The 122,662-nt window shown below is 44.0% G+C and overlaps 7 protein-coding genes and 1 non-coding gene across 14 annotated transcripts; 5 read left to right on the top strand and 3 right to left on the bottom strand.

Annotated features, from left to right (window-relative positions):
- Positions 1-4,355: 4,355 nt before the first annotated feature.
- On the bottom strand, positions 4,356-15,456 carry GET3 (guided entry of tail-anchored proteins factor 3, ATPase). Its single transcript, XM_066617649.1, has 7 exons — positions 15,041-15,456; positions 12,212-12,359; positions 9,228-9,376; positions 8,290-8,440; positions 7,616-7,723; positions 5,963-6,160; positions 4,356-4,943 (listed from the first exon to the last, which is right to left on the bottom strand). The coding sequence occupies exons 1-7, from the start codon at positions 15,199-15,201 to the stop codon at positions 4,812-4,814; spliced, it is 1,047 nt and encodes a 348-aa protein (XP_066473746.1). The 5' UTR covers positions 15,202-15,456; the 3' UTR covers positions 4,356-4,811.
- Positions 15,457-15,692: 236 nt separating this feature from the next.
- Positions 15,693-24,350, top strand: TRIR (telomerase RNA component interacting RNase). The gene is made up of 3 exons (XM_066613956.1): positions 15,693-15,970; positions 21,089-21,166; positions 22,447-24,350. Exons 1-3 carry the CDS (start codon positions 15,743-15,745, stop codon positions 22,552-22,554), a joined length of 414 nt encoding a protein of 137 aa, XP_066470053.1. The 5' UTR covers positions 15,693-15,742; the 3' UTR covers positions 22,555-24,350.
- Positions 24,351-28,636: 4,286 nt separating this feature from the next.
- On the bottom strand, positions 28,637-43,891 carry LOC136639612 (RING finger protein 11-like). Its single transcript, XM_066613954.1, has 3 exons — positions 43,656-43,891; positions 33,036-33,205; positions 28,637-30,376 (listed from the first exon to the last, which is right to left on the bottom strand). The coding sequence occupies exons 1-3, from the start codon at positions 43,785-43,787 to the stop codon at positions 30,205-30,207; spliced, it is 474 nt and encodes a 157-aa protein (XP_066470051.1). The 5' UTR covers positions 43,788-43,891; the 3' UTR covers positions 28,637-30,204.
- A 9,877-nt stretch (positions 43,892-53,768) lies between these two features.
- On the top strand, positions 53,769-87,390 carry TNPO2 (transportin 2). Of its 2 annotated transcripts, none has more exons than XM_066614679.1 (25): positions 53,769-53,889; positions 56,535-56,650; positions 56,976-57,051; positions 59,931-60,080; positions 60,756-60,862; positions 61,476-61,609; positions 62,688-62,769; positions 63,512-63,634; positions 64,663-64,781; positions 65,177-65,237; positions 68,079-68,247; positions 69,081-69,233; positions 69,505-69,730; positions 70,504-70,675; positions 72,688-72,774; positions 73,141-73,248; positions 73,499-73,657; positions 75,526-75,613; positions 76,706-76,804; positions 77,365-77,460; positions 78,166-78,241; positions 79,142-79,241; positions 80,840-80,914; positions 83,184-83,313; positions 84,274-87,390. In XM_066614679.1, exons 2-24 carry the CDS (start codon positions 56,552-56,554, stop codon positions 83,289-83,291), a joined length of 2,667 nt encoding a protein of 888 aa, XP_066470776.1. In that variant the 5' UTR covers positions 53,769-53,889; positions 56,535-56,551; the 3' UTR covers positions 83,292-83,313; positions 84,274-87,390. The 2 variants fall into 2 exon arrangements, with proteins under 2 accessions (XP_066470776.1, XP_066470777.1); XM_066614680.1 differs by lacking the exon at positions 53,769-53,889 and adding an exon at positions 54,336-54,506.
- LOC136643423 (small nucleolar RNA SNORD41) lies at positions 70,240-70,310 on the top strand. The gene has a single exon (XR_010794024.1). It is a non-coding gene; the product is annotated as a small nucleolar RNA SNORD41 (small nucleolar RNA).
- Positions 87,391-92,115: 4,725 nt separating the features above from the next.
- On the top strand, positions 92,116-105,144 carry FBXW9 (F-box and WD repeat domain containing 9). Of its 5 annotated transcripts, none has more exons than XM_066613593.1 (11): positions 92,116-92,196; positions 93,579-94,001; positions 95,241-95,380; positions 97,409-97,537; positions 98,733-98,845; positions 100,423-100,514; positions 101,253-101,401; positions 103,042-103,155; positions 103,528-103,617; positions 104,142-104,207; positions 104,512-105,144. In XM_066613593.1, exons 2-11 carry the CDS (start codon positions 93,581-93,583, stop codon positions 104,587-104,589), a joined length of 1,392 nt encoding a protein of 463 aa, XP_066469690.1. In that variant the 5' UTR covers positions 92,116-92,196; positions 93,579-93,580; the 3' UTR covers positions 104,590-105,144. The 5 variants fall into 5 exon arrangements, with proteins under 5 accessions (XP_066469690.1, XP_066469691.1, XP_066469692.1 ...); XM_066613594.1 differs by lacking the exon at positions 92,116-92,196 and adding an exon at positions 92,218-92,299; XM_066613591.1 differs by lacking the exon at positions 92,116-92,196 and adding an exon at positions 92,309-92,707.
- WDR83 (WD repeat domain 83) lies at positions 104,289-115,613 on the bottom strand. Its single transcript, XM_066613596.1, has 9 exons — positions 115,042-115,613; positions 114,610-114,730; positions 113,731-113,836; positions 112,872-112,920; positions 112,652-112,778; positions 112,108-112,175; positions 111,370-111,478; positions 109,753-109,867; positions 104,289-108,351 (listed from the first exon to the last, which is right to left on the bottom strand). The coding sequence occupies exons 1-9, from the start codon at positions 115,142-115,144 to the stop codon at positions 108,199-108,201; spliced, it is 951 nt and encodes a 316-aa protein (XP_066469693.1). The 5' UTR covers positions 115,145-115,613; the 3' UTR covers positions 104,289-108,198.
- Positions 115,614-115,845: 232 nt separating this feature from the next.
- On the top strand, positions 115,846-122,456 carry WDR83OS (WD repeat domain 83 opposite strand). 2 transcript variants are annotated; one of them, XM_066616946.1, is made up of 4 exons: positions 115,846-116,067; positions 120,207-120,312; positions 121,174-121,271; positions 122,234-122,456. In XM_066616946.1, exons 1-4 carry the CDS (start codon positions 116,051-116,053, stop codon positions 122,298-122,300), a joined length of 288 nt encoding a protein of 95 aa, XP_066473043.1. In that variant the 5' UTR covers positions 115,846-116,050; the 3' UTR covers positions 122,301-122,456. The 2 variants fall into 2 exon arrangements, with proteins under 2 accessions (XP_066473043.1, XP_066473042.1); XM_066616945.1 differs by lacking the exon at positions 115,846-116,067 and adding an exon at positions 116,152-116,259.
- Positions 122,457-122,662: the final 206 nt, after the last annotated feature.

The following is a 122,662-nucleotide window of genomic DNA, read 5'->3' as shown; positions in this document are numbered from 1 at the left end:
CTTACCAGGTATAAACTGAAAGTCCACTGGATTAAAACACAAGTTTAATGTTCATTGTAAGTAAATAGATTTAAGAAGTTAAATGCTTCTGAAATACTGAAGCTCTCAAACATGAGAAGTTTCATATGTGGCTCTTAGTTAAGCAAGTGTGGCCACCCTGCTCTAGAAGCAGGCTACTGCTTCTTTTGCTTCTTTCCTCATTTTTGTTTTGGCATCCAATGCTGTCATACATAACAGCTGGTAGGTTTTGCAGCTACCTGTTTCTGCCTTTAGTTCAAGATTGTCTTCATTTTGTAATGCCATACTATCTGTTCACCACAAGAGGGTGAACAGTGTGACCATATGATATGGTACAACTTGAAAGATGTGATATACAAGAAAGATTTGGACCTCTGCTCTAGTCCATCCTGCAAGCCGCTTGTTTCACATCTGATGGGGTTTATAGCTTTTGCAGGTCTCTGCTTACATCCTGTTTCAATACCATTCAGTTGTGTAACACAGAACCCATAAGCTCTGGAATGATCCATAACTTACTTCCTTTACAGGCCTGTTCCTTATGTATATTTTGCAAGACAGTATAGTAGACTCACAGGGGAGTGTAACTGTCCTTTACCAGAGCATAGCATCTTTTAGTTGATGTTTCTTCTGCATTTTATTTTAAAAAAAGATCTAGTTACCTAGCTTTGTGATATAAACCATTTGGTGGACTTGTGTTTCTCAAACTGTAGGTCAGGACACACTAGGTGAATTGCAAGCCTATTTCAGGTGGGTCCCCATTCATTTCAATATTTTATTTTTAATATATTAGACTTGATACTACTATGGTACATGACTGCATTTGTAGAAATGTTACACAGGATACTATGTATATGCTTTTAACAACGATAGTAAATGGGACTTACTCCTGGGTGAGTGCAGGTAGGATTGTAAAAAATTTTTTTCCTGCTTGATGATATCACTTCCAGTCATGACATCACTTCTGGTGGATCCTAACAGATTCTCATTCTAAAAAGTGGGTCCCGCTGCTAAAAGTTTGAGAACCACTGATCTAGAAGCTATTTCATAGACATTCTGATGCAATTACAGGATTGCCTATTTATACACGGATTTTTTATACATGGATTTGACTCCACATGAATGGCCACTGCAAATGAGAAGGAATGTGCTGATCCCTGGACAAGGGGAAAATGAACCCCTTTAAAATCAGATTTAAAAAACTGAACAGTCCTTTAACAATAGCCTCGTTAATGAGAGAGAGAAAAAGAGAGAGCACAAGCAGCAGGCTGACAATCCATCAATCCTTCTTTCTCCAGGCAACCCCTCCCTTCCCCGAGTACCTGAAAGAAAGGTGATCACTTTGCACTGGTGAAGGGAGGGGCTGAGTGAAGCTGCATGGAAGAGGACTGATTGATGGATTGTCTTCTAAATGACTCTTACCTTACATCTCAAAGGTCAGCAAGGCTGTTTTTAAATCACCAGAGCAAAGACACTTTGTTTTTTAAATTGATTTGTTATAGTTCATTTTTTTGCCATCCAGGTGAGTGCTTGGAACAGAACCCAAGCATTATGAATAATGAGGCTCAATCTGTATACACAGCTCTGCTAACAGAAATTTTATTTCCTGACGGACAAACTTGTTTCCTACACCACCCCAGCAGGAAAAGGGCTATATATAATGTATTATATTACATTTTGCATTCTTCTTGCTCTCCACATCCCCATAGTCATGTCAGAAAAACATGTGATGCAGCCTTCAAATTCTTTGCAGAACTGCCAGTTAATCAAGACATGGCTTCAGAGCTTTAATTACGCCAGAACCGATAAGCTGTCTGCAGAACCTCCACAGTAACAGCACTTATAACTGTATTTCTCTTGTTGCTGAGGAGTCATCTGTTTTAATGGGATTACAGTATTCAATAACTGTGATTCCTGTTCTACAATGATTGCTCTGCCCATGTAATAGTTATGCAATAAGTGTTTGTTCCACAAGTGCTGCAATTACAAACCTGGGACATTTGGAAATACACACACCCCACTCAAGTCCCTGCCAGAGGCAAAAAAAAATAAAGGCAGAGTGAATCAGGTACTGTGGGAAAATGAGGAGTCTTTAGATCTTCCCATCTCATTATGCCACACACTGAATGCACATATAAAAAAAATCAGACACAAACAGTAACATGTAATGGAATCCTTGAGAGCCATAAGCTCTCAAGACAGATATTGCGTCCTCCAAGATGTGCACCAGGCTCCCAAGTCCCTTGCCTCTGAAAAAAATCAATGCTCAACAGGGCAGAGACCCCATCACTACCTGCCATTTTCCACAGACAATTGAGATTTCAAGACAGCCAGTTACCTTGTGGATTCTCACATAAAAGACTGTCTTGGTAGAAGACGTTTACATCACTAAACTTTGCTGAGGGGCAGAGAGGGAAAGCATCGTCCATCAGCTTATGCTTAATTCAGTTATGTCAAGGTAGGCCCATACCCAGGGTGTGACAAATGTATCAAAAAGACATACCTAGCAAAAAACATGAATATTTGCATATCCTAGCCATTATTAACAATCCTCCCTACTGTCATATTGCATCTTGTATGGCTATGAAATATTCCTTGGCATTTTTCAGTCACAGCCTCTTCCCCTTTGCCTCAGAATAAACCTGTCCTCAAACTTTTTACCAGTCATTTAAACCTACAAAGACTCACTCAGATCCATTGAATACCATGAACACTCAACTAAAATTTTAATTTGAATATTTGGTTTTCACCTTTGTAATTCAACCCAGCAAGCAGTAGTTTCAGCTCTGCATTGCTAAACAAACCAACCCAGTCCTCTCAGAGCATGTTTCTTCTTGCCAATCTTTGGGGACACATTCATAGATGCATCACAGATTGTACACACCATGAAGTTTCCTTCAGTTACTACAATAGATAAAGTTAATTGCTGCTCTAGGGCAGCGTATTCGAACTAGTGGGTTGCAACACACCAGCTTATGTAGAGGTTCCACTGCTCCTTTAAGGGGCAGGGGAAGGGGAGAGGCAGCAACATGATCCCTAGTATTGCATTGCTAAGGGGGGCACTTTCACTTACTGATGGCTGGTGCAAGGTCCAGGAGCCCTGGGCAGCCCTCCACAGGGCTCCCTGAGGCTTGGAATCTTCCAAAAAAGTGAGTACAAACCATTTTGTGGTTGCGATGTGAAACCATAAGTGACTTGTGCTTGCTTTTTCAGGACCCACCTGAAATTGGTTTGTGACCCACCTAGTGGGTCCTGACCCACAGTTCGAGAAACACTGCTCTAGGGGACTAAAAAATTCTTTGTCTGCAATCCCAGGGAACTTAGATTCCATTGCATGATCTAAAGCAGTGATTTTCAACCTTTTTTATCTCATGGCACACTGACAAGGTACTAAAATTGTCAAGGCACATCATCAGTTTTTTTTGACAATTGACAAGGCACACCATGCTCTTAGTGGGGGGGGCTCACATCCCCCAATGGCCCTACTGATAAAGGACCCTCCCCCAAACTCTCACAACACACCTGCAGCCCATTTGCAGCATACCAGTGTGCTGTGGCATAGTGGTTGAAAATGGCTGATCTAAGGACATGTTATACAACCACCTTGCAGAAGGTAAGCAGATCAAGGTTCTGTTAGTACATAAATGGCTGATTGTCTAGGAACCCCATGCACACTGTCAAGTTCTAGGTTGGAAGAAAGGTAGGATAGGAGCATAATAAAGTGTCTATATGGCTTGGGGCCAGGCTATTTGAGTGACCACCTCCTTCTGTATAATCAGAGAAGACTTTCTTACAGGTACTGTCACCTATAGAGACAGAGGAGTGGTGGCAAGAAATAAGGCCTTCTCAGTAGCAGCACTAACTTTATGGAACTCCCTCCCTCTCAGTTCACAAATTGCTCCCTCCTTAGATGCCTTTCATCAGACCTAAAAATGTTTATTTTCAGACTAGCTTCTGTGTTCATGGTTTTTAATTCTGGACATCTATCGGTTTTATGAGGATGTTTCATGCTGATTGGATTTATAAGCTCTTACTAAGAGGTTACTGCTGCTGGTCTGTGTGATGTTGTTTTAATGTCTATACTGTGAATTATGGCTTTAAGTGTGATTCTTTATGGCTCTGTAGGCCGCTTTGGGTGCCCCTTGGGGAGAAAAGCTGGATGCAAAATGAGTAAATACATAATACTGTTTCAAACCTCACCCCTCTGTTCCAATACCTGCAAAAACCGACCAGGGAACCAACATCTTTCCATAGCAAAATATGCTCCCAACCCTTGCAGAACCCCTAGTACTTCTCCTGCCAATTCCCATCATAAACAGAACTTGAAGAACAGAAACAAATTCATTTCCCTTACAGTTTATTTACATACTTCCCATTAACATTGATGGCATTGGTGGTGACAGTCTCAGTGTTATCACAGCACCCAACCAGGGCCTCAGACAAATTGGTCTCGGCCCCAGGATACACAAACCAGGGAGAAGCCAGAGAGAAAGAGAAACAAAAGGTGATTCAGGTTTAACTTAATGTTAGCTAGCTGGTCAGTGAGGAGAAGGGATTTGTTACTGTGGCTAGCTTTGGGGTGTTCCAAGGAGTAAAGTATCAGCATCAAGGGGGAAAAAACAAGTGAAATCTTCAAATTCTGCCTCTTCCAACCCCACCACAACCTTGTCAATCACATAATTTGAACAAATAGGAGGGGCCACTGAAACAGGAGGTATTCCAGTAGGAAAGGGATGGGGAAAGGCAGGCATGGAATGGTAGAGAGGGGAAATCTGTGGGAGCCAGTCCATAGGGCCTCACTTTGCACTAGGTGGCTTGTAGGGCTCCAGAAGCAGACTTGAGAATGTGTTGACTTTGTCAGCCCCTCGCACTTCATGTGGCAGCAACGGTAGCTTTACAATGTGAAAGTCTTCATAGAGGTCTTCCATCTGGAGGAGGAAACAACAGTTAAGAGCACCCAACCATCAGACTACCTACAAGAGATTGGAAATCAAGATAAGGGGAATCGCAGCAACATTTCTGCCTTCACTTTGCCACCTGTTGGCCAGAAACTGCACTATTTGCGCTCTGAAGAACCCCTTCTCACACCACTAGAATCATCACTACCAAACACAGCCCTTCGTCCAGTCCTAACTGAATGGCAGATATATGTCATCTTAAACGAGTTTCAAAGAACTTCACACTATCATATTTCCACTGAAACTGAGAAGCTAGTTGGTATGTTACTGAATTGCTATTGTCAGAATCATTAGCCATCTTACAAATCTATACGTTGGAAGCAATTACACTAGCTTAAATCTCTCATATACACCAGTCTACAGAGGGTGAACATACTTTGAATTATCTTTGCCAGCTTAAACACATAGCCTAAAATGGATATTCCAGATCTTTCTAAAGAGTACAAACATTTCCAGGCTCAGCATGGAAACCCAAAGACAGAAGGTGAAAATACAGTTTGAAAGAAGGGAGAGAAAGAGATCCAGCCATGCCCACAGAAAGAGGAATGCTGTTATTGTTGGTAAATTCTGTTCTCTTTCCATCCCCACTGCCTGTTACCTTCTCACCAAATGGAAGAGGAGGAAGCAGCTCCTACAAATGCCAGCTCAGGCACGAGAAAGAGAAATCTGCTTCCTGTCCTCTTTAGTTACACAATTACTAGGTCCATTTTTTAAAGGCACCAGTGATTACTGGACACCTGGATTTGCCCTTAATTGCAGAAGATCTTATTCAATAACAATTAAGAGGAACAGTATAGGAAAGAGATTCTGAAGCTGAAGGCAAAACCAAAGCTTCAGCAACATGTGAAGTTAAAGAGTAATGTTGTCATAACGAAGGCTGGGGAAGGGGGTTCACAAGCCAAGTATGCAGACATGAGGTAGATTTATGCTGACTTCTGCCATCTCCCCAAAGCAGACACTTGGATGCTGTGCATTGCCTATAACCATACCTGGTCAAGGTATTTGGACTGGATTTTGTGTCGGGCCTCACACATCTTGCAGGGCTTCTCTGGGTCAGGGAAGACTAACTGATTGACTATGATATTGTGGGTGTCGATCTTACACTTGGCCAGCTCCTGGATGAGCCGTTCTGTTTCATAGAGGGACAAGAACTCAGCAATACAGACACAGATGAAAGTTGTTTGTTCCTATGATGGTGACAAGATAAAGCAAAAAGTACCATTAATCCAGCGATACAAATAAGACTGCAAGAGACAGTTCCTCATTCCTTTTCCATACACCAGAGTTCTGCCCCCATCTAACCTTTAAACACCTCTACCTCTATTACTTCCCCCACCATTCACCTTTTAAAGGCAAAGAGATGCATGCACATGTGAAGGCAAAGTTGGGTAAACACAGGCAGAGCTGAGATTTCTTAAGAAATCTTAACACTCCCAGGGGAGGGGGAGTTTACAACATTGCAGACCTCTCCTGCCTTCAAGGCTTAGTTCTACAGTAGACCCATTGAATTTGTCAGGATAGCCAAGTGGTATGCAATTTAACAACACCTACTGCTTTTTGATCCTGATATAAGCGATGACAAGAACTCTACAACACTTTGGTCAGAGACAAACGCATGAGAACCAGAGCAGTAAGAACCATCGCTGATTATCAGTTCCCACTAGCTGAGAGCTGAAAGCAGAAAGGGCTATGCTGCCCTCTCTCTAGGTGATCCTTCCATTCCTCAGGTTGTTACCTATATCCAAATATTGGATATAGTCAGAATATACAGCTAAAAAACAAAAATAGACACCCCACAAGAGTCAGACTGATTGGAATGCTCAGAGTGCTTATCTTCTAGGACAGTGATTTTCAACCTTTTCCAACCTTTGACAATTGATAGGGCACACTATGCTGCCAGTGGGGGCTCACATCTCCCATTGGCCCTATTAATAAATGACTATCCCCCAAATTTCTGTGGCACACCTGTGGACCACTAGCGGCACACCAGTGTGCCAGGGCACAGTGGTTGAAAATGGCTGCTCTAGGACCTTACTGACATCAATGAAACAGATGACATGCTTAACAAAGACTGGCCTAGGAAGCTGAAGGTCAAGGCTGAACTCCAAGCTATATCATAAATTCTAAAAATCATCCCAACCAGTTTCTAGTCTGTATAAATGGACATTGCCAAAATGGCTGCCAGGAATGGGAAAAAACACCTAGACTCATATAATGTAGACTCATCACAACTCTGGAGAAGAGTGCAGGTGGAAGAGTCCACATATTTGCCTCTTCTCCATCATTCCCCTCTATAGTCAGAATTTAGTTACCAAACCCCTCGGGGCATGAAGCAAGGGGCACTTAGTTTCTAGGACTCTGTATAGTACTATATACACATTACTTAAAATAGAAGGTTCTTAAATACCCCAACAGCTTGTGGACAATATCTGTTTAGTTAAGCATAAATCCAGGCACAGTAGCTGCTCTAGAAAGGATTCCAACTGGAGTATCTAGTCACTAGCTACCAAAACAAGAGACAATTTCTCTTTACTTGAGATTTGCTGTTGTGGCATCAGATGCAGCACTAGGTTCCTTCTTATAGGCAAATCTATTATTCTGGGACCACACCCCTCAACAACCCTCCTTTGAAAAATACTTACCGGATCCTTGAACTGCTCACTGACTGAGCGGATAACAGGCAGGGTCTCCTCCAACTTGGAGGCCAACTGGTCAGCATTCATATCACCCAGGCCAAGCATGTTGCACATCTAGTAAAGGACACACAGGATACTACAATGAGGGGCTTCTACCAACAGAGAGCATATCCAATGCATAGCCAATTGCATGCCTGATACAATACTGTAAGCAGATGGAGTGGGATGGGGACCTAAATAGCTCAACTCATAAAGCCTCAGGTTAGCATGCTGTGACTAACAAGGGTTAAGTGGTAACAGTAGCCCTTTGATACTGCATCTTACAAGTAATTTCACAAGCCCAAACAACTGATCATATTGCTTCTGAACTTCGCACAAAAATACTAATGGGATCCATGTAAGAGCTATAGTAAAGTGCTACATAGTGGAACCTATTTCTTTTTCCACAGGCTTATACCTGAGCTCCAGATGGTGTACATACTTCCTCCCCTCCTTTCTGATACATGTAGGCATAACATAGCCCTTTGTGTATCATTAATTATATTTTATTACTATTGTACAATCTGTGTTTTTATTGCATTAACTGTACACTGCTTGGATTAGAAAAGTAGTTTATAAATCTTTTAAATAATCTAGTCAACAGGCAATTGTTGTGCTGCTTCTCCTCTCCTCCCTTTTACCTGCGATATGAAGGGACTGATCTGGTTCTTTATTTGCATCAGGCGGCCCAGACCCCTCTCCACGATGGTGGGGAAATTGAGGAGTCGTAACGTGTGCCCAGTGGGTGCTGTGTCAAACACCACCACGGAGAAATTCATTCCTTTCACCAACCTATGCAGGCCAGAGAGAGAACCATCAGCAGTCTTTGAGGGCAGAACACTGCATCTCATTAGAGATGCTCCTGATTCTTTATGCTCTGCTAATACTGGTCCCTTGCTGGCTTTCCTAGAAATCTTATTTCAAATGACAGTGACCACCTGAAATACACCTGCAATTCTTCTTAACAGTAAGTAAAGTGTCCGTAATGCACAATATCATGTGAATTTCCACATGGATATTGTTCTTCAGTATAGTCACAGAATCTAGGAATCTGATTCACATAGCTACAGTTTAACTGCAACTCTGGAAATTTAGGTTCTTATGAGGATTTTTGATAGTTCCTGCATAATCATGACAGTTCAAGTGTTCACAGTTTCCAAATTAGTCAGTACAAGAGGTAGTAGTGCACTCAGCAAAGGTTTAATCTCATGTCCCCTCATCACACTTATACCCTCTAATGTTCAGTGAGTGCTAGTGCTTTCTCCATTCTTTCTCAGTTTATGCATGGGGAGTCTGTTACATACAAAGTTGCAGGGCTAGAAGCTGCACAAATCAGTTCAATCTGCAACATTTATTGAAGGTACACAGCTGGAAACTCTGGACACCCAAGACTGACATACAGATCATACATACTCTTACTAGGCTACACCTACAAAGGGTGCCTTTCAGATCTGCTAACTCCAATCTCACAATAGCATACAAAGTAAAATTCCTTGGTTTTTGGTCATCTGCTTCCCAATACAGGCCACAAAAGGCAGGATGGGAACAGTGGACCCAATGTTCCAATCACAATTCTCACCTCATTACTTCAGCATAGCTCATGGCCTCATCAATACCAGGAAAGGCACTCATTGCCTCTTGCATCATCTTCTTGCCCATACTCAACATGTTATCCTCCTCAAAGAACTCATCTGGAAGTTCAGCCACACCTAGGCTAGGATCAATCTCCTGGGAAGAAACAAGCGACAACAGAACAGTTTGTACCACATTCACAAAACAGAGACAAAGTCATTGAACAGAAAGCAATGATGCTTAGAAAAAAGCGTTAAAATATCTGGTTTGTAGAACTAACCAATAAAGATACTTTGAAGGTATTCACAAAGAAATTTTCAAAACTCTCCCATTTATTGCATAGGACTCAAAATTACAAGAAACCACATAGAGCAGTTTCTCCTTGTGATCAGATACAACTTTAAAATTGTTTTTATTTATTTAAATTAGTTCACCTTGCAGAGCCCAAACATTACATACCATCTATGTCATGGTCTGTTCTAGGTCAAAATCCATCTCAAAACAGCAGTGTGTATCCCATGTACCAACTTTTTACAAAAAGATTAAGGCCCTTTTCTGATTTTTTGAGTAATCAGTGTTCGAGGCTAAATACGCAATAAAAATTACCTTGTCTCTGTAAAAGGACCCCAACAACTTATGCCCGTTTCAGTGAGCAAGACATTTGAATTGTGACCATGCTACAGTAGGTCCAAAAGACTTGAACTGGAATCACCATGTCTGTCAACTTGATATTGATACTGCTCCTCTACCTCCTCCTCACTTAAATGTATTTTAAGCAGTGCCGAAAGATTCATCTGTTCACCAGCTTTCCCCTCATCTAATCTCTTCTTCTTTTCAACTTGAGTCCTAGCTCCTTCCTTCTTTCTTATCTCATTAACACTATAAATATGCAGATAAGGTCTTATATTTTTTACTTTTTGTCTAGATAGTTGAAAAGTTTTACAAGATATTATTATAAGCAGTCTGAGACAAAGATTTAAATACCTAGCAAATAAATAAAGGGGTGGGAAACACTTCACTTGCTTAATTTCTGGGCATCAGGATGCTGTTAAAGAGCAGAGCCAGAAGGAAAAATGTTCTCAGCACTATCCCAGACTTTTATATGCATAACACAGAAGTAGACACAAGCTCTATCCAGAGGTTTCCAAAGTGTGCATCATGATGCCACAGGATGTCCCTGATGTCCTCTCCTACCAGCTCTCCTGGGGGCCACTATCTTGGATCACGTGAGATCTCATGTGATCCAAGATGGTGGCACCTAGCTAAGCCACGAAGAAGAGACTGCAGGGACATCATGACTCCAGTAAGTTTGGAAACCACTGCTCTATACAGTAATGCAGTAGTTCTCAAACTGTGGGTCATGACACAATTTTTGGTGGTTCACGAACTGACAGGGCAGATTAGGCTATGCACATCAAGGGTTAAATAACCTGCTACTTTGGGGGGAGCACTGCTGCCCAATCATCATTACAGCCACAGAGGCTTGAGAGGCTGGTGTAGTGAAATTGGGTTTGTAGAGGATAACAGAATTTAGGATTAAGAGGATTAGGAAATAACATCAAGAAATCATGGGAGAAGTGGGCACAGGACACTACCTAAAGAGAGATTCAGACCATGAGGTGCCTGGCCTGGCTCTTCCTCAGAGTTGCAGTCCACAGATTTATGGCTGGAGACAAATGGTAGAAAAAGCTCAGTTTTGGAATGCTGGAGATACTGTTTCAAACAGGGCCCTGGGACAGTATTTCTGGAGATAAGGAACCAGCTGTAGGCAACTATGGGGGGAGAGCAACAACCATAAAACTGTGGTTATTTGACCACAGCCCAAAAGGTGCAAATCCATCTTTTGGGAAAAAAGACATCAAAAAGTACCCATGTGAAGCTGATACATAGCTTAAGGCATGCACCAATTCCTTTGTTAGGGGAGCTGGGTTAAAAAAGGTATAAAAGAGGGGACGTAAAGTCTTGTCACTCCTTTCCTTCCTATGTTCCATCTTGCCTGCTGTCGGGGAACATGCCGTGGGCTCGCTGCTGGCAGGGGTCCATGGGCGAAGCTGTCCTTAATCACACCATGGGCGGATAACCAGAGATCACTTTCAGGAGGATCCAACTTTAGAAGCTAAGTACAAGGGAGTTAGACAAGACAGAATTTCTTACTTTGCTTGCTGTATCTTATTCCTTATAACCTTTTCCAATGAGTGAGGGCTTTGCTCTCTTTTTGTTTACTTATCTTGCTTTACATAAACTTCTCTGAATAGATTTGATGTTTATTTCCCTGGGAGGACTGACACACATTGCCAAGCTAATCTAAATACCTTCGGCTATTCGGATGTTTGCAAAACACAAAAGAGGAAAGAGTAGAAACTCCAAGTTCTTTAAGTTTCTAATTCAAGAAGCTCTTAAATTCTTCTTAATAAAAATGAATGCTCCTGGTCCATAGAGAACAGAGCAGTGATTTTCAACCTTTTTCATCTCATGGCACACTGGCAAGGCGCTAGAGTTGTCAAGGCACGCTGTCTTTTTTGACAACTTACAAGGCATTCCGCACTACTGGTGGGGGACTCAAATCCCCTGAAGGCCCTACTAATAAATGACCCTCCCCAAATTCCCATGTCACACCTGTGGATCATTCGCAGCACACTGGTTGAAAATCACTGGGCTAGGGCATCACTGCTGGTAAAGTGAATTTTTTTAAGGTGGATCCTGATGCAAAAAAGTTTGAGAACCACTGCAGTAAGGCCTTCAATAATACCACTTCTTTTAGAACTTTCTTACAGTAGTCTTCACCCTGGGTTGATTGACAGCAAGTTCAGTCAGTGAGAGCAGTGCATTCTGGCAGTTAGTGCCAGCTTCCTGCCTTATAGACAATGAGTCCCCTACAATAGTCTTTCAGACACCTTCCAAGAAATTTATCCTCAGCGACATTAGAGATATTACTGTACAAGACAAGTTGTTTTTGTTTTGACTACTCAGTCCTATTAGCAGCACTCTTACCATGGCAAAAAGGTTGTCATAGCCCTTTACTTTGGTAGGAACTTTGGAAAATTTCTGATCGAAGGCATCCGAGATGTTATGAGCAGGATCAGTGGAGATGATGAGGACGCTCTCCCGCACTTTGGAGAGCTGTACTGCTAGGCTGCAGCTGAGTCCAGAAAGTAAAACAACAAGCTGTTGTTAATATCACATGGTGGCATGGGGAAGCAAAGGAAAAGTAACAGCACAAGCTTTTCATCTACCACAACCACAGTCCTAACCAGTCAATTTGAATTTCTCCATAATGAAAGATTATGAACCCAGAACTACTGCCAAAATTTATATGGATATTTTGCAAACATTATGCAGCACGGAAGGTTACGATAAACTGAGAAACATGCTATACACTGAAGATTCATTTATTCCTAGTTCAATTTTGCAAATAAGCTAGTTTTTGGTGAACTTTTCTATTCACAACCTGCCTGTACGCACCAACAGCCTAAAAGCAATGAACTGATTTTCTACAAATGCTTTTCTGCCTGCTCACCTGGAGAGTAACTTTCAACTCACAAGCCTCCCTTATTTCCAGGTGTTTTATGCCGTAATAGCTCAAACCTATGCATATTGACTAAAAATGATTTTAACTTTAGTAGCGATAAAATAAATGTGCACAAAGCTGCAGCTTAAGACGTCTAACCTGTCCCATCCCTCACATTCAGAAAAATTACAACATGATAAAAATCAGTTTAATATCAGTAAACACAATTAAAGTAAGCTACATCACAGTAAAGATATTAATACTTTCAAAATATAGTACCAGAAGACAGACAATTTGCACCCCCCTCCCAGGTTCTTTTTTTATCATATGTTCATGGATATGACTTCAGGAATCTCTGGAGTCTCAACAGTAAGGCTGCTGCCAAGAATGTGCACTAACTATTCTTTCGAGGGCATTGCGGGTGGAGCTACAGGCTGGCTGTAAGGTATGGGACTCCTCATTATTTGGGGCTTTGAACACAAAACCAGCATTTGAAACTTGTGGCTAGGGGACCACCCAATCATAAGAACATAAGACCAGCCCCACTGGATCAGGCCATAGGCCCATCTAGTCCAGCTTCCTGTATCTCACAGCGGCCCACCAAATGCCCCAGGGAGCACACCAGATAACAAGAGACCTCATCCTGGTGCCCTCCCCTACATCTGGCATTCTGACTTAACCCATTCCTAAAATCAGGAGGTTGTGCATACTCATCATGGCTTGTACCCCATAATGGATTTTTCCTCCAGAAACTCATCCAATCCCCTTTTAAAGGCGTCTAGGCTAGACGCCAGCACCACATCCTGTGGCAAGGAGTTCCACAGACCGACCACACGCTGAGTAAAGAAATATTTTCTTTTGTCTGTCCTAACCCGCCCAACACTCAATTTTAGTGGATGTCCCCTGGTTCTGGTATTATGTGAGAGTGTAAAGAGCATCTCCCTATCCACTCTGTCCATCCCCTGCATAATTTTGTATGTCTCAATCATGTCCCCCCTCAGGCGACTCTTTTCTAGGCTGAAGAGGCCCAAATGCCGTAGCCTTTCCTCATAAGGAAAGTGCCCCAGCCCCGTAATCATCTTAGTCGCTCTCTTTTGCACCTTTTCCATTTCCACTTATGTCCTTTCTGAGATGTGGCAACCAGAACTGGACACAATACTCCAGGTGTGGCCTTACCGTCGATTTGTACAACGGCGTTATAATATTCACCTTTTCTAATGATCCCAAGCATAGAATTGGCCTTCTTTACTGCCACCGCACATTGGGTCGACACTTTCATCAACCTGTCCACCACCACCCCAAGATCTCTCTCCTGATCTGTCACAGACAGCTCAGAACCCATCAGCCTATATCTAAAGTTTTGATTTTTTGCCCCAATGTGCATGACTTTACACTTACTGACATTGAAGCGCATCTGCCATTTTGCTGCCCATTCTGCCAGTCTGGAGAGATCCTTCTGGAGCTCCTCACAATCACTTCTGGTCTTCACCACTCGGAAAAGTTTGGTGTCGTCTGCAAACTTAGCCACTTCACTGCTCACCCCTGTCTCCAGGTCATTTATGAAGAGGTTGAAAAGCACGGGTCCTAGGACAAATCCTTGGGGCACACTGCTTTTCACCTCTCTCCATTGTGAAAATTGCCCATTGACACCCACTCTCTGCTTCCTGGCCTCCAACCAGTTCTCAATCCATGAGAGGACCTGTCCTCTAATTCCCTGACTGTGGAGTTTTTCCAGTAGCCTTTGGTGAGGGACCGTGTCAAACGTGGGGATGCTGGAGAACAGCCAGTCTCAGAAAGAACTGCTGCATTGGGCTGGAACTCAAGGCTTCCGCCTTCAGGGCAGCCACACATCAAGTAAGTTCAAAACACCTCCAAGACAATCCTATGCATGCAAAACACACTGAACACACACAGACGCATACATATATACACATATGTATACATATACACACACATGCATACACACACGTATACTCATATACACACATGTGCGCGCGCGCGCGCGCACATCCATGTACACACAAGGGCATGCATAGACAGACGCACACCTGTGTGTGCCAGGCAGGCACAGGCAGGACCGCCTCCCTCAGCAACCAGCCCCCCCCCCGACACTGGTACACACAGGTGCTTGCCCAGGAGGGACTCTCGCGCGGGGCCTGCACGGAGACCACCTCACGGGCTCAGGCGCCCCGCTCTTCCCCAGGAGGCGCCTGCAGCCTTGACGGCCGCCCAGCTGGACAGGCGAGGCGCCCCCCTCGAAGCCCCGCCTGCCTGGGAGGGGGGAGAGGCAGCAGCCGCCCCGGCCCGGTCACCTGCAGGTGGTCTTCCCCACGCCGCCCTTCCCTCCGACGAAGATCCACTTCAGGCTGCGCTGCTCGATGATGTTGCTGAGCGTCGGCTCCAGCGGCTCCACGTCGGGGGCGTCCTCGAACTCGTCCGCCTCAGCCGCCAGCCCGGACGCCGCGGCCGCCATCTTGGAACAGCGTCACGTGACCAGACGCCGGCCTACACCATTTTAAAGGGCCGGCCGGGTCCTCCTCCGAGGCTTCCGCTCCTCAGCAGGGGACGACGGCGCAGGCGCAAGCTGCCCCCACTCCCGTCACGCCACGCGCTCGCTCAGAACGTTGCAAGTGGAAAGGTCCAACCGTACAACCACATACGCGTCCTTCCGCCCAACCGCCGCGGCGCCGAGACTCCACGGATTGGTCGACAGCCGCCCGTCCTGATTGGCCGTTAGTGCCACGGCAGGAGCCAAAAGGCCCGCCCCTCAAGCCTTCCGATAGCCGATGGCCACGTGACAGGAATGGACGCTCTTGATTGGTTGCCAGGAGTGGCAACCCGCACGTTCCAGCACCGCCTTTCTCTTTGACGTGCGTGACGGTCTCGCGGACGCGCACAGAAAAGCCTTGGCAACGGTGACTCCCCTGAGCCGTCCCGTCGTGCTTTGCGGCGGCGACAGGCGTTGACGTCCCCATTCCCCGTCGCGCTCCGTCGAGCTGAGGGGACGGCGCAAGATGGCGGCGGAGCGAGGCGGCGGCCCGGGCCCCGAGGCGGCGGGGCCGGGCGGAGTGAACGTCTTCGCCAACGACGGCTCCTTCCTGGAGCTCTTCAAGCGGCGCATGGAGGCAGCTGCTGCGGGGGGAGCTGGGGCCGAGAAACAGAGAGAGACCGAGCAGCGGCCGGAGCCGCCCGGGGAGCAGGACCCGCCGGGAAAGAAGCGGAGCGGGACCGCCCTTAGCTTCGTAAGGGACCCGGGCCTGACCTCCCCCTTCCTCCACCCCGACCTTCCGGGCAGGTTCTTTAGTACAGGCCGGAGGCGTCTGGCCTGATGCGAGGGTGCGGGCCTGGCTGTCCTGCCTGCTCCCCGAGCATCTGCTGGAGGCTGCACTGGGGCCCTCGGCCTGCTCCAGCGGGGCTCTTATGTTCCTTTCTCTGAGAGTCACTGCAGCTGCCATTGTTTTCCCCGACAGTCTTATGCTCTCTTAGTGGCAGAAGCCCAACAGGTACAGCGTCTCCCCTCCTTGTGAAGTGCTCGCCTGTGCGTCCTTTTGCCTCTGATGTTGGGGCCGCTGCCCCATGCGCTGACTGACTCTGGCAGCTCTTTAGCATGTCTAATCTGACGTTTCCAGGAACCTGTTACAGTCTCTGATTGCTCTGAGCCTCTTGCTTTTCTTCTCTTCCTGTCACCATAAAACAGATTAGGGCCTAGTCCTGTCCAGACTTCCAGTGTGATGCAGCCCTGAAGTAAGGGAGCAAACATTCTCTTACTTTGAGGAGGCCTCCATGAATGCCCCCCACTGCAGGATGCAGCACTCACTCTATTGGCACAGCTGCATCAGCACTGGAAAGTTGGATAGGATTGGACCCTTAGGGTGCCAATTTTCCAGTGCTGGTGGAGCTGTGCCAGTGGCGCATGCGCTGCATCCTGTGGTGGGGAAGCTGTCACAGAGGCCTTCTTGAGGTATGGGAATATTTGTTCCTTTACCTTGGCACTGCAATGCAGTTGCACCAATGCTGGAAAGTTGGATAGGATAAGACCCATAGATTGGGCCCATAGGGCCCAGTCCTATCCAAGTTTCCAGGACTGGTGCAACTGCAATGCAGCCCCAAGGTAAGGGAACAAATGTTCCCATACTTTGAGGAGGCCTCTGTGACTGCTTCCCCACCACAGGATGCAGTGCACGCACCAGGAGTTAAGTCAGATAGAGGTTAAAAGACCGAGGAGTTAAGTCAGATAGAGGTTAAAAGAGAAGATGTTTCAGACCTCATTGATAAATTAAAGATCAATAAGTCACCGGGCCCTGATGGCATACACCCAAGGGTTATTAAGGAATTGAAGAATGAAGTTGCAGATCTCTTGACTAAGGTATGCAACTTGTCCCTCAAAACGGCCACGGTGCCAGAAGATTGGAGGATAGCAAATGTCACGCCTATTTTTAAAAAGGGAAAGAGGGGGGACCCGGGAAACTATAGGCCGGTCAGCCTAACATCCATACCAGGTAAGATGGTGGAATGCTTCATCAAAGATAGGATCTCAAAACACATAGACGAACAGGCCTTGCTGAGGGAGAGTCAGCATGGCTTCTGTAAGGGTAAGTCTTGCCTCACGAACCTTATAGAATTCTTTGAAAAGGTCAACAGGCATGTGGATGCGGGAGAACCCGTGGACATTATATATCTGGACTTTCAGAAGGCATTTGACACGGTCCCTCACCAAAGGCTACTGAAAAAACTCCACAGTCAGGGAATTAGAGGACAGGTCCTCTCGTGGATTGAGAACTGGTTGGAGGCCAGGAAGCAGAGAGTGGGTGTCAATGGGCAATTTTCACAATGGAGAGAGGTGAAAAGCGGTGTGCCCCAAGGATCTGTCCTGGGACCGGTGCTCTTCAACCTCTTCATAAATGACCTGGAGATAGGGTTGAGCAGTGAAGTGGCAAAGTTTGCAGACGACACCAAACTTTTCCGAGTGGTAAAGACCAGAAGTGATTGTGAGGAGCTCCAGAAGGATCTCTCCAGACTGGCAGAATGGGCAGCAAAATGGCAGATGCGCTTCAATGTCAGTAAGTGTAAAGTCATGCACATTGGGGCAAAAAATCAAAACTTTAGATATAGGCTGATGGGTTCTGAGCTGTCTGTGACAGATCAGGAGAGAGATCTTGGGGTGGTGGTGGACAGGTCGATGAAAGTGTCGACCCAATGTGCGGCGGCAGTGAAGAAGGCCAATTCTATGCTTGGGATCATTAGGAAAGGTATTGAGAACAAAACGGTTAGTATTATAATGCCGTTGTACAAATCGATGGTAAGGCCACACCTGGAGTATTGTGTCCAGTTCTGGTCGCCGCATCTCAAGAAAGACATAGTGGAAATGGAAAAGGTGCAAAAGAGAGCGACTAAGATGATTACGGGGCTGGGGCACCTTCCTTATGAGGAAAGGCTACGGCGTTTGGGCCTCTTCAGCCTAGAAAAGAGACGCTTGAGGGGGGACATGATTGAGACATACAAAATTATGCAGGGGATGGACAGAGTGGATAGGGAGATGCTCTTTACACTCTCACATAATACCAGAACCAGGGGACATCCACTAAAATTGAGTGTTGGGCGGGTTAGGACAGACAAAAGAAAATATTTCTTTACTCAGCGTGTGGTCGGTCTGTGGAACTCCTTGCCACAGGATGTGGTGCTGGCGTCTAGCCTAGACGCCTTTAAAAGGGGATTGGACGAGTTTCTGGAGGAAAAATCCATTATGGGGTACAAGCCATGATGTGTATGCGCAACCTCCTGATTTTAGAAATGGGTTAAGTCAGAATGCCAGATGTAGGGGAGGGCACCAGGATGAGGTCTCTTGTTATCTGGTGTGCTCCCTGGGGCATTTGGTGGGCCGCTGTGAGATACAGGAAGCTGGACTAGATGGGCCTATGGCCTGATCCAGTGGGGCTGTTCTTATGTTCTTATGTTCACCATTGGCACAGCTGCACCGGCATTGAAAGATTGGATGGGATTGGGACCTTAGTTCTCTGTTTTGAAGGCTCTGTTATGCAAATTGTATTCTAAACCTAATTGGTGTGAATATTTAGTAGTGGTTCCTGCCCTCTCCAACCTGGGACCGGTTTCCTCTTGGGCATCATGGAAGTCAATTTAAAACAAAACACACTCTTGCTAACAATGCAGTGATGTGCACAGCAGCAGTTCCTGTGTAAGTTAATGTTATGCTGGGTTTGTTAGCTAGCACTGGCAGTGGTTTTATCATTGACTTGAGGGCTGGGGTGCTGCTATCAACATTATCCCTGATAAGAGGACAAGTATGCAGTCTCAATAGCACCCGTTTCATTAGTCCTAGTGTTGGAGACCCTAAAGCAAATTTTAAAATCTTTGTTCATTGTTGATCTTAAGCCATTTCTGCCCAACGCTGCATATACACAACAGGGATCAAGTGTGTACATCTGGCTGGGCAAAAATGGGTTAAATATGTTCAGAATGATTCAGTGTGATTTACTTCCAAGTGGATGAGCTTCAGATTTTAGTGCTAGGCTGCAATCCTATACATGCTTATCTGGGAGTAAGTCCAAGTCCATGGGATGTACTTCTGATTATGTACTTCATAATCCATAGGATTATGCTATTTGTCTGGGTGATGCTTTGTAGTCCAAAGTAGAACTTCCTCACATTAGAACTTTTTTCAAAAAAGCCTCTGCAGCCACCAAAGCTAAAGCTTTCCAAAAATATTATTGCTCTCTTTTATATACTGGATCCTAGTATGGAGTGGGTAGTTGTGACAGTTTAAGAGTTAAAATAAAAGAAGAATCTGAACATGCAAAATAAATAAATGCTACTCTGAGACTTCTGATAATCAAAAATTATCATGACATTTAGCAGGTCATAAAACGTGTCTTCAGATTGAAATTGGCAGATGTGATGACACCTTGTCATCTGTAAGTTAAATTCTGTTGAAAAGCAATATATAAATATCCCTCATATTTCAATGTAAAGCCTTGTTTTGAAGAACTGTTTGCTGGACTGATGTGAACACTGTGTCTATTACAAAGACACTGTTAAAGGAATTAGGCTGTACTGAGAAACTGGACTCAGTTATAAAGTGCTATTGATTAGATACTGTATATGAAAATAGAAAGGTTCTTAAAGTGAACTGGGAGTTTTTCTTTGCTTTAAACTCGAAGAGCTAAATAACTTACAGCGCAATACTGTGTGTATTTATATGGGAGTACGCTACTCTCAACACAATGACACTTCTTAATAGATGTGTTCTTTATCTAGATAGTTCTGAAGTCCCCAGTATGGGTTTTGGAGTAGAAATGAACTTTTCTTATCATGCTTATGGGGGTTGATAATTCTGAAGTAAGCTGCCACCATTCTGTTCACAGTAGCCCAGGAAGAGTGCAAATGTGATTATATTCTCCATCAAGCTTGACTACCATAATTGGAGTGGTGCAAAACCCAGTCACTATTCTAATGAAATAAGCTTTAAAACAAATTTTCCTGACATGATTTGAGAGATGGGGAAACTGGATTTATAATGCCTGTGGCATTGCTAAAGAAATAGATAGCCAAGGTTTTAGGGGCTAGGTATTGAAGGCATTGTAGGACACAATAGCATCTGTTGTGATCATCAGGAGCCCCTCTCTTGTATTTTAGTTTTTGGTAGAAACAGCCCCTATATTTACAAGAGTTGTACTTTAGATGAGGTAAAAATTTATTTTTTTTTCTACATTAAAGCTGAAAATTTGGATCTTAAGTCTCTAGGCCAACTGTTTTTAATGAAATTATAAGCTGCCTTCGTGACTCCATTATTGGAGTCCATAACCTTTTAAATGAATAGGTGCTGTTAGAAATCCAGGTTTCTTGATGTATCAGTGGGAAAAATGTGGGTTTTTCTGATGGCATTGACATCAACAGCACTTTTCTAGACCTGAAAAAGGCTACCATTCTTCTCACAGAGGACCACAAGTTGAAGTAGATCAGATTGATAATTACCGAGAAATAAAATCCTTTCATATGTGCTCTAGAGTAGACTGTGATATTGAAGGGAAGAGTAACTTCAGTGATGATGCTGTTTCTTAGCAGTGAGCCTAGAAAGAATGTCTTACACTTCCCTTTCTTGTTACGTGTCATGTCTTTTTATGTTTGGGCTTAACTGTACGGATATATTGCTGAACACTGCTAAGGTACCCTTTTACCCTCCTAGCGCAACGGTGTAGGTTCTCGGCAGCTCTGTACTGACTGACAGGTGTGATGGCGAGTTAAGATGATCTAATTGAAGGACATACCGTTATATAGTGGGCAACATTCCCCTTGCAGCTTCCAGGGCTCGTATAACGGTTGCAGTCTTCTATCCCTTCACCCAGGTGGGCAAGCGGAGAGGGGGCAGCAAACTAGCCCTGAAGACAGGAGTGGTAGCCAAGAAACAAAAGACAGAGGATGAGGTAAGTTGGGATAGGTCTTGTGGTAACGGGGTGGTCAGCTGTCAGTGTGTGAAACTGCATCAAGCTATTGCAAATTTCAGTGAGGGTAGCAGTACCTCTGATTTGTTTTTAACTAATGGGTGAAAAGAGAAGCAAAGACATTTTTACCCTCTTGTGGTCTAAGCATGGCTTTGATATTGCAGCTGGGGTATGACCCCAAGTTTAGAACCATTTCTACCTTTTGTTTTTGTGAAAATCTGCTGAGGAGCTGAACCTTGGTTACCTTTCTGCTGGCAGCTCAGAGGCGGTTCCCAAAGGGCATTCACTGGGGTGTTGTGGTAGGCCCATTGCCCAGCAATGGAACCACAACATGACCCTACAAACAGTGGCAGGAGGCTCAGCAGTTAGAACTCCTGTGCATGGTCTTTGCGTGCTTGAAAAAGCCCTTCTGCCCACCCTGAGCTTCTTACCACTGGCCTCCCAATCCAGAAGTGGTGATGGGATCATCATTCAGTCGCATCACAAATCATTGTCACTTCTTTCTGGGTGTTGGGGTATTGTGACAAACGTTTGGGAAGCACTGGTCTAAACCTTTGTGCGAGAGGGACACACAGTTGTGTTTCTGTGAATTTGCAAACAGCATTGTAGTAAAACTCATTCTGATCTGCTGCTGCTGCTGTATGCTCAAGGCAGAGCCCTTATCAGTGGAAAACGGCTATATGAATCCTTTGGAGAAATAGACAAATACTTAGACTTTTGTCCTCCTTAACTTGTGGTAAGGGCAAGACAGTTGAGAACCGGAATTGGAAATTAAGTTTCATATCTACTCCCTATTTGTAAAATGTGTTCACTTACCACATTTTCATTTTGCTCTATCTCCCAAGAAAGGCAAAATGGGCCTTTCTGTTTTTTCCTTTCAACAGTACTGTGCAATATGGTTCTCATACATTTAGCACTGGGACCCACTTTTTAGAATGAGAATCTGTTAGGACCCTCCGGAAGTGGTCATGATCATGCAGGAAATTTTTTTAACAATCCTAGGCTGCAATCCTATCCAGGATTAAGTCCTATTTACTATCAGTGTTAAAAGAATATACAGTGAGGTTAATGGTAGAGCAAGGTTTTGAAGCTGGGTCTTCCTGATTGAAGTTGAATAATCTGTGAACTACAACTCACTGATGGTCTAGAATAATATCCTAGACCTCTTGTTTTCTTCTGTGCTCTTGCCATGTTATGCTTCTAAGTACAAGAAATCTAGATGTGTAACCTTTAGTTTTTTTTCTCCCCTTTCTCTTTTGTAGGTTTTGACAAGTAAAGGAGATGCATGGGCCAAATATATGGCTGAAGTGAAAAAGTACAAAGCCCACCAGTGCAGTGATGATGATAAAACCCGCCCTTTGGTGAAATAACTTTCAGCCCCAGCCTGGACTGTCTCCACTGTACATAATTATTTAAAACAGCAAAGGAGTGTAGCTGTGCCCCACAGACTGAATGCTACCATGGCAAGTGACTTGCCATACTTTTATATCTGGGAATTTAAAGCCTCCTTCATTGGTTCATTTATTGTTTCCTTCTCTTTTTTCTGAGAACTAAGAACTTTGACTTAGTTGCAAGACTTTTTTATTTGTATAACCTGAAATAGTGGAATTGGTCTGATGTGTCTTTCCCTGAATCACCAGGCAACATAACTTGCCCTCAAGGTCTTTAAGCACTGAGGCTTTGTTTATTGTTTATATACACCTGAAGTTTCCACCATTGGATAAGCCACATGGCTCCCTCTTTGCCAAATTCATTATCTCTTGCTGTTCAAGGTGAACTTAAGTGCAGTCACAATAACCAATCTGCAGTGCAGGCAGTAGTAACCCCAGAGCACTTGGTTATTGTTCTCTGAAGATGATGGTGCTGGATTTCTTGTTATGCTTAACATCTAGCAATTCTGTGACTGCATTTATGACCTTGTTTATACTCTGTTTCACTGTACTATTGCAGTGCGTTAGGTGGTTTCTTAATTCAGTTGCCGCTACTTAAGTCTCTTTTCAGCCTTCTGCTGTGCATGTTCCAGTCCAGCGTTGGGGATTAAATGTGCCTATTTGTAAGCTAAAAATGTAGCTAGATTTGGTCTGCTCATACATGAACGTAGTGGAGAAAAACTGGCCATGATGACTACACAATTTACCTAGGACAAATGGATCTCAAGGCATCATGGTTCTAGCCTTTAACCAGCCTCCATGTCCCAGTCCTGGACTCTGTGGCCAAAGTTCCTGGGCTTGAAGCACAGACCTAGAATTGGGGTTGGTGACCATTGGTTTGGCAGTGTATGCTTGGGAACTGTATGGTGTGTGTCTGCGCACGCACACATTTTTTTTTTCATTTTTAGTGTCACCAGCTGGATTTCTTACACTTGCTCCAAGGTAGTGTGTTAGATCTGAAAACTCTGTTGCAAGTGATGCGAATTCGACTTATACGTGTGAGTGGTTGGACGCAACTTCATGGAAAAGAGCTCTGGTACATTCTGAGCAATTGAATTGGTCAAGAATACTAATGGTACCTTTTATTCTTTGACATTTCTCTCCCAATTATGTACTGAGGTGCAGCTAGTGCTTTCTTTTGAAACTTACCCTATTTGGGCCATGTCCTTTTAATCAAACGTGCCTGCGTTGGGAAGGATTGAGGAAAACATCTGAGCAGTACATGTAAACATGTACAACTCTTTCCCTGTGAATCAGATTGAAGATAAACCAGTTGAGATGTTATATCACCATTTGGGGAAGTTCTGCCTGAATGTTTAATGAGTGTGTATGAAACAGCTTATAGGCCATATCTTCTGTATGTAAATACTTTTTGTCCTAAAGAAGTCACTGCTTTCTACCAGTCAGACTAGCTTTGGCACTTGCGTAGGACACCTAAGCCCCTTGAAGGGGAAAAAAATAATGCTCTTGTTTAATGTTACATATGTTTGCTGGAATTTTAACCAACCTGGTTTGTCATACATGAGAGACTGTGTGCTGTTGAAAATCTGCAGCAACTGTAAAGGTTTAAACATTTCATTGTTGTCTGGTTACCAGCTTGCTATGAAGTAGTGGCAGTTTACTTTTACACTTGATCCAGATCTCTCTTGCTTTTGACTTCCACAGTCCAGCTTCAAGCACCCAATAATCATTCTTAATAGTAGCTTTTTAAAATAAATTTCTGTTGTGAATACTCATTTGTTGGCATTATTTGTCCAGATCATGTTTATATTTTTCTTCATCAGTAAGGATGTACCTACTGATACTTACAAAGTCATTTCAACTGTTTACAGCAGCTATGAACAGCATCTAAAGCTCTTAGCAACAGCATCAATTTTTTCCTGTTTTATGAAATAAATACCAGAACTCACTAGTAGTGATCACTTTGCAGAGCCCCATATTGGGATAATGTAATACTTTTGAATGAAAAGAGCCATAAGAGACTGCCCAATTCACAATTAAGAGTTAAGAGTTCTTAATGGTTGCACATAAGGTAGGGTGGTTAGTGGAGGTGGAACAGAATCCTGTTATCAGATTGTACACTATGTTCTGGATTAGTTTGGACCCCTCAATCTATAAGATCTCTTCCTTTTATTGAAATCACTATTTCACAAACAAATGTGTATTGTGAAATGGTAGGGAAAAGATCAGCAGTTTTACTATCTGAATTGTGTTGTTGAACACACACACAGCTCCGTTATTTGCAGCTAAACTGCCTCTTGCTGTGTCAAGAGCCTCCAAACTCCAGACCCAGGCCAGATCCAGTGTGCCCAACAATCACTTCTGCTGGGAAATTGGGGGGGGGGCAGAGCCTCCTGGGGTGATTGGCAGCAGAAGTGGCTGTCTGGGGCAAAGTCACAGCATGAAAAAGGGCTACTTCATGCTGGAATGGTAAGGCTGTGGCATGCCCGGGCCATAATTTGGAGACTGCTGCACTAAGGATGGTCCATGTTTGCAAAGGGGAAAGCAAAAATTCCATATGTACTCCTAGTTAGCTGTATCTGAACAGGACCACAAGCCGCACCTCTCCTGAGGGCATCTCATAAGAACATTATAAGATGAGCCCCACTGAATCAGACCAAAGACCCATCTAGCCCAGTTTCCTATATCTCACAGAGGCCCACCAGATGCCTTGGGGAGCACACAAGACAGTAACAAGATGCAGGTATCTTGTTGCTATTTCCTTGAATCTGGCATTCAAATTAGCATACTTCTAAAACCAGAAGTTTGCATATAACCATCACAGCTTATAACCTGTGATGGAGTTTTCCTCCAGAAATTGTCCAATTCCCTTTTAAAGGCATCTAGGCCATGTGCCATTACCTCATCCTATGGCAAGGAATTCCACAGATTAATTACGTGCTAGGTAAAGAAATATTTTCTTATGTAACCACACAGATGCATTCTTAGAGGAAATCAAGCCACAACCACCACAAACATCTTCAGGATTGACATTAAACCTCTGTTTGATCATAATTCTGTTAGATGTTTTATAACCACCTAGGCATCCAACCTGGCCTCTGCCCTTGTCAGGTGCATTTGAATGACCAATCAGCTGGCACATGCCAATCCCAGCAGGGAGGCTGATGAAGACCTTTTGTTTGTGGGGGAAAAAAATGAAATTTTGGACTGCACAAAGTGATCTGACTACCTGGTGTTGCTGAGGCTTTCCTCAAAGAAAATACAAGAGTTATAAAGAAGGGAGTAAGAAGACCTCAGTTGTCACAAGATGATCATGTAAGTATACAACAGACAAAAAGCACTGAATACTTATTTGACACAAAGCCAAATGCAGCCCCCAGAAGCAATTTATTCAGCCCCTGTTATAATTGGGCTCTCACAGCTTGATAATTGTGCTCTCTCACATCTTGAAAATATGAACAAGATTTGCACATTTTCTCTTCTGTCATTTGCAGCTTAATGAGTTTCTCTTTGAGAATGAAGTATTTCTGGCCATCAGCTACTTGCTATCACTTTCTGCTTAAGCCATTTCTTCCCAATGATGAACAGGGATCAAATGTGTACACTGTGGGCTGGGCTGAAATGGGTTAATGATGCAAATTCTAGCCCTCAGCAGGCACCATGAATGCTAACTTTGGCCCTCTGTATGAAATGAATTTGACATCCCTGCACTAAACCATGCATTTTGCTCTTCTGATAGAAAGTTTTGAAGAGGCAATTGAGCTCTCCTGTTGATTAATTCCCAACATTAGTAGCATATAGCTGCTATGAACAGGCTCTGATGCGCTGGGGTTTTAAGGCTCCAGAGAAGGAAGTTTTTACTTCAAAATTTTTTTTCTCATTGATCCACTGCTCAGCTGAGCAGAGAAGAAGACCTGCTGCTGTCTATAGAGGCAAGGTCAGACTGGGGTTTCCAGGAGCACCTGCCCTTTTAAGAAGACTTCTGCCATCTGACCTGCCTGCGAGGGAGGAGCTTCCAGGATATACCACACTGACCCTGCCTGGAACTACTAGAGAATGTTTCTCACATTGTCCTTTTGGCATACTGCTAAAAAGAGTACAGGGTAAGGTCTGACGGTAACAGGGATATGAAGATATACCTCCAGTTTTGTTGCAGGTAACTGGTTCATTTTCTAGATGTTCTTGTCCCTTTGAAAACACATCTATTATCTAGAAACTTTTAATCTTTGCACTATTCAATGTATTAGGGAAGTAGATACAGGTATAATCTAATTATGCATGCTTTATATAATTATATAATTTATATAATTATAATCTAATTATCCATTTTTACCTGCAGTTTTGTCTCAAGGCAATGAGAAGGGCTCTTTAAATTAAAGGAAAAAAGTCATTTAACAATAGCCTCATTAATGCAAGAGGGTAGCCAGCTGACAATCCAATCATTCTCTCTCCAGGCACTTAGAACAGCCTCACGCCAAGGTAAGTGTCCTCTCCCCCCCCCCCCAGCACATGAAAGAAAATCACTTTTCATTCTTTTCCAGTGCTGTGCTCTGGGTGAAGGGAGGGGTCCTTATGAAGGGGTTAAGCCTTTCTAAGCACCTAGAGAGAGAGAGAACACACACACACATGGATTGTCTGCCTAATGGCTCTGTCTTACATCACAAAGGTCAGCAAGGCCATTTTTAAATCACTGAGCAAAGGGACAGTGTTTTTTAAATGATTTGCTTTAATGCAATTTTTGCCATCCAATCAGTGGTGCCGACCTGCTACTCCTCTCTGTAGCACCATCCCATCACTACACCTACTTTTTCAGTTTCTACACACAACTGAATGCTCCAGTTTTGTTCCACATGCATTCTTCACATTAACAGACATCCCTTTGACTGTGGTTTAGCACCTTAAAGTACAATCCTAGCATGTTTACTCAGATGCAAGTCCCACTGTATCCCTTGTGAATCTGTTTAGAACTGCAGCTTTAATCTAGCATTAGCTAAATGGGATTCTGGGGGTTACACCATGTCTGCATTGCCTGCCCCCCCCCCCAATATTTTTTATTCTACTTTATGTATGAAACTACCTTAAACTGAGCTATGGCTCCATCTTGCTCAGTACTGCCTACTCTGACAGTGGCTTTCCAGAGCCTCAAGTCTTGCCCCATACCTTGTTACCTGGCATCTTTGGAGAACTGGGGATTGAATCTGGGGTATTATGCATCTGCCTTACTATGGAGTTGTAGCTTCTGCTTTAGGGCTCTATTAGCTTGCTGTTCTTTTTGGACTTTTGCTCTTGGTCTGTTTTTCCCCCAATGCTTTCCACTTCTCCCTACTGTCCCAACAGTGAAGCAGAAAGGTCACAACACCACTGTGTGCTTAGTACCACTGAAGATAGCAAGAGCCCATCTTGAAAATGTTTGCTACACTTTTTGTACCTGAATTTCCAAGGGAAGGGGACATTTTTGATGCACTAGCTGGGTATCAGGTTCTTTGCTACAACTGCAGGAGAGGAGGGTTTCAGGGATAGGGTTTTTCAGTATGAACCAATAGTTACCTATATTTTTTGTGTTGGAGACAATTTCCTGTTATTTCTCATCTGCCTCCTAGGACAACAAATACTATACAGTGGGCTGTAGCTGCCCGTTATTTGTTTAATTCTTTGGTGCTCAATCAAGACAATAAGGCTGTATTTTGGAAAATGGTCTATAAATGCCCCCCCCCCACCATCCTTGGGTTCACACTAATGGAGGAAAGCTTGTGATTTAACCGTAGAAGCAGCTGCTGCTGTTCCTTCCTCAGTGCAGTAGGAAAAAAGGGGACAACCTCACACCAAGCTTCAGTAGGGATCCCATATTCAAGTTATACATAGCAGCAGCAGAGCAGCTTTAACTGGTCACCAGTAGTGGGGAAACAGAAGCTGGGGCATATCACTAACGGCTGACTGGTAGAAAAATTTTCCTTTCAGTTTCTATTCTCATTTGATTTATTTGCAAAACATAATGGAAGAATAGGGCGAAGGGATCTGAGTGCTACCCACCCAGCCCAAAATGAAGCACCTTTACAAGGGATTATAGGCAATCTATTTTATTTCATTGCAATGTACATCAGTTTTACTTTCAAGTGCTAAATCCTTGTTAAGGACATACATAATCAGAAAAGCCTCTCCACTTGCAAGGCAATAAACAGCATGACTAAGGGAAGCCTTTCCAAATGGTGGGCTTGCTGCATGGCACTAGCCAATGGGCTGCGCGAGCAGTTTCCTAGGGGACAAGAGTCTTTGCTTAGATCTGTGTAAGGCAAACAGTAAATGTTGGGCAACAAACAAGCAGAATTTCTTCACCCTTTTATAATAGTGCACTTAAATGCCTTAATCCGTAGCCAGTTTTTAGAAGGGTTTCACTGGACCGTATCAGCAATGTACTATAAAATTATTTACAAATAACATTTCTACCTCTCTCATCTTAGAAGCATGCCAACAAATTGTCTAAAAAGTGTCAGTACTGCTTTTATCAGAGTTTCATGGAAAGGGAGAAACCTTGAATTGTGAGAAACATCTACATCTTTCCCCAAAAATCCAGCTGGCACCCAAATGAGAATTGTGTATAAGAAAATACTCAGTTTGCTTCTCCAAGTCTATTCCATCCATGTGACAAGATAAAATCATTCCCTCTTGACCCTGTGGAATTCTATTTTCCTATAAAACTTGAAAACATTCACAGAAGCTTCAGAGGTACCAAGAGATACCTCTTCAGAATGGATTAAAATTTCCCTCTTGATTGAGGGGGAAAAAACTTTAAAAGAGAGCAAAGAAATGCTGCCACTGTGGCCACTCTTATTTGCTGAGATACCAGCCTTCACAAAGAAGCACTCTGCTTCCAACTTACTGTTATAGAATCAAGCCTTGTTGCTGTAATGTTCCTGCCCCAAGCTGCCTCACAAAGGGAAAAGATGAGCTCTTAAGGCTTGTTTTCTGCATTGCAGCTTGTGTACTACTGGGTGACTTGTCAATATTAGACACAGCTGTAGTTGCTACCCAGTTAAATGAATCAGCATTTTGTTGGTGGGATGAAAGGGGGAATACTAAACAAAACAGTTTGATACCTCCTCCCATTCCACTACAAACCAACCAAAGCCATATCATGCTTCTAAAATTTCTTTCTAGATTTTAAGTCAAAAGATTTTTGCCACTAAGATCAGTTTTAAACTGCTTCTTCTGACAAAACAGTTACTATCCCATGCCTTCTTGCACAGCTCCCTAGGAGAACTGTACTTGCTCTCTCAGCAGGGAATGAAGAGGGACGTGAAGTAGTTTCAAGCACAATCCTGTTTTTCTAAGCAATTCATTTCTGGAGGGAGTGAAAGGACAACCCCGGCTTTGTCATTCCCTCTTTCCCCTTCTCCACCAAGTCTGGATAAAAATGCTCAAATATGGCACCAGTCACTCTTAAGCACAGCTAGCCAAGCCAGAATGGCTGTGCGTTGTCCTTAGGAGCTAGGAACAAAGGTCTTTGCCACAGGATTCTTTGGTGTCTCTCAGAAGTGTGCAAATAAAACAGCGTGCCACATCCCAGCCCCAACAGCCTCCCACATAGCCCAGGCCTGGAAGCGTTAACAAGTGCAGAGCACTGGAGCCACCTCAGTTGGTCTCATAGGAGGACAACAGAGCAGCATCAACTGGCTCCATGCAAGAGGGACAAGTGAATGATCTCATCAGCCAGTCATCAATGCAGTGTACATGGTAGATGTGCAGACAGGGCAGGAACCGGATGGGGTCTCCATATACAAAATCCAGCATACAGATCACACACCTGGAGCCAGGAAGAAAGAAAAAGAAAGCAAAGCGGTGTCATTAACCTAACAAGGCTGCAAGATTGGTCACAAACCCTTTATTTGTCCATTTTTCTCATCAAAATTTCATATAGGCCAGAAAAGAACTACTAGTTAGCTATTTACCATCTTGTCCTGTGTTCAGTGTTTTTAGACATCACAAGATCAGGTTCAGAAGTCATTGAGTTGACACATGTGAAAGTCTCCTTGTGTTACATGTCAAAGTGTACTATATTGCTTCTGGCAAAAGCTAACAAGGGAGGAAGATCTTCTCTACTCTAGGGTCTTAGAATTGTAGTATCAGAGATCCTCATGATCATCTGAAATGCTAGGCCAAGAATATAAAGTCAATTCACACTACCAGTTGGAGGCCAGAATACTGCACTTGGTGATTTTCCCTCCTCAATATAGTATTTGCCTGGCAAAATGACCTCATAAAGCCACCCCTTAAATGGCAAGGTAACTATCAGAAAGATGTTCACTAAATCCCACCCCCACTTCTTACAATGGCCAATACTAGTTACTGTACTGAAAAACAGACAATCCAGATAAAGCCCTCCATCCTATGCTGTTCATTCCAATCTTCCAAGTTACAGACTGAAAGGACATCATTCTGCCCAATCACCCTTTTACCTTGGGCATCCCCTATCCCAGCCAAAGCTGAGATGTCATATGTGATCTGTTCATTTCTATAATGCACATAGATAGTATTCTGTCTGCATAGCAAAGTATGCCAGAGGGGCAGGGGTATTATGTTTCATTTTAAATATGTTGTTTATTAATTTCATCATGTGCTCCACTGTTCTTGAAATTAAGAAAAAAGTACTGCCTGGGGGGAAAAATGCAGATACGCAACAGAAACCTAAATACCTAATTTTTTAAGGCATATCTTCTCCAACACAATTTCCACTTCATAAGATAAAAGGGGAGGCACTTACAGGCAAGCAGCTCCCTTGAAGTCACAAGATCAGCTGCAGTGTCAGTGCTGCTCAGTAACATACCTCAGTGGGGGGGGAAACCAGCAAAATAATCTTCTGAACAACAGTAAAGCACAACTCTCCCATTCTCTACCTATGAGGAGTTGGCTACTTCTGAAAACTCATAGTCCATGCCCAGTATGTTGTAAGCGATCAATTTGGTCTCTGATAACAGTTGTCAAAAATGAGAGCTGAAAACTGTTCTCAGGGAAGGATCTGGCAGAATACAGTGGACCCACCTTATCCACCAGTCTCGCATTCACGGATGCTGGGGTCCACTATTAAAAATGTTTTTAAAAGCCAAAATAAGTCAGAAAATAGCCTTTTCAGACTTATTTTGGCTTTTAAAAACACTTTTAATAGTGGACCCCAGCATCTGCCCGGGGGCGGGGGGGGGAAGACGGGGGACAGGACCGAACTCCTGTGGATGACTGTACTCATGTTACCAAGTGACCACAGCCAATGGTCAACTTCTCTCATCTGTCACTGCTGACCAAAAAGAAATCTGCTCCTTTATTCCACCCTCCTCAGTACACTATACTGATGAGGTGGAATGACAACATCCAGTTACTGTTCTTGAGGATAAGGATTGCTAAAAGCAGGGTTGTATCTGGGATTTGTGCATGAACAGATTTTTCCTTGAGCTGGAGAGACCTTCCTACCTTCCCCCCAAAAATCTCAGCCATCTTCCACACCTAGCTTTTAAGTCATTTTCTTCAAATCCTCTAATTGGAGAATCCTGAAACCTTGTTACTGTGCTATTCTCAAAAAGATATTTACTCCAATTTGTAAGTGGGAACAAAAGAGATTTAAGATATCTAAAAATGTGGGGCCAGCCATGCAAGGGAAATGATTTGCCTGTGCTTTACATCCAAGCTTAATCAGCCTAGTATCATGTTGCTGTCTCACTGCAAGTACAGTGCTCACTCAGGACAGCAAGTAGATTTTGTGCCAGGGCCACACTCCCATAGCAATTTGAAAGACACATTACTGCATACCAAACAGCAGCTATGTGGGCAAAAGGAATCATGATTAGGATTGTGGTGATAGAAAGGGGGTATTTAGCCAATGGAAAGCACCACTGAAAGCTTCCCTCATAGGACCAATAGCAGCTTCAGAGTATTATTTTCACTGGGCCAATAGCAGGAAAGCCTCCCCATCTCTGCACACCACAGCCCTGATCCTGACTGGGCCCTCTTGCATCAGTTGCTTAATTATAAAAAAGAAGTACACTGGGTCAAACCATGCATTTAATGTCAGATATAGTTTGGCTAAATTATGAGGAATAAGGGCTATTAATGCATCCATAATTGGGTATCCATGGGCATCCATAATTTACCCCTGCTAATTGGGTAAGAGGCACTTTTTCAAGTGGGTGCTCCTTTTTTTAGCAGGGGGAGAGTAACTGGCCCACCTCACCCCAGCACTGTCTGTTCTAGTGGCTGTCTGCTGGTATTCATTTGCATCTTTTTAGATTGTGAGCCCTTTTGGGACAGGGAGCCATTTAGTTATTTGATTTTTCTCTGTAAACCGCTTTGTGAACTTTTAGTTGAAAAGCGGTATATAAATACTGTTAATAATAATAATTATTATTATTATGGAGCTTGCAGGACTCAACCTGCGCTAACAGAATAAATACAAAGCATTGAAGTGGAGAACATACTCTTTGATTTTCTTTTCTGATGGCTCTGAGCCCGGATCAAAGATGCCTTTGGGAAGGTGTTGAATTAGCCCAATCCTTTGTGCTATTCGGATCTGCTCCTCTTCTGTTAGTTGTGTGGCGAGACGTGCCTGGCTGGGCGTTGGGTGATATACTGGAATCGGCGCATGTTCCTAGAAAGTCAGAAGAGTGAGCAGCTGAGAGCTTGCCACTCTTGTAAATAGCCAGCAATCAAACGCAAATTATAGATATTATATATATATATATATATGCGCTCTATGTAACTACAAAGGCAGCAAGATAAATAGCCCTGAAAGCTCCTACGCTCACATGCAAACAACTACTTAACAAGGGAACTCAAATTGTCATCCACTCTTCTGAACACCCCATAGGCTGATTCATAGTACTGTCATCTGTTTTAAACTGTTTCAAGTTATTCCAAGGGATTCAGCCAGCACAGTATACATATGAAGCCTCTTTATACCATTAGACTATTGGTCCATCTGGTGTCATTACTGGCTGCACTGACTAGCAATTGCTCTCCAGAGATTCACATAGGGGCTTGCTTAGCCATATCTGGAGATACAAAGACTTGAACCTGGGACCTTTCGCATGCAAAGCAGGTGTTCTACCACAGAACTACAGCTCCATCCCAGTGTAATTTGTAGAAGATTACCAATTTCTACATGCTCAGATGTTAGGATCTTCACAGGACCAATTAATATGCCATAAAATTATCAGTTCCTTTTCTTGGTCCTTGCAACAGGGATGCATCTAGGCTAATATCTGTTGTGAGGCAATGGTCCATTCATATATTATTAGCATACAAAGATCACGCCCAGTTCCACTCACACATTGTTTGATCTTGCTTAAGTTAACAAGCTGCAAATTGCTCCACGGAGATGCATAAATCTTTGCTCTCTATCACACACTGCATGACAATATAGAGCACTTCCCTGATCAGAAGCTCTGGACATAAGAATGCGATGGTGGGGAGGGGAGGGGCCAGCCAGCAGCCGAACAGAAGTGCCTTTCTCAGGCTCCTGAAAGGCACTCTGTTTTTTCCCAAAAACTGCAGATCCAAGGTGACCTGGGGATATTTGTCAGGAGAGACAGATTCCTCCATGTGATGGCATGATTCCTGAGATAAGCCCTGCGGCGGGGGGGGGGGCAGCGTCTGGCAGCAATGGTGAAGAATTCATGCTGATTCAAGCTGAAGGCCCCAGCAGGGAGAGACTTTGAAAGACTTAAGTAAGTGTTATTCCCTTTGTGGATGCCTGGCGTGGACTGATTGGCCTGATCTGGTTCTTTTTTGCCATGAAAAGAAGAGGAGGGGGGAGGATTCCCCCCTCAGCTGCTCATCGGTGTGAGGCGAAATCGTAGAAGAGATTTACCAAACTCGTTATGGATATATGAAAGTATAATTACAACTTTATAACTGTGAACTTTGGTGGATTATAAATTAACTGTCCTTGGATTAAGTTTGTGCATTGGAGCATTTATTGCCTTGGTTTGATACTATTGTTTGGGATTGCCGGAAAGAGCGATTGGATGTTTTGAGATTCTTGCGAACAGAGGAATGTGGTTGCCAAGGCTACAACTATAAATAAGATAAGAGAACAGAAACAAAAACAGTGCACCATTGACATCTAGTGGATTTAAAAAGACATTGCAAGAACATTGCAAGAAGTTCCAAACAACACAGTCCTGGAATGAGCTGGAATCCCTAGCATGTATGCACTGCTGAAACAGAGACGCCTGCGTTGGCTTGGTCATGTTGTGAGAATGGATGATGGCCTGATCCCAAAGGATCACCTCTATGGAGAACTCGTGCAAGGAAAGCGCCCTACAGGTAGACCACAGCTGCGATACAAGGACATCTGCAAGAGGGATCTGAAGGCCTTAGGAGTGGACCTCAACAGGTGGGAAACCCTGGCCTCTGAGCGGCCCGCTTGGAGGCAGGCTGTGCAGCATGGCCTTTCCCAGTTTGAAGAGACACTTGGCCAACAGTCTGAGGCTAAGAGGCAAAGAACGAAGGCCCATAGCCAGGGAGACAGACTGCACTTGCTCCCGGTGTGGATTCGAGACTGAAGGTTGCCAACACATGAAAGAACAAGATTTGGGTCTATAAGTGGAGCAAGGAAGATAATACACTGAGGACATCTAGTGGTCTTAAAGAGCATTGCAAACAAAAGATATTTGAGTTTCAAAGGAAGGAAGAACGAAGATGGTGGGTAAGAAAGTTCAAAGTTTGCCAGCATTGGAGATGGGATTTGGAAAATTAGTACAAGAGGAAGCGAAAGGGAAAGACTGGAAACAGATTATGTAAGACAACATGGGAAAACTGTTGGCAATGGTACAGCAACAAATAAATCAATCTGCACAGACCCAAGACAGCGTGTATGCTTTAATTAAATGATTAGATGAACTTAGTGGACACCTGATAGATGTGAAAATTACATCAGAAAGAGACAGACAAGAGATTGAGAGATTGGGAAAAAAGATAAGAAAAGACCAAGCTAAAATATCAGAGATAGAAGAAAATCAGCATGACGCAGAGACAGTGTTAATGGAAACTCAGATGGATACCTATCTGAGTGGTGAGGATACAAAATATTCCAGAAGAGAAAGGAGAAGATATGTCACGACAGATTGTCAGATTAATATTAGAATGGATTGATACACTGATGGAGAAGATACCTAAAGAACTGGATTCCGTGAGAAGAGTGAGCACTTTTTATCTGAGAAAATATGAATTACCAAGAGAAATTCATGTGAAATCCATCAGAACCTTTTACAGAGACAAATTACTTAAGGCTTCACAAGAAAATAAATGGACAGTAGATGACAATAAAGCTAAAATTTTGAGAAATGTTCCATGGAGAGTGAGGAAAAAGAGAAAAAAGAAGAATTGTCAAGGCAAGGTGTGGAGATGGGCTGGTGGACGCACCTATAATTAGATTCAAGATTTGGGGGAGACAAATAAGATTTTTATATGGAACAGACACCATTTGATAGACTATTGCTAGAAACAAAAGAACAATATACTTTAAAAATGTATATGTCTATATTGGATTTTGAGATGCAAGAAAAAATAGTAAAACAATGTATGATAAAATTGACACAAAGTATAAGCCATAATATCATAATAGATCAATGGGAACAGATCTGGAAGCATAATATAAAACTTATTAGAGAAACACATTTTTTTTTTAAAGTATATTTTTAGATGTTCTAGATAAAGACGGAAATGGACAGGTTTTCAAAAAATTTGGATCAACAACGAAAACCGACACCAAACTGAGCAATGGAAATTATTTTATGCTTGGCTGAAAATGAAGTTTTAGAAATATACGACAGGGCATTTAGATGATTGTATTACATATATACTATGATATGATATAATAGATGAATGAAAAATGATAAAGAGGTAAATTTAGAAGAGGAAACTGATTAAGATATGTAATGATCTATTAGTTTTAGTGATATATGATAATCGATCGTATTCGCCGCGACTTGGATGCCACATTGACAATGTCTGATGATGTCCCCTTGGCAACTGCTTGTCCAGTATTGTGGGATTCTTTTCAGCTTATGCAGCCTGAGGATGTGGACAGACTCCTTTGGAGTGTGAGGCCGTCTGCCTGCCTGTTTGTCCCTTGCCCAGCTTGGCTGATTAGAGCGGCCCGGGGGGGACTGGCTGAGTGGACGGGGAGGGTGGTCAACTCTTCTTTGATGGAGGGGACATTGCCGCTCACCTTGAAGCGGGCGGTGGTTCGCCCCCTCCTGAAGAAGCCCTCCCTGGATTCCACTGTGTTGAATAACTATCGGCCAGTCTCCAACATCCCGTTTCTGGGCAAGGTAATTGAGCGGGTGGTGGCGTCCCAACTCCAGAGGGTCTTGGATGAAGCGGATTATCTGGATCCTTTTCAATCTGGTTTCAGACCGGGCTTTGGGACAGAAACTGCCTTGGTCGCCTTGGTGGATGACCTACGCCGGGGACTGGACAGGGGAAGTGCGTCCCTGTTGGTCCTGCTGGACCTCTCGGCAGCTTTCGATACCATCGACCATGGTATCCTTCTGGGCCGATTGGCCGAGTTGGGAGTTGGAGGCACTGTTTTGCAGTGGTTCCGCTCCTACTTGGAGGGTCGGTCCCAGATGGTGGTGCTGGGGGATGCCTGTTTGACACCCTGGCCCTTGAGGTGCGGGGTGCCGCAGGGTTCAATTCTGTCCCCCATGCTATTTAATATCTACATGAAACCGCTGGGAGAGGTCATCCGGGGGTTTGGAGTGAGGTGTCATCAATATGCTGATGACACCCAGCTCTATCTCTCCTTTCCTCCAGACTCCAGGGTGGTGGTTGAGGGCCTGAAGCGCTGTCTGGAAGCAGTGAGGATCTGGATGGGGGCTAACAAGCTGAAATTAAATCCGAATAAGACAGAGGCTCTCCTGGTTCGGAAATCCTCGATGAAGGTGCTGGATTATCGACTTGCTCTGAATGGGGTTGCACTCCCTCTGAAGGAGCAGGTTCGCAGCTTGGGGGTCCTCCTGGACTCGCAGCTGCTCCTGGATTCCCAGGTGGCGGCTGTGGCTAGGGGGGCCTTTGCTCAGCTTCGGCTGGTGCGCCAGCTGCAACCGTACTTGGATCGTGCAGACCTGGCCACGGTGATCCATGCCACGGTGAAATCAAGGTTAGATTACTGTAACGCGCTCTATGTGGGGCTGCCCCTGAAGACGGTTCGGAAACTACAATTAGTACAGAATGCGGCGGCCCGTGTGGTCACCGGAGCTAGGCGGTTTGACTCTGTCAGCCCGCTTCTCCGGGGGCTACATTGGCTGCCAATTCCGGGCCCAATTCAAGGTGCTGGTTTTGACCTTTAAAGCCCTATACTGCTCTGGGCCAGGATATCTTAGAGACCGCCTACTCCCGTACAATCCGGCTCGCCCTCTCAGGTCATCAGAGAAGGCCTTTTTGCAAGTGCCGCCACCCAAGGAGGTCCGGGGGGCGGCTGCAAGAAATAGGGCCTTCTCGGTAGTGGCACCAACATTATGGAACTCCCTTCCCCTTGACTTGAGAATGGCTCCCTCTCTTGAGAGTTTTCGGCGAGGCCTGAAAACACTGTTGTTTAAACAAGCCTTCTGATTTCTGGCCTTTTTAACATTTTTATACATCTTTTAGTTTTTTTACAGGTTTGATTCCTCGGTGACTTGCTCTTTTATGCTGTCTTTTAATCTGACTACTGTTTTTATGGCCCTGTAATGTGTTTTTAAATGTTTTTATCTGTTATGGATTAATGTTTTTAAAATTTGTTTGTTTTAATATGTTGTTAGCCACCCTGGGTCCCGTTAGGGAGAAGGGCGGGATAAAAATAAAGTTTTATTATTATTATTATTATTATTATTATTATATGATAATGATATATGATTTCCTGCACCCCTTATTTTGTGTAGTGAAGTCTTATGTTTTTTGTGTTATGTGTGTTTGTTTATATTTGTTTTTGTGGAAAAAATTTTTAAAAAAAGAATGCAATGGTGGCTGGCAAAATATTATTGACAAAATACATACATATATGGTCTTAAATATAATTTTTATGAATTTAGAATTATTTTTATGCTGATGATATTTTGTTATTTACCTCTAAACCCCAAGTATCTATTTCAGAATTAATGAAAGTTATGAATGTTTTAGGAGACTTATCCGAATATTCAGTTAATTGGTCTAAATCTGAAGTGATGCCACTGCAGGACAGTATTTTACAGAATATATCCCAAGTTTGGCCATTTTGGTGGTGCCTGGATGTTATTAAATATATAGGATTTAAATTCCTAGAGATATAACACAGATGATTGGGTTAAATTTTAATAGACTGATATATTACATATCCTTGGAGCCGGATAGGAAGCACCTTTAATTTGTCCTTTTGAGGTAAGGTTAATACACTTAAAATGAATACAATACCTTGTATTATATATGTTATACATACCACAAAGATACGTTAATAAACTATGCATTTTTATGGGGCTCTGCACCATCTAGGATTTCCCTTAAAAGAATGCAATTATTTAACGAAAGAGGGTATGGACTTTATATCATCAAGTTTTTCTTTTAACCTGTAGTCATTATTGGGAGGACATTATATAGTCCTTTACAATTGAGAATTGCATCTAAAGTCATGGTAGGGACTTTTGCAGTAGACCCTCTTTAGAACTGGATGGTATTGGGGTCTACATATCTTTTGCCGTTGGGCAAAAAGGCGGGGTACAAATTAATAAAATAATAATAATAATAATAATACATATTATTGTATTATTATAATACAAACTAAGGATATCCCACTAACAATATCTAGTTAGATATGTGTGACGTATGATGGCATGGAAATATAAATTTGATCTTATTTCCATGCCAAATTAACACTGAGCTAATCCAGAATTGAAGACTGGGAAGAATCCTTTTGGTGGAAGATTTGGACAGTCAGGGCAATCTTTACTCTAGATCAGTGTTTCTCAACCAGTGGTCCTCAAAGTCACTGGTGATACTTGAGGTGGTGTCCAGTGGTACTCATAGGACCCCCAGACCCCTATTGCAATGTATCGAATATGCCACATTTGATATGGTCTTGTTCAGATGTACAATATTTTTTTAAGAAACTATGAATCGTATTAATGTTATATTGCAACAATCACTGGTATCTGTTAAATAATTCAATTATGTCCTTTTGAATTAAATAATTCCAGTTAGCACTGGATACAGTGCAGGGCAGGTGGCCTGGCTGCTCCAGCACTAGTTAGAAATAGGCTGTCAAATATTTCTAGCATTGGAGCAGCCAGGCCACTGGCCTACACTGTATCCAGTGCTAATTGGAAACCAGCTGGAGGTCTCCTCAGTTGTCATGAATATGTACAGTTTAGGCCTAGTAGCATGTAGTGCCGAACCAAAGTAAACCAGTAACAGAGAAGTGGCTTGCAGTTCCTAGCTGCAAGGATGTGAGTAACAACAGCCAAAGGAATTTACAGTGGGAGGTGATAATGTAGCACCTAAGCAGACAGAACGGCTCCCATCAAGGGGGAATGCAGCTGTGGATCTCCAGTGGGGAGGGTAGAGCTGAGAGGGTAGCATCCAGCCCCACTTCAGGAAGATTCTGTCCCCAAGAGCTTCTGATTGGACAGTTTAAATGAGTACAGAGTCACCTCAGTCCTGTTAGCATGAGAAGTATAAGAACAAAACCCAAGGGGTGTGTCTGGGTTCTTTTGGAGGAAAAGGTTGTGGGAGCAGCATCTTGCAGGGAGAGCCTGGTCAGACAGGGCCATGTGGCCTCATAGATAACCTGGCTGAAAGATCTACCAAAGAAAGCTGACCCAGGTGAGAGTAGGGAATAATAGAGATCGCCAGTTAGCTTTGTTATTTTATACTGATATGTTTCCTAGAAGTTTTATGCCTCTAGCATTTGCTGCCTTTTGTAACTTATGTAACCCTATGTATTTAATAAAGTAAAAATCCTTTTACTAAGTTTCATTGTCTGTTGGGGACAAAGGTTCAGAATCCTGCCTAGCTGTTCAGCAAGCTACCAAATACTCATTGAGGACTAGTAACTTGAGGACTGAGGCTTTAATTAAAGAAAGTGCTCAGTGCCTGCAAGGGATAGAATTAAGCCTAGAGGGTCTCAGTGTCCCTGGACTGAGACACTGGCACATACAGGGTGGTGGCGGTACTACCGAATAGGGGTCCTTGAGGGCTCTAGGGTTCAAGAACTAAGAACTCTGAGCACCCCAAAACCCTGGGAGTGTACAACATCAGTGTATGCCAATATTTTTCCCCCGTGCCCCAAGTAACACCCCAGTCAGTCCTATGGGGCTATTTCTCTGGCAGAAGTCCAAGTTCCTAACCCAGGAAGGGGGTTTGGATACAGCAGAGAAGGCCTCTACCAATCCCACTCCCTCCCAGGCTGGATTCAGCCCCCATTCTGCTCTTCCCCAATACACCCCCAAAATATCCCCTTCCCAAAATACCCCCCCTCCCTACCCCTGTGACTGCCTCCCCACCAAAGGATTCAGTGCACACTCCACTGGCACAGCTGCACCAGCACTGGAAAATTGAATAGGATTGGGCCCTAGGTTAATTCCATAGGTTAACTGCCTATTTTTGTGTGTGAAAAATTTCTGTTCGTCTAATCTTCTACCTATCAGTTTCAGCAGAAAACCCTGAGTTACTGTAGTTATACTGTGAACAATTTTTCCCTATAATGCTCCTGCCTTCCTCCATCTCACCTTCAGGCTGTAATTCTATAGCCTTTTCCAGGTACTTTTTTGGGGGGGATGGAAGTGGAAGTGTATTGTTTTATTCCATTCCTTTGCTTTTCCTAGAAGGAAAACAAGAGTTTGGTCAACCTATCTCTTGCTAACTGGGCAAAGAGACATCTTTTTGAAGTGGGGATTGTCTTATATTTAAGAGGATGAGAACCATAGTCCCTGTTCATTTCAGCATAGCATACCATCGGCTCCCTGTGGATGTTTGCTGGTGTCTCTCGTGTTTCTTTTTTGATTATGAATCTTGTTGGGACAGGGAGTCATTACTTTTGCTATGGAAATTGTTTTAAGGACTTTTTGTTGTTGAAAAGTAGAATATAAATATTTTAAATAGTAAAATAATATCCCATCCATAGAATTTCTTGGTGATGCACAGAAAAGGCCAAAGCAATCACAGTTTCCTCATGATCCATCCCCATCTCTTCTTCCTCCACAGGAGATGTGCCAGCCCACATTAGAAAATGCTGCCCAATGGAGACAGATCAGGCATGTAAAAGTTTTTAAAAATGCAAGTAAAAGTTTAAAAAAACGCAAGTGAGAATAAAACTTCTCTAAAATAAATATCAGACATCAGAAAGCAAAGATCAGATGTTACAAGAATGGAAGCAATCTATTGTATGTACAGGTAACTTGTTAGTGGAAAGAGACAGTGGTATACAGAATCTGACTTGCCCTGTCTTGATGCCACAGCTTGGAGCTCTAAAGATCTACCAGAAAATTGTGGGAGAACACCCATCACTAGCCCAGGTCTTGGATGCTGAGCTTGCATCTCCGACCAAAACACTAAATGAGCCAAGACTCTGCCACATCCTTAGCAAAGAAAGAAATCCCCTTCACATCTAAAGCATAGCTCATTCTACTGTTTCCTTTCATTCAACTTCAACTGCAGCCCTAACTTTGTCAAATTTCCCTGCAGTTGGCTCTCAACATCTCCAGCTCCCTCATGTAGGCCTAGCTGGGTGGCCCCTTTGTAGATGAAATAACCTTTTTTTTTTTTTTTTTTAACCCCACACACCATACTGGAGAGGGCTAATGCAGCTTCTGGCACAGTAATGATATGGCTGCTTTCTTATATGCACACATTTAATTATCTGAATTTATGACATTTGAACACTGGTGTTCTTCTGAAGTACTCAGCATGGAGTTATCCATGTATTTTATCCTCACAGCCTATGAGATAACTGATTGCAACTTATCCAAGGTAGCTCAATGAAGCCCATTTCACACATTATGTTTGTTCACACATTACATTCAACAGCACTGCTGCCAATTCTAGCTCTTTGACATGGATAAGCATGCAATATACATACTTGCAAGCATACATCTGTCACAGTCATTTTACATTTTTAAATGTACGCTTAAAACAACTTAGGGCGCAATCCTAACCCCTGGAAAGCACTGACATAAGGTGCTGGAAAGCGCTGACATAAGGGTAATGCAGCTCTGAGGTAAGGGAACAAACATACCCTTACTTTGAGGAGGCCTCCGTGAGTGACACCCAACTGCAGGAGGCAGCACATGTCCCATTGGCACATGTTCCAGCACTATGCCAGTTCTGGAAAGCACTGACATAAGGGGTTAGGACTGCACCCTTAGATGAACTACTAAAACAAGCAAGAAGCAGCTCTCAACTGCACAGGCATCCCAGGATTTGAACATATGTATCCCTTCCTGGTTCAAGTTCTGACACCTTTCTATTTTTCAGACCTTGACATGAGGTGGCATCTTCCACAACTGACCCACAACTCCAGGATCTATGGCACCACATAATCTCAACCCTAGTTTCTCAATTCACATTGAATGGCCTTTCCCCCACTCTGACAAGACAAAGCAGACAGACCCACCACAGCCTTAAGATTCAAGGAGCAATATGATTCTCTCAGATCAAGGTTAATAGCCTCTGCCCTGTTCCTAGCAAAACACCACGCACCCACTCCTGAATCCCTAAACTCACATTGGATCAAGACGACTGCATCAACCTCCAACCTTGCACCCTTGGCTCTAGTTCACGCGTGTGGAAGAAGCCCGTGCCCAACCACTACCAGTCCATCTCTGTCAGGCTGTCCAACGCTCGCCACCTGCCCGGTAAATCGAGCCCTGCTGCCCCAATCCTGGCAGTGCCCCAGACCAAGTGACGATGCCCGTCCCAGGTTTCTCGCCCCATATGGCAGCGCGCTGCTGCCTGCCCAGCACAGCCCCACAGAGTGCCTGCGGCCGAGCCCCCAACCCCAACGCCCAGCCCCTCAGCAGGCGAGCGCCGGGGGGGCTGATCGGCCCCAGAGCTCCGCGCTCCGCTGCCTGCCTTCGCCTCGGTACCTGGTAGGGGGGCGGCGGGGCCGAGGGGGGCGGCGGAGGCGGATCCCCGGGGCCGAGGCTCGCCCCATCGCCCGTGGAGTCGTTGAGCAGCGAGAGGTCGTCGGCCGCCTGCGAGGAAAGGCAGCCCCCCATGCCCAGCCGAGCCGCCCGCTCGTGGCCGCAGCCGCCGCCGGGTCCGGCCGGGGCTACCTCCCTCCGCCAGCTTCGGAAGGGGGAGTGCAGAAGAGTCCTGCGCGCCTGTCGGGAGTTGTAGTCCTGCCTCCGGGACTCCACGTTTGCGCAGTGCGAGGCATCCCGGCTCTGCAGGGGAGGGCGGTGCTCTCGCTGGGAAATGGGGGAAGCCCTGGGAGCATCCCTGCGGCAGGGCAGGTGCTTTTGGGACGGGGAACAAAGCCCGACAGCCCGAGCCTAGGCATGTCTACTCGGAAGTAAGTCCCATTAGAGTCCATGGGGCTTACTCCCAGGAAAGTGTGGCTAGGATGGCAGCCTCACAGCCCAACCCTCTGCATTTGCTGTTACAATAGGCTTTGAACTAAGCTTCAAATAGGTAGAAAAGTTAAGAGAATAGTTCATACTAAAGAGGTACAGCTCTAGATAGGCAGGGCTTCATTTTCCATTGCAGTCTCTGTTCCAGATAACAGAGATGTAAATCGGAAAATAGGGAGAAAAACAGTATTCTGAGGCAGACTTATGCATATCAGTAAGGCTTTTTTGAAGAAAGTATTTGGAAGAATCCAGCAGGAGTGTGGTGGGGGAGCAGTCTGACTTCAAGTTAAAATTTGATGAAACCTAACCAGTTAAACCCAGTTGCTAGAGGTGGGTTTTTCGGTGATAGCAACATAAAAACACATAACACCACTTTCTGCACTTCTCATTTTTGTAAAACAAGCAAACAAAACAAAACCCCAAATCTGGAAAAATAAAACCATTCTTTAACACAGTGTTTTTCAACCTTTTTCATCTCATGGCACACTGAACAAGGTACTAAAATTGTCAAGGCACACTGCCCTGACAGCAGGGGCTCCCACCCCTAGTGGTCCTACTAACAAATTATCCACCCCCAAACTCCCACAGCACACCTGGGGATCACTCACAGCACACCAATGTCCCACAGCATACTGGTGGAAAATAGTTACTCTTACATCTCTATGTGCATGTGGCTGCATCTGCTGACACTATACCACCTGGTATATCACCTGCCTAGTACACTTTTAAAGCTATTATAATTTATAAGAATGTGTTTTCACCCACCTCTACCAATCACACAAAAAGAATCCAGGATACATACTCAAGTATCCTCATACTCAAGCCATCTGCTTGATGGTCTGAACTTCACCATCACATGGTTTGCAAAAACATGACCTGACTTCTGAGGCCAACTTGATTTGGCAACAATCAGATGCAATATAAAACAAGGTAAAAAGTGCCTGTTTAATGGTGTGATTGTTGGTCATGCTTGTGGTTACCAAGGCTAAACCCCATCTCTTGCTATAAGATCAAGCATATACTTCTCAATTACCACCATGTGAAACTGCCTGTCCCTTAAGATCTTCAGGGAGGGCCTTTTTATTTGTTCCACTACCAACAGAAGTACATCTGGTGGCAACATGTGAAAGAGCTTTCTCTGTGGTGGTGCTCAGATTATCAAACTCTCACAAGTGGCGAGGTTGGCACCCTTCCTGATTCAGTTTCAGTGCCAGCTGAAAACCTTTTTATTTCAGTTGACTTCCCCTTTTGATTGTAGGGCTAGTTTGGTGTTTCTGTTTGCTGAGTTACGTCAGATTTACTTTTGGTGTTATTGATTTATTGTGTTTTGACTGTATTTTCAGTGATTTTATTGTTGTCCCTTCACAATATAAGATCCAGGATGGTAAGGTACAGCAGTTTCCAAATTGTGGGGTCTGTGGCCCACCAGAGGGTCATGACCCAACATTTTGTGGTTTGTGAAACTGACAGGGTAGATTAGGATCTACCCTGGATTAAACAACCTGCTACTAGGAGGGAGCATTGCTGCCCAATCACCATAATAGCTACAGAGGCTTGAGCAGCTAGTAAAGTGAAACTTTTTTTTAGGTGGGTCCCAAAGCTAAAAAGTTGGGAAACCGCTGGTGTAGTGGTTTGGAAGTTGGACTTAGACCTGCAAGATCTAGGTTCAAATTGCCACTCAATCATGAAGTAGGTTCAAATCGCTACTCAACCATGAAGCTTCCTGGGTGACCTTGGACCCGAAACTGTCTCTCTCAGCCTCACCTACCTCACAGGGTTTTTGTGAGGACAAAAGGAAAAAAGGAACCATGTACACCACCTTGAGCTCCTTGGAGGAAGAATGGTATACAAATGTGAAAAATAATAAATAAATAATATTGCAAGAATCCAGCCTTTCCTGTCTGCCTCCTTGGGAAACACTCTTGTTCGTGCTCTGGTAATCTCTCACCAGGGCTACTGCAGTCTCTTCATCAGGGCCTCTGAGAGGAATTTTATTGGAGGTACAAAATTTCTTTTGGGCCCCTTTGCAAAGGGGGGTGGGTGAGTGAAACAGAGTGGGAGAGGATGGTGAAGGGCAAGTGGAATGGTGGCAGGGAGAGGCCAAACAGGGTGTGGGGAGGGTGGAAACTGCTGGAAAAGTCTTTGGAAGCCTGGTTACCCATGCATATGGCATCAGCAGCTAGATACAGGAATACGGAAAACCAAACGCGCTCTCTCTAAAATCTTTTCAATATAGAAAATCATGCAGAAAATTATCATCATATTTAGGGTCACACTAGAATCCTGTGTGTATCAAAACTTGCTTCTGCAGCTGCTGTAGTCTTGCAGCTGTGTCCCTGAGCTCCTGAGTATGTCCCATACACTCCTTCATGGTAAGCAGATTCACAAACCAAAGAGCCACTGTAGCAGTCCAGTTTCTTCCCAGATTTGACACTATGTTAAGAAGTATCATGTATGCATTCCTCTGCCTAGCATATATGGCTTGCCAGTAGCTGCAGCCACAAGCTTGTGGTAGTGTCTCCAGCATCCTGTATGGGCAACAAGTCTGAGTAGACAGGAAAATGTAAGATCACAAGAAATTTCTGGGCCCCCTCCTTTGGCTCCTGGGCCCCCTTTTTGACCATGGGCCCCAAGTACAAATTACCCCCTTAACCCCCCCCCCTAGGCCCTGCTCTTCATCATCTGTCTTCCACTGAATCATCCTATTCCCTTTCCACATTCTTTTACTCTGCTGCTCAGGTCATTCATCTTGCTTGGTGCACTGACCACATCTTTAAATCTGTTCACAGACTTCCTGGATCCAAAACAAGCTCCTTGTCCTTACCTTCAGAGTCCCCATGGTCTTTCCCTGCCCTTGCTCTCAGTCCTCATATCCTCCTACTGTAATGCCCATAACCTTGTCTCAATTGTCCAAAAGTCTCTTGTTCCTCAACTGCCTCCCACAACGCTTGTGGTGCATTTCCTCACCCACGTGAGGCATTCCTTCTTAAATTCCTCCTTAAAATCTACCTTTTCTATGAAGGCTTTGGCACTGTGCTTTGGTCCACATTTGCTACTCTAAGTAGCTGATATACGTGTAACTGAAACAGTCACATATGAACATAAGAACATAAGAACATAAGAACAGCCCCACTGGATCAGGCCATAGGCCCATCTAGTCCAGCTTCCTGTATCTCACAGCGGCCCACCAAATGCCCCAGGGAGCACACCAGATAACAAGAGACCTCATCCTGGTGCCCTCCCCTGCATCTGGCATTCTGACATAACCCATTTCTAAAATCAGGAGGTTGTGCATACACATCATGGCTTGTACCCCATAATGGATTTTTCCTCCAGAAACTTGTCCAATCCCCTTTTAAAGGCGCCTAGGCTAGACGCCAGCACCACATCCTGTGGCAAGGAGTTCCACAGACCGACCACACGCTGAGTAAAGAAATATTTTCTTTTGTCTGTCCTAACCCGCCCAACACTCAATTTTAGTGGATGTCCCCTGGTTCTGGTATTATGTGAGAGTGTAAAGAGCATCTCTCTATCCACTCTGTCCATTCCCTGCATAATTTTGTATGTCTCAATCATGTCTCCCCTCAAGCGTCTCTTTTCTAGGCTGAAGAGGCCCAAACGCCGTAGCCTTTCCTCATAAGGAAGGTGCCCCAGCCCCGTAATCATCTTAGTCGCTCTCTTTTGCACCTTTTCCATTTCTACTATGTCTTTTTTGAGATGCGGCGACCAGAACTGGACACAATACTCCGGGTGTGGCCTTACCATAGATTTGTACAACGGCATTATAATACTAGCTGTTTTGTTCTCAATACCCTTCCTAATGATCCCAAGCATAGAATTGGCCTTCTTTACTGCCGCCGCACATTGGGTCGACACTTTCATCGACCTGTGCACCACCACCCCAAGATCTCTCTCCTGATCTGTCACAGACAGCTCAGAACCCATCAGCCTATATCTAAAGTTTTGATTTTTTGCCCCAATGTGCATGACTTTACACTTACTGACATTGAAGCGCATCTGCCATTTTGCTGCCCATTCTGCCAGTCTGGAGAGATCCTTCTGGAGCTCCTCACAATCACTTCTGGTCTTTACCACTCGGAAAAGTTTGGTGTCATCTGCAAACTTAGCCACTTCACTTCTCAACCCTGTCTCCAGGTCATTTATGAAGAGGTTGAAAAGCACCGGTCCCAGGACAGATTCTTGGGGCACACCACTTTTCACCTCTCTCCATTGTGAAAATTGCCCATTGACACCCACTCTCTGCTTCCTGGCCTCCAACCAGTTCTCAATCCACGAGAGGACCTGTCCTCTAATTCCCTGACTGTGGAGTTTTTTCAGTAGCCTTTGGTGAGGGACCGTGTCAAACGCCTTCTGAAAGTCCAGATATATAATGTCCACGGGTTCTCCCACATCCACATGCCTGTTGACCTTTTCAAAGAATTCTATAAGGTTCGTGAGGCAAGACTTACCCTTACAGAAGCCATGCTGACTCTCCCTCAGCAATGCCTGTTCGTCTATGTGTTTTGAGATCCTATCTTTGATGAGGCATTCCACCATCTTACCCGGTATGGATGTTAGGCTGACCGGCCTATAGTTTCCCGGGTCCCCCCTCTTTCCCTTTTTAAAAATAGGCGTGACATTTGCTATCCTCCAATCTTCTGGCACCATGGCCGTTTTGAGGGACAAGTTGCATACCTTAGTCAAGAGATCTGCAACTTCATTCTTCAATTCCTTAATAACCCTTGGGTGGATGCCATCAGGGCCCGGTGACTTATTGATCTTTAATTTATCAATGAGGTCTGAAACATCTTCTCTTTTAACCTCTATCTGACTTAACTCCTCGGTCAGGAGGGGCCGTTCGGGCAGCGGTATCTGCCCGAGGTCTTCTGCCGTGAAGAAGACCTCTATTTACCCTAGCCTCCATCCCCCGTCCCTCCCCTTGTCTCTCTTGTGTCAAGAGGTGTATCTAGATTTTAAGCCTTCAGAGTAGGGGTTGAGAACTGTCTTTTCACTCTTTGTATAATGCCAAGTACACCAATATTGCTGTTAATCATAATCATTTGATGGTCTGGGGTGCTTACAAAGAACATTAGACTGAACCAATAAGGTACTTCCATTCTTAACAGAGCATACCTAGGATCACAGATGAGTTGTGTTTTAACTCATTTAAGTGATACTATGCAGTCAAATGTTCAAATTTTTTTAAATGTAAAAATATGGATCTCAGAATACTAGTTTTAAAAAAGCTATGCATTACTGAAGTCAGTTCACTTTGCTGCGCAGAACACAGAAGCAACATCCTACCCACAGATTGTGCACTCTATATCTCCATGAATATTCTGAAAAACTTAAGTAATTGGAATTGAGTATAGCAAGCAAGAACTTCAGAGAAGGATTACACTTTTGCCAATATTTATTTATTATTTTTAACAGACTCTATTCCTTGAGCTAGATTCTTTACAACAGTATTCAAATATCAAATAAAATACACAAGACCAGTCTTTTCCATTGTCATGACTTCTATGAGCAGAACACAGTAACAAACTGAACCTAGAGCAGATACACAAGATTCATTGTACACAGGTACATACAAATAACTACATATGTGCAGTTCAAACATGCATGACCCTTCATGGAGCCTGAAATAAGTGGAAGCTGGTTGAGCTGAACACCCAGAAGCTCTCTATTTTTTATGCCAGGAGTGAAATTGCACCTCACAACTGTACACAGCATGTCTACGCCAATCTTTCGGCGTTGATGCATCAGTGCCAACAGGGAGGGGCATGGACTGCATCCTGTGGTGGTGGGGGCAGTCACAGAGGCTACTCAGGGTAAGGGAACATTTGTCTCCTTACTTCAAGGTTGCATTTCAGCTGCATTGGCACTGGAAAGTTAGATTGGGCTCTTTGTCTCTTTGCTATTAGGTTCCTTCTTCCCACACTAGTATTTCTTATTTCAACTGGCCTCAGGATGGGATTCTGTGAGGGAGGAAGGGCTTGTCTGCCGCCAAGGCTCAGAGTCTGCATCATCCTCATTCTTTGATTGGTTGGGTTTCAGTGGTAGGAGGAAGCCCTTTGTTAGTCATGGATGACCTGTTCTCTCCTGCTATGGTGTCTGAGGCAGACAGTTGTGGGGGGAATAGGAGGGCACCATGACAGGTATGCCAGGACTGTTATGCAGCAGGTGTCAGCAATTATGCAAAGGGCATGGGATGTGTGTTGATATGGCTAAATGGGCAGGCTGCTTCAATGGGGACTCTTGTATCACATGCATTGCCCATGTGATTAGATGGAGCCCATTCAGTGCTCCATCTAATTTATCCATGTGCTACAGTCTCCCAGCCAAGTGTGGCTGTTCTGGTTCTATGGGATGTTAAATGTCCCTTAAGTTGCTCTTTACTTGTGACCTAATGGCTACTGAACAGTTTTGTGGTGCGAGCAGTGTGGGTTTTAAAAGGGGATTGGATGAGTTTCTGGAGGAAAAATCCATTATGGGGTACAAGCCATGATGAGTATGCGCAACCTCCTGATTTTAGGAATGGGTTAAGTCAGAATGCCAGATGTAGGGGAGGGCACCAGGATGAGGTCTCTTGTTATCTGGTGTGCTCTCTGGGGCATTTGGTGGGCCGCTGTGAGATACAGGAAGCTGGACTAGATGGGCCTTTGGCCTGATCCAGCGGGGCTGTTCTTATGGGTTCTAGACCTGCTTTGATCTCTTCCTTTGTCCCTACCATGAGTGTTCCTTGCCAGTCATGCAAAAGGGGAGTTTGTTGCTGGTTATAGTAAGCCCCTTGGCAGGACTCAAATCTGTCTTACCTGGCTCCCACCTTCATCTCTGTTCTGTGGTATAGAAGCATTCCTGGTTTGCCTGAATTTTGTTGAGGTTCCCCTTATGGTTCCCTTGGCAAAAGGTTCCTTCTAGCTGATGAACTTCCTCACAGGGACTCAAACTCTTGCCATAATGATACTCAAATTCATATAGCTGTCCCTTCCCAAATGAGTTATCTTTCTTCCTTTAGTCTGTTGTAGTCAAAAAGGCATTTCTTGGAAGGGTGTGTTTGTGTGAGTGGCATAAGGGTAATGAGGGCACAATTCTATGCACTTTCCTGGGAGTGAGCTCCATTGAACTCAGTGGGGCTTTCTTCTGAGTAGACATGCATAGGATTGGACTGTTAAATCCTGGGTGCTGGGATTCCTAGCAGTTCTCTGCTTTTATTTTATTTTAATCTGCTGAAGCTATAGCTTGCTAGCCAGAACTTCAGGTAGAAATACCTGATATTTAAAAAAGTTATTATTTTATTGCATTTGTGTTTTTTTTTCAGACGAACCCCTGGGGGCTGGGGATAAGAATAGGCCCTCAGTTTGGCTGTACTTGTCCTAAGAGGCGACTAAACAGCCACTGGGTAGATGGGACTCGTTAGCCTGGGAAGGCAGCTCATCTGAGAGAAGGAAAACTCTGACCCCAAACCTCCACTGCCTTGTGGCTACATCCAGTTATGGAAAAGGCTTCAGGAGTCTACCTTGAGGAAAAATCAGGAGCCGGAGTCCCTGAGGCAGTTTGCGGCAGTATACAGTCATGCTCTGGCAACTCCTGTTACGCTGCTGGAACCAACCGTATTGGCTTCTGCCTTTCCATTGGACCATTTCAGCAACGTGGAGAGCGGGGATTTGCTGCATGGGTAACTATCCTCCATATCCACTTTACCCAGGCTTCGCGCACTGGAGAGGACACTCTGTTCCAGAACACTATTCAGAGTGTGATACCGTAGTCTTCCGAGACTGAAGGATGCCAACTCAACTCTGTTTTTTTAGGGCTGAATCCTATCCAACTTTCCAGCACTGATTCAGCCGTGCCAATGGCATGTGTACTGCATCCTGTGTCGGGGAGGCAGTCATGGAGGCTTTCTCAAGGCAAGGGAACATTTGTTTCTTTACCTCAGGCTTACATTGAGACTGCATTACAGTGCTGAAAAGTTGGATAGGACTGGACCCTCAATCTGTCTTGAGTGTTGTTAAATTTTTGTTAACTTGATATTGTATTAAAAATTGCCTAATGTATCTGAAAATATTGAAATATTGGGTCTAATATCATTTCACATTAATTCATATCCTTCTTTATACTGAGGTATATTCCCATTCTTTTCAAAGTCTATTTTTCTTAAAAATCCACCATTCTTCCAAATACTGCAATTTCATAAGTTTTCTACCATTAAGTTCCTCATAATAAAAAATAAAATAGGTGATATTTTGAAGCTTGCTTGACGTCAGTTTATTCCATTAGATATAAAAATATCTTTTAAAAATCTAAAAAATTAGTTGTTCAAAGCCTCTTTGAATGCCCACTTGGGAGCTAAAGTGGGATATAAATTTGTAAATGAATGAATGAGGGTCCAATCCTATCCAGTTTTCCAGTGCAGATGCAGTTATGCCAATGGGGCATGTAGTGCAGTCCTGCCAATGGGGCATGTACTGCATCCTTTGGTGGGGAGGCAGTCACAGAGGCCTCCTCAAGGTTAGGGAACATTTGTTCCCTGCATTGTGCCTGCACGGCTGCTGGAAAGTTGGATAGGCTGCAATCCTAACCACACTTGCCTAGAAGTAAGCTGCATTGACTACAGTGAGACTTACTTCTGAGTAGACATGCATAAGATTGGGCTCTGAATAAATAAATATTCCCACTGCCAATTGTGTTTTCAGCCATTTTCCTCCCTGAGGTAAATTCCAGATGGGTAGTCATGTAAGGGCACAATTCTATGCTTGTCTACTTAGAAGGAAGCTCCATTAGTCAAATGCATAAGTACATACAGTAGAACAAGATCACAGCCTTACAGCACAATCCTACATGCAAAAACTCAGAGGCAAGTCCCATGGAACTAATGCATAGGACTGCATGACAAACACAAAGAGATGTGTCAAGTTACAGACTGTGATTGATTGCGACCTGCTGTCTTCCAGTGTGTCTTCCCTCAGTGCTGATCCCATGAAAGGAAGGAACTCCCACAGGGAGGAAAAAGTGTGTGTGTGTGGGGGGGGGGGAAGCCCCCTCATACTTTCTAACAATAGGGACTGTCCCATTTCAGGCTGTAGGTGTGTGTGACCTTTTTAAAAAACACTTCCCCTATAAACGTGCCATTCACTCAAAGAGCCAGCGTATGGGGGGGGGGGAGTTTTCTGGCTGCCCCACAACCCAATCCGATGCATGTCTACTCAGATGTAAGCCCCATTAGAGTCAATGCGGTTTACTCCTAGGAAAGTGTGCATAGGATTGGGCTGTGACAGCCCAGCCTGTCTACTCAGAAGTAAGTCCCATTACAGTCAATGGAGTTTACTCCCAGGCAGTGTGGATAGGATTGCAGCCTGCAATGCTGTCCACTCTTACGCCTTCTCCAGTCTCCCGCCTCAGCACAGCCTCCCCCCCGTTACTCTTAGACAAGCACAGGTTGTGGCGCGGGGGTGTGACGTCTATTTCCAGCGCCACCGCGCTTGCGGCCTGGCGGGAGGAGAAGGGAGGGGGCGTGGCTACCGCCCTTTCTCTTGGCCACGTGACCCACTTTCCCTTACTTTCTTCAATCGCGTGCGCGACGCCCGCCCTCCCCCCGTTTCCGTCACGTGAGCGGCAGAGACGGCGGCCGGCCCGGCTCATTGTCCGCGTGTTGCGTTCGCTTCGTGCTGCCGCCCCCTCCTTTCTTCCTTCCCTCCCTCCTAGGCGGACGCCGCGGCCTGAACTTGGGCACGCGGGAACCGGGCAGGTACCGTGCCGGGGCTGTGGTTCCGCCTGTCTCTGGGAGCCCGTGAGGGGACGGCGCGAGGCTCTCCGGGCTCCGGCCTAGGCAGGCGTCGGGAGGGGGAGCCGGGCTGAGGCTCGCTTGGGTGCTGGTGGTCGGGGCGGGCGGGAGGCCGGCAGTGGGGCGGAACCGGCCGCAGGGAATGCGCGCCGGCCGGTGAAAGCCGCGTGGGGAGCGAGCCGGCTGGGCTGGCGGGAGCGCCGCCGGATGGGCTGGGCGGCGGGCCAGGCAGGCATGGCTTGGGGGAGGGGCAGGAGAGCTTCCGGTGGGGCCTCCGCCGCCCCCGGCAGCCGGGGCTCCTCCTGCCCCTCTGTGAGAGGTGCTCTGCGGAACCCACGGGGAGGGGTCGTGAGGCCAGGCTGCCTGCGCCGCTCGCGCCTCGAGAGCCCTGCTGAGCAGCTCCAGCCCCTGAGTCCAGCTGTGGCTGCTGCTCCCCCCTTAGAAACCTCAGCCTGGACGGACCCTTGGAGAGCTCCAAGACCAGGCATGAGGGCCTCCCTCCCCCCACCCCCTAAGCCTCCAACATCTGCCACTTAGAACTACGTTGCCTCTGACCCTGGAGGCTCCCATTCGTTGTCATGGTTAGTAGCTGTTCATGGAGCCGCCTCCTTCAGCATGTCTGTCTCTGCAAGTTTCTGTTTGCCTTTCTCAGTGCTAAAGATGCTGAGAAAGAAGGTCCCCATCTGACCTGTAGTGCTGGTGCCCTTTCTCTCTGGCTTTCACTGTAGAACTGGCTTTTATCTGTGGAACTCCTTGCCACAGGAAGTAGAGATGGCATCTTTCCTAGATGCCTTTAAGAGGGGATTGGACAAATTTTTGGAGAAGTTCATCGCGGCTTACAAGTCATGGTAGGTATGTGCAAGGTAGGGCTAGGCTGCCTCTGATTGCCAGATGCAGGCAAGGGCACCAGGACACAGGTTGTGTCCATCTAGTGTGTTCCCTGAAGCATCTGGTGGGCCACTGTGAGATGCAGGAAGTGGACTAGGTGGACCTTTGGCCTGATCCAACGGAGCTCTTTTTATGTTCACTGTAGCGCTTGCTTGTTTTCCCTTCTTATCTAGTGTGTGTGTTCAACATCACAGCTTACATGCAGTGGTGGGTATGTGCAACCTCTTGGTTTTAGAAATAGGCTACCTCAGCAGGCCAGGTGCAAAGCAGGGCACCAGGATGCAGGTCTCTTGTTGTCTTGAGTGCTCCCTGAGGCATCTGGTGGGCGACTGTGAGATGCAGGAAGTGAACTAGATGGACCTTTGGCCTGATCTAGCAGGACTCATCTTATGTATTTCTGTTCTTAACTGTGTTGTGGTATTGGCAACGTAGTTCTTTTAAGGCCCCTTTAAGTAGCAAGACACCGAAGTAGTGTGGGGACTTCAATGCAGAACAGGGAAGCAAAAATGCTTGCAGAATGGTGGGATGCTGTTGTGGATGAACTAGGCTGCCTTTTCGGTGCTGATCACATGTTTTGAAAGGAAGATGTGCACTCCTGCACCTGAGTGGTATAGTAGGGGTCTATTTAGCTTCTCATGAAATGTGTGTCAAGTGAGAGAACTTGCAACAAAAGAAAACTAAATACCAATTATCAATTGGGTAATGACTGTGCATTGTGGTAAGCATGTGCACATGCACATGAACATAAAAATAATGATGAAAGACATCTTGGCAGTCCATTGGTGTATTAATTAGTTTACTCTGCAGCAGATAATTTCAGAGTCTCAATCTGTTGAGAAAGCCAGTCACTTAGATATGTAGAGAGGTTGTTAAAGTAAGCATATCTTCCACAGGTAGTTGAAACTGGAAGAAAAAATTCCTTAAATTATGGGAAATATCTTCACTTCTTTGCCATGTAATTACTTTGCTATCTACAGTTAAGATATGCTTCTTTTGCACATTGTAAATAGAATCTTTTCAATGTGTTTCAAGGTAATTTCTCTACAATATATTTCTATGAGCCACATGTGAGTTCCCCCATGAGTAGATGTCTCTAGGATGAGTCATATATGGATCTTAACTGGACTGCCACAATTGGCTTCTCTAGCAGTTTTCAATTGCTTTTTCTTGGAGAAAATTTTTTCTTTATATCATAAAATTAAGTTACACTTTGTTAGACATTTTAGGCTTAATTTATGCCATCGTGCACATTTGTTGCTTGAGGGGGAAGTATAACATCTTTTGCATGTGGAGCCCTTGCAAAGTCTGGTGTAGCAGGCAAGTATTTTCCTTGTATAGAGGAAATCTAACTCATCTGTGAAGCTCTTACTAGCCTTGCATGAGTCAGTGTTACTTGGCCTAATATACCACACAAAGCTGGGGCTAGACTGCTACTCTTGAGTTCCTTGTAAAATACTAAAGCCTATCTGTGCTCTGTTAGGAAAGTCCCTGACTTTTGTGGATCTCAAATACTTGTCCTCTCTCTTGTGTGGGTACAAGCTATTGTGGACTGAAGCAAGGCAATGCACTATTTGCCTGGGTTACTTTATTTTGATTGAACATAATTTTGCATACATGTGCACAGAGTCTGTAGTTCTTCCTGATTGGGTGATGACTGAAATGCTAAAGTTATAGTCAAACTATTGATTCTGTTGTCATGCTGGTAATGTTTCATTTTACAGACAGGTAGCTTCCCATCATGGACTGGCAGCCAGATGAACAAGGCCTCCAACAAGTACTACAGTTGCTCAAAGACTCCCAGTCTCCGAACACAGCAACCCAGCGTATTGTGCAAGATGTATCCTTGGAATAATCAAGGTTGCTTCAGAAAGTGATTGATGAGAGAGAGAGAGAGAGAGAGAGAGAGAGAGAGAGAGAGAGATGGGAGTAAATTACTCTGAGGTTAAATACAGTACTAGAATATTGCATCTGGAGTTTTGAGCAGGCATTAATGTGTCATAGCCTTAGAAATTGAATTGCCTTGGTGTTCAAGGACATGTACTCTGACATAAACACCCATCATTTTTGGAGAAAAATTTTAAAAACCACAGGAGTAGATAGAGTTTTGAAATCTTTTGTTAGCAGGATACTTTTTTAGAATTTCTTCTTAACAAATGTTACAGAAACTGAAACAACTCAACCAGTTCCCTGATTTTAATAACTACTTGATATTTGTTTTGACGCGACTGAAATCTGAGGGTATGTCCATTAAATCTGTTTCAATGAAACCATGAGAAAAGGATTTGATTTTCCTTTTGCGGGATGTGTATGTCTGCTTGTCTAGTATTGGAGAACTGCAAACTTAGAATGACTATCAAAATCTATGATCAAATAAAAAGTTGGCTTTGAATTAATAGTAACTTTGGTTAGAGCAGTGGTTTGGTTTTTGGCCAAGTCACTGGCAGGCATTGGTCCTGATACCTTCAGAGAGTACTACCTGGCTTAGTTGGTTGAAAGGATTTCCTCATCCCTTTTATCTGGTGCTGAACTAATAATTGGGTTTGTTTGCTGTGGAAAAGTAGGTCATTGTTAAATGCCAATGATGGCTAGCAAAAATGGAGGGAAATTTGATGTATCCAGACCAGAACCTCTAGCATCTCTTTCTAGTTGCTGCCCATGATCTTAGCTTTTAGTAGAATGAAATGTAACTACTTTTTCAGGAGAGCAGTGTGTTAAGTTGTTAGGAGTGGTAATGGTGCATGTGCCTAATGAATGGGTGTATACAAGAACTAGGAAAGCAAGTCCATTGTAAAAAATGACAAAACTCCCAAATGATAAGCAAGGGATCTTGCAGATAAAGACATTGTGTGGTTATGATGACCACAGATTTCTAGCAGTTATTTGCTTTTGTTCATTCTTCCTGAAATAGGAATAGTTTGGATCACTGCAGTAGCTTGTAACAAACAGTAACTCACCCATAGTGGAATTTGGTGTAACAGGATGTTAGTGGACAAGTAGCACCATTAATTGCACCAGTTTCACTCTCTGGCTGAGAAAGAGCATATTTTCATTCTCCCTGATGACAATTCTGTGTAATTGAAGTATTGCATGCAACATAAGCTGGTCCAGTAGAAGAGATCACCTTAACTTTTACTGTCCAAAAAAAGCTGTTGATGTTCATGTCCAAAGAAGAGCACTGTAATGTTCATGTCCTGTTTTCAACAAAACTTTCTCCTGTAAAAGTTAACATTGTAACTGCTCAACAGCTTTCACTGGGACTCCATTAGCTGAACTTATCTATATGTACTTGTCTTAACTCTTTTGGTTCTCTGAAACTAGTCTTGTTCATAGTAAAGTGAACCTTTACTAACTCTGTCACTCACTAACATAGTGAACCTCTGCTAACTGAGTAAGAGGCACTTTTTCAAGTGGGTGCTCCTCTTTTTTTAGCAGGGGGAGAGTAACTGGCCCTCCTCACCCCAGCAGTGTCTTTTCTAGTGGCTGCCTGCTGGTGTTCTTTTGTATCTTTTTAGATTGTGAGCCCTGTTGGGACAGGGAGCCATTAGTTATTTGATTTTTCTCTGTAAACCGCTTTGTGAACTTTTTGTTGAAAAGCGGTGTATAAATACTGTTAATAATAATTAATAATAATAAAGTTCATTGCGGAATGTGGCAGAAGCTCCAAAATTCAAATTTGATTATTTTTTTATTTGATTTGTATTCTGCCTTTCTCCCCGAAGTGCACCCAAGGCGGCTATGTCTGGTGCTTTTTTCTTCTTGTCCTAATTAAATAGTGGGTAGTGTCCAATTACTTTTTTGGGGCTTATTGCTGGCTGTTTACTTTGGGAAGCTAAGGCCAATGCAGCAGTCTTCAGTACTGGGATGGATCCTAGTGTGAACAAGCTCCACAAAATCTTTTCATTGCAGTCTATCTGCAATGATTACCAGAGCAGAGACTAAACTTGGGGCTCATTGGAACATAAGTCATCTACCTTAGTGTATACTGAACAAATGAGACCATTATATTTTTCGATTATAGTGAACTGAAATGCACAGTTCCAAAATGCTGAAGAGTATAACATGGAAAATTTATTCAAGTTTATTCAAATCAGGGCAGTTTGTGGACATAACCCACATCAATATATAACAGAACTTGTTATCAAACTGCTTAAAATCAGCACATATATGAGTAACCACAAAGTCTTAAGTCTAAATGAATATCATATGTGCTAATACATTATATTTTCCAATTGATGCCACCCTGGTCAATGAGAAGCCAGTCATCTATTTTCAATGCAGTCGCATTCATGGCTGTCCTCCTGTTATGATCTTTGAAGCCAAAATAAAATGAAGACTTGTACACAAAGTCTTCAGCATACATGCTGGTTCTGTTCTGGGGTTTGGAACATACATAGGTTAAAACAGTGGGCTTGTATTGGCCTAGAGCTATTGCACCTTTGTGAAAGCACCACAGTGGATGGACTGTGTCTGCCTGAAAGTGCCAACACGGTTGTCCATAACTCAGGAAGCCAGTGTATAAGATGGTTGTGGAAAAGATTCATTAATAAAATCATATTTCATTACTTCCATAGAGCATGTAGAGTGGGTCCTTAGTATCAGTTCACGACCCTCCCCGCCAGATACCAAAATCCCCAGATAGTTAAATCCATGGGGTGGTGGTGCAGTGCTGCAATAACTTACGTGGGGGCTGTGCCTGGGCCTCAGGAGGTCACACATGGTCTCCTGGCCACCTCAGAAGGCCCCCTGGATGAGACAGTCACTTCCAGTTCATGCCAGTGACTGCAGGTTGTGACTGTGACCTCTCCGCAGCTTAGACCACCTCTGGATGTGACCAGAAGTCACTCTAAGGTCCTCCAGCCATAGGTTCAGTATCCTCAGATGCTCAAATCTGGGGATGCTGAGCCCATGGATAAGGAGGGCCCACTTTTGGGGGCTTTAAAATGTCTATGAACAATACAAGTTCTTCAGTTCATAGCAATCAAGAATTTTTGGTGATGATCCTTATCTTTGACTTTTTTGACATGATCACATCTTTCTGATTTCCTCCCATCCATATCTTCCTTGAGTAAAACATAATGAGTCTTGCAAATTTTCATTTAAACTATTTCTCTGAACAGATGAACCAACTCGTTCTCTGAGTGGTCTAATCCTGAAGAACAATGTGAAGGCTCATTACCAGAGTTTCCCTCAGCCTGTTGCTGAGTTCATTAAGCAAGAATGTCTTAACAACATAGGAGATGCTTCCTCTCTTATCAGAGCTACCATTGGTGAGTGCTGAAGGAGGGTTTTTAAGGGGGAAGGGAGTGTGTTTCATCAGGTAAGAAAATTTCTCATCTTGAGTGGCATTAGGCAGATTTCTCTTGCATTTGGTAAAGCTTATGGATGTATATAGGTTGGGGAAAATGTCATTCTTATGGTTCCCTAAGATAATCCTGTGAAAATGTTCTCATTTCCCAGTGAGAGGAAAGACTTTTTAAATAACTGATACTGTTATAATGTGAAATCAGAAATAGAAAGTGGAATTTACCTTGAGACATTCATTCAGGTACCCGATTTAGATTGTCTGTAGGGAGCACCTTTTCCTTTTTATACAGCTGCATGTATAAATGTTTGATAACATTTATGTGAATCTGCTTTGTATAGAACTGGGCCATTAGTCTTTCTAACCCCATTTTGTCATTCCTGATTAGTAAAGACTTTCCAGGTTATGGTCTTTTGCAACCATGATGCATGAAGTCCTTTCACATGGAGGTGCAGAAAACCTGAACCTAGGCATTTTAGATTCAAACCATGTGCTTTACCAGTTATCAGCCTCTTCTGTACTCATGAAATAAGCATGTACTTTAAAGTTGGCATAATTATTGTTGGGTTCGTGAGTACAAAAGAAAAATGTGCTTGTATGCTGATATTGAACTGCATCCTATTGCTGCTTTCTGTTGCAGGAATTCTTATAACAACCATTGCTTCCAAAGGGGAGCTGCAGATGTGGCCGGAGCTCCTGCCCCAGCTCTGCAACTTGCTCAACTCTGAGGACTATAACACATGTGAGGTGGGTGGGACATGGCATTGGTTAACTGAAGGTGTTTTTGCCCAGTTTTCTTGACCCATATGGTAGGAAACATGAATTAACTTGAATGGATAGAATAGAATGAGTGAAAGATAAATTAGTTTGGGTCTTGTTGTAGATGGGAGGTCAAAATACAAATCTAATGTAGTTTGCCTTCTGAACTTGAAACTCCCCACTGTACCCATTTCTCCCCACTCATCTGTCCCTACTCTGGAGGTAGATATTTCAGGAATACAGCAAGCTACCCCAGTACTTACTGATAAAATAAGTTTTTTCTCTTTTAAAAACAATCCTGTTGTCACTTCTCTCCCAGCATCTCTAGCTATTTAGGCAATTAGTTGGCACATTTCAGATTGTTGCGTGGGAAGTCTGGCTGAGGGTAGGAGGACAACACGTTCTTTCAAACTGGCAGCTTGTTATTTAAATGGCTTTCCCTTGGCACAGCCCTCATCAAAAGTGAATACAGTTCATGCCAGAATGGCAATTTGAGTATCAAAGCCTAGCTAGATTTGCAGGCTTTTGAATGGAATTGAACTGCCCTCTGCCTGCTTCCTAATCTCAGATGTGTGGTGCTAACTGTTGTCATGCTTTCTAGGGAGCGTTTGGTGCCTTACAGAAGATTTGTGAAGATTCATCTGAGCTCCTGGATAGTGATGCTCTCAATCGGCCCCTTAACATCATGATTCCAAAGTTCCTTCAGTTTTTCAAGCACTGCAGCCCCAAGATTAGGTAGGTAGCTGTTTTGCTACTGATTCCTGTGCTCTGTATCATAAACTGAACTAACAGCTACAGTCTTTGATATTATGCATGTGATAAACATGCCCCACACATGCCAGTTTTCTGGAAAAGGTTAAAGAAAGATGCCACCAAATTCTAGTTAGTGTTTAGGATCTAACACTACTTAAACTTTAATATTAGATTATATAAGAAGCGCATTGCTAAACTGAAATATTCTACCATCTGCAGAATTTGTAAGAAAAATGGAAGGATTTTTAATAAACCCACATGTAAAGAACTGATTGGCAGACTTGGCAAATGGCACACATGTTGCTGTGAAATTGTAAGACTAAAAGGGACAAAAACAGTGTAAAGCAAACTGTCAAATGGCATTCTTCTATAAACTTTGGAAGCATAATTGTTATCAAATGTATAACATGTACATTTATACATTTGATACATATATCAAATGTATAAATGTATAACATGTTATCAAATGTATAACATTTATAACATGTTATAAATGTATAACATGTATAACATTTGTTATCAAATGTATAACAATAAAATTATTGTTTTATTACAATAAACATTCAATTGGTCTGTAGTTTTTATCATTATATTAATTAAAAAATGGCAAAGAACAAGCAAATCAAGGATTCAGATGAATTGCGTGTTTGGTAATTTTTCTTCCCTTTAGAACTAGAGATGTAAAATTTAAAAAGATGTTGCATAGGCTTTCCACATGTGTGATACAGACTTCTAGAAATTAATGAAATTTTATTAGATGTCACTTGTTTCTTATTTTTCATGATTTGGAAATAATGTTAACACTTGGAAAGTGCTGTTTTCCCCAAAGGTGCATCTTCTCTTCTTGGGGTTCACAGTTGAAGATTATACTAATTGATTAAATTTAAAATCTCAAATGAATGAGATTTACCTGATTGGAACTAGAGTGAGGCTTGTTAAATTCATTTAACCTGATTGTGGGAGTAAGCTGGAACAACTTTACATAAACCAACAGAGTGCATTACTAATAGCTTGGGTCAGATGGCTGTATTCAGCATTTTTTCCTCCCTCTCTTCGTTAGGTCTCATGCCATTGCCTGTGTCAACCAGTTCATCATGGACAGGGCTCAAGCCTTGATGGATAACATAGACACATTCATTGAGGTGAGAGGGATGTTCTTGTACCAGTGGTTCTTCTTGAAAGTCAAGGCATTGAAGTCCATGGTTTAGGCACATGGTTTTCTGATTATATTTCTAGGGAATGCTTGAGAGTGGCCTGACCTGTTGGGCATCAGTGAGACCTTGCATAGTAAAATCATGATTTTAAATCACATGCAGTGTTCCCCTCCTGCTGCATGATGCAGGGGGAATGTTCTTAGTGAGTGAGCAAGCTATCTTTCAGAGGCACTTCTATCATACTTTGAAGAGCTTCAGTGTTTCCCATTGCTCAGTTTGAAAATCACCATATTAGGCAAATTTAGTAATCTCAAAAGTTAATTTAAGTCCAGTGTCTTCCGTGTAAAATTCTCCATATCTGCAGCCTATCTGCTCTTGAAATTGCTGAGAATGCCAGCTGTTGAAGCTTCTGACTTTTACTTAGTCAGCTCTACTGAAAAGAGTGTGGATTTTTAATGTTGGCATCATTGGCTTTCTTTGTCTTTTTGTTGCACTAACACATCCTAATTTGCAGAGCAATTAAACTTCTGTGCAAAATAAACTATATATTTTTGACAAATAAACCTGGGTATAATGCTTTATTATATCAGAATGAATCTCTCTGGTCAGTTGCAACAATCTGTAGAAGAACTAGCTATACTGAGAAGGCTGCTGGTTTGGGCCAACTGATGGTATTAGTAGTGAATTCTTGAATTAAGGATTTTTCGTTAATAATTTCTGTTCTTGGCAGCACCTATTTGCTCTGGCCGTAGATGAAGATCCTGAGGTTCGAAAGAATGTTTGCCGGGCATTGGTGATGCTGCTAGAAGTGCGGATTGATAGACTGATCCCTCACATGCATAGTATCATCCAGGTAAGTGCACTTTTGCTAAGTGAGACTCCATAAAGTTCTGTCTTGTGAGGAATTGAATACTGTGGGATCTTGGTCTGAATTCACTAAAGCTTGTGATACAGGCAAGGATTATAACTATGCAATTATAAGAGGCTTGGTCCACTAATAAGTTCTTCTAGCTTTTACTTCCTGTTTTGGCAGCCCCATAGTCAAGAACTCTGTTGGCTACCTTGATTTTGTTTCCTCTTCTGGGAGTACATGTCTAGAACTGCAGTAAGATTTGGCTGAAGGTGATGGGAACTGGTTTGACATTTCTGACATAATTCCATGGTGGTACTGATAAGACCAGCTCTGCTGGATCAGGCCGTAAGCCTATCTAGTCCAACTTTCTTTATCTCACAGTGTCCTACCAGATGCCTCAGAGAGCACACAAGACAACAAGAAACTTGCATCTGGAGGACTTTTCCTCTAGAAATTTGTCCAATCCCCTTTTAAAGGTATCTAGGCCAGTTGCCATCACCACTTCCTGTGGCAAGGAGTTCCAGAGACTAACTACACATTGAGTTCTACATATTTCTTTAAATATTCTTTTGTCTGTCCAAACTCTCCCAACACTCAATTTTAGTGAATGTCCCTTGGTTCTGGTGTTGTGAGAGGGAAAAGTGCATCTCTGTATCTATTCTATCTATCCCCTGCATAGTTTTGTATGTCCAGTTATGTCTCCTCTGAGGAGCCTTTTTTCTAAAGAGCCTCAAATGCCATAGCCTTTCCTCATAAGGGAGGTGCCTCAGCCCAGTAATCATTTTGGTCACTTTCATTTGCACCTTTTCCAGTGGGAAAAGTGATCTGGTGGGAAGTGTTGCACATCATTCATTGCATGGTTCACTCCCATTGACTGCTGCTGCAGTCAAGTGGCACCATAATATTTCTGCCTTTTCATTGTAAACTACTTGTTCCAGTATTCTCTGAGATGAACACTGCAGTACTGGGCAAAAGCAGTAGCTGTCTCTGAGCCAAAATTTTATGTTCTGCTCTTGTCTCATCCATAGTACATGTTGCAGAGGACTCAAGACAGCGATGAGAATGTAGCATTGGAGGCATGTGAATTCTGGCTGACTCTGGCTGAGCAACCCATTTGCAAGGAGGTGCTGTCTTCACATCTGGTGCAGTGAGTAGCTTAGCTTCTGCAGTACCAGCACTGTCCTTGTTCTGGAATGCAGGTTGTGAGCAAGAGACTGGGGTCTAACTTTAACAGCAGAATGTTTAGCTTGTCATGCTAGCTACAACCTTCTTGATGTGGGCTTGAATATAGTTATAATTTACTGTTGAATCTGTCTGTGTGGTAACAAAGACTTTAGTGTTAAGTAGTACATACATGTTTGCTGCAGTGAGTTTTTTGGGAGAGAAGGGGGTGTATCTGAACTGTCAAAAGTTTTTGAAATGCTACCTCTACATTTTTGCTCTTGTTTAGTAGTGACTGGGTGCAGCACCTGTAATGACTTGGGTCATTTTCTTTAAAAGCCCCATTGTTTGAACCATTTTTCCTCCCCCTTTTCTTGACAGATTGATTCCAATTTTGGTGAAAGGGATGAAATATTCTGAAATTGACATCATATTGCTAAAGGTATTTTTCTGGCTTGGGAGATCCAGGGTGCCTGGCTTCCAACTTTGTACTGAATCTTAATTTCTTTTCTCTCTTTTCTGAGTGTGTAATCTTCATCCACAGCATGTTTACTGGGCATAACAAATGAAAATAGCTGTGTTGGACTACAATTGGAAGATCTTCAGAAATTTGGATCTCATTCCTCCTTTTGACATTGGTAGTACTGATTGCTCACTCTTTGCTTGGCACCATGCTTGGAAGAATGGTTGGCAAGTCTATGCAACCCAACTACAATTTCTTCTGGTGCAGCTAGGAAATTGTCCATCTCCATCTGAGGAGATTCAACCTATATGGCTGTTAATTCCTTAATGAATATTATTCCCTACTCTGTTTTGTAAAAGTTAGCATATCAAGTAGCTATCCAAACATTTTAGTTCATTAAGTCATTTTTTTGCAGGGCATTTCATCATTATTGGCTCTGTTTTTACTGAGATGATCCAGATTATGTGGGCTAGGACTGGGGCTCCTGTGTTGCAGTTGTCATGATGATCCACACGCATATGCTGACTGAGATGCTCTGTGTTTTCATAAGAAAAGTGTATTTAACATGATTAGTTGAGTTTATCAATGATTTATATACTATAGTTCTCCTCTCTAAGGAGGAGACAGAATGTGCCATGATGTGTATATGTGTGTACACACCAAACAAATGGCCATACTTCTGCCTTCAAGGAAGTGATGCATAACCTTCAACCTGACAGCAATGATGGGTTGTTGTATTCATACTGTCTGATCCCTGGAGGCATAGAATGAAGGGTCTAGGGCAGGGGTCCGCAACCTTAAACATTCAAAGAGCCATTTGGACCCGTTTTCCAGAGAAAAGAAAACCTCGGGAGCCACAAAACCCTCTTGACATCTAAAATGAAGATAACACTGCATATATAGTTTTTTTTTACCTTTATGCTATGTATAAAAAAACTATAGTGTGTTAAAATCAATGGGATTTTGTTTGACTCCAAAGTGGAGTCAGGGGAGGGAAAAAAACCTGACAGATGCTGCTTTGCACTGAATCGAAGCAATGGGAAGACTTATGCAGGCTTACTTAGAAGTAAGCGCCTCTCTGATTTCCATGGGGCTTCCTCCTTAGTCAGTGTGTGTAGTATTAGGATCGCATCTTCCACCCTCAGACTTCTTTTGGGAAGTCTGCCCTGTCAGTTTCAGAGCGACTGACTTCCATGCTCAGGCGCACTGACCAGGAGAGAAATCGCACAAAGGCCAGAGGGGCTGATTCCGGAGTCGGATCCCAATCCTAAGCATACCTATTCAGAAGTAAGTCCCATTCAGTTCAATGGGGTTTACTCCCAGGAAAGTGTGGCTAGGATTGCAGCCTTGGGCTGCTGGAAGGGAGCTTGGATTTCGCAGTGTGCCCAGCCAGGGTGCTTTGGCTGTCTCCACTCCCTGCAGGCGCACTCCAGGGAGCTCCAGGGTCGGTCACCCCATCTCTTCTGCAGTGGGGGGGGGGCAACATTAAGGCAAAGGGCGTCAGGAAGCCTGCCAGACTCAGAGGGATGGAGCTGAAGGATCCCCCTGCCTGCTCTGTGCCGGGGGGGGGGATGGCGCCAGGGTGAGAAGAGCCCAGCCTGGGCGCAGGGGAGGCTCTGTCACCCCCTTTGCCACTTTCACCCGCCCTTCCCCGCTGAGCCCATGCGCCGCCAGCTCTCCTTGCCCAGCCACAGGGGTCCCTGCAAAGCGCCCCCCCCACGCCTGCCACCAGCGGCCCTGTCCCACGGTTCAGCCCCCTGCCCACTGCAGGGAGAAGGAAGGTAGGGCGCAGGGAAGAGGTGCCCGGCTGCCCCCGCGCCTGCTTGCAGTGGGGCGCCTGCGGGCGCCTGCTCACAGTAGGGCACGGAGAGCAGGTGTAGGAGAGCGCCGCTGCCCCTTCCTTTGATGTCCTTCCCTGCTGAGCCCATGCACGGCCACGCCAGCGCCGCCAGCTCTCCCTGCCCGGCCACAGGGGTCCCTGCAAAGCGCCCCCCCCTGCGCCCGCCACCAGTGGCCCTGTCCCGCGGTTCAGCCCCCTGCCCGCTGCAAGGAGAAGGAAGGAAGGGCGCAGGGAAGAGGTGCCTGGCTGCTCCCCTGCGCCTGCTCACAGTGGGGTGCGGAGAGCAGGTGTGGGAGAGCACTGCTGACCTGCCTGCCGAAGGAGCTACTGTGGGAGAGGGCGGCGCCCCAGCCCCCGCACTCACCAGCAGCCAGTGCCCGCAGCACATCGCACCGGAGAGAGGTGCCCTCGGGGCTGGGCTGGCTTGGCGGTGGCTGCGGGGAAGGCGCCCCGCTTCCAGCCCCCACTTGGGAGCTGCAGCAGATGGCTGAAAGAGCCCCGTGCAGCTCTAAAAACACAGGTTGCCGACCCCAGGTCTAGGAATAGCTTTGTCTTGTTTTTTCTCAGTGAAAAGGCTAAGCTTACTGTCTCCTTACCATTTATTACTTATGAATCAGTGTACTATAGAAATTGCTCTTCCTGTCTATGGGAGCTGGTGTCTGTGGCTATTTTGAATACATTCTTCTTTACTCATAGTAATCTAGTAGCAGAGCTTGTCCCTTTTAAATGACTGGGTATGGAGAGAAGTCAGTTTATCAGAGGACAAGAAATGGCACTGCCATTCATGGACCCATTTGCCGTCTTGTTAATTTCATAAATCTATTACACAAAATAACCATGAAGGTTGGGGATGTGGTATCATACTTTTATTGGGGCGACAACTGAAATACTTTACTTACTGCTTTGCCAGATTTTATTTTGCTAACAGGTGCAACTCTCCATATAATAGGATTTTACACATTGCCTTTCCTCAACTGTAGGGTGATGTAGAAGAAGATGAAGCTATTCCTGACAGTGAGCAGGATATCAAGCCTCGCTTTCACAAGTCACGTACAGTTACACTGCAACACGAAGAGGAACGGTTACAGGATGATGAGGATGGTGAAGATGAGGATGATGATGATGATACACTATCTGATTGGAATCTGAGTACGTAGACACAATAGTAAAGATCATTCTCTAATCTTGAGGTTAATAAGAACCAAGAATGAGAGTGCTAGGAACCAGTCAAGTTGAGCAGTAGGCATTTCCGTTTCAAAGACTGGAGGCAGATAGAGAGAGGGTCCCGTTCCTGGTCTGTTGCAGTAGCCTCTGATCAGCACAACTGAAGCTCAATTTCTATGAAATTGTTTCTTTAGCGAGCGTCATGTTCTCATTTCTGAGCTGGATGTAGGAAATGCTCTTATTCCTGTGAACCTAGTGATGCTTTCTTGTGATTGATTTTTTCTACCCATCCCATTTCAGTTAGAATCTGTATGGGGTGGGGAGGAGAAGTCTATCAATTGCTACTAGTTATGATGGCTGTACCTCCAGACAGAGGGGTTGTATGCCTTGGAATACCAGTTGCAGGGAAGCTATGGTGGAGAGCTATACCTCTCTCTCTCACTTGGGGGCCTCCCAAAGGCCATTATGATAAACAGGATGCTGGATTAGATGGCCTTCAACTCATTCAAGCATGTTTGGCTCATCCACTGTGTCTCGTCTATCTGTTGCCTTCATTCAGCAGAACTTTTTAGGAGGTGGAAGAGCATGAGCTTACTTAGTGGCCTGTTATATATATATTGTTGAAAAGATAGTTGTGGCTGGAATTGGGTGCTGGATTTATTGACCTCAGTTTTCTTCTACCACTGGAGCTACTGACCTGCAGGATTATCTTTGCCATCTTTTTTCCTGTTTTTGACTTAAGTCTGGTGTTGCTTTCACATGTTCTGATCTCTTTTGCTCTATGTACCTTCTTCCATATAGTCTCATATCTCTTACAGGGAAGTGTTCTGCAGCAGCCCTTGATGTTTTGGCCAATGTTTTCAGAGAAGAACTCCTCCCACACCTGCTCTTGCTGCTCAAGGGGTTACTCTTCCACCCAGAGTGGGTCATCAAGGAGTCTGGGATTCTTGTCCTTGGAGCCATTGCTGAAGGTAAGACCTACTTTTATTTGACTTATCAAGGAATTTGTGTCTGCCAGTTGTGGCAGGTGGAGGCATTGGTGGGTAGTCATCTAGAAATAGTAGTCATCTAATGTAAATGAAGAATTGCTAGCCTTTCAGTGAAATTCTGTGCATGTTTATTCAAGTGCTGCTGTGCTCAGTGGGGAATTAATCTCCAAGTGATGTGCTTAGGGCTGCAGCTGTAATAATTTCTCCTGATACTCCTAGATATTGTGCCAAACACATTCTTTTGCATTTCTAGGCTGTATGCAGGGCATGGTTCCCTATCTTCCCGAACTGATTCCACACCTGATCCAGTGTCTCTCTGACAAAAAGGCCCTTGTGCGTTCTATTGCCTGCTGGACCTTGAGCCGCTATGCCCACTGGGTTGTAAGCCAACCTCCAGACATGTATCTGAAGCCTCTTATGACAGAGCTACTCAAGCGGATTCTCGACAGCAACAAGAGAGTTCAGGAAGCCGCTTGCAGGTAACTTGCTCACCAAGCCTAATTTCTTGTGCTTTTAAACAAGCATGAATCTTGAAGTATTTGAGGCTTAGATGGCTGTTGCAGAGTCCCAGCCCCGCATAATGTATATGTACAGGTGTGCGCCACTTAAGGATATGTTCTCCAATCCCTGTTATGTGATTAGTTGTTAAGTGAACATTCAGCCCAGTCTGGTGGCTTTGTTGTGTAAACAGATACTCCTTGCTAGAAACTAGCTGGCTGCCCAAGAGATAGATTGCCTCTTCCTTGTATTAAGGGCCTCTTTTTTGTGTAAACAGGTACTCTGCTGCAGGCAACCTTTTGTTGTTTGACCACCATCATGTATGTGATCCATTGTTAAGCGGAAGGTTGTTAAGCAGTGGATGCCTGTATAAAGATAATGTGGGAAAGTGTTAAGAGCACTCTTAGGATGTATGTGAAGCAGGTTGATGTTTCAGTATGAGTGGCAGATCAATCCTTAAACACATTTCTCCCCCCCCCCCACATTTTCTTTGGATGTGATGAAGAACTTGAAGTCTGACCTGTATAATGATGGGTCATGTATTCATACTGTCTGATCCAAAGAAATGCCCTGATAGTTCAGAACAAAGGTGTTACAGATGGTTGTAGGTTAGTGTCTTGTGTGATGAAGCAGCTATCTTATGCTTCCAGGAGAGTAGAACTAGCTAGGTTTCTGTGACTGCCCATCTTCTATTTTCTGTTGCTGTCCTCAGTGTGATAAGTATCTTTTAAGAGTTCTGTTACCTTAATTTCAGTGCGTTTGCCACCCTAGAAGAGGAGGCCTGCACTGAGCTGGTTCCATATCTTAGCTTCATCCTGGATACTTTGGTTTTTGCCTTCGGGAAATACCAGCACAAGAACCTGCTGATCTTGTATGATGCAATTGGCACCCTGGCTGATTCTGTTGGGCACCACCTCAACCAGCCGGTATGTGTTTTGTACTATTGGTATTGACAGTTGAAAGTGTTAACATTTAACCACCATGATTGTCTTGTAAACCTCTCTTACCTACTATTGCTTGAATGTATTTCAATCTTAATTTTTTGATTGTAGGGAAGTAACAAAAGTGGTTTTTCCTTTTAGAATGTCTCACTGTTGTAGGGGAACAAAAGAGCACACTAGAGCAGTGGTTCTCACACATTTAGCACCAGGACCCATTTTTTAGAATGAGAATCTGTCAGGACCTACCGGAAGTGATGCCGTGACCAGAAGTGCCATCATCAAGCAGAAAATTTCTTTTTTGCTATCCTACACACACGTACCCAGGAGCAAGTCCCATTTACTATTGTTAAAAGAATATACATAGTTCGCTTGTTAAAAGTGTAGGTCTGCAACATTTCCCCAAATGCAGTCACATCCCATGGTACCATCAAGTCCAATGTATTAAAAATAAAATATTAAAATGAATGGGGACCCACCTGAAATTGGCTCGCGACCCACCTAGTGGGTCCCAACCCACAGTTTGAGAAACACTGCACTAGAGGTTTCTGTCTTAGACAGGGAATTAATGATTAAACCACATATAGCCCACCCTCTGTGATGTAGCATAAGAGACCCAAAGCAGAAACAAACAGTACAGTTGTCCCCACAAAACCTGTTTCCTTGAAGTTGAGATCATTGGGGTGGAATTTCCCACCTCATTTCACGGTTACTGTGATTGCAAAGGGAACATGGAAGACTTCTTGGTGATAGAAAAAAAATGATGTCGAAGCACCATAGCTTGGTGGAAAAGAACCAGTTTTGCTTGTTGACCAGTTCTCTAGCATCTCCAGTTGAAGGATCTTGTGTAGCAGGGCTGGGGAGTATTACAGGGTGCTCTGATCAGGAACTAGAACTTCCGAAGCAAGGAACATTTCGGTTTTTCTATGGTGGTGTGACACAGTGGTGTAAGTGGTCTTGGTGTCCTTCAACTGGAGTGGAGGTAGCTGTTGACTACAGTATGCTAGGAATTATATAATCAAGTAAACTCAGCTTGTAAGCCCTATCAAGATAGAAGATGACTCTTGTGTGTGCCATGGAAACCATATACAAATATTTCTTTCTAAGAGAGAAGAGCCATAAGCAGCCTTATATCTCAATCATATTTTTCTCATCCACTGTGTCTAATCTGATCTTTTATCATGTCACTTTTTTCACTTCACCATGTACAGTCTAAATATAATTGTATTATAAAGCCCCAGTCTGTCTTGCTTCCTTAGACACATCTACATTTGCCGTCTCGCACACTCTGACCTATGATATAGCATAGACTAAACTACAAATTGGGAAGTCCCTTGTTCAAACTTCTCCTCTTCCATGAACTCACTAGCTATATGTCTTGCAAGGGGTCCATGCTGGTTCGCAGAAACCTTCTTTTCTGACGTGAGGTTGTGTCTGTCTTGAAATAGCCTGCAGACACTCAACAATGATGCCCAACTTCTGGATTGCCAGGCTTTGAGCTGTACAATTCAGCAGAAGCCCTGCTCATTAGATGACTTTGGTCAAGCTACACCCTCTCAACATCAACTCACCATTTGCAATATTGGGATGATAATACTTGTCTTATGGGCTTATTGAAAGGATTTCCAGACAATATATGTGATGTGCTTTGAACATTTAAAAATTCTATATAATCTATAAAATGCTAAAAATGCTATATACATGTCATGGTAATGAACTGGTGTCAGGTGGGAAGCATTCAGAAGCTTCTGGTATGCTTTATCCCTGGTAAGTAGAATTCCAGAAGAAGCCTTTTGGCTGCCTATTGTGAACCCACAGTAAATTAAGTCATTGACCCCAGAAACTGTGATGACCAATGGAAAATACAAGACATTCGAATCCTGAAGCAATGTGTTGAGTGTCTTTCCATTCTGAAGGTTTCTGGGCTAGATTTGTGGTACTGGATGGAAGAAATGCAACTATAAAATGTAACTGTAACTTCCTTCCTTCTCCCCCCAAAGGAATATATTCAGAAACTGATGCCGCCACTGATCCAGAAGTGGAACGAGCTGAAGGATGAGGACAAAGATCTTTTCCCTCTTCTTGAAGTGAGTGGATAGTTATTTTTAATTTGGATGGACTTGCATGTTGGTGGAGTCTGTACCAAGCATGAAGTGCTAAAGTTTTCCGGTGCTTAAAGTTAGAAAATATATTGAATTTATATACTATGAATAAGGTAAAGCATCACTGGTGCAGTGTAAGAGAGTCCTTCCACTGTGTGGGTCCTGTTCCCTGGCATGTCACAAAGTTGGTGGTACATCACTGTAGTTAACTGAAAGAAACATTTTTAATATTACTTCTGTGATAGATTTGTTCTGTGTTGTGAATGGCTTCAGTGATTAAGTGCAATGAAATGTGAGCCAGATGGCAATCATAGAGGACCCTTTGAGTCATTGTTTTTTTTTTCTCTGCAGTGCTTGTCATCTGTAGCAACTGCTCTCCAAAGTGGCTTCCTCCCATACTGTGAACCTGTCTATCAGCGCTGTGTGACTCTAGTGCAGAAGACTCTTGCCCAAGCCATGGTATGATATGTTGGTGCCTACAAGAAGTGTGCTTGCATTCAGCACTAACAATGCCAGGAAACTTGGATTCCTGTTGTACTGGGAATTGGATGTGGACAATGCAACCACACTTGGGAATATATATGGACAGAAGCCAGTCATGTGGAATCCTTGATCCACTTAGCAACTGATTCTTGACCTCTTTTGTGCACTGCTTTAATAATGCAACCATTCTGTTCAGCCTGTTGGTTTTCCATTCTCCAATTTATAGATGTACAGTCAGCACCCAGATCAATATGAAGCTCCTGATAAAGACTTCATGATAGTTGCTCTTGACCTGCTGAGTGGCTTGGCTGAAGGTCTGGGATGTCACGTGGAGCAACTTGTGGCCCGGAGCAATATCATGACTCTGCTCTTTCAGTGTATGCAGGTGGGTGAGAGTTCCAATGCTGGATGTGCAGCTGCTTCTTTAGGCCCGATCGCAACTTCTGGGACTTGTGTTGTGCTAGCGCAGTGTAGGTTTAAGATTTCAACATTTTATGTTAAACAGCTCTATGAACTCTTGTTGAAAAGCAATTTATAAACCCCCTTAAACTTTTGATCTACTTGAGACTAGTGTAAATTCTGCAAAGTAAGCTTGTGAGCTTTTGAGTATTATGTCTGATGTTAAAGTTTTTAATGCCATAGCATATTATGTAGACAGAAGGAAGTAAGGACCAGAAGGCTAAAATAAGATGAGTTATCAGTTGGCTGACAAATCTCTTTAAATGTAAAATTATCCTTGTGAGCATATGAAAATGAGTTAAATACTGAAAATTATTTCAGTAGAGAAATGTGTCACATGAGAAAACAGAAAACTGGAGTACACTACAGAAGCATATTTTATATTGCTGAGATTGGGAGAAAGTTTGTCTGGCACCCTAGGACTTAGAAGGGGAGAAGAGTTGTTTTTTTTTGGTGGTATGTTCAAATGGACAATTAGACATCTGATTGGAAGATCAGATGTCTGAATCTAATATGGGATTGGATCAATGGCCAGAACAAAGTGGGAGAAATTGATTTGGGAATACAGGTTGAGCTCATTCGGGAGGGATGGCAAAAATCATATCTATTTAATCTATTTAAAAAACAATATCCCTTTGCCAGGATTTTAAAACAGCCTTGCTGACCTTTATGATGTAAGACAGAATCATTAGGCAGACAATCCATCAATCAGTCTTTCTCCAGGTGCTTAGAAAAAGCCTAGGCAGTGACCCCTCCCTTCACCAATGCAAAGTCATTATCTTTCTTTCAGGGGGAAGGGAGGGCTTGCCTTGAAGGAGAGAGAATGATTGATGGATTGGCAGCTGGCTCCTCTCTCTCCAATTAGTAAGGCTATTGTTAAGTGACTGTTTTCCTTTAATTTAAAGGGCTCTTCTCATCTCATTGAGATAGAAAAACCCATGGATAATTAGGTTATACCCCTAATTGCTTGCATGACTATCTCTCTACAACAGTGAGAAAAGCAACTTTTTAAATTGTGATTTTACAGGGATGCATTTTTCCCCTTCTCCAGGGACCGGCACATTCCTTCTCATTTGCAGTGGCCATTCACGTTGAATCAAATCTGTGTATAAAAAATCAGTGTATAACAAGGTTGGACCTATAATGCAGCAAAAAAATATTGAGTTCACTGCTTAATATTCCCACCAAAACTAGACTGTAAAAGATTTTCAATACTCTAGAGGCCACATAAAGAGCTTTGGGTGGGGAGAGCAGTTGTACAGTTTCAGAGTAAGGAGCATCTTACTGTCCTGGGAGCATGACCAGAATGAAGTTAGCAGAGGCAATTCCCAGTGTTGGGAGAGGGCTGCTCTGTTAATTGTACTGATCCACTACATTTGTTCAAGGTTCCCTATCTGGTAGGAAGCCTATGGATTGCCTATAAATAAAAAAGAATTGGATAGTGAGTTTATTTTTTAGTTACAATAGAATATTTCTATCACTCTTCAACAAAGTTACCAAGCTTGGCTTACTGTGCAAAAGTAATCAAGATATTTCCCTGTCCTAAAGGGGTTCATAATCTTAAAGAAACAAAGGAAATTAACAGGAAAAAATGGGGAAATTAAAAAAACAAACATGACACACAGAGCCACATTCATATGCCTGCCTTCCTCCAGCATACTAGATCTTGTACTGTTTTCCTTCTGCCAGTTAAGAGACTGGGTGTTTGCTACAGTGCCAAACCTTATGGGTCCTGCCATATCAAGATGGCACACACAGCACTGGTCTCACTAATCTTTCTTGCTCTCCTTGTAGGACACCATGCCCGAGGTTCGGCAGAGCTCTTTTGCACTCCTGGGAGACCTTACCAAAGCCTGTTTCATGCATGTCAAGCCATGCATTGGTAGGTTCCTGTTGTGTTCTTGTCCTATGCCCTCTTGCGTCTTGCCTTGAGAGAGGTGTAATCACTTTATTCATACTGTAGTTTAATCCCAAGGGTGGACTGGTGGGAAAGTGGCTATCCAGTGTAACCTGATGGATTAATTCTGTTGCTACAGCTTTTGAGACTTGCTGACACTGATACTTGGCTCTTGTTGCATTAATCTTGGACAAGAAATGACTAGGACCTGCAAATTGCATTAACGGAAATCCTCAAATGCAACTGCATTGTGTGAGGTGTCACCTTGCTGCTGCCTCTGAAGCAATTGAGGGATGCAAGTCTGATGTTGCCATATGTTGAGTGTTCTAATCCATAAATTCCCAAACTTGTCTGTATTTGTTTGCTTTTATCCTCTGGTTTTGAGTCCTCCTTGGATTCATGTTGTCATGATCTGAGGCATTCTCTTGCAACTAAGGACTGTGGCTCTCTTAAAATAAGCATTGAGTTTATTTCTCTCACAGTGGAGGGGGCACTCTTGGATGCTCATCCCACTTGTCCGTTATAGAAAAGACTATGAAAGTGAAGAATTCTTATAGCCCATGGAGGAGCTGCTCCCACGGTTCATTCCTGTCTCTTTCCAAGGGAAAGCATTGTGGTAGACCTTGTTTATCACCTTCACTTACTAGTGTTTTTGTTTCTCAGTAATTAGGTTCTTAGTATGTTACTGCATTTTTTTTCTGAATCCTCTCTAAGGCTGAACTTGAAATTGAAAGAGTGTTGCTGCCTCTTTGCCTATAAAGAACACAGTTCTGTAATGCCTTAGTCCAGTGATTACTAAACTTTTGACTGGCGACTCCCTTGATCTAATGGGCCTCAGTTCCCCATTAGAGCTACAATTCTATAAAATTCTGTTGTATAATTCTATAATTGTATACAATGTATAGGGTGGTGGGTTTCTTGTGAGGATTCCGCGGCTTCCCTGGCTGTTTTACGTGGCCAGCTCATAGTTTGAGCTGGGAGCTTTTGCCTTAGTCATTTTGAGACTAGCATTTGGTAATAAGGATTTGTTCCTTGCTTTGGTGATAATCATTGCTGACAGAATGCTTTTCTCTTCAGCTGAATTCATGCCCATCCTAGGGACCAACTTGAATCCAGAGTTCATTTCTGTGTGCAATAATGCCACCTGGGCTATTGGAGAAATCTGCATGCAGATGGGTAAGTGTACCAGGAGCCCCCAGTGACATCAGTGGCTAGCCTTGTGCTACTGTGCCACTTGTAGTTATGCCCTTTCTGGCTCTTGTAATGTTCGTCACGTCTTCAGCATGTTAGAATTCGCAGCATTTTGTCTGCTTAAGAGACTCTTCAGCACATGATGGCTGTAACTGCAGATGTTCTTGAGCTGCAAGTAGCCACTAAATTGTTTCTATCACTGTCCTAATAAGGTCTCTGCTTTTCTCTATTCCTGGATTAATTCTTAATGAGATTGTAGTCATAGCCACCAAATATTTTAGTAAATATTTCACCAGTGAAATTTGTCTTTAATGGTGACCTGCCTTGAAGAGGAAGGTGGTTTCCCTGTGTGGGGGATCGCTGCTTTGTGCTTCACTCCCAAGGCTGACACAGGTTTTTCTTGACTTCTGTATTTTGAGCCAACAAGATGGGGGATATATATATATATATATATATATATATATATATATATATATAGTTGTGGGTAGAAATTCAGTTTTGAGGACCCAGACAATCAACTCAGCTGACTAATTTCTTCTTACCAGGGGCTGAGATGCAACCCTATGTCCAGATGGTCCTGAATAACCTTGTGGAGATTATCAATCGTCCAAATACCCCCAAAACCCTTCTGGAAAACACAGGTGAGCTTCTGGTCTTAATTCAGGTATCTTGTGCTTATTATAATGCCTGATCTGCAGATAAAGGGCTTTATGTACCCTTTCATGTGTCTGCTTTAGAAATAAGACCTGCCCTTTTTTATACTGGAGCACGTGAAGCTGCCTGACTCAGACCAATGGTCCACATAGTTAAGTCTACACTGACTAGCAGTGTCTGTCCAGGTTTCAGACAGGTTTTGCTTCAGTATACCTGGAGATGCCAATGATTGAACTTGGAACCTTCTGCATGCAAAGCAAATGTTCTACTACTGAGCTGCAGCCCTTCCCTTGCAATTAGCATATCAATGTATTTCAGTTTCAAGGATCTAGGGCTATTTCTTTAACATGCCATGACTAATTATAATCAAAGTCTAGAAACCAGTCTGAAATGTTTCTATTGCTGAGAGCTTATGAAGACCATGTTTCAGGATCACATAATTGAGTTGCTTCCTGGAAGCCTCTTCTGATACTTTCTGCATACAGCAGTCAACAAACATGGTTCTTGAGTATTAACATGTTTCATGCTGATGTTCTAACACTCCCCCCTCCCCTGATCCTGCTGCTTTTGGTACAATGCTATCTAGGTGCTATATGCCTTCATCCATTTTTCCTGCCTGTCTGATGCTACAGAACCAACAAGGCAGGCTTCTCTGAGAAGTTGTGACAAGCTCGTTTCTCTCCCTTTTCTAGCCATCACAATTGGACGCTTGGGTTACGTCTGTCCTCAAGAGGTGGCACCAATGCTGCAGCAGTTTATCAGACCTTGGTTAGTGTTGTACTGAGAAAAGAAACATGACTTCATGATCCTCATTTTGTAGTGGATGGCATACCAAGGCCACTGTCATGTTGTCTGACACTTGAGATTCGAGATGAAGTGTATATGCATCTCAAGACATTTCTATACAATGTTTTTTGTTCAGTAGATGCATATTTGCCTCCATATGTCATCCCCCAGGTTGTGCTCTTGTTGAAAGATTACCACATTTTCTGAGCAGTCTACAGTATTTTGTGTATGAAAGAATGTGGTACAGTTAACACATGCACTGCTGTTTGTCATAGTGAATGTGGTTTTCCAAGAATCATGGCCAATTGCTAGATAGTCTTTGACAGGTAATGAAAGCGCAGAATTGTTTTCACACATCTTGCACCTCTTGTCCAGTCCCCGGCCCCTCTTCCACACCTTGTAATTCTTTGGATAGCAATGTGTTCTCCCACTGTGCAACTAGAGCATAAAGTGCTCATGCAGCAGTATTTTAAGGAAAAAATTAATAAAGTACTCTAAAGTATATTCATTATCATGCAGGTAGATGCTAAAGTATAGTACTGGTGACATTTAATATTGTTTTCCTCTCTGCCATTCAAGTGTGTGTGTTTCAATTATTGAAAGGGGGATGAACTTGCATCCTAACTTCAACTAAGATCTAATCCTGAAACGAATTCTAAATACCCACAAAGAAATGCTCAAAAACAATACTGGCATGTAAAAGCATGGTTGGGGAAAAACACACACTGGACAGAGGTTATGGGAGAAATAATCTGATACTTAGCTCTTGAATAAATCTTCATTCTCCCCATGGTTGTTGTGCATTTTGTAGTTTGTCTTAGAAACGGTAAGCTAGTTCTTCTGTCTTTTGCAGTGCAATGACATATATACTCTGGCTCACAGGTGTACATCTCTGAGGAATATACGAGACAACGAAGAGAAGGATTCTGCTTTCCGTGGCATCTGTATGATGATTGGGGTAAACCCTGGTGGGGTTGTTCAGGTAACTGTATTGAGGTCTTTTTGTGGGGGGGGGGGGAGGTATTTATATATGCTGGCTCATTCTATAACCTTTCTTTATCTGTATCAAGAGAGGATACCCTTGAAGACCATGATAAGACTTTGAAAAGCCTTTTAGGAAACAGTAGAACTCCATGTAGAACCATTGATTAGCATATTGTGTGCTGCCCACTTGCTTCATCTAAGAAGGGATGTAGTATTACTAGTTTAAAAAGTGGGCAGAAAAATCCTTATAACAATCTCATTTATAGGCTTTTTATAATGGGGGTAGGGCACAACTGAAAGGAGAAATGTGATTTTATTGACATGTAGTGTGAATTATGGGGACAACTTTAACAGTAAAATTTGAGGTCTTTGCTGAAATTGACAGGCAGCAGGCTTTAAAACAGAAGTACTTCAAATACGTGGAATAGTAATGGGATGATGTGTGTGATACTGATGTTGAAAGAATTAGATAGGTACAGGATGGATTGACTTCAGTGACATTACAGTTACAAGAACAACTTGTTTATTCAGAGTTGGTATACCTCAGTCTACAGATACTGGAAGAGGCAATTTTTATAGCACGGTTGCAGACTTCCTTGAACGTGTGTCTTGGCTGTAATCAGATAATGCAGAGCTAGATAGACACTTGACCTGGTCAGTATGCCCACTTCTGACATCCATCCTGCTTTTTACATGCTCACTGAATTTATTATCTGGCTACATAGCATACAGTTGCTTATTCTGTTGGGGTTTCTTACTTGCTGAGCTGAAACAGAAGTTTCAACCCTGCCACATCCCTCTGTGGCCTACTAATCCTAGTTCTGTGCCTGAATACTCTGTTGGTGGAGGACACATCCAGAGTGAGTTACTCTCCTCCCAACTGCTCAAGAGGCAAGAGGATAATTAGTAAAGGCTTTGAGAGAACCTGGCCCAGAAAATTCCATTCAGTTTCCTGACCTGCTTGCTCCACACCCTGACCTTCAAGGTCTAGTTAACCCATTTCTTCCCAGCCCACAGGTGTACACATTTGATCCCTGTTGCATATATGCAATGCTGGGCAGAAATGGCTTCAGCTAGGATTTTTCTTTTTCTTTCATCTTCTACTAGCAATTTGTTTTCTTTTTTGGTCATTCCCTTATTTCCTACTTCCTTATATAAAGAGGGGGTTGGGATGAATTGGCTCCCCTAAAAACAGTTTATTTCTGGGGGCTTACAAAATGTTCTCTAACTGATCTAGGACGATAGGTAGTCTAAGTGTGAAAAAGTCCACCAAATCAGACTGGTCAAACTCAGATTTCAAAGTAGGAAGCTATATCTCTTTTGGAGCAGTATCTTTTTGACCCCTTTTTTAGAACTAACCTGATTCATTTTCTTCAGTGAGCATCTCTAGATGCACACTAGTTAGTGATCTCACAATTAATCAAGAGTGCTTGATAACCTCTGCACCATCATATAAGATATTTTGTCAGGCTGACATAGGTTAGATTTTTGAAGTGTAGCTGATTTTCAGATTCTGTGCTGTTTTAGAATGGTGGGAAATCTTTGCTTCTGATGCATTTGAATTTGTATTGAGTTACTCTTCTCTTACTTCTGTAGGATTTTATTTTCTTCTGTGATGCTGTTGCTTCTTGGGTGAGTCCAAAGGATGATTTGAGGGACATGTTTTATAAGGTATGTGACCACAAAGAAGAGGCTTAAATGGCAATAGACTAAAAAAGGGCTCTTATCCATGAGGGATTTGTTAATCTAGCTTGATGATGACATTTTTGTTGCATACACTTTTACTGCTCCCTAACACAGATTGCAGTTCCAAATGTTTCTCTTACTACATCTATCCTTTATTTGTCAGTGAAATTCAGTTGATAATATAGTTAGTTCAGCTAATATAATATAGTTCAATTAATATAGAAGTTGATGTATCATTTTAGAGCTTAGCTGGTTCTAAATGGAGGGCACAATCCTATCCTTAAAATTGAGTTATCAGTATTAAATAGTTGACAAAACACTTAGATTTTTGTATTGCAAGGGAAATGGGCAACAGGGACTACAAATATTTAGGATAGACTCTATGAGGGTGGATTGGCATTTTCTAATGTAAAACTGTAGTACTATGCTGCTATGATGAATTGGCTGAGAAGTTTGTATATTCAGGATATAATGTTGGAGCAACATGAACTCTCAATTCCTTTTAAATATATTGTGGTTCTGCAGTGAGGAAGATAGACCATTTCACCATTTAATTTATGCCCTGCATAATGCAGAAGGGGAGTGTAATGCCCCGGGGAATGTGTAATTATTAGAAATGGCTAGTTTTTGTGATGGATGGAGAAATATCAGAAGAAAACAGATATTATCTCAGTGTTTCCAAATAAGGCATGCATTAGGACAATTGGTAAGACATGGTAGATAGAGAGCATAGAAAACTAAAATATGTAATATCCATTAAGTAATCAGTAAGAGTATCAATTAGTAATTTATATGATCTGCTTAACAACAGATGCGTGCAATTATAAGAGTGATGGGAGAGATTTAGGTGAGGAAATGATTGGTTGAAATTATTCCTAAAAGAACGTTACGTATTCTAAGGAAGCTTCTTATAAACTGATTGGTAGTACAGTACTTGACTCCATAGAGATTATGACACATTTATCCAGGCAGTACAGGGAAGTGTTGGAGATGTGATCTTTCTAGAGCAGATATCTATCATATCTTCTTGTCCTGCAAAGACCAAATCGTTTTGGATTTCAGTATGGGAGAGATCAAATCGTTTTGGATTTCAGTCTGGGAGCTAATCAGAGATTTTATCAGTTACAAATTGCCAGGGAATCCATTAGTAGCTGTTTTGTGCTATGTGGTTGTGGCAGAAGATGTGGAAATGTTTGCTCATTTAATAATAGCAGGAAGGATGGCAGTAAGCTTTTCACTGCCAATTAATAATAATATTATTAATAAAAATATTAATTATTAATAAAAATTATTATTTAAAATTTTTAATTTTAATTATTAATAAATTAAATTATTAATAATTAAAATTATTAATAAATTATTAATTTATTTATTAATAAAATTATTAATTAGTTATTAATAAAAATATGTGCAGTAATATATCAAGTTGGACTTTGTTTTGTTTCATATAGGATGGTATATATGTTTGAATTGATAAATTAGCTTTTTTCCTGTTCCCTCTATTACCAGTTGAGGGGGGAAAAGAAATCTGTAAAAAAACAAAAAAACTTGTATCATGCTGCTGCCTTCATCAGGGTGAAAAAAGGCCACACTTTAGTGGTTAGAATCAAGACTCTTGGGGTCATTCTGAACCTGTAGGACTATAAATAGCCTAATACAGTCAATTCTCCCTATTCGCGCACTCAGTTCCCGTGCATTTGCTTATTTGCAGCATGAGTAACCAGAGTGTTGCATCGCTCCATCTGCTGCCTGTTCTTGGCTATCTATGGCTGTCCTGAAGCTCTCTGAGGTTGTACTGAAGCTATTTGTTGCATCTGTGGCGGCCATTTTGAATTTGTGGCGGCCATTTTGAAGCCATTCTGAAACTATGTATTCTCAAGCCAGTGAAGTCCTGGCAGGCCCCGGAATGCCTTGCAGCAGCTGAGTAATGCTACAGAATGCTTTATGGAGCTACAGCCATTAACAGTTCGCTGCTAAATTTGAAGTGTGAGAGGAATAGGGCTTGCTCAAACAAAGGATGCGTTTGTCAAGGGTGCACTCTTTATATACTGTATTTTTTACCCTGTACTGTATAATGTATCACATAGAAGTTCCATGGGAACCTTATCTCTTTGGATTAATGATTTGGTAACCGCAGTTTCGTATCTGCTGGGTTTTTCAGGAATCTAATCCTAGAGGATAAATGACTGTGGATGGCCGGTGTTACATTGTACCTTTCATCCCTTGCATTTATGATTGTCTCCTTCTTTCTCAGATTCTCCATGGCTTCAAAGATCAAGTTGGGGAGGAGAACTGGCAGCAGTTCTCAGAGCAATTTCCTCCACTTCTGAAGGAGCGACTAGCTGCATTCTATGGGGTCTAGATGAAGCAGCAAACCGTACTTGGTGAGTCTCAGATTTCGAATAATGTAACATTAAATCCCAAAAGTTGATGGAATGCGGGGTATGAGAAGAGCAAGCAATAGGAAAATGAAAAGTTTTAAGAAGGAAGTAGAGTCACTGGAAGTGAAATATTGTGGAGAAAGTGATCAAAGTGTGGGGTGGGAATTACTGAGGCATGAGAAAGAGGTTGGTCAGGTCAATTGTAGTCTTGGTGATCCTGAATCTGATGAGTGACACTGAATACATGCGATACAGAGTTTTGGTTCTCAAGAATGTGGAGAACACACAACAGATTTCCTGTGTAGGGATCATCTGATTGCCTACAGCATGGCTCAGGTAAAGGTAAAGGGAGCTTTTTGCTGTGCCACAAGATGGCAGTGAAGGAGGAATAACTACCCTCATCCTGGCATTCAGAGTTCAGCTGTCACTTGAATTGCACTGCTGTTATGGATAACTATACTGTAGCAGTAGTGCTTAAAAAAATACCTCTCACACTATGACCTTGGTCCCTGGCTGTGCTGCTGAGTTGTGGTTAGTCCCTACATGGTGAGCAGGTCCCTACAAATTCAGAGGTTGCCCTTGCTCAGAGCATACTAGTGCAATGGCAACTACTAACAGAAGGGTGTGAGTTTCCTTTAAGATTTGTAGAACTGAAGCTTGCTTTTGGCTATACCATACTATGCTCAAATAGCATATTCAGAATCCCCCTTGGACGTATTACTGGGTTGCATGAGCCTTGACCAGGAGTCCTGTGGACAAGCTGGTCAATGTTGGCTGTATCATTAGTAGAGGTGTTTTCTGGTGAGTAAGAGGACTGCAGCCTATGTCTTACTGAACCAATGGGCTTACTTCTGAGGAAGGTAAATAACATCATTTTCAAAGTGCTCTAGTCATTAGTGGTTGTAATGTTATCTATGGATTACTTTTGCTTCTGTTAATACTGTTACTTGTTTTTTTCCTCAGGTTCCTGTATGCGCTGGGAGGGATCCTGGGAACTCGTCCACAACTCGGTGTTGCAGATCCCTGTTAATGGGGGGTTAGGGAGGACGGGAAGAGCATTGTGGGACATAAAATGACTTCGCTTCCCATCTCCTGAAATTTACAAAGTTGTGGGGGGAGGGTGGGCCTCCGTGACCAATTTAAACAAAAATCAGGGTAACTCACTGGCAGAAGAGGAAAGGTCTCTCTACTCGGAGACCATCATTGGTGGACTGGGGTGGGGTGGGACTCAGCCCTTGGCTGAGAAAGGGGAGAAATCTTAAACTGCAACACTCTTGAGAAGGGGATCTAACTAGGGGCCATCATAAAGGACTAGCTAATAATAAAGGATAGGGTTTAAGATGCTAAAATGGGATTAAAAGCTCTAATGGTTTAAAACTTAGCTGATGAAGAGGGACGGGTTAAAGCTCAATCCAAGGGGGTTATACTACTGTATATTTCCAGTCACCGGTGTTAAGAGATCAGCTATTCTTCACCTTTTCAAGACTGCATGGTGACCAAGACGTAGACTAGCGAACCTGTGAGTAGCCCATAATGACTAAGTGTAAAGCATTTTCATCTAGGAATCTTAAGGAAACCCACAAACCCTTTCTGCCATAGTTGCCATGGCACTATGTGGTGGATGCGATGCTCAGAGCAAGGACAACCTCTGACCTTGTGGGGACCTGCCGGCCATCTAGGGAGCAGTCCTTATCATAAGAAATACTGTTGGAGAAGCATGTCTTTATTTTTTAAGAAGATGCCACAGTGCAATGAATCTTACCCTGTTGTTCAGCTGTTAACTTTGTGACACTGCTATTGCATTACTTCAGCTGTAGGAGGCAGGAGAGAGCAAGGGAGGGAAACTGAATTCCACCAGGGACTGAGAATGATTGTCCATGGGCCAAAGGCCGGCAGAAACCAATGTGCACTTGATGACTTTTGTATGGCACATGATCTGTTGTGGACTGCGCTCTTGTGGCCAGAGTGGCATTGTACATAATGGTAACTTACACTTTCTGTCTTAAGAGAGTTCTATGCTACATTCACCACTTTGGTTTACAAAAGGGGCAGTAAACATAACAAAGTGTAGAGGAATTAATTAAATGGAGCCCTCCGTGCATGGCCAGTGGAAGCTCATAGCTTTTGCTGCATGCTTAGTGAGGTTGTCTTAAGGAATTCTCATTATACCCAAATCAGTTTATAGTCCCTGGAAATAGAATCTGGGGTTTGCTGAATGCATTTGACTTAGTGAAGCCATAGCTTTTTAATACTAAATGGAGAACGTGAGAAGAGGAAGCAAGCCTGTTTCCCAAAGGCAGCTAGGATATGGGGGAAAGGGGAACTGCTTCACCTGATACGAACTTCTGGGGGAGCACTGGGAAGAAAATAGTCATCGGGAATATTCCGCAGAGTCAACAGGAATAGAGACTGTGCAAGAAGGAGTTTGCCAGCAGGCAGCATGCTACTGAGAGCAGTCAACTGAGCCACAACCTCGGCTTTCTTCAGAACAGATCCCAGTGGAATCTTTGGCAGCATCAGGATTGACAGCCAGACAACTGGGTTGAACTGTGCCTCATATCCTGCATTGCTCCAGTAGTGGTCAACACTGTGGTGGACTTAAGACACTAAAGATTAATGACAGAGGATGGATGCCCCTCTTTGGGGACAAGAAAATCTTTTATGACCGCAACACTCTGGGAACTGTGGGGTGAAATATTGAAAGTATTTGTGAAATCGCTCAGTAACTTAAACTTCACTGATGCTCCCTCCCTTCCCCATTTTCCTTACCATCCTAGGTTTCTGTCTCATATATTACTGTGCTTGCAGTTCTTGGAACTTTGTCATAGAACTTGCTGGGGCATTATTGTACAGGTTTGAGAGCCTGAAAATCTTTAGTTTGGAGACTGCACCCAAGTGAGAACTTTCTCCTGATCATTGGATCTGATGGGGGTGGGATAAGGGTCACCCCTGCACTCCTCTTGGATAGCAGGTTCAAAGCAATGCTAGTAAACTTGCAAATGCATTCCTCAATTTGTCTTTTTAATAGTGTGGAACTCGAGCAGGTCTCTGGAAGCAATCAGCTAGCTCTTTGCATTTTAATGGTTTTATTATAAGTATTCCCTCTTGTGCCTCATTCTCACCTTCCTCTGTCCTGAGAGGGAAAAAGCTGAGGGTTCTATTTGAGCAGCAATTTGTTTTTGAATGCATGGGCAAGAATTGTGCACAGATGGCAGTTGGTGTCCTGGCTTGTGCTTCTGAACTTAACGTGCCCAGGAATATAGAAAGATGGCTGTGAACTCTTCATTCGTCCAGTGAAGTTTAAGCTACTTGACCTGACTGCCTCTTGAAACGAAATTTGTCTTTTTTTGTACAAGTGCTTCTAGTATTGCCTCCTGTTCGTTAATCCTGGATTTGTATATTTGTAAATGTGCCGTAATGTTTCCAATGGTGGAACTGCAGTGTACCTAGTGTTGAAGCAGCTGCTTGCACCTTGCGCAAATGAGATTTTTCTCATTTTATGTATAATTTTTTGTCAACTAAAATTTTTTCTTGTGACTCCAGTTTCCATGTTTCTGGGCAGTGTGTTTTGTCTTTAGTGAATGGTGTTTTTTGTTTTATATTCCAGTAAAATGGTTCTGAATCATAAGAAGATTCTACCAGAGTAAAGAACCCTCAGTTATAGTAGAATGTGAAACATAATTTACTCATTCTTCCTCCAGCCTTTCCTGTTACAATGTATCTGATATTGCAACAAGGCAAGCCTCAAGCCCCCTTTGATTGGTTGTGACTCCTTTGACTTAAGTGAGTTTTAAATTGTTGCCATATAATTATAGACACCTTCTATTCTTCCTAGGGGTGCAATTTTCAACCACTGTGCACATTAGTGTGCAGTGAGTGGTCACAGGTGTGTCGTGGAAGTTTGGAGTCATTTCTTAGTAGGTCCATTGGGGGATTTAAGCTTCCTGCTGGTGTGCATGGTGTGCAAGCCTACTGCATGGTGTGCCTTGCCAATTGTCAAAAAATTGATGGTGTGTCTTGACCATTTAGTGCAGGGGTTGGCAAATGTTCAACTTTAGGGATCCTGGACCTTTAACAATTGTGTAGGAGAGAGAATTTCAGCAGGTGCAGCTTGTCATCTCACAGGAAATTCTCTCCTATGCAATTGTTAAAGGTCCAGGATCCCTAAAGTTGAAAGTTTGCCCACCCCTGATTTGTCAGTGTGTCATGAGTTGAAAAAGGTTGACAATCACTGTTCTAGGACCTTGGGCTAAATTCTCTAAATGGGTCACAATATTTGATTTGTGCTTTCCCTTCCCTTGCGCTTTCTTTAAACATTAATCCATCTTCCTTGCCAATCGGGGCTTGTTTTTGTATGAATAGTTACATACGGTGTTAACAGAAAAGTGTTCTAAATACCTAAACAAACTGTCCCACAAAAAGAAGAGAAAGTAGCAAACAGCCACTGGGGAAAAATGCTATGATGGGGTGTTCTGGCTGCTTCAATCCCTTTATCTGCATTGACTAGCACAGGGGTCTCCAAACCCCAGATGCGGCCCACAGCAAGCCTCTTTCCAGCCCGCAGCCAACCTCTTGTCCCCTGAAAGCCTCTGGCCCACTCAACTGAATATGAACAGAACTGCGCTCTGATTGTGTCTGGAGGGTGTTCTGAGGGCCAGAGAGGTTGAATGAATGAGCCCATTTATTCACTCATCCAAGTTCTATCTCTAACTTATTTATTTAAATTTTGTATTTAATTTTTTTCCGGCCCTCCACGCCATGCCAGATATTTGATGTGGCCCTCTGGCCAAAAGGTTTGGAGACCCCTGGACTAGCACCTTGAATAGGGCCCAGAATATAATGAGAAGTGCTCAAAAAGCATTAATGAAAAAAGGAACCTTGGAGGTGAGGTGACCAACTTTTGGAGGAATCTGCCCTGGCTTGAATTTTTTTGAGGAACTGAAAGCTGCAAACCTGTAGGGGGCCTTGATAGTATACAAGGTATTGCTATTCCTTGTTGGCTTATTTGAGTTTGGCATTTAAGTAGTTTTTGTATAGAATTGCTACAGAATTGTATAGAATTAACTACTTTTGTTGATATAGTTACCCAGCCAGGTTAATTCGGTTGTATAATCTTAATAATAATTCATATTTCTGAGCAACAGTTGTTTGTAATGGTTACAACTGTATTTTGGTCTGCTGGTTTGTGATGCTCAAACCATTTTGTTTACCAGAGCAAGGGCTGTTTCTGCCTCCATCTAATTCTGTGTTCACTTCAAATGCATGTTGAGCTATATTTTCTTTTTTTTGCATTAGCCTGCTGGTCAGAAAAATGAGAGGTAATGTGTATACATGCAAATGAAAACATACAGTGGAAAAAGCCATTATGAAACTTCCCTACAGTGGGGGGGGGGGACCTGCTGTATGAAAAGGTGTCTGTATGGCAGATGTTCGTTTTTTTACATCACTAGAAAATTGTTCCAAAGGAAGCTTTAGTTCAAAAAGGATGATAATGTTTTAAAAATGTTACCACAACTGAATTGGAGAATGGTAATTAAACCTGCTAGGGTACCTTACCTGTGGGAGGTAGACATGAGCCCTATGAAATACATATCCAATGTAACTTTCACCTGAAGTGGGGGGGAAGGCACATCAAATGCACATCAGGCGGAGATGGTTACACTGGTCTCTGCTCCTCCATGAGAGCCTTAGGCTACAATTCGCTTTTATGTGAATGCCTGAAGTCTCTGGGCAAAGATGGGAGAACTGGAATTTCTGGTGACAAGGGAAAACATTGACATAGTGGGGATAACGGAAACCTGGTGGAATGCGGAGAATCAGTGGGATACCGCAATCCCGGGCTATAAACTCTACAGGAGGGACAGGGAGGGGCGTGTTGGAGATGGGGTGGCCATTTATGTTAAGGAAGGGATAGAATCCAGCAAAGTAGAGATTGAAGGTGGGTCTGACTCCACCGTAGAATCTCTATGGGTTAAATTACCAGGCCTGTGGAGCAATGTAATACTGGGGGCGTACTATCCTCCTCCAGAACAGAAATTGGAAGGGGACCTTGAAATGAGGAAACAGATCAGGGAGGTGACAAGGAGGGACAGGGTTGTAATCATGGGGGACTTCAATTATCCTCATATAGACTGGATCAATTTGTGTTCTGGTCATGTAAAGGAGACCGGATTCCTTGACATGCTAAATGACTGTGCCTTAGAGCAGCTAGTCATGGAGCCCACCAGAGGACAGGTGACTCTGGATTAAATATTGTGCGGTACTCAGGACCTGGTTAGGGATGTCAATGTTACTGAGCCATTGGGGAACAGTGATCATGCTGCGATCCGTTTCGACATGCACATCGGGGGAAGAATACCGGGCAAATCTCTCACAAAAACCCTTGACTTCTGATGAGCGGACTTCCCTCAAATGAGGAGGCTGGTTAGAAGGAGGTTGAACGGGAAGGTAAAAAGAGTCCAATCTCTCCAGAGTGCATGGAGGCTGCTACAATAATAGAGGCCCAGCAGAGGTGTATACCACAAAGAAAGGGTTCCACTAAATCCAGGAGGGTGCCCGCATGGCTAACAAGCCAAGTTAGAGAGGCTGTAAAGGGCAAGGAAGCTTCCTTCCATAAATGGAAGTCTTGCCCTAATGAGGAGAATAAAAAGGAACATAAACTGTGGCAAAAGAAACGTCAGATGGTGATATGGGAGGCCAAGCGAGACTATGAGGAACACATGGCCAGCAACATTAAGGGGAATAATAAAAGCTTCTTCAAATACGTTAGAAGCAGGAAACCCACCAGAGAAGCAGTTGGCCCTCTGGATGGTGAGGGAGGGAAAGGGGAGATAAAAGGAGACTTAGAAGTGGCAGAGAAATTGAATGAGTTCTTTGCATCTGTCTTCATGGCAGAAGACCTCAGGGAGATACCGCCGCCTGAATGGCCCCTCCTGACTGAGGAATTAAGTCAGATAGAGGTTAAAAGAGAAAATGTTTCAGACCTCATTGATAAATTAAAGATCAGTAAGTCACCGGGCCCTGATGGCATCCACCCAAGAGGTATTAAGGGATTGAAGAATGAAGTTGCAGATCTCTTGACTAAAGTATGCAACTTGTCCCTCAAAACGGCCATGGTGCCAGAAGATTGGAGGATAGCAAATGTCACTTCTATCTTTAAAAAGGGAAAGAGGGGGGACCCAGGAAACTATAGGCCAGTTAGCCTAACATCTATACTGGGTAAGATGGTGGAATGCCTCATCAACGATAGAATCTCAAAACACATAGATGAACAGGCCTTGCTGAGAGAGAATCAGCATGGCTTCTGTAAGGGTAAGTCTTGCCTCACAAACCTTATAGAATTCTTTGAAAAGGTCAACAGACATGTGGATGCAGGAGAACCCGTGGACATTATATATCTGGACTTTCAGAAGGCGTTTGACACGGTCCCTCAGCAAAGGCTACTGAAAAAACTCCACAGTCAGGGAATTAGAGGACAGTCCTCTCATGGATTGAGAACTGGTTGAAGACCAGGAAACAGAGTCGGTGCCAATGGGCAATTTTCACAATGGAGAGAAGTGAAAAGCGGTGTGCCCTAAGGATCTGTCCTGGGAACAGTGCTCTTCAGCCTCTTCATAAATGACCTGGAGACCGGGGTGAGCAGTGAAGTGGCTAAGTTTGCAGACGACACCAAACTTTTCCGAGTGGTGAAGACCAGAAGTGATTGTGAGGAGCTCCAGAAGGATCTCTCCAGACTGGCAGAATGGGCAGCAAAATGGCAGATGCGCTTCAATGTCAGTAAGTGTAAAGTCATGCACATTGGGGCAAAAAATCAAAGCTTCCCATATAGGCTAATGGGTTCTAAGCTGTCTGTGACAGATCAGGAGAGAGGTGTTGGGGTGTTGGTGGACAGGTTGATGAAAGTGTTGACCCAATGTGCAGCGGCAGTGAAGAAGGCCAATTCTATGCTTGGGATCATTACGAAAGGTATTGAGAACAAAACAGCTAATATTATAATGCCGTTGTACAAATCTATGGTAAGGCCACACCTGGAGTATTGTGTCCAGTTCTGGTCGCTGCATCTCAAAAAGGACATAGTGGAAATGGAAAAGGTGCAAAAGAGAGCGACTAAGATGATTACGGGGCTGGGGCACCTTCCTTATGAGGAAAAGCTATGGTGTTTGGGCATCTTCAGCCTAGAGAAGAGATGCCTGAGGGGTGACATGATTGAGACATACAAAATTATGCAGGGGATGGACAGAGTGGATAGGGAGATGCTCTTTACACACAAAACACCAGAACCAGGGGACATCCACTAAAATTGCATGTTGGGAGAGTTAGAACAGACAAAAGAAAATATTTCTTTACTCAGTGTGTGGTTGGTCTGTGGAACTCCTTGCCACAGGATGTGGTGATGGCGTCTGGCCTGGACACCTTTAAGAGGGGATTGGACAAGTTTCTGGAGGAAAAATCCATTATGGGGTACAAGCCATGATGTGTATGCGCAACCTCCTGATTTTGGAAATGGGTTAAGTCAGAATGCCAGATGTAGGGGAGGGCACCAGGATGAGGTCTCTTGTTATCTGGTGTGCTCCCTGGGGCATTTGGTGGGCTGCTGTGAGATACAGGAAGCTGGACTAGATGGGCCTATGGCCTGGTCCAGTGGGGCTGTTCTTATGTTCTTAATCCTCCTCACACTTTCCTGGGAGTAAGCCCCATTGACTAAAATGGGACTTACTTCTGAGTAGACATGCCTAGGATTGGGCGTGTAGCCCGGAGGTTGCGTAAAGCAGCATCTTCGAAGCTGGCACGCGCCCTTTAAGCCGAGCCCAGCCAGCCTGCTGCAGCAGGGACGCGGTCATTCCCCACCGGAAGCGGCTTCTCCTTGGAGACGGGGCGCGTCGCGAGGTGAGGGGGGCCGGGATACTCCAGTTCAGGCCGGGGAGGGGGCGGCGGTGGCCGTGCGAGCCCAGAGCCGCCAGCCCGCTCGTGACAGAGCCCGCGGCGCCCAGTAGGCACCGCGACGGGTGTGCCGTTTCCTTCTGGGGGACGGGCTTGACGTTCCCCTTGGCGTTCGCCCGCAGTGCCTCCCGGATGAGGCGGGCGGGGGCCGCCAGGGAAGGCCCCGGAGAGAACAGCGCCTCCTGCAGGCCCCTCGCTGCCTCCGAGGAGTGCGCCTGAGCTGGGCTGTGGGGAGGAAGGCCTGGCCTGGTCTGGCCTGCCCGGGCGCCAGAGGGGCTCTGGGGTGAAGCGCCCACTGCGGCTGAGGAGGGCTCGGGGGGCAGCCCCTCTCGGAGCTGCTCAGCCGCAGTCGCCTCCGGTGTGCTGCTGCTTCCACACTTTCCTCTTCGGAGCTGGAGCAGAGCCGGTGTGCTTTCACCTTCCAGTGCGCCGGGGGACGCTGGGGGCTCTTGACGAGGTGCGGTGAGTAGGTGCTGCACAGCTGTGAAGGCCTGGCAGTCTTCAGCCAGCGCACTGGGCAGTGGCAGCGGTGGTGGGAAAGCGAGCTGGTGTTTGGGCCTGGCTTGGCTTTCAGCAGGAACTGCTCTGGGCCACGGTGGGTGGGGGCAGGCGGCAGGTTGTTGGCTGGGCGTTGCCTTGTCCTCTTTCCAGATCTGAGTTTTTTCTCAGGAGGCCACTGTGGTACCTGCCTGTAAGTAGGTGGCACAAGTGGGCAGGTCGCAGCAGCACCTGATCTTTTGTTCTTCCTGTAATTGCCATCTAGTCCTGTTTCCCTCCCACCACTGTGGCTCAGCATGCCCTTTGCAGCCTACTCTAGAGGAATGTGCACTTGCTAGTGAGTGTCAGGTTCTCTTATTCTCTCACTGCACTCCCATGCCTAACCCTCTGATGCCTACTGCCATAGCCAAACCAAGACAACCAGGCCCTCCCCACTTTCTTGCCTTCTTACCAATAGCCTTCCCCCCCACACACACATTAGCTCAACCAGCCCCCCCCCATGTTAGCTCAGCTCCCCTGTCTTGGCCAAGGGTCATGTCCACCTAGCCCTTCTCTGACAGGAATCTGACGACAGCCAGACCTGTCAGTTCAGCAGCCTGCCCCCCACTAGTATTTACCAGCCCAAGTGGGCACTCTGGTGGCCTACCAAGAAGAAGCAAGGCTTCAGGAGAGAAGGCCGCTATGAGAGCCAGGCCTGCACAGCAGCTGTGACTCTGTGAAAACTATTGTGCCCTTGGAGTAAAATTGTACAGTACTGCTTATCAAAATGGTGCATCACAATCCCAGTTTTATAGCTCCTTGCCTTAACTCTCTCTTTGTTCCACATACAGTCATGGATGCTGGTCCTGATTTTTCTACTGAAAACCAAGGTTCTGACAATGATTCTGACACAGAGTGCAAAGACGATCCAGATGCTCAGGCTCAGGAGTACATTGAACGTGTTCTTGGTTCAAAGAGGTCCGCCCAGTGCCTGCCCCCTGAGTCTCTTTCAATAGGTGGTAGGACCCGAGCTTCAGAGCACAGGTCTCCTCCGCTAGAGCTAAAAAAGTCTCCAATTAGTGATGAAACTGATTCACAGCTGTTGTCTCTTCCTCTGGAGTTGATCTTGGAGATCTGTTCCTACCTGCAGGCCAGGTTTGTTCTGGGTGTCCTTCCTTTGGTCTGCCGGACACTGAGGGACATTGTGCAGGATGAAGTCACTTGGAGAATTCGCTTGCAGAAGAGAATTGGTAGCTGCTACCCAGTTGTGGAAGGTGGGCTCCCTTTCTGTCTGTAGTGATTTGTCTTGTTAATCCAACTGCCTCTCTTATTAAACAGTTTCTCCTGTGTTTCATAAGTTTTTGCCTCTTAAGAACGTTGTAAGTGGTAGTTGTCCAGGGCATTGTTTCCCAAACTGTGGGTCAGGACCCATCAATGGATTGGGAGCCAATTTTTGGTGCATTGTGAAAACTTTCTGAAATATATTTTTAAAAACTTTGCAAGCACCTTTGCCCAGTTTGCAGAAGAAAATTCCAGTAGCAGACAATCCAGAGGGAAAGACCACTTTTGTGGCTGGAATGATATACCCCCAAATTAAAATGTAACATTTTTCCAATTTTCTGTAGTAACTGGTGTGTCTTAGATCACATGTGAACCCAGTTTCAGCCTTTTGTTTGACCTGAAAGTCCCTAATTGCACATCTTGCTCAGCCTTCTGGGTACCCTGGAATGATTGTAAAGGTTTGGGGGAAACAGTCCTTGAACTCCATTTCTAGGGACAGTCTAGCAAATGTCTACAAACATATACCATATGTAACGTCTCTAGCAGCCTTGGGAGCACCGGATCCCAATTATTAAATAATAATTTATTAATTATTAATACAAATGTTTCTTTCTGGATCTCTTTTTCATGTAGTAAAGCTACATGGGTCACTGTAGATTGTCGTTTTAAAAAGTAGGTCCTGTTGCTAAAAAGTTTGGGAAGCTCTGCTCTAGGGTGGGAGGAGAAGGATACTAAAAGATGGGTTTATTTTCTTGTACCTGAAAGGGAACAGGTGATATGGTTGTAAGCTAGCACTTGTCTGTTCCAGATTCTGTAACTCTTGGGCCTTCTTAGCCTTTCCAAATATGTACTATACTGTCTTTCTCCTGTGTTACAAGTAGAATACTGTGCCTTTTATTTTCAAAAAGCTGTAGCTAAGCTCAGAATTTGTAATAAAGCTGAGCACAGACCCTGGAATTAAGCATCATGTCCTTTCAGGGCTCAAAGTGAATTGATCACAACTCACTTATGTGAAGTAGCAGCTGTTGCGGCTTAATTTTCTCATAAATGCTTTTTAGCTAATATATTTTTTGATGTTTGAATTGTGTTGATTTTTTTTTATAAACCACTTTGAGAACACCTGCGTGGAAAAGCAGTATATATAACTATTGCAAATGAATCAAAGTTTTCTGTGTTGCTGGAGGTTGATCTACACAGCCTGAAGAACCCAAATCCCTTTCATCTCTCAACAGATGCTGAATTTAACTGGCCAACTGCCTGCATTGAACTAGAGGAGCACCTCCAACAATGGACAGAGAATGGCAAGAATGCAGAATACTTTTCCCTTGCTGATGGTCATTTTGCCTCCGTTGATTCTGTACTACTCCTTCAGGTGAATGCCACTCTCTTTGTACTGCTTTTATTTGTACAGGGGAGGGCCTGTACCTCGGTGGTGGAGACGTGCTATGTGCACAGAAGGTGCTGAATTCAATCCCTGATAGCATCTCCAGGCAGGCCTAAGAAAAGACCCCTGCTTGAAATCCTGGAGAGCTGCTGCCAGTCAGTCTAGACCAGGAGTGTCACACTAATTTCATACAAGCAGGCCCAATAGCATTCAGGATGCCTGCTGAGGGCTGGAAGCGATCAGTAAGTGACAACTTTAAGCAGATGATAGCCAGACATAAGCCCTTTGTTCTCACATAGGAACTCATAGTTGCAAATGACAGAAGCAAAAACATGCAAATCAGGGCCATATTTTGAAGATATGGGAGAGCCCAATTATCACACAGGCAACCTTTTTAGCAGTGCCATTTCTTCGGAGGCATCACTGCAATTCAGAAGCTGGGAAGTGCTCTGTGTAGTGACACCTCGGTAGAAGTAGAGCGGCTGAAAGGGCAGCCTGTGTGATAATTGGGCTCTCCCAGCGCCTCTTTCTCACCTACCTTGGTCTGCCTCTTCCCCCCTAGCATTCCTTGTCTACTGAGACCTCTTTCCATCTCACCCTCTGACAACTTTGGCAGAAGCAGCATTACTGAAAGGGCAGCATGGGGAGAGCCAAACTGTTGCATGAGTCAGATAAAGAGCTTCTGGGGCCCCCTATCCAGCCTGCAGCCCTTATGTTTGATACCCCTGGTCTAGAAAATGCTGACCTAGGTAGATCAGTGTTGTGACTCTGTAGAAGACTACTTCATATGTACAATATTGTTTTTGGACAACAAAGGCCTTTCAACATGAGCATAACCAGTCATGAAGTTCTGTTAGCAGGACTATGTTCTAAATGCTGTGTATTTTGTCAAAACTTCTGCATGATTCATCTGAAAGCATTCTCTCCCCCCCCCCCCATTCATCCAGCCAAATTCACCACCTCCAAGTGGAAGTTCCTGTTCCTACATCATTCCTTTTTGGAGGGAGGGGGGACATCTGGAAGGGGGGGAATTGAGGGCTGGTGCTATCATCCTTAGAATATTTTAGCTTGGATAATTGATAGCCAACATGCTGTGTAGATTGCAGTCCCGGCGCTGATAAGAACATAAGAACAGCCCCACTGGATCAGGCCATAGGCCCATCTAGTCCAGCTTCCTGTATCTCACAGCGGCCCACCAAATGCCCCAGGGAGCACACCAGATAACAAGAGACCTCATCCTGGTGCCCTCCCTTGCATCTGGCATTCTGACTTAACCCATTCCTAAAATCAGGAGGTTGCGCATACTCATCATGGCTTGTACCCCATAATGGATTTTTCCTCCAGAAACTCGTCCAATCCCCTTTTAAAGGCGTCTAGGCTAGATGCCAGCACCACATCCTGTGGCAAGGAGTTCCATAGACCGACCACGCGCTGAGTAAAGAAATATTTTATTTTGTCTGTCCTAACCCGCCCAACACTCAATTTTAGTGGATGTCCCCTGGTTCTGGTATTATGTGAGAGTGTAAAGAGCATCTCCCTATCCACTCTGTCCATTCCCTGCATAATTTTGATGCCCAACCTGCGCTCAGTTGGAAAATTACATGGTTGATGTCTGTAATGTTGGACTGAGCAAGACCAGAAGGTGCTTTTGCCAGTACTGCCCCTGCTGTTCCATCCAAGACCATGCCAAATTGTTCCAGAATGGATTGTTCAGGGATATGCATAGTTTTGGTTTTTGACATCTCACCCTTTGTAGTACCCCTTTTAAGGCTGAATTCATCTATTTAATGCATATATTTTTTGCCACTTCTATCCCATCCTTCCTCTAAAGAACTCAAAGCAGTATACATGGTTCTTTCCTTTTCCTTTATCCTGGGCTGGCTGAGAATGACTGGCCCACGTTCACCCAATGAGCCTCATAGCTGAGTGGGAATTTGAACCCAATTGCAAAGGTCCCAATTCAGCATTCTAACCACTGTACCATAACTAGGTATCAATTGTTTTTTCATTGTCCAGGGTGGGGAACTCTGTGTGTCGGGTTCTCGAGACCGAAATGTCAACTTGTGGGACCTGAGACAGTTGGATGGAGCACCAGAAAAAGTGTTGGTGAAGGCACTGGGAACGGAACGTAATGGCACACACAGGGTAACTTAAATTCAGTGTCTGACCCCTTCATTGGGATTGGGCATTATTATTTATTTTTAAAATGATCATACTATGGAAGTATAAAATATCCAAAACATTTTGATATTACTAGCAAAACTTGGGACAGGAAACTATCTTCATTTCTTTTGCTGTGTAAACCACTTTGAGAGCGTTTTTGTTGAAAAGCAGTATATAAATATTATAAATGTAATTTAGAATGCACTGAAATAAGACTAATCATATTTAACAGGAATCTCATAATGTTAGTCTAAAACTTCTAGCCACCCCTGCACCTAGATCCAAATACTCAAGTCTTCCAGTACATTGACCCTCATAAAGGGAGATGGGTTTCAGGGAGTGACATTCCACCAGTAGGACGTTTCAGATAACTTTAACACATTTTTCCTTTTCCCCTCTAACACTTCTACAACACATCCCCTTTATAGCATTACTTGTCCCCAGTCTTCCCTATCTTCTTTAAAAAGTATAGCACATACTTTTAACATTTAACAGAAAACCAGTTCAAGCTATCTCTCCAGACTGCAGTTTCTCCTTTGCAGCTAGCCATAGAGCCATTAGTCTATACAAAAGGGAGGAGATCTGGATAACCACTAATCTATCCTGGCAGGAAGCTGGTCCACCCTGCCCAGGAAGAAGATAGAGGTTGGAGTCCTTGCTGTCTTCTGATTAGTGAGAAACTCCTGGGCTTTTCTCCTAGAAGGGAAAGCCACTGTCAAGCCATCTCCAATTTAGTAGGAGGAACAGGAATGAGTCTGCGTAGGAAATAAATTTTAACAGTGACTGGTCCAGTCCTGGATCACAGAATTCTTGAGACACCAAGTCATAACATAAATATTTGAACTCTGGAAGTGGAGCAATGCTTCTCCTTTGTAAAGGAGCTATTTTCCCTTTTCCATACTGACTACAAATACAGGAAAAACCCACAGGGTAGACAACTGAAAAAATGAATTATGCTGTGTAGAATGAATTCTGCATAGCATGAATTGGTTATTTGTGCCTGTTTATAGTATGTAAGGCTGATTTCTGCTACAGGACAGTTACTATTTGGATTCAGCTGTTGGGTTGGACTCATTGTGTGTTCTTTATTTGTCATCGGAATGATATCACATGATTTCTAAAGAGTTGGAGAGGGCTGAAACATGACAGGTCTTAACTCCTCCTTTTTACTGCCTAGGGATGGGTTTGGTCACTGGCTGCAAGAGATGACCGGGTGTGCTCAGGCTCCTGGGACAGCACAGTGAAGCTCTGGGACATGGCTGCTGATGGGCAGCAGTTTGGAGAAATCAGGTAATGTGGCCCCCTACTGTGGTCTGTGCTTGGAAATCTAAAATAGGAGTAGCAGAATCTGGAGCTTTGCCAAACACTCAGCTGAAGAGGAGGCTGCAGGGGCATTCTCTGGAAATACTGACCTGTGAAAGCTTCTGCATGAACCAAAACCTATGTTTGGGCCGGGCCAGCCTTGCCCTGAAGCAGCCTGACACAACCAGGTGGCACTGTTGGAAGGGTGGTGAACAGCCAAGCCCCCAGCCATGTTGAGACTTGCTGAGAGCAACATATCAGAGTGACGCACGCAGCCTCCCTCCTCTGCACTGCTTCTCTTTGAAATGGAGAAACGTGCTTCTCAGGATGTATTGCTTCTATTTACTTCAAACAGAAGCAGCATAGAAAAGAAGTGAGACTGCACGCTGAGCTCCATTATGTAAAGGTAGAGGGGAGTGGGGGGGCCTGTCTTCCCCATCATTAGCCATGGGTACTCATCATGGGCACCTGCCTGCCTTCCTCCCTCTACAGAGATGCCACAAGAGCAGCAAAGGTGGGGGAATTCAGTGTCATGGTATAGGCTGCCACTGGTTTGGGTATGTAAAAGAGGAAGTTGCAAAGGAGGACTAGAAGCAGGGCCATAGGGTACTAAATTGTGACTCTGAATAAAGGGAGTAAATTGTACAGGAACCCATCATGAAATATTTAAGATGGTTAGTCTATTCACTCTTAGTGGCACTGATCAACCAAGGCCTTCTAACCAGATTTCCACATTTGCTGGCTATTAAGTGCACCACCACCACTGTCTAGTGAGCAAGGCAAGTCTCAGACTTCCTCTCAACTTGGAGCTTTAGACAGAGGGACAGAAATTGTCCCTACAGTTATATTGCAGTTCCCTGCCTTGTCCCCAGAGACAAGTACAGAAGAAAAGCTGGGGAGTGTTTGGTCACAGGGCTTCTGAGGTGTGTTCCACCAATGGCAACAGATAAGTTCCTGTTGCTCTCCTCCAGCTTGGAGTTAGATGGAGTTAGATGCTTTGACCATTGTGTTGCAAGGAATGCCTTGCAAGTGCAGTAGTCGAATGACAAGATCCTAACCCCTCTCCAGGTCCAAGCTAGAAAGGAGGGCTGGGAACAATGTCTCAAAGCTCACCCAGGCTGAAACTGGTAATTGTCTCTGACCTTGCACTACATTTTAGAAGTACAGTATGAGATTGTTGGTTGAATGCCCCATTGGGATGTAGTCTGGTGGCCACAAATATTTGCTTGGTGAGCCAAAATTGGTAGACTGCTGCTTAGGATTCACTACAGAGACCAGTGAAAGCGGGAGGAAAGAAAATAGGATAGAGTGTGTTACATATACCAAGGCAATAAATTCTGAGTAGGAGGAAGCAGGCAGAAGGGGTAAGAGCTGGCTGATGCAGTATTGGACAGTGATGATGATTGTACTTGCTTAACTTTCCAGTCATCTTACAGGGCCCTGGGAGGCAGGAAAGTGAGAGCCAGCTAGCTCCTCTTTTGAAGTGTACCAGTCTAGAAATGGCATGAGTAGAGGCTTACTGGCTCAGTTGTGTGAACTTGAAGTGTGTGTTTTGCTCATCCTAGAGGGAAAGCAGCTGTGCTGTGCCTCTCTTATTTGCCTGACATCCTGGTGACTGGAACTTATGACAAGAAAGTGACTGTCTATGATCCACGAGGTTAGTGCCAGTTTTCTGTGGTCCTGATCTTTTGAGCTGTTGCTGCCAACCCCCTTTAATGCCCTTTCATGCTGGGAAGCTGCTCTGTAGTGCCATTTGCCACGATAGTGGCATTCCTTATTTTTCAAATGGTAGTTGCAAGCTGTTAATGTCTGTGTTAAGAGTATGGAGAGCTTGTGAACTCATGTTTTCCTTCTTAGTGGGAAAGAAGTCTTAGTTTTTTGGCTGTGCAGATAGCCAAAAAAGATAGAGGGGTACCCCTCTGACAAGTATTTTGTCTCTGAGGTCCCTAAGCAGCTACCAGTCACTCCAGACTGCCTTCTAGAGAATTTAGTGTAGTGGTTTCTAAAACTGCTTCTGTTAGAAGCACTGCTAAGAAATTGTCAACTGGTTGAGGGGGGCAGGTCACCTTATTTATTTCCCACATCCAGTATCTGGAAAGGCAAGGTCTGTTTCCAGAGTAGTCAGGAATATGAAATTGGAGACATTAGCCAGAGACCATCAGAGAAGCTCTTTCCTTCTGTTTAGTTATGGTCCATGGAAAGGAGGAGATCTTAGCTGGAGGATTGTGACCCTAAAAGGGAAGAAAGCGTGCGTGTGAGGTGTCCAACTAATTGAGCTATTTTGTTAGATACTTGCATTGATACCATTGTTACATTGTTAGATACCCCTATTTTGTTAGATAATTGCGTTGGTGACTGGGCTCTTGTGATGTGTCTTTTGGTTCCTTTGTCACAGCTGCTCAAGCCCTAGTGAAGAGCCGCAAGCTTCATTCCAGTGCAGTCTTATCCCTGGCAGCTGATGAGCATTATATCATCTCTGCCAGCGAGGATCGAACGCTGGTGTGTTTTGACAGGCGGGCCAACAGTGTCCTCCAGAAACTACATGTGAGCAACAGAACTTTTGAGTTTCCTTTTCCTAGCCAGAATTCCATGGAAAATAGTCAAGAGAATTGGAATGTGTGGATGTTTTTTCCTGAATTTTGTATGAAATCCTCCTGATCTTTCTTTAGAAATTTTGTTTGCTGGCTGTTCTGAATTGGTGTGAAGGTTGAAACTGTAAGCCAAACTTCTGGTATCTGTTGTGTCCAACTTAGTGCAAATATGAGTTTTTATATTAGTGCTCAGTGTGGCACTTTGGTGTATAGGACATTTGGTACAGACATGGTAATGGATTAGGGCAGTGGTTCTCAAACTCTTGAGTGCCATGATCCACTTGGTGCTTTGCAGAGGATTGCAACCAATGCTCAATGCTTCATTCAGAAAGCCTTTTTGGAAGTCCTAGAGGCTGCTTCCAGGTTGCACTGAACCTGCTACCCACTTCATTTGTCTCCATTGGTCCCAAATCACCTCCCAGAAGCTGGAGACACAAACCAGAAGTCACTTCAGTCACATATAGGAGGCATTCTAGGGCCCATGAAGTGGGTTGTGGCCGTGGTTTGACCTGGAAGCAGTCTCTGGAAGCTCACAAAGACTTTGCAGGCACCCCACCGAGCATTGGGTTGCAACCCACAGTGCCTCACGTTGCAGTTCGGGAAACACTGGTTTAGAGTTTCTAGCCTGCTTTTTGGGCAAAAGAGCAGCTAATTTAATTTTAAATTGAACAATAACAAATACAGATGGGACCTCTTAATTAGCAGATTTTTAACCACCACTGATCCCAAACTTGCAGCTGAAGACCCACTGAGCCTCTCAGGCAAGACTGTGCACAGCCTCCATGGGTCTTGGAAACTTCCTCTGGAAGGGCACTTCCAGTTTTCTGCAAAAAATCTAAGTGCCCTTTAAACACCTCCAGGGGGGTTTCTGAGGCCCATTTGGCCAGGTGTTCTGGGCCTCAGAACACCTTCTGGACATGAGCACAGCTTCTGTCACATGTGACAGGCCTGGGTGCCCTGATCCATGGATTTAATTATTTCCAGGTTTCAGCATCTGCAGAGGTTCTGGGAATGGAAACCCCATGGATGCTGAGGCACCACCTTTATATCAAAATTCAAAATAAAACAAGAATAGCAAAGAGAGGAGAAAAGTCAGATTAGAACAATGTATAAAAGTGCAATCTTTTTAAGAGCCTGTGCAAATAAAATGGTCTCCACTTGGTGCCAAAAACACATCAGGCTCTCTGCCTACCTGGGGAGAGTATCCCTGACTTGGCCAGAACTGAAAAGGCCCTGTCATTGATCCTGGGGATTGAGAGACTTGAATTTACTTGGACTCTGTACCTGGTCTTGCCCAACCTAACATTGCTGTCCTGAATCTTAACTGTTGCCTGAATCAAGCCCATGTAGGGAGATAGTCAAAATGTTAGTGTTTAACTCTTGCTGATCTCTCAGTATTTAGGGCTGGAAGTTCTTCCCCAACTCCAGTTGTATTGGGAAGTGGCTCTGAGCATTTTTTGTCTTCTGTGTAGCACATATGACTTACTTGCTTTCAGCCACCTACTTTATTAAGCCATTCATTACCTACATGAACATTTTGTTATGCTTTATTTCCTGCTATTGTTAGTGATACTTGTTCCATTCCTTCTCCAGCTGGATTCCTACCTCCTCTCCATGTCTTACCAGGGTGCTCAACTGTGGGCTGGTGACAATCTTGGGCTGCTGTATGTCTTTGAGAACAGAGGAGGAAGCTTCCAAAACATCCGGGTATGCTGAGAGAAGTTGGATCACACAGACACAAAGAAATATGGTACTTCTCTAACTCCACCCACAAAATAAGTTATACTTCAAACAGCATAGCATAAGTTGCTGCTTGCAATAGATTGTGGAGATATCTCTAATGCTGCTGGGATTTAGAAATCTCATGAGCTATGACAATTTGGGGCCATTTTTTTTATTTATTTTGGCTTCTGCTATCAGTCATGTCTGAACTGAAATAAGGAAGTATCTTCCACTGAACTGGTATAGAATTGGCTGGTGCTTAACCATAAAAAATACAGCTATTGTAAGATTAAGCAAACTTGCTCGCATTGGCTTCCATGGCATATTTTAAAGCCTCACCATTACTTCTCTCCACAGTACTTTGATGTGGGTCATCGCTCCCAGATCACCGGCGTTCAACACTCATTGGGCACACTGTATACAACTTCTACTGACAAGACACTGCGTGTAAGTTGTGATATTTAAATTACAGGCCTGAAAACAATAGGCAGATCCAGTTGACATGGGTTTCCCCTATCTTATATCTATGGGAGCATATCTTAACCAGTCTACTATCTTCCTCCATTTGCAGAGAGCAAAGGAGCAGTGATGCTCTTTGTCAGCTGAAGTCATAGCTAAAGGAGCCAAAACCCTTTGGTTCTGTCACCAGCTGTTGGAGAGTATAACTAATGGCTTAGAACAGAGATGGTAAATTATGGCTAGCATTTTAAAAGCTCTCTTTGCACCTGGTTCCATGTCCATGGCTCCACCAAGAACTATCTGTCTTCATCAGTTTAAAATGCAGTTCTTTGTTGGAGCTGGAGTGTGTCAGATTAGTTGCATAGGAACATACATCTTGTGGTGCTGGCCATGTGCTCTCTCCCACACGCTGTTTCTTCTCCTTAGCTCATTTGTATGTACTACTGCAAAGCAAGTTTTTTCTGTCAAGATTCCAGGTTCCAGGCCTAAATCTTCTTGACTTATTTTCCCAGATTCATGTTCCCACAGATCCACCAAAGGTTATCTGTACACGGACACACAGCTGCGTTCTCAATGGGGTAAGTGACGCATGTATGTGAATGCTGTTAGATGACATTTCAGGCATTTTGTATTTCATTCATTTATATCCTGCCTTTATTATTGCTTATGACACATTAAAATACATATATACATTATAAAATACACACACACACACACAATTTAAAAATTGAAGCAGCAGCAATAAAAACCATTGGTTATGGCAGGAATCATCTAATGCATTTTACTATGTAGGGCTAGGCACTGAAATATGCTTCTGGTTTTTGTGAGGATTGCTTAATGTGATAATTTTATTCCACCACACTGGCCTTTCTCTCATTGCAGATCAGCATTGATGGGAACGTGGCCGTGGCTGCCTCAGGTGGCTTCTCCTTGGAGGTCTGGAGACTTGGTGTGTGCTGATGAGTCAGCTGATGGTCCACATGTGCAATGACAGGGGTTCCAAGTCCTGTGCCTTGGACAATTTCCCCTCAGAGGCCAGAGTCCCAGTGCCCGTTAAGTGGTTGGTTTTATTTGTATGTTCTTTGGAGCTGTGAGGTCAGGGGTGGGAGGGGGCATTGAAGCTTCAGCCTGAGTTTGATTGAGGCTGCTGTAACTGAGAGGCTTGCAAAGAGGTCAATATACCACTGCATGTCCAAACCCCCCTCCCTGTTAGTTACCCACTTTCATTTTACAATAGGTGCACACATGCTGCACACTCACTTTTATCATTTCCAAGCCTGCCACACTTAGCACATAGGAACAGCTAATGTTGAGTTACATAGTGGGCAAGGAGAACTAGCTTAACCCTTCAGGTGAGTGGGTGAGAGTGACTTGCAGAATGTCAGCTTAAAGAAGAGGCGTTGTGGATATCATGGAGGCTAGAGGTTTTAATCAAGTTGGACTGACCCTTTAACCACCCAGTTCCTATTCATGTTTATAGTTTAATTAAAGATGTTCTGCGGCAGTGGCTGATCAGCTGCGATATCTTGTTTATTTCTCTTGGACAGTAGTCTCTCAAAGCACAATGCCTCATGGAACAGTTTAGAAACAAGAAAGGAAACTTGCCAACAAAGCCGTGCCAAATTGAGGTCCTTGAGCCTGCGCTCTTAAAACATTTATTTGGATACAAATTTCTTTGAAATGTATCGAATATATTTATAATGGGATTCAAACAAAGACACAATGGCCTGCTGGATTTATCAACCTCAGGGTTTTATTTTCCACCTCTCCCTATTCAAGAGCTCCCAGTTGGCAACATACAGTACATGTGTATGGTGATGCATGCTTTTAAATTATTTCACTTAAAGCAAATGTGCAACAATTCTTCCCCTTTGAATTTTTTAAGATTAGATTTTTAGCTTTGTCCACCCCTCAAGCTTAACATTGAAAGCAAAAATGTCTTTGGATGATCTGAAAAGGCCTGATAGGGTTCCAAGATGTAGGGACTAGGCAGTTTACTGATATAGTTAAAAAAAAAACCTAAATCTTCAATCATGCCTCTCATGCAGAGTCTGAAAAGGTTGATGTAGTGAGCTCCCATTGTATCACTAATGTCAGGCAACACATTGGTGCATTTTGCATCATCCAAGCAAAAGGTATTTCTTAATCTCCCTCGTTATACTTAATCCATAGAAGCCTCAGTTTCTTCCAAAAGCTCAGACTGAGCTGTTTTCCCTAACTCCCAATCCTTTACTGTCCAAAATTCAATTACAATTTAGGTTCAACAAGCCTGATTCTGCCCCATTCCATTCTTTTCTTCAGTGTTCACACATCTTAACAAAAGCTGGAGAGTTGCAATTTTTTTTTTTTAGTCTAGCTGTAATCTGGGCTGAAATGTTCCCTTGTATTTCCTGAGTTAGGAGAGCAAGGCCCTGTCTAACTGTTGTCCCAGTGGGGCAAATTTGGTCACTCCCCTTGTGAGGATGGAGGGAAGCTCTTGTCCTATAACTATGTTTTTACTTAAGTCAGGACACATCTTTGTTTTGCTCTTCATTCAATCCTCCAGCAGTAGCTGCCTTCTGGTTTTCTAGTCAAAAAAAATCTTCTACTCTCTAATGGCCTTGGATTCCTTTGAATCTTGTTGTTTATGTAACAGAATGTCACCCAGCATAAAAATAGTATCCACTGTGGGTGGATTAATAACTCTGTAGCATTCAGTCAGATATACCTCTTGCCCCAGGCTATCAACTGTTGCATAAGAGAGGCAAACTGATAGTGCTTATTTGTGGAAACACTCATATTAAGACGGAATTCCTAATGTTTCCTAGCTGGGAATTCTCCTGAGTGCCAAACTCTGCCAAACACATTTTTCCTAGCATGGGGCACACATCAACATGTGCTGATTTCTACCATCCTCCCTGTTCCCTGGCTTAAGTCCACTGGCACCTAACTACCACCTTCTTCCAGGCATTGGCATGGAAGGCAGGATCCTTTCTGGCACAGATGTGTGGGCATGCTCTTTAATGTTCACAAGCACTGCTTATTACTTGAATGTTTATATTTGGTACCTAGGTCTGCAACGCCCTTGCTTACCAACAACAGTTTGTGTATTTCCTATTTAAATCAGACACTGAGGCACCAACAGACAGTCTTGGTTTCCCCAACTTGAAAAGCTGGTTCAAGTAATGCTGTGCAACAGGTGCCAGGAGGCTCCTAGCTGATATATGACCTATGACCACATTCCAACCCTGTCTTTCACAAGAGTATAGGCTAGATTCGGTTTCATGAGAGCCACTGTGGTGTGCAGCAGCTACAGTGTTGGGGTTGAGTGTATGTAGCCCCAGATGCAAATCCCTGCTTTACCATGAAGTTCACTGACTAACCTGGACAAATTGCAATGTAACCTTTAGGGAAGTGGTTCCCAATCTCTTTTGATAGGTGGCTCCCTTGACCTACTGGACCATTGCCAGCAGCTCCCTATTAGGGCTACAACCCTATTCATTGTACAGGGCAGTGGGGTTTTCGCAAGGATAACATAGCTCTCCAGGCAGCCACAGCTCAGTTTAGGAACCACTGTTTTAGGGGAAAATGTTGCTCCTCTCAAAGTTGCTTATACCCCTTGTCCTCTGCTCATAAAGCAGTCACCTTCCTCTTGCAATCCCAGTTTTCAGGAGCTTCTCATGACAGGCTTTTTTTTATTACTTTCTGTTCTTGCCTCTTCTACATCTAAACTTGGTGATAGTGGGGTGTGAGGACTGTTGAATTGTAGCCTCAACTCTGCTGCTTACTCTCACTGTCCCACAGAAACAGTTGGGACGCTCAGCTTGGATCTTTCAGCCATTCCTGATCAGCTGGCAATCCTCACTGTGCTAGGCCATACATATATGCTCAGGATGAAGAGCTAACTTCCTTGTTTGGATTTTCCCAGGCTTCCTATTAAAATGCTTTGCTCCTTAACTCACCCAAACAGCTCTGACCAGTTCCATGCACTTATGAAAACATCCTTGTAGTCTCACATTTAGAAAGCAGTTTGATATCACTGGTCCACATACAACCCCATTTGTTTCTGTGACTGGCTCATTTTTATAGTGGGACCCTGGTGTTAAAGGAAATATTAAGCAGCTATCCTAGTTTAAATTCTGCTTGCACTCTCAAGAAGACTTGAATCATGAACAGCAGAGTCACAGAAATGATGGAATGTAAGCATGCCATTTTAACTTCAGTCACACAATAAACAGGTCTCTTGACTAAATCATGGTATTTACTCCTTTACAGCATTAACTGAGAATAAAGCTCCTAACAAGAAGGAATGTTACATTTGAACTGCTGCTGATAATAGATGAATTCCAAAGTGCCCTTGCAAAGAATTTTTGGTTCTAGCAGCTCAGGTAGAAGGAAGGAGGCTCTTATGTCTTAAAGACTTGAACCTCAGGCTAGTCCTACTGAAGACACAAAGACCAAGGTATGCTTATTGCTAATCAGATATTGCACCCCTTCCTGAAGACAGTGATCCCAGCACTGTGCTGAAGTGAGGTCTGCCAGAAGGTTCTCTGCTTCTGTGGCTCTCTGTTCTAAGTAGAATGATAATGATCAGGGAGGTGCCCCTTCTTCAGCCACATAAGATTCTTCCCTCCAGAGCTGCACAAGGCCTTCTGCTGCAGTAAGCAGGCAAGCCTCTGTTGGGTGGAAGGACAGAGATTGGACTGCACTCTTGCTCACAGATAGACTCAGTGCAAGGGATCCCTGTGAAGAGAGGACAGACTGTAGGCAGAAGGAAGTCAAAACCCAGAAGAGGGACAGATTGCATTTACTTCTGTATGCAGGGCACTAGACTTGGGCTTCGGTTTTGATCCCCACTCGCACTGCAGCAACCACTACTCGGGCACAAGAGAAGACAATGCAAAGCTGTAGTAAATGCAGCTACAGAATGGTAGGCAACAGATGACCATATCCAACTACTGTTGTGACAGTGACATTACCTTAAGTATGATGTTGTGAAATCTGAGGATCCCTAGACAGAAACCAGTTCTGACCAGGGGGAAGATGACTAGAAGATCAGTTAGAACAGACTAGCCTATAGCTCAGCATACGTCTTCTCTGCCCATGGCTACAAAATGACGACAGCAGAGTGGGGACTACCGGAGAAGCAATATCAGAAAGACTCAAGTTTTATACATCAAGCAGAGAAATGCCAGGCAATGGGAAGTGTGCATGCTGTGCATTTCCCTCATAAGACAGCCCCACTGGATCAGGCCATAGGCCCATCTAGTCCAGCTTCCTATATATCACAGTGGCCCACCAAATGCCCCAGGATAAACTCACTACCCAATGGATAAGCAATGCTACCTGCACAAATAAAGATACTGCACTTAGCTTTGAGACAAATGGCAGGGATCATGTTTTATCTACAAGCTTCAGGAAACACTAATGGTTAAGAGGCGAGAGGAAGGCAGCAATTTGATCCACTGGATCATGCCTCTTTGGAGGGGTGCAGGGGCTTGCTGTCACTTACCGGAGTCTGCAGCAGCCTCCTGGGGGGGGCGGGGCATGGGAAGCCCCTGCGCCAGCCACTGCAGGGCTCTTCACGCTGCAGAGACCCTCAAAGTTGTGATCCTGACCACTTGCAGTTTTGCAAATGCAAAATCAGGTCCCAATTGTGATTTTTGAGGGTCTCTGCAGTGTGAGGAGCTCTGCAGAGGCTGACGCAGTCACTTCCTTCACCCCGGGGGGGGGGCTATTGCAGACTCTGGTAAGTGGCAGCAACTTCCTGCGGCCCTCCAGAGGGGCACAATCCTGTGGATCGTATTGCTGCCTTGCCCCCGCCTATACTTACTACAGCTCCAACTTCCTGAGAGTTTGAGAACCGCTGCTGTAACCTATTATATTAACCAGTCATTTTACTCTTCAGTTCAAAAATTTTTGGAGCTCATCCTGCCACCAGCCTCACTTGTGCAACCAGGTGAAACAAATCCCCTGCTGTTCTTGCTCTCAACCAGGATACAGAGCAAAAGGCTACTGTTTTCCCAAGCATAAACAGTGTCCAGCCCTTTCAAGGGGATTTCCTTCTCCACAGTTCATTGCAACTGAAAAATCACGTGATGATTCAAGAACAAGACTCTCAACTTTCTGGGCAATTCCACTCACCTCAACCAGATCCCAGAAATATACCTTCCCATCCTCAGAGCAGCTCCCAACATGTGTGTCTCTCTCACTCAGGCAGCAATCCATCTTGTAAGCTGTATTCTTGTGGCCTGTATATCTAGGGATACCCAAGGAAATAGGATGAAGATGTTTCTCCCATGTGTGTCATCCACAATCACATACAGCCAGAAGCAGACTGTGGAAGCTTATTATCTGGCCTTTGGATTCTCCCAGCACCACCATCAGCTGCTATCAGCTACTGAACTGTGCTGAAGTAGCACTGCTGAAACAGCAGCCCACATGATAATTGGGATCTCCCATATCTTGAAAATTTGATCAAGATTTGTATATTTTCCCTCCTGTCATTTGCAGCTAATGTGTTCCTAAGTAAGAAACTAGTGCTTTCTTCTGGTCATGACCTGCTTGATGACATCACATCTGGTGCTCAGTATGCATCATTAATGCTATTCCGCTGGCTGTAAGAAACAAGTTTGACACCCCTGATCTAGACCACTCATAGCTGTTATCGGTTCCTGGTTGAATAAGGTGGTATACAGAAGATATTGACAGAATGGCTGTGACTCACATCCATGAGATATCTTTACAGATATTGTAAAAGATCCATGTTGTACTATCTCTTTGATCTCTTCCATATAAAAACTCTTCCATATAGTGAACCTGCAATTTAACTGACTCACTGCCCCATTCTGAATAGTGTGCGCTGGCTTACTGTGGTAATAGTGTGGGCCCTACTGCTGGCTGGCAGCTGGAGCTAGCCCAGTGCTGGGCGGCCGTGCAGACTGCCAAGCATTGGAGAGGTAAGTGGGAACGTGGGGGGGCAGGGAGGAGGTGTTCTAGGGAGGGGGGAAGCGGGCAGAGGGCAGGGAGGCAGCAGGGAGAGAGGGAGGCGGGACCAGTGGAGCAAAGCTCCACCAGATTCAGAGCCTTTGTATCAGGCTCACCACCCAACACGGAGGCTCTTGATTCTCTGCCCCCCATTGCGGGGCTACTCAGCTTACCTGGATGAAGGGGACTTTCGTCCCCTTCTTCCGAGGAGCCGCCGGCAGTCGCCCGGAGTGCGCAGGATGCTGCAGCAGCTATTTTTGGGCCCTGCAGCCCCGCACAGCTCAGGATTGGACTGTAAGGCTGCAATCCTATACACACTTACCTGGGAGTAAGTCTCATTGAACTCAATGGGACTTACTTCTAAGTAGACATGGATTGTGCTGTAATGCAGAGAAGGGGTGTCAGTCAATGCCAAAAGTCCAAAAGCATTTAAATCAATTGAGATATGCACAAGCAAAATTTATTACTAGTTTTTTAATGAAGCAGAAAATGCCCATTGCTTCTAAAGTCTGTTAAATCAAGGTCCATTAAATCAAAGGTTCACCACATTTGGATCCAGCCTTAAAGCCACTGAAAAAACAGTTATCCTTAACTACTACTATTTTCAGAAAGGAGCAGGGGAGAGCTCTTAATATTAGATTATAGGGTTAGACATAAAGATCCCATCTTTGACTGAAACTATGCTGAAAAGAACAGATAGGTACATCAAGAAACCCCCTGTTCCCACTAGTAGAGCACTAGTGGAGCACAGCAATGAAATAGTATATTGCTTACTCTCCCAGTAGCTCGCCTGTATCCTTATCCAGCAAGCGCAGTGTTGAATCCAAGCTAGCAGCCAGTGTACACTGTCCATCTTTGCTGAAACATACACATGTGATGGGACCTAAAAATGACAAAATGGCAGTGCTGGGCAGTTTTGTGTCAAGCAACATATTACTGTAGGAAGGAGCTGAGACTTGACAGTATTCTTCAAAATATATTCCTAGCACTGTGTTGATAATTTCTTCAACATTAAGAAACCTGAAGGAGAAAAACAAGGCACAGAGCAGGGATTTTCAACCTTTTTCATCTCAGGGCACACTGGCAAGACACTAAAATGGTCAAGGCACACCATCAGTTTTTTGACAATTGACAAGGCACACTATGCTGGCAATGGGGGGCTCACATCCCCAATGGCCCTATTAATAAATGATCTCTCAAATTCCTGTGGCACACCTGGGGATCATTCGCAGCATACCAGTGCGCTATGGCACAGTGGTTGAAAATGTCTGGCATAGAGGCTTGAATAGATCAAGTAAGCTGCATTCCACCACTACCTGAAATGGATATGATTGAAGATGCAAGCTGTGACCTTGTAGCAGACCTTCAATTTGAACTTGAAAGGAAGGGAAAAAACTCAGTTTCTCTTCTATAGCAGGGAAACTTAGAGGAAAAGGAAATGTATTGCACAAAGGAACTATTACCCTAAGAACTGTGCCTTTCATTGAATACAGACTGGTTGGCAATACTCACTTCCAACGTAATCTGAGTAGAGCTCCCCAGCACGCAGGTCATAGCGCCGAACATGGCCATCTACTGAGCTAACAAGAGAAATATCTGTACAGTAAATCAAGTTGAATCGGTAAATCAAATATCACCAAGCACACCAACTTGTGACCATGGGAGAGGGAGGAGTCTTAAATTGTATATTTAAGATCTTATACCACAGAATCCAAATTCTGAGATGGGGAGGTATTACATTTATTTTTTGCACACAAATTGGAAGTTCTTCAAAAGGGTTCATGTGTGTGTGTGTGTGTGGGGGGGAAGGGGATAGCATCAAAGACTGGGAAAGAACAAATGATAGTTCTGAAATTGTGGAACAGTTAACAGGAAAGGCCTGCTTCCTGTTAAGTCTTTGCAAGTGAGCAGAGGGATGAACCACCCATGGATGAGTTGGAAGCACTTAGCAGGTCCCAAGAGGACCTGACTCGGACCTAGCAGAGCAGGGAGATTGCCTTCTCCTACTACTAATTCTGCTGCTACTAGTTCTTTACCCCATCCAAATCTTCTTTACCCAGTAAGGATTTCATAGTCTGACACCTTCAGACTAGAGATGCCATCCTTGGCCTCATCCAGGATCTGGATAGGATCTGGTCTGCGTGAGCGACAATCCCAACAGCGGACACTGGAATCAATCGAACCTGTAAGAGAGCAAAGAAGCATGCCCTGTAACACTTTTAGAAAACTTGTCGCGTGACAACAAGAATCAGGGTGAGAAAGGAATCATTCCTTACCTGACAGGATCACAGTTGCTTCCTCATTGAACTGGACACAGTTTACCTTCTGCAGGCAACAGAAAGGAGAAAGTCAGAATGCCAACTCTCCCCCAGGCTAAATCAAACATCACCATCACTTACAAATCTTTAGGAGCCCACTGAGGCAAAAATTGGAATCATCATGGACCACATGCAACTCCCTGTTTTTTTTTGGGGGGGGGGGGGCTTGCATGTGGTCCATGATGATTCCAATTTTTGCTATTATCAAGATTTGTGGGTTGCTACTTTTGTGCCAGCTGTGGCTGTGGGCTGTCCATTCTCCGCCCTCTCTGGAGGTCTGTGGGGGAGCACTTTCTTGGTGAGACACTTGAAGTGACTGAAGGTGATTTTTCTTTCCTGAGACCTCGTAGACCACAGGTTGGGAACCAGTGGATTAGATTCATGTATAGAAGCTAACTTCTCTCGTGTGTGTGTGTGCACACAGTCACTCTCTCCCCCCTCCCCTTTTCTATTTCTCACCCCTTTCAATTCCTGAAATTCCCACAGATTTCTGTCTCCATTAGCACCCCCAGCAGTACAAGCCAAAGAGCCAATGTACTCTTATAGCCAGCATGTAGTACTTTGATGTTTTCCCTTCATTTCTGTCTTCATTCACGAAGCAAATGGTTTTGCATAGTTTTCTCATACACAGCATAGCCCCTGCTTGAACAACATGGGGTTCTAACTGCAAAGCAGGCAAACTGTAGAGGCAGTATTGTCAAGTGCCTACAATAGCACACATAGCTATTATCATCTCCTGGTGAAAGCTCTTGTGCATAAAGGTGGAGGCATGAATCCTTCAATCTTCCTGGGGCAGAAAAGGCAGAACAAGTCTTACCCCTGCATGGCCACGGAACTTGCGAATCACCTGCCCCGTGGCAACATCCCACAGCACTACTGTCTTGTCTGCTCCACATGAGCATAGCTGGCTATTATCAAATGATCTGAGAGAGAAGAGAGACAGACAAAAGTTGAGATGGAAACAGAAATCATTTTTCCTGGCTCCCAGATCTTCTCTTTTCATTAGTCCCTGCTCCCTGGGTTGTATTTGCAATTTCTCACTGACATTGTATGAGTACAGAATTTGGTAATAGATGAATTCACCATCATTCATTTTGAGAATCTCCAATTTTTATGAGGTAAGTTTCTAGCTTTTAAGACAGTAAAGATAGGTTTGAAAATGTGAGGCAAGCCTCAAAAGCTGGGATAGGGCATGAGTGGTATTTCCTGTGATCAGGGAGTAGAGTTACTGTGGGCACAAACCTAACCAACTTTCCAGCACCAAGGTAAGGGCAATGCAGCTCTGAGGTAAGGGAACAAACATTCCCTTGGTTTGAGGAGGCCTCCATGACTGCCACCCAACTGCAGGATGCAGCACATGCCGCACTGGCACAGATATGTCAGTGCTACAAAATTGGTTAGGATTTAGGCCTGTGTCATTCAGAACTTTTTGCTTTTCCTAAATTCTAGCAGAGACAGAAAGTTTTTCCCCTCCAAAGGAAGAAAATACATGCCAATTTGTAAAATTTATCTAACATCTACTAATGGGAGAATTCAAATTTTTGTGCGGTAACATTTTTACTTTCTAAACAAAAGAGGTGAAGATAAAATACCGTACAGACATTTTTACCCCCTTTAGTCTATCATGTTAAATTCCCTGACATTTCACAGTACGCATACCATTTTTCCCCCTAAAAGAAACTGATCCAGCTCTTACCCTGCTGCATCCAACACTTCATAGCCATGGCCACTATATGTTTTGAGAAGAGTTGCTTTGTAAGGGTTCCAGAGCTTGAGTGATTTGTCACTACCACAAGTGAGACTGTAATTCCCATCCACTGGGGGAGAAAAAGAACAGCTGAGAATTACTAAATATTACCCAATCTGACTCACTCCAGTGGTGTTCCTGAATACACTTTGCACTATACAGATTCCACTATGCCTCATGCAATCACAAACTTTCTTACCCAGGAAGCAAGGCATACCTTTTCTTCTTACCTATCATTATTTTTTAAAAATCTAATGTAAACTTGCAGTCCACTTTATTTCTCAACCAGAAAATAAAAACACAGGATATCTGCCTCTTCATGCCAAAGCTCTACTTATAAAACATCAGTGTCCCACCTTGTAGGCCCAAGGATGCACTCACCATTGAACCGCACCGCCCTGACAGCTCCCTGCTTACATTCCAGCGTGCCTAGCAATTTCTTTGGCAGCTCAGGCTTCTTGGGTTTTGGCTCAGGAAAGGCCATGATGGAGGCAAGCAACAGATGAGTGATGGTGCCTGTATCCCTGAGGACGACCCAGCACAATCTCAAGCACCAGGAACAGCCCAAGGTTGACTGATGTGCTCTGCAAATCTTTCTCCCTTTGCAGTAACAACTACTTTATGACAACACAATACAAAATACAAGGACCAAAATCAGTCCCCAGTTACAAGGCCATTCCAAGCAGCTTGTTCACCACAGTGAACAGAACTGGAGGCCACTGCTCTCCAGAGAAGTTGACTGGCAGGCACCAGCAAGCACGCACCACCAGCTGTGAGCAGCTGCCCTGTGGGTGGCCCTACATCACCCTGCAAACCAGTTAGCAGTATCCCTGCAGGGCCCACCCCCTCCTATGCACATCCAGGACTCCTTCCACGCTTCTCTCTCACACTCCTCCAGCACCTGCCAGCCCAGCTAGTCCCCCCTCACAGCGCCTTGCCCACAGCTTCCTTCTTAGAGGGAAACCACTGGGTGTACCACCCCCTCCGTTCCCCCGGGGTACAGCTACCGTCTCCTTAGTTCCGCCGGTTCTCTAGTGTCCCCCCCCCGCCCCAGACTAGATTCCCCTAGGATGGAGTGGGCGCAGTGGCGTAGCTGCAAGGGGGCGGAGCACTCAGGCTGGCAGCGAGGCGGGCAAGCGGCCTCTCCCTTGGGAGCCATTCCCGGCGGGGGAGGGGAGAGCAAAACGGAGACTTACGGGGGAATGGCTCCGAAGGGAGGGGCCGCTTGCCCGCCCCCCTCCAGCTACGCCACCAGGTGGGGGTGTCAGAGTCTCCCACCCACTGTGGGAGCTCAAGCCGCAACGCGGCCCCCCAGGAAAGAGGTTTCAAGTTGTGGAGTCAGAGCCTCAGCCCAGGCACGCCCGCTTGGGAGTGAGTGCCACTACAGTCCATGGGGCTTCCTCCCAGGTAAGTGTGGCAGCCTCAGCGTGGGCCCAGCCCGGAACTGGAACGCTCGAGCTCCCTGGCGTTACAGTCTCAACTGCCCCCCAGCACTGAAAGGAAGCGGAAGGTGAGAGGCTGCTTGCTTGGAGCAGCCGGGGAGGGTGCGATGTCCAGCAACAGCATGGCGGACCCGCGGCGGCCCAACCGCGTGCTCAGGTTAGCGGTGGGCGGGGGAGTCGCCATGGCAACGGCCTAGAGTGGGCCTGGGGCGCCACAGCAGGGAAGGGCGTGGCTTGGAAGATGGCCACGTAGTGGGGGGTTCGGAAGGGGGCGCTGAGGCGCACGTTCCACGGAGCGGGCGTGGGGTCGTCATGGCAACAGGGAGGGCTTGAGAGGGCCACGCTGTCGTCGTGTGGGCACGAGGTGCAGTGGGGGCCCTAACACGAGGAAGTAGCGCACTGCTGGGGAAAGGTTCAGAGCAGTGGTGCCTGGGAGCGAGGGTCTGCCCGGGGGACCTCAGTGTGCCCCAGTGGCAAGGCTCACTGCGAAGCAGGGGCGTGCAGTGGGTGGGTGGGAGGGGTGGCAGGTGAGGCAGAGCCTCCCCACCAGAGTCCTTCGAAAAGCACCGCCCCTGTGAGGCGCCCAAGCACCCACAACCCACATGCAGTGGGTGGGGAGTCAGGTGAGGCAGAGCCTCCCCACCAGAGTCCTTTGAAAAGCACTGCTGCCATGTGAGGCGCTCAAGCACCCACAATCCACATGCGGTGGGTGGGAGGCAGGTGAGGCAGAGCCTCCCCACCAAAGTTCTTCAAAAAGCACCGCACTGTGTGAGGTGCCCAAGCAGTCACAACCCACACACTCCATTCCTCCCGTTCCCTCCTCCCCACTCTCCCCCTGCCCCAGACCACCTCCTTCCCACCTCCCCTCACGCATCCACTCACCTCTCTACCGCCTGACGATCCAGGCAACCACTGAGCAGCAGACTGCCAGCTTCCTGCCACTGCTGGCCCAGTGTGGGCTCATGCTGGGCCAGCTCTGGTGCTGGACCAGCGCTAAGCCCTGTAAACATGCCTTACAGCACATTTGCTACAGCACGTGCCAGTGGTAAGCCAGCTTGCAGAGCTCAGGATTGGGCTCTTAAACCCCTATAATAAATGAGTGGTACTAGGTGCTAGCTGATTTTGCTTCATGCATCTGATATCCACCGTAGTTCACAAAAGCTTATGCTGAAATAAATTTGTTAGTCTTTAAAGCGCCACAGGGCTCTCAGCTGAGTGATATAAAGGATCAGCTGAAAAAGCTGCTAGGTAAACAGTGTTTCTCAAACTGTGGGTTGGGACCCACTAGATGGGTTGAGTAACACCTAGCGCAGCCACCATTGAAAAAACGAGACTACAGGATGCTGGAAAGGGGGGTGGTTATGTGGTTATTTTGCTTGTGTCAAGGTTGTAGATAGGTTTTTTTGCTCTGATTCACTTTGCTATTGGAAAATGGCTGAGAAATAACCCAACTTATTGCTGCGTTCTCAGGAAAGCAGCAGGCTCTGTCATTACAGTGACCACACTTCCAGCTTGATGATGTTACTTCCAGCCATGACATCACTTCCAGGTTAATAATATTACTTCTGGCGAGTCCTGTACGGATTGTCATTCTAAAAAGTGGGTCCCGGTGCTAAAAAGTTTGAGAGCCACTACTCTAAGATACTCCATGGAGGCTTGGTTTGAGATGGAGGATAAATCAACGCACATATGTTGAATGTCTGAGCTTCTCTCAAGACACTGCAAATAGCTTAAGATTCATAGTGCAATCCTATGTCTACTCAGGTGTTCAATGGGGCTTACTCCCAGGAAAACCTGTATAGGATTGCAGTCTCCATCCCCCAAAAGTTAGTTGTATTATATTGAAATCAAACAGTCCTGACTCACAACTGATTTAAGTCCTGTTGTTTTCAGGATTTCAACAGAACTAAGGAGTGTGTAAGTGTTGGTCAGGGCCCTGGTGTGTTCTTGAAATGCATATGATAGAACAAGGAGTTTATTCTTCTTAGGGGCAGTATTGTAAGCATCATGGCTGTTTGTGCATTGCAATATACAGATCCAGCCTTGTTGTACACGGATTTGACTCAACACGAATGGCCCCTGCAAATGAGAAGAAATGTGCTGATCCCTGGAGAAGGGAAAAATTGCACCCCTTTAAAATCAGTTTAAAAAACTGCTTTTTACTGTTGCAGAGAGATAGTCATACAAGTGATTACAGGTATAACCTAAGTATCCACAGATTTTTCTATCTCAAAGCTGATGAGAGTCCCATTAAATTAAAGGAAAACAGTAGTTTAATAATGCGAGAGAGGACAGCTGGCTGATAATCCATCAATCGTTCTCTCTGCAGGCTTCACTCCTCCCTTCCCCCTGAGCACCTGAAAGAAGGCTATTATCACCTTCTTTCCCTCTTGCTGGGGCTCCTGGTGAAGGGAGGGATTGCTGCCTTCTAGTGAAGCCTAAGCTCCTGGAGAGAGACTGATTGACTCTGTGCATTACAAAGGTCAGCAAGACTGTTTTTAATTACCAGAGCATAGAAACTTTGTTTTTTAAATTTATTTGCTATAGTGTGTTTTTTGCCATCCATTGGCTACACATATATTACACTGCACATTGACTGCATACAGTGAGTTCTTGGAACAGAACCCTCGCGAATAATGTGACTCAACCTGTATGTAGTCAATGTGCAGTGTAATATATGTGTAGTCAACATAATGGAAAACATTGAACACCAGCAAGGATGGCTTGCCATCTGGGGAATAACAAACAGGGAATAAATGAATACAGTTGTAACTCAAGACAGGTATAATGTGCTAACATCATGTTCTTAATGGAGAGATGCAAAATGGAGCATTAAAATTGCACATGTGGGGTAGTATGATGACTTACACTCATGCAACAGTGTAAGCAGGAATCACCCTCCCAACTGCATCTCTCCTTTCTGAAGTACCCAAAAGCCTAAGCTGAGAGTCAGGTAACCCTTAGCAGCATAAGAGGGGAGCTGGAGGGGAAGAGGGATAACTGGAAACTGTGAAGGGAACAGATGCCCTTTGAACTTCCAATTATTACTTCCTCATTTTGCAGCATTACCCCTGCAGCCCACAGGATAACGGTCAGTAAGAAAGATGGCTTCCACTTGTACAGTTGTGTGAGTGTAAGTTAAAATGCTACTCATAGATTGGAATCTTGTCAGACTGCACTGGAGTGGGACTGTCACAAATAGGGTTTTGTATGCTATGGGATAAAGGAGTAAACTACACTACAGTTAATTACTTAATTATATAACCTCACCCTTTGCCTTGCACCTGGGATAGGGACACTTTTTTTTTCCCTTCCAGGTTTATGCTGCAAATTTTCGATAGGTCAGTGGTATACAGTGAAGAACAGGCATGCATGCTTTCAAGTAGACATAGATTCTTTCATAAATCCCTTTCACTATCTGCATCATCTAATTGAAACTGGTATAGTATGATTTCAAAGTTGTATTGAAAAAGGAATACAGAAGGACTTTATGTTGTTTCATGTGCTTCATTTACTTAGAAAATTTAATTTTGCTAGGGCTGGAGTCAGCTAGAAAAGTGAGGAGTTTGTTTTGGTCTATGAATAACTGCAACCTTTCCCTTTGAGTCAGCTGGCTTGCGTTAGTTTTATGTACATGTGGCTCATACTCTGAGGTATGTTTCAAAACATGTTTCAAAACATGGTTATTTACAATAATTTAATCCAGGATACATCTTTAGGACTAACACACATACTTCACCTTGCTGGGGAATTTGACTAACTTTGCAGTCTCTAGAGAGAACTGCAGATGCTGGGTCAAAAGCAAGCCTTTTCAAAAGTCTGAAATGGCCAACTTAACAACAATCATTTTTGTAACTTAGGGGAGATGTTTTTATGGATTTGTAAGAGATTGGTATTGGAGATTCTGGCTCCACTTCTTCTTGCGTAGGCGCTAGGGCAACAGCACTGTGAATGTTGGTCCAAGTCTGCATGAAATTGGTTGACTAGGACAGGAAAGTACTGTGTCTTGTCCTTGATTTGATATTGCTGTAAATAGAGCTATTTTATTTTCAGGCATACTGTAATGTTTTCTCTTTTCACTATAATGGACTGTTTCATTTGTAGGTACAAACCTCCATCCACAGAGAATAACCCTACCTTGGAAGACCCCACACCAGACTACATGAATTTGTTGGGAATGATTTTCAGTATGTGTGGTTTGATGCTTAAGGTGAGAGCTAGAGTCCTGGACCTCTGACTTCATATTGATTGAGCAAACAAAATACTGATGTATACCAGCTGCTCATGTTGATGTAACTACTTAATTGCTACTCAACAGCTTAATTCTGCTAACTTTCTGCGGATAGTCTGTTGTCATGAACTTGTTGAATATTGTGAGGTAATATAGTGTAGCAGTTAAGAGACTGAGGGCACAATCCTAACCAACTTTCCAGCACTGGCATAGCTGTGCCAGTGGGGCATGTGCTGCATCCTACAGTTGGGGGGCAGTCACAGAGGCCGCCTCAAGGTAAGGCAATGTTTGTTCCCTTGCCTCAAAGTTGCATTACCCTTATGTTGGTGCTGGGAAATAGGTTAGGATTGCGCCCTGAGCTGCAAAACCAAGACTTCTCTAGTTTGAATTTCTCCTTTACTGTTAATCTTTTAGGTGGTCTTAGGCAGGTCACTCCTTCTCAGCCTCAGCTCCCCAGCTGCAAAATAGAGAAAAAATACATACTTACCTTATAGAGTTCTTGTAAAGATAACATCAAGATAGTACATGTAAAGTGGCTTGCATGCTCAAAAATTTTTTATAAATATTTATGAACAATCCCAGATTAATGGAATTTTATTGTAAAATAAAACACATGGATGGTGCAACTTTAAAGAGATGCTTCCATTAATGTTGATTCTTTGTCAAACCATTGTATTTGTTTAGCCAGATAGGCCCTCTAAATCTGGGGACAGTTTCTGAATTCACTAAAGGAGCAAAGTTGAGTGTTTATAATTATTTTTGACCTGTACCTAACCTGTATTGCTAAATTCTTGTGAGCACATTGAGACTTCATACCACATTACTTCATTGTGTTTCCAGTTAAAATGGTGTGCTTGGATTGCTGTCTACTGTTCATTCATCAGCTTTGCTAACTCCAGGAGCTCAGAAGACACTAAACAGATGATGAGCAGTTTCATGTGAGTCATGGTTTTCTTTTCTTTTTTTAGTTCTTTCACTTTTATTGGGTGGTAGGTTACTGAGTCTCTTATAACACTTTCATAAAAAACCTAAAGATGTTCAAAACATCTCAGCCATGTAGAATGCAATGTCCAGTTGGCAGCCAGCCCCAAATACCCTTTTTCAAGCTTCTACAAGGCAGGACGCATACAGTGCAGTTGCAGATTGAAAACCTGCTGTCTCTTCCATGTTGTGCAATCATGTTCTGATTGCAGAGAATGTTGTTTCTCCACTTCCTTCAGTATACATTATACTGTACTAACATGGACAGCTTGGTCTTTCACTTGTTTTTATTGGCAACTTTTCATCTAATAGGAACACCTGCTGCTAACACTGCAGTTGAAAGGAAAGGCTATCTCCCACCACCACTTGTTGCTTCTGTCACCTCTTGTTCTCACTGGCCTTTCAACAGTGTGTTGGCCCTCTGGAGGATGCCCACATGCTAAAGGGAAGAGCCCCAAACAATTGGAATGTAAAAAAAAAAGCTTTTAAATATATGATGATAAGGCACAGTACTTATGGTGTGGAAATGTGATATAATAATGTCATATGTTTCTGTTTCAACTGGCATTTGGGTAACAGGTTGAGGTCTGTCCTCTTGTTTTGGTTCTGCTGTGTGTTTTGGTTCTGCTGCCTCTCTCTGGACCAAATATTCCCCCCCCCAATGGTTTTATTAATCATTGTTTGTATACACTGTACATTTTTTAATGGAACTTTATAACCTGCCTTGGGCATTTGCTTCAGCAGGGGACAGGCAAAATATAAATTCTTTAAATAAAGTTCTGACTGCTTTTATTAGCATCCCAGTTGGTATTCTTTGGTCATATTTGGATTTCATTCTGCTGATACTTGGGCTATTATTACTAGTGTACTGTGGCAACTCTGGTCCAATTCTCTTTTCTTCTTTCTCTCCTTTCTCCAGGTTGTCTATCTCTGCTGTGGTGATGTCCTATCTGCAAAATCCCCAGCCCATGTCTCCTCCTTGGTGAAAGAAATGCTTCTCTCTCTAGAGCACCTCTTACAAAGGCAGAGGTGCAATTCCTGCTGAAGAGAGAAGGCATTTTTTTCAGGCAGTGAAAAACCATTTGTACAAGTGAATTGTTGCAAATTTTTTTAATGTCATTAAAGTGACGGTTATCAAAGTTGCTTTGGCTTATATAATTGCCAAATTGTCTTACAGTGCACTCCTGTGTGCTTAGTCAGAAGTGTCTTACTGTTTTCAGTGATAGTTCTCAGCCAAACAAAATATATACAATGATCTCTTACTTAGCAGATTTTCAACATTGCTGAGGTTGGTTATCCCATTGAAAATGAAAAACATCTTGTTCAGTGACAGCCTTCACAACTACCT

The sequence above is a fragment of the Tiliqua scincoides genome, chromosome 2 (genome assembly GCF_035046505.1).
Source record: "Tiliqua scincoides isolate rTilSci1 chromosome 2, rTilSci1.hap2, whole genome shotgun sequence".
NCBI classification, from domain to species: Eukaryota; Metazoa; Chordata; class Lepidosauria; order Squamata; family Scincidae; genus Tiliqua; species Tiliqua scincoides.
This window is presented reverse-complemented; position numbering and strand designations above follow the sequence as displayed.

What these genes read in the sequence shown, in the direction of transcription:
- GET3 (XM_066617649.1), bottom strand. Translation starts at nt 15,201, where the DNA reads ATGGCGGCCGCGGCGTCCGGGCTGGCGGCTGAGGCGGACGAGTTCGAG. An exon ending in AGCTATGCTGAAGTAATGAG is followed by an intron (nt 8,441 to 9,227) that starts GTGAGAATTGTG and finishes TGGCCTGCATAG; the next exon opens with GTTGGTGAAAGGAATGAATT. An exon ending in AGTCCAAATACCTTGACCAG is followed by an intron (nt 4,944 to 5,962) that starts GTATGGTTATAG and finishes TTCCTCCTCCAG; the next exon opens with ATGGAAGACCTCTATGAAGA.
- TRIR (XM_066613956.1), top strand. Translation starts at nt 15,743, where the DNA reads ATGGCGGCGGAGCGAGGCGGCGGCCCGGGCCCCGAGGCGGCGGGGCCG. An exon ending in GCGGGACCGCCCTTAGCTTC is followed by an intron (nt 15,971 to 21,088) that starts GTAAGGGACCCG and finishes CCCTTCACCCAG; the next exon opens with GTGGGCAAGCGGAGAGGGGG. An exon ending in AACAAAAGACAGAGGATGAG is followed by an intron (nt 21,167 to 22,446) that starts GTAAGTTGGGAT and finishes TCTCTTTTGTAG; the next exon opens with GTTTTGACAAGTAAAGGAGA.
- LOC136639612 (XM_066613954.1), bottom strand. Translation starts at nt 43,787, where the DNA reads ATGGGGGGCTGCCTTTCCTCGCAGGCGGCCGACGACCTCTCGCTGCTC. An exon ending in CCCCGCCGCCCCCCTACCAG is followed by an intron (nt 33,206 to 43,655) that starts GTACCGAGGCGA and finishes CTGACTTTCTAG; the next exon opens with GAACATGCGCCGATTCCAGT. An exon ending in TCAGAAAAGAAAATCAAAGA is followed by an intron (nt 30,377 to 33,035) that starts GTATGTTCTCCA and finishes TCCTGGCTCCAG; the next exon opens with GTGTGTGATCTGTATGCTGG.
- TNPO2 (XM_066614679.1), top strand. Translation starts at nt 56,552, where the DNA reads ATGGACTGGCAGCCAGATGAACAAGGCCTCCAACAAGTACTACAGTTG. An exon ending in ACATGCATAGTATCATCCAG is followed by an intron (nt 63,635 to 64,662) that starts GTAAGTGCACTT and finishes TCTCATCCATAG; the next exon opens with TACATGTTGCAGAGGACTCA. An exon ending in AGACTCTTGCCCAAGCCATG is followed by an intron (nt 73,249 to 73,498) that starts GTATGATATGTT and finishes TCCAATTTATAG; the next exon opens with ATGTACAGTCAGCACCCAGA.
- FBXW9 (XM_066613593.1), top strand. Translation starts at nt 93,581, where the DNA reads ATGGATGCTGGTCCTGATTTTTCTACTGAAAACCAAGGTTCTGACAAT. An exon ending in ATTCTGTACTACTCCTTCAG is followed by an intron (nt 95,381 to 97,408) that starts GTGAATGCCACT and finishes TTCATTGTCCAG; the next exon opens with GGTGGGGAACTCTGTGTGTC. An exon ending in GAAGCTTCCAAAACATCCGG is followed by an intron (nt 103,156 to 103,527) that starts GTATGCTGAGAG and finishes TTCTCTCCACAG; the next exon opens with TACTTTGATGTGGGTCATCG.
- WDR83 (XM_066613596.1), bottom strand. Translation starts at nt 115,144, where the DNA reads ATGGCCTTTCCTGAGCCAAAACCCAAGAAGCCTGAGCTGCCAAAGAAA. An exon ending in CAGGGCGGTGCGGTTCAATG is followed by an intron (nt 114,731 to 115,041) that starts GTGAGTGCATCC and finishes TTTCTCCCCCAG; the next exon opens with TGGATGGGAATTACAGTCTC. An exon ending in CTACTCAGATTACGTTGGAA is followed by an intron (nt 111,479 to 112,107) that starts GTGAGTATTGCC and finishes TGTCATTTTTAG; the next exon opens with GTCCCATCACATGTGTATGT.
- WDR83OS (XM_066616945.1), top strand. Translation starts at nt 116,210, where the DNA reads ATGTCCAGCAACAGCATGGCGGACCCGCGGCGGCCCAACCGCGTGCTC. An exon ending in CGGCCCAACCGCGTGCTCAG is followed by an intron (nt 116,260 to 120,206) that starts GTTAGCGGTGGG and finishes TTTCATTTGTAG; the next exon opens with GTACAAACCTCCATCCACAG. An exon ending in TGTGTGGTTTGATGCTTAAG is followed by an intron (nt 120,313 to 121,173) that starts GTGAGAGCTAGA and finishes TTGTGTTTCCAG; the next exon opens with TTAAAATGGTGTGCTTGGAT.